The sequence below is a fragment of the Notolabrus celidotus genome, chromosome 23 (genome assembly GCF_009762535.1).
Source record: "Notolabrus celidotus isolate fNotCel1 chromosome 23, fNotCel1.pri, whole genome shotgun sequence".
NCBI classification, from domain to species: Eukaryota; Metazoa; Chordata; class Actinopteri; order Labriformes; family Labridae; genus Notolabrus; species Notolabrus celidotus.
In genome coordinates, this window is record NC_048294.1 from 24,105,900 (window position 1) to 24,244,005 (window position 138,106).

Genomic DNA, 138,106 nt, shown 5'->3' on the forward strand with positions numbered 1-138,106 from the left:
TGTAAACTCCACAAACACTGACACGTTCAGCTGAAGGTCTCCAGTTTACAGGGTCACTTTTAAAACCGTAACACCAGGAGAGACGCATTCACGGTGGGCTGAGAGAAGACTACTGTTACAAGCTGCTAAATCAAGAGAATCACAGCTTCTTCTTTTGAAAAGTACACACACATACAAAAAAGATAGAACAAATAAAAACTAATGAAAGAAAGACAAATCAAGTGAATCACAGATGTGTGTGATGTTATTGTGGACGGAGGGAGGAATAAAAACACTGAGGTTAATCTACCAATCAGACAAGTTCAGTATTGCAGGCCTCGCCCCCCAAAAGTCCCCCTCGAAAAACACCTTAACATGGAGATCCCGGCTGAAGATCCAATAACCTTTTATACATCTTACCCAGCCTGGAGAGTTTTGTAAGGGACAGGTTCTGGATACTGAGTGCAATGAACTTATTGTATTGATGAATGGTAGAGATGTCAGAATCCAGACCATTGCAGTGCAGTATGGACCAATCAGAATCAGGCACCTAACACAGCCATGCCATAAAGTGTGAATGAATGCTGATAAGCAGATATCAGCTGGTCTGCAGGATGTAAAGCCATGCTTAAAGTTGACCTTAATTTATATCTTTGTGTGATTTTAGTCTCTTCAACTGTCTGCAAACACAGCTGCATTGAACACATCACAGCACCGTCTGTCACTCTGCTTAGATCTGACTGATGGTTTCAAATGTAGCTTTGCAGCATCTTTCACAAGCTTGAGATGTCGACACCTTCATGTGTGAGTATTTTTTTTAAAGCTTCTATACACGCCATATGTGTTATTTTAGCCTGTGTGACCAGTACGGGTAAACTACAGTGAACGCTTCTTCTTTTCTCATGTTAACCTCACAGAGCTTTGATCTAACACAGGCCTCACTCTGTCACCTCACACTGTTCAAACAACACTGCTGTTCTCTCATCCTGTCAGACAAGTGAGATGCTGCTGATGTCTCGCCTGTTTGAAGTTTTTTTCCCTTCAACTTCAGTTTTACCTACATAAAGGATGCTAACCCATACAATAATGCTACTTGTTCAGTCAGTACTAGACTTACTCCAGGCCTGGAATGGTTGGAGTTTGATTTTTCAGTGAAATATCATGAAGAAAATAATTGACAAACCAGATCTGTGTTGTGATGTGATCAATGTTTTTTGGGCCAGGCTGGATGAACACAACCCCCATGAGCAACAGTGTTCAGTTTGAAGAAGGGGGAGCAACCACTGGTGTGAGGAGATTAAAAAGTAAACCCCAAAAAATTGACGGACTATGTGATGCAGTGTGGCAGCTCATTGTATTCAGATGGTTTTATGGACAGGTTTAGCTGCGTACCCTTAGCGGTGAAAGAGTGAAAACAGATGTGATAATTATGATGAATATGCCTCCAAGGTAACATAGACAGAGAAAATAATCTTGGACCAAATATTGATCAGATATATTTTATTATGTTGGGGATGAAGTGTGACACAAGAAAAACACAGAAGCCAACAAGAAACTAAAATAAGCCAGACTTTGAAAACTTGACTTTTTACATAATGCTCTGTAATAACTTGGACTATCAAGTGATGCTAATCTGAGCAACCACATTAAAACACAGCAGTGTATTGGTCATACAGCATCAGCTCCTATTTTAGCTGCAGATCCAGGTGCTCTCTAAATATATCTGATGGCTGAATAAATAGCATATGACTCCACTTCCCTCTCTGGGGCAGGCCTATGATTTCTCTCTGCTCTTGGATGAAAGGTCACAGCTCCATGGTTCAGGTCATCTGAGCCCGGATTCTGTGAATACAAGTATTTTCAGTGACAGGCTTCAGAAAATTTAAAGTGAAAGTAGCACCTTTTCAGATAATTTAGAAAAATGTAAATTTTCACCTCGTCATGTCGTGGGTTCTGTTCTTCAGTACGAGCTGAGAAAGAGGAACAATAAGTGTGGTTTTTCCATTTTGTTAAAGAGGAAGCATGAAAGAAGTTCAATCTGAGAAAAATATATGAAATACAAAAACAAAAAAGCAGTTACCCTTCTGAAGCTTTCTTTTTTGAACAGCCAGACAAATGATGATCATTACGAGGCCAACAACCAGACCAACCAGGACTGGACTAGTCAGCTTCATCATTCCAACCCACGCTTCTACAAGAAAGGTCAGAAAGATGCACTCATTCCATTTTCCCTCTTACTGCAAATAATCTGATTTGTTTAAATGGACAAAAAGCATGACAGGATCTGATCAATAATCTGATTCTTGTATCAATAGTTCCATCAAAATGTAAGCTAAAGTGAAAACATTCCGGTAAAGACCTTATTTTAGGTAAAGCATCCATAAAAAACAGACAAAACTTTGAAGATAACTTACCTTGTACCTCTAAGAATGTTGCATTGTAAATCACTGGATTTCCACTCACATGAGATCCACAGAAATACAGTCCAGAGTCAGATAAATCCACTTGTTTGATGTGGAGGAAGATAGTAGACATGTCTGATGTCATTTCAAATTTTCCTTTTAGAAATCCGCTGCAGAATCTTGCAGGTTCATGAGACTCAAACATGTGGGAGATGCAGCGTGGCTGGCTTCCATTGACAAATGTGAACCACTGTATCTGAGAGGGAACAGTGGAAAGGTTGGAGCACAGCAGTGTGGCGGTCTCACCAGGCTGGACCTCCACGGTCTCTGAGACACAGATGCAGCCTGAAACAAACATACAATAGACTGACTTAGCCCACAAAGAAACACCAATCCAAACTTTTCCTCTCAGTGACTTTTTAAAAGAGTCATCAGTGCAGTGACTGGTGAGTTAACAAAAACAGTACTTACAAAGGCTGCAGAGAAGTGAAGCTGTTATCAAGATCAAGTTCCTCATTGTGTGAGATTGTGTCGCAGCAATGACTCGCAAACAGAGCTGCAGACAAGAGGAGAGAAGAGGCGGGCCATTTCTTATACATCTGATGCAGCTTATATCAGGACTGATGGAGTTCACAGTGCACCTGAGAGATTATGGGCAGAAAAGACAAAAACCTGTACTGAGACAAGGTTAGGATACACTAAATTATATTTGAACTCTGTTATTCTGTGTGATCTCAAAAGCAGAGTTAGGATCTCTTCAATTCATCGTCCAGTTGAGGTATTTCACTTCCTCCTTTTGTTCCTGAACATGAGTCAGATAAATCTGCAAGAAAAGGGGTCATTTAATGTGACTCTGCTTGATTTATTTGGTTAGAGACACTTTTTGTTACACATAGGGCCTGATCTACTAAGATCCCAAATAACGAGCGCTAATTTGCGTGTACAAATAGTAATTTTGCACGTGTTATTTCTGGGCATGTTGCGGGTGATCTACTAAGACTGGGTGTGCAAATGGTAACGAGTGCAAAAGTGGTGCGGACCGCCCTATTTTACGAGGATTTTGCGTGTGCTATCAGCTGTCACCATGTAGAGTTTGAGAGAACAGAGTGGTCTTAAGCGATAAATGAAGTTTGAAGTCATGGAGTTGGAGGTTTTTGTGGAGGAGGGAAATAAACACATCGGTGAACTCCAGCAGAGACATCTCAGCGTTAGAAACACAATTTGGGAGGCCATCTGTGAAAAGGTGAATGATGTGAGAAAAAAACAGAAGATCTGCCGATGAAATAAATGCATCTACTCTACTCCAAAACGCAATCAGTGTTTTGATGGAGTTTAGAGAGCGATTTGATGAGGCTTAGTCTGCCACTCTTGCTCTAGAAAAGTTAGGCGTTACTTGGATGAAGACAGTCGCCTCACTGTCCCAGGGAGCAACTTTCGGGTGAACGTTTTTAATGCCTGATATCATCATCCAGCAACTGTCCCAAAGATTCACCAGCTTAAATGGAACTGTGAACATGTTTGAGTCAATTCACCCCAACACACTGCTGCAAGCACGAGATGAGGAGTCATTCCAAGCTGCCTGGCGCAGCTCAGTGAGCGCTCATTCTCCAAGTTAAAACTAACTAAAAACCCCTTGATGAGCACGATGGGACAGAATAGACTGAGTGGACATGTCATGTTATTTATTGAGAATGACAGATCAAAGAATGGACATACAGTGCATCGTGGACAAGTCCGCGGAGCTTAAGGCTCGTCCAGACAGTGGTGAGTAGGCCGGACTCCAACACATTGAACCATGAATTTCAGCTTCTCCCATGTAGACGGAGGTGAAGTCCCAGCATGCTCAACCAAGCAATGTAAAATCATCTGTCGTGATTTGGATCTTTAGTTATGTGGGACGTCTGTTTCTCTGCTGTGTGTCTTGGATTTAGTTTTCTTTCCCCTGTGCTCCCTTTCAGAGGCTGGGCGTGGCTACCAGGCGCTTGGCTCTGCACTCATCTGACTTCCATCTCCCCCTGATTGCATGCCATATACTGTATAAGCTCTGGTCTTCCCTTCACTTGCTGCCAGATTGTTACCATACCTGGATTGGTGTTGTTGGCTCCTTAGACATTGAGTTATCTGATTTTGTACACCCTGCTGCTTTACCCTGCTGTTATCCTAACATTTTTCCCTTTTTGTCTCCAGTGCCTCCCTCCACCGAGCCTCAGCGCCTCACCACCTTCATACCCAGCCTCAGCAATCTCTTACACCTGGCAATCGCCTCACACAGCTTCATCCAATAAATTAGTAGCCATCATAGACAAGTTACAGTAATAAGAATGATGCTGTACTATCTAGTTCTCCACTGTTTATTAAGTATTTATGGACCTTTTTTATCTTCTTTTTTACTGGTGGCACTTTCTATCTTGTTTTTATTGACCAATGGTTGATTTTATGTCTATCTTGTTTTTAGTGGCTCTTATTGATTGCTCATTTCCTGTTTTTATTGTTTTTATTGAGGGTTACCTCTTTAGCACTAAGCACTTTGTCATGTATTGTCCTGTGCTGTTTGTTGGGTTGATGTTAAAAGGAGGCTGACTAACTGCAAACAAAATCTACCCACGGGCACATATAAAGTAACCTTGAACCTTGAACCATATTTCTTCTTCTCGTCAGTCTGAGAGCTGAGTTAATAAAAGAACGCTCCGCCTCCTTACATTGAGCGCACTTTCTCAGCAGTGCAGCTGACTTGCAGACATTTCAGTGGTGCAGTCACAGCGTACACATGATGATGAGCCGTACCTTGATACCAGCTTTACTCTTCACCTTCAGTAAGTACAGTACTCTTCTAGAGTCTCTGTGTGTTTGGTTCCTGTTGAATTACAAATGGAGTGATCATTTCATGTTGTCTGGTTCAGGTTGGATGTCTGTCTCAGTGTCTGAGTTCCACACTGTGGAGGCTCAGCCTGGTGAGGAAGTCACACTGCTGTGCTCCAACTTCTCCAGTATCCCCTCTCACGTAGCCTGGTTCAGACTGAACAGCACATCCAACGTCAGCCCAATCTCCACCATGTTCAGCTCTGATGGAAACGCTACATTCTTTCAAAACAGTAGATATGATATGACATCCAACGGCACTCACCTCTTTCTCAAGATCAAACAGGTGGAATTATGGGACTCTGGACTGTATTTCTGCGGACTTAACTCAGATAAAGGTTCTGTTATCATCAGTGCTATATATTTAAATGTTGAAGGTAAGATGTTTTGAATTCTTCATTTGAAAGAAACAGACTTATAAATAAAATAAGATTCAGGTTCACGTTCAGGTTCCTGCTGCACAGTTTGCCTTTCACAAAGGGTGATATAAAAAGGTAACTTTGTCTTTGTATCTTCTTGTGTTGAAGCGTTCTTTGGAAGAAACATCCTGATGGACATGATCCTGGGTGTTCTGATTGCCTTCCTCTCTACAGTCATCTTTGCTCTGGTTCTCATTATCAGAAAATTCAAGACAAGTATGTTTTGATTACAAGTGCAGAGAGTTACACATCCAAAACTTCCCTTTAAAAGTAAAATTATTCACAGCAATACTGTTGATGTTGTTTCTGTCATTGAAGCTCAGAGGACAGAGGAGCAGAATCCACAGAGAAGTGAGGTGAGCAAGTTTTAATCTTAAATTAAGATTGAAGTCTATTTGTAAATGTTATCTGGTTTATTCATCGTTGTATGATGTGTTTCTCTAACAGATTGATGCGTCTCTTGACTTGCACTACGCAGCGCTGACTTTTCAATCAAAAGCAAAAAGCAGAAAAAGGTCTCCAGCAGAGAAGGAGCAGGAGACCAGTGCCACTGTATGCTAACACCACATAGACCAAGGGTTCCCAAAGTGTGGGTCTGGACCCCCTAAGGGGTTGTGAGATGTCTTCCAGAATTTTTTTTTTTCTAATGTTATCTAAAATTATTACACATTACCCATTATATTAAATAACAGTAAAAATAACACTTAAAACATTAGAAATAGAACATGTAATGAGTTTTCTGCCTTTCTTTTTACCAGATGACTCCTAAGTTTCGGGTTAGTGAACAGTTAATTATCTAAAGCATCAGTAGTAGCAGGTTAATTCATAACAGCACAGGAAACACAGACACATGCTCATATAGGTAGGGTCATTTTCCCCAGACCAGCTAAATGAAGCCACATTAAATCACTTTGAGTGACAGTGGGGGTCACAAGTCTTTGGCACCTATATTTTGGGGGTCATGGGCTGAAAAGTTTGTGAGCCCTTGACATAGACTGTCATGTGTTTTTTTTAGCAGCATTGTTTGAGACATGATGCATTCATTTGGGTCCATTTGGTCGGTGTTGTCTGTGGTTCAACCCTCCAACATACAGGCTGTGTTTTTCTTCCTTTCTTTGTACCTGGATGAGCTGCTCTTTGCTAGCTTGCACCAAGAAGTAAACTAGATATAAACTGTCATGAATCGATTCCACCGTACACTGGATAGTGTCCCCTCCAGATCCAGCTCATCATCTGAATGTGGACAGATCGGGGCTCCATGAGGATGAGAGTGCACAGTGCTCTGCTGATGGTTCATCTCAACAAACATCTCTGCAAACTGCAAAGAGCTACAAACATCATGGGTGTTTTTCTGCTTGGATATCATTAGTGCTGCATGCTTTGTGGATTAAACCTTGAGATAAAAAAGATGTCGTGGGAGAATGATGTGCATTTCTTGATACTACATGCAGCTGCGGTCTATTCCGAGGGGATTCCCCCTGAGTGTGTGTTTCAGAAAGAGACGCCTGCTTTAGAGAGAGAAGAAGAATGATGAGGCCTGTCAGATTGAACCTGTCACATGTTTACAATGATGCAGGAAGTTATCAGGTTTCATGTTTGTATTGATGTTAAAGCTATTTGAATAAATACTTCACTTTGATATTTTTCATAAATTCTGGTCGTATTTGTTTCATTTATTCAAAATGTTCCTCTTGACTTTCAGTAAGAATATAACTTGTTCAGAAAGGAGAAACAGTTTCTGCATCGTTTCTGTCTGCAGCTGTGGTTGAGTGAGAGAGGAGCTCATCAGTGTGGTCAGAGGTGACAAAAACCATGCAGCCTGAGGACCTGCAGGTGAGAACAGTGTCTGACATGAAGAAGTGAGAACAAGCCGACTGTCTTCTGTGGAGTGAACATGAATGAATGAGATAAATGATCAGCTTCTCTGCTGTGGAAGTAAAGCCATCAAACTGTATGAGAAACATGAAGCAGCTGCATGTTTAACTGTGATGTCAGAGTGTGTTAATGATGATATGGGTAAATCTCCAGTTTAGCATTCAGCACCCTGCATCAAAACCACACCCAGCAGAAGTTCACATTCTGAAATAATCTAAAACTTTATGAAGTGAAGCACAAAGTCACCTCACTTCTTCAGTGTGACAAGATGTCTGTTGCACGGTGTGGCTTACGTGGTCTCACATCAAAACATTAGCTCTGCTAAAGGCTGCGTATCTTTAGGTCACAGACCACAGTTCAACCACAGCATGTGAAGTTCCCATCTCTCTCCACTCTCAAACACTTTTCAACCAACTACACATTACAAACACTGCTCCTATGGTAACCTATGATCAGGTAAGGGTTCAACAGCTTTAACTCATACTGTCTTTTGTTACAGCTTTGTTGAATTCTTTGTTCTGATTGGTTAACTAAAGCCTTCCACAGTCTGCTGTTTCTGTACAGCAGACTGATGCTACTGATAGATCTGATCTGCTCCCCTCTCTGTAGAAGTCTTTGCTGAATATCATCCTTTATTTACTTAGTGTACTGAACAACAGTCATCACTAGAAGTCGATCATGTTAACACTGGAGGTCACAGTTCTGCATCATGGCACATTAGCAGGTGTTCCATGTGGGAACCTGTCGCCCATGTCTGATGATACTCTAACCTCTGGCAGTCGGGGCAGATACTTCCCTTTTTGTTGCCGGCAAGAACTGATCAAAGGTCATGGGAAGCCGCAGGGCTCATCCTGCTACAAGAGGATAAAAACGTTCACTCACACTATGATGGGACAGCCGCGATTCAACCATGCTCTCTAATGTCAGCTGATTGAGCGGCTAACAGACTAAAGTCATTGACAAGTTTGCCCAGATTAAGAACCGCTGCGCCGCTTTCCTCGGCAGCAGAGCCCTCAGCTTTAGTGAGTCAAATTATATTGAATCAGTCTGCCTTGTGGAGGTGGTGTGTACATTGCTGTTTTTTTGCTGGACTGATTGATATACAGTAGAATGGGACCAGAGTCTGCTTGAGTCGGCTGTGTGTGGCATACACTGTAAACCCGAACAGTACTTCTTACTCATATCCATTAAGGGTACAGAACTCAAAACCAGCTATTTAGTTGAACCAACAATGAATTATTGAGTTATCTGAACGATTGAAGTTGTTTTAATAATATGTGGATCAGTTTTATTTAGTTAATATCCATGTCCAAATAACTACTTCTGAATGTACAGATGGACGCTGCGTATGATGTCATCAACGTCACCACGTAAGTCTTCACACACTTTAAAAACCACAATGGCTGTGCTTCACGAAGCGACAAGTAAGAGGAACTAAATACACAGAGTCATCAACACAGGTGAGGACACAGGACACAGGTGAGACTAATGAGGGACTCAATACACAGAGTCATCAACACAGGTGTGAACACAGGACACAGGTGAGACTAATGAGGGACTAAATACACAGTCATCAACACAGGACACAGGTGAGACTAATGAGGGACTAAATACACAGAGTCATCAACACAGGTGAGGACACAGGACACAGGTGAGACTAATGAGGGACTAAATACACAGTCATCAACACAGGTGAGGACACAGGACACAGGTGAGACTAATGAGGGACTAAATACACAGAGTCATCAACACAGGTGAGGACACAGGACACAGGTGAGACTAATGAGGGACTAAATACACAGTCATCAACACAGGTGAGGACACAGGACACAGGTGAGACTAATGAGGGACTCAATACACAGAGTCATCAACACAGGTGAGGACACAGGACACAGGTGAGACTAATGAGGGACTAAATACACAGTCATCAACACAGGTGAGGACACAGGACACAGGTGAGACTAATGAGGGACTAAATACACAGTCATCAACACAGGTGTGAACACAGGACACAGGACACAGGTGAGACTAATGAGGGACTCAATACACAGAGTCATCAACACAGGTGTGAACACAGGACACAGGTGAGACTAATGAGGGACTAAATACACAGTCATCAACACAGGACACAGGTGAGACTAATGAGGGACTAAATACACAGAGTCATCAACACAGGTGAGGACACAGGACACAGGTGAGACTAATGAGGGACTAAATACACAGTCATCAACACAGGTGAGGACACAGGACACAGGTGAGACTAATGAGGGACTAAATACACAGTCATCAACACAGGTGAGGACACAGGACACAGGTGAGACTAATGAGGGACTAAATACACAGAGTCATCAACACAGGTGAGGACACAGGACACAGGTGAGACTAATGAGGGACTAAATACACAGTCATCAACACAGGTGAGGACACAGGACACAGGTGAGACTAATGAGGGACTAAATACGCAGAGTCATCAACACAGGTGAGGACACAGGACACAGGTGAGACTAATGAGGGACTAAATACACAGAGTCATCAACACAGGTGAGGACACAGGACACAGGTGAGACTAATGAGGGACTAAATACACAGTCATCAACACAGGTGAGGACACAGGACACAGGTGAGACTAATGAGGGACTCAATACACAGAGTCATCAACACAGGTGAGGACACAGGACACAGGTGAGACTAATGAGGGACTAAATACACAGTCATCAACACAGGTAAGGACACAGGACACAGGTGAGACTAATGAGGGACTAAATACACAGTCATCAACACAGGTGTGAACACAGGACACAGGTGAGACTAATGAGGGACTAAATACACAGAGTCATCAACACAGGTGAGGACACAGGACACAGGTGAGACTAATGAGGGACTAAATACACAGTCATCAACACAGGTGAGGACACAGGACACAGGTGAGACTAATGAGGGACTAAATACACAGAGTCATCAACACAGGTGAGGACACAGGACACAGGTGAGACTAATGAGGGACTAAATACACAGTCATAAACACAGGTGAGGACACAGGACACAGGTGAGACTAATGAGGGACTAAATACGCAGAGTCATCAACACAGGTGAGGACACAGGACACAGGTGAGACTAATGAGGGACTAAATACACAGTCATCAACACAGGTGTGAACACAGGACACAGGTGAGACTAATGAGGGACTAAATACACAGAGTCATCAACACAGGTGAGGACACAGGACACAGGTGAGACTAATGAGGGACTAAATACACAGTCATCAACACAGGTGAGGACACAGGACACAGGTGAGACTAATGAGGGACTAAATACACAGTCATCAACACAGGTGTGAACACAGGACACAGGTGAGACTAATGAGGGACTCAATACACAGAGTCATCAACACAGGTGAGGACACAGGACACAGGTGAGACTAATGAGGGACTAAATACACAGAGTCATCAACACAGGTGTGAACACAGGACACAGGTGAGACTAATGAGGGACTCAATACACAGAGTCATCAACACAGGTGAGGACACAGGACACAGGTGAGACTAATGAGGGACTAAATACACAGAGTCATCAACACAGGTGTGAACACAGGACACAGGTGAGACTAATGAGGGACTCAATACACAGAGTCATCAACACAGGTGTGAACACAGGACACAGGTGAGACTAATGAGGGACTCAATACACAGAGTCATCAACACAGGTGTGAACACAGGACACAGGTGAGACTAATGAGGGGAATCACAAGAGGAGGGAAACACACAAGGACATGACGTAAAACTAAACGGGAGACACAAGGATTCAGAACTACAAAATAAAACAGGAAACACAAGACTAGACTAAGAACACAACAAGAGACATGGATCACTAAACACTCAAGAGAGACAACGGATAACTAATACAGAATAAACACAGGGAGGAACCAAGGTACAGTGCTGCGCTGGGTAGTGCTGTTGCCTCACAGTGAGAAGGTTCCTGGTTCGAGTCCCCGGAGGGGCAGGTTCCTTTCTGTGTGGAGTTTGCATGTTTTCTCCGGTTACTCCAGCTTCCTCTCACAGTCCAAAAACATGCTCACCAGGTTAATTGATCACTCCAAATAGGGAGTGTGTGCATGAATGTTTGTCTGTCTCTCCATGTTTGCCGTGTGATAGGTTGATGACCTGTCCAAAGTGTAACCTGCCTTCCGCCCAAAGTCAGCTGAGACCCTGAAAGGGGATAAGCAGTCGAGATAATGAATGGATGAAACCAAGGCATGAACACAAGAAAAAAACTAAACTAACCAAACCAAGACATGGACTCAGTTTCATCTAGTATGTATCAATTAAAAATATAAAAAAATTAACTGATACATTTGAGTTGAAAATTCAAAAAAGAATGAAAAAAAATTGAGTAAATTGTATTTTATGATTTCAGTTTTGGGGCTGCACGGTGGTGCAGTGGGTAGCGCTGTTGCCTCACAGCTAGAAGGTTTCTGGTTCGAATCCCCAGCCAGGTGCCTTTCTGTGTGGAGTTTGCATGTTCTCCCCGCGTGGGTTCTCTCCGGGTACTCCGGCTTCCTCTCACAGTCCAAAAACATGCTCACCAGGTTCATTGGTCACTCTAAATTGCCCGTGAGTGTGTGTGTGAATGGTTGTCTGTCTCTCTGTGTTTGCCCTGCGATAGGTTGGCGACCTGTCAGGGTGTACCCTGCCTTCTGCTTGAAGCCAGCTGGGATAGGCTCCAGCCCCCCGTGACCCCTAACGGGATAAGCGGTCAAGATAATGAATGGATGGAATTTCAGTTATACTCAAAAATTGTTTATCCACTGCTTAAAAACTCTTATGTAATCAGTTACCACAAACACTTTGAGTCATTTCAACTTGTTTGGGTTTACAGTGTAGAAAGGATCTGTATCCCTAGAAGAGGTCTGGGCGCTTCTTTGTGGTCAGTAGTGTGGAGGTATTTTGCTGTTGGCTGTTGTGGGGCCATCATGGGTTCATTGGTTTGCATCTTAGTTGTGTTTATTGGTTCATAAGGATGGAATATTGGAATACTCATTTAGGCATGTAGCAGAAGAAGTAACTGTGTGTGTGTGTGTGTGTGTGTGTGTGTGTGTGTGTGTGTGTGGCGGAAGATGTGTTAAAGCAAGCCGCTCTGCAGAGTGTTTTGTGGAGAAATGAGTGGCCCCCTGACAAGGAAAAAAACCCACATGTAGTGCCTGGTATGTAGCATATCAACATAGGAGGTCGCTGCCCCACCAATATTTCACACATAGAAACGCCACTGGCCATGATGCAGAACTGTGACCTCCAGTGTTAACATGATCGACTTCTAGTGATGACTGTTGTTCAGTACACTAAGTAAATAAAGGATGATATTCAGCAAAGACTTCTACAGAGAGGGGAGCAGATCAGATCTATCAGTAGCATCAGTCTGCTGTACAGAAACAGCAGACTGTGGAAGGCTTTAGTTAACCAATCAGAACAAAGAATTCAACAAAGCTGTAACAAAAGACAGTATGAGTTAAAGCTGTTGAACCCTTACCTGATCATAGGTCACCATAGGAGCAGTGTTTGTAATGTGTAGTTGGTTGAAAAGTGTTTGAGAGTGGAGAGAGATGGGAACTTCACATGCTGTGGTTGAACTGTGGTCTGTGACCTAAAGATACGCAGCCTTTAGCAGAGCTAATGTTTTGATGTGAGACCACGTAAGCCACACCGTGCAACAGACATCTTGTCACACTGAAGAAGTGAGGTGACTTTGTGCTTCACTTCATAAAGTTTTAGATTATTTCAGAATGTGAACTTCTGCTGGGTGTGGTTTTGATGCAGGGTGCTGAATGCTAAACTGGAGATTTACCCATATCATCATTAACACACTCTGACATCACAGTTAAACATGCAGCTGCTTCATGTTTCTCATACAGTTTGATGGCTTTACTTCCACAGCAGAGAAGCTGATCATTTATCTCATTCATTCATGTTCACTCCACAGAAGACAGTCGGCTTGTTCTCACTGCTTCATGTCAGACACTGTTCTCACCTGCAGGTTCTCAGGCTGCATGGTTTTTGTCACTTCTGACCACACTGATGAGCGCCTCTCTCACTCAACCACAGCTGCAGACAGAAACGATGCAGACAATGTTTCTCCTTTCTGAACAAGTTATATTCTTACTGAAAGTCAGGAGGAACATTTTGAATAAATGAAACAAATACAACCAGAATTTATGAAAAATATCAAAGTGAAGTATTTATTCAAACAGCTTTAACATCAATACAAACATGAAACCTGATAACTTCCTGCATCATTGTAAACATGTGACAGGTTCAATCTGACAGGCCTCATCATTCTTCTTCTCTCTCTAAAGCAGGCGTCTCTTTCTGAAACACACACTCAGGGGGAATCCCCTCAGAATAGACCGCAGCTGCTTGTAGCATCAAGAAATGCACATCATTCTCCCACGACATCTTTTTTAATCCACAAAGCATGCAGCACTAATGATGTCCAAGCAGAAAAACACCCATGATGTTTGTAGCTCTTTGCAGTTTGCAGAGATGTTTGTTGAGATGAACCATCAGCAGAGCACTGTGCACTCTCATCCTCATGGAGCCCCGATCTGTCCACATTCAGATGATGAGCTGGATCTGGAGGGGACACTATCCAGTGTACGGTGGAATCGATTCATGACAGTTTATATTCAGTTTACTTCTTGGTGCAAGCTAGCAAAGAGCAGCTCATCCAGGTACAAAGAAAGGAAGAAAAACACAGCCTGTATGTTGGAGGGTTGAACCACAGACAACACTGACCAAATGGACTCAAATGAATGCATCATGTCTCAAACAATGCTGCTAAAAAAACCCACATGACAGTCTATGATGAGGCAGCATACAGCACACTGGTCTCCTGCTCCTTCTCTGCTGGAGACCTTTTTCTGCTTTTTGCTTTTGGTTGAAAAGTCAGCGCTGCGTAGTGCAAGTCAAGAGACGCATCAATCTGTTAAAGAAACACATCATACAACGATGAATAAACCAGATAACATTTAAAAATAGACTTCAATCTTAATTTAAGATTAAAACTTGCTCACCTCACTTCTCTGTGGATTCTGCTCCTCTGTCCTCTGAGCTTCAATGACAGAAACAACATCAACAATATTGTTGTGAATATTTTTACTTTAAAGGGAAGTTTTGAATGTGTAACTCTCTGCACTTGTAAACATACCTGTCTTGAATTTTCTGATAATGAGAAACAGAGCAAAGATGACTGAAGAGAGGAAGGCAATCAGAGCACCAAGGATCATGTCCATCAGGATGTTTCTTCCAAAGAACGCTTCAACACAAGAAGATACAAAGATAAAGTTACCTTTTTATATCACCCTGTGTGAAATAAGACAGATCCTTATCAACATTGACATTATTGACATGAAACTGAACTTTGAGGTAAACTGTGCTGCAGTGCGTAAAAAGGCTCACCAGCGTTGCATTGTTCTTTCACATTGATCGGACATTTATGATGTTGTTGTACTGTGCGTTTATTGAATCTGTTGTGTCCTTTTCTTTCGTTTCAGGGCTTGGCCATATCTCTAGGAAGGTAAATATGTTACAAAATGCACAAGCTTGTAGACTTGATGCGAGAACCGGCAGAATATGATTTGAGAACTTGTATGTTTCTTTTTTCACTTGTAAAATAAAAATCACACCCATGTGACCTGAATTTGAAGTTACAGAAAAAAATAACTACATGGGAGCTTGTGGAAAAAAATGTGAACTTGTATTTTGAATATTTAAATATTCACACACGTGCAGATTGATATTTACAATCACAGCTTTCGAATCGGTCCCTGTAACTTCACAAATGAGCTTTCTCGCATTGCAAAGTGACAAATCTGCACGCTTCACTTTTGCAACACTTCTTGCGAAAATTACAAATTTGCACTTGTAGCTGTGGGGGGGCGGTGGTATGGGGGTGAGAGGTGGGGTGAGGGGTTAACCAATAAGAAATCAGAAGACGAAGCTCTATGGCTCACAAACCAAGGGTAAGTTTATTCCAAGAGCTAAGTTTGATATATTGGCACTATGATTGAGCAGTCAATAAACGGACGCCGCCATAACTTTACATTTTTCGTCACTTTGAAATGCTATAAAGCACATTCTTGAAGTTACAGGGATCGATTCGAGAGGTTATAATCACCGAGTTGTGGTTGTAAATATCAATCTACACATGTGTGAATATTTTTTGTGTGACTTCACATTCAGAACACGGTTGTATGAATGTGAAGTCACACAAGTGAAAAATTTCAAAATACAAGTTCACATTTTTCTTCCACAAGCTCCCATGCAGTTATTTTTTTTTCTGTCACTTCAAATTCAGCTCACATGTGTGAATTATTTTTACAAGTGAAAAAAGAAACATACAAGTTCTGATTTTTGATCCACAAGTTCTCAAATCGTATTCTGCAGGTTCTCACATCAAGTCTGCAAGCTTGTGTATTTTGCAACATATTTACCTTCATAATATCTCTCTAAAGGAAAGGAATTCAATAAAACAGATTGTTAAATGGTCAAGCAAGTTGACTGGTTAGCCACAGGCATTCGCAGGATCCCTGTACACTAAACAGGTACAGCGGAAAGCGGCTTCTATTTTAGATAATGCATCACACCATTTGCACAAGTTTCAGCTTCTTCACTCCGGTCGGTGGTTTTTAGTCCTCAGGTTCAGGAAACAGCGGCGCAAGAAAATCTTTGTTCCTGCTGCTAGTACTGAGATGAACAAGCCGTAGCGTTTCCTTTCTCATACAGACTCAAACTATAATTTTAAGACTTAAGTCCAGATTTTTTCATCATGTTATTTTATAGTTTTTATTGGTTGATTGTTTTCTTAAATGCCTTTTAAATGGAATCTTATCATTTCATCATGTCTTTTGATTTGACCATTCTTATTGTTATATTAGTTTTAGGGTATTTTAGTATTTTTAGCACATTAATTAATTAAAAACATCTCACTGGCTGCAAAACAACTTTACCTACGGGTTCAAATAAAGGAACCTGAACGTGAACCTGAATCTTATTTTGTTCTTAAGTCTGTTTCTTTGAAATGAAAAAGTCAACCCTTCTTACCTTCAACTTTTAAATATGTTGCACTGACGATAACAGATTCTTTATTTAAGATTAATCCACAGAAATACAGTCCAGAGTCCCATAATTCCACTGGTTTGATCTTGAGAAAGAGGTGAGTGCCGTTGGATGTCGTATCATATGTACTGTTTTGAAAGAACGTGGCGTTTCCATCAGAGATGAACATGGAAGAGATTGGGCTGACGTTGGATGTGCTGTTCAGTCTGAACCAGACTACGTGAGAGGGGATACTGGAGAAGTTGGAGCACAGCAGTGTGACTTCCTCACCAGGCTGAGCCTCCTCAGTGTGGAACTCAGACACTGAGACAGACATCCAACCTGAACCAGACAACATGAAATGATCACTCCATTTGTAATTCAACAGGAACCAAACACACAGAGACATTAGAAGAGTACTGTACTTACTGAAGGTGAAGAGTAAAGCTGGTATCAAGGTACGGCTCATCATCATGTGTACGCTGTGACTGCACCACTGAAATGTCTGCAAGTCAGCTGCACTGCTAAATGCTAGGTTAAACACTGTGTAGGTGTCTTCTTGCAGCAGACGCCTTTTCACATGAAAGAAGTGAGGTGTGAAGTCTGAGGTGTGACGCGATGGAGGGAGCAGTTCACGTGGATTTAAAATGACAAGATTCTCATCACTTCAAACGTGACTTTAGGTTTCCTGTTGCTTTATGAAGTCTTCATGGGGAGCGTGAACTTTTGTTGGGTGCGGTTTTGATGCAGGGGGCTGTAGGCCGAGCTTCCTCTGGTCCAGACCTCACTTTCTCCATTTCTCTTTTCTGTTTGCTTTTACGCCTCTACTTCTAATGGCGAGACCCTGATCATTGTTTACACCAAACAGAAAAACCTCCACTGGCCTTCCCAGCTTCATTTCAGACTGCTCTCACAGAGGTTTAGAGGCTTCATGCTGTTTGGCACCTCCAACCACACTGTGCTGTTTCTTCCTGTTAAAGACTTGAGGCTCCTCAGTCAGTCATCCACTACTGCAGTCAGAGGTGTTGCAGACAACGTTCCATCTTTCTGCACAAATCAAAGTCTTTTAACTGCAACACTGAGAAGGATCTGTCTGAGAACTAGAGCAAGCTAGTAGCTATTATTGTTGTTAGTCTTTGTAGAGTGCTGTATGACCCATTGAACAAGCCACTGTGCAAGCTGACCAGAACATGTTCTTGTCCTTCCATCCATTATCTTGACCGCTTATCCCGTTCGGGGTCATGGGGGGCTGGAGCCAATCTCAGCATATGTTCTTGTCCTGTTCAGATATAAAGTGTAGGTCTGAAGATTCAATCAAGCCTCCCTTAATCCTTTAAAAACACAACACAGTTTCTTGAACCAGCGAGCTGCAGTAAGGTGCAGTTGAAGGTGATTACAAGCATGTGGCTCCTCGTGAAAGGCAGCACTTCTTTGTGTCTCTTTATGTGTGTAAAAAGCAGAAGAATGTGTGTTGTGAACTCTACCATCTCATTAATGTGCCCACTAAAAAGCAGGAAAGCACCGCTCTATGGACTTGAGACTTCAGACCAGGTTTTTGTTGATGAACAGCGCAGTTGCTTTCTGCAACATAGCACCTGTGTTCCCTCCCTCAACACATTTCAAGACCATCAAACCATGGACTCTAACCAGGGCGCAAGTTCATTTGCTATTAAAGGTGACATATCATGCAAAATTGACTTTTTAATGGTTCTTTACCTGAAATATGTTTCCCTGGCATGTCTACAAACCCCCCGAGAATGAAAAAAATCCATTCTGCCCCTGTTCTGATTTCTACACCTTTCTGTAAATGTGTGTGAAACGAGCCGTTTCAGACTTCCGTGTTTTTGTTACGTAACAACAATATCCGGTCTGTCACAGAGTCAGAGCTCGGAGCTTGTTCAGCCCATAGACTGTATAAAATAATACTGATTCCCCCCCTCTGTTTTTCATTACCTGCACAAATGTGTGCTAACAAGGAGCTTAGGAGGGAGGCATGCTAGTTGTAGGCTGTCTTAATAAACACAAAGGTCGGTTTTACTCCCCACTTCTGCAGATTTGAAGATCTAGTGGATGATTTTTATTTGTCATGGATAAGTGCTAGCGCTAATTAGCATAGCCACATAGCTATATGTTCATAGCTGTAGCTGTAGCTGTAGCTGTAGCTGTAGCTGTAGCTGTAGCTGTAGCTGTGTACCAAGACACACGTCGACATACTGACAAATAAAACAACAAGAAACACTAAATATGTGACCAATCCTTCAGAAAGGTCCTGCTGCCTTTCTGGCAGAGGTCGGTTTTACTCCCCACGTCTGCAGATTTGAAGATCTAGTGGATGATTTTATTTATCATGGATAAGTGCTAGCGCTAGTTAGCATAGCCACATAGCTACATGTTCGTAGCTGTGTACCAAGACACACGTCTACATACTGATAAATAAAACAACAAGAAATACTAAATCTATGACCAATTGTTCAGAAAGGTCCTGCTGCAGGCGCCTCTCCGTCAGGATCAGATTCTGGATCAGATTCAGAGGGTTGAAGTAACGCGATCTCTGAGCAGCCGTGTATATTCAGCCAACATGTAAACATTAGATCAACGTGCTGGACAGCCGAGGCACATCCACTTCCGGAGGGGGCGTGGTCAGAGGGAAAACAGAGTGTTCTGAGGAGGACTGAAGAAGAGGGTTTTTCAGGCAGACCAAAATCTGATTTCAAAGTGTTTTTTTGAGCATAAACTTTAAAGACATGTTTTTGGGACCTCTTAGACCAATATATATTGATGAAAAAAGCGTGATATGTCCCCTTTAACAAACTGTGGACGCTGGATGTTAAAGTGATGACTGCATCATTGAGACTTACACACCACAATGCTTTGCACCAGGGGTTCGATAGGGCACTTTAGTCAGGCAACCATGATGTAGAATAGACAGTGACACCCTGCCCACATTACCTACAATCTGCTGAAAGTCAGAAATATCATTTTTGGACCAAACACTTTGAACATATGAAACAAATGAAACCTGAAGTTATGAATAAAGTTGCAAGACTTAATCTTACAACTGTAACATCAACACAAATGAAACACCTGATAACTTCCTGCATCAGTTCAAACTGAACTTTAATCTAACAGACCTCATGATTTCCACATCAGTTGTTTTCAGACCACACTGTGCTCTCTCTTCCTGCCAAACAAGTGATGATAACCTCACTAACGTCTACACCGCTCCTATCTATGGCATATACCTGAATATAAAAAGCAGAGCAAGCCACCACAACGCCCCCTGGGGGTTTCTGTTCTTCCGTTTTGAAGCTCTGTTCTCATCTCGACTGCAGACAGATTTATTGTCTTGCAACAGTATTCCATGTAGAGTGCTGAAGGGATGAAGAATTCAGTAAACGTGAGGTTGTGAGGAGCACTCACTCTGGCTGCTCATTGAGATTGGTGGGAGAATCATCCCAGAGCAGTCAGGTCTGCATGCGTGTGTGCGTTTGTGTGTGTGTGTGTGTGTGTGTGTGTGTGTGTGTGTGTGTGTGTGTGACCTGATTGAGACCAGGTCTGAGTAGTTTATATAAACCCTTGAGTTTCTGTACTCTGTGCTGACTCTTTATCGCCCCTTCAGAGAGAGGTTCTCTCTGTGTGTGTGCATGTACTATCAAGGTGTGTGTCTGTATAACCCGACAGTACCTGTTTTCAGCGTGTTTGTCAGCAGTTTCTATACGACTGTAGCTGGTTGTCACTGGGCCTCTTTTCAGCCGAGCCTTTTCTGTTCACCCTTAAAGGTGACATATTATGCTCTTTTTTTAAATCAAAATATATTAGTCTAAGAGGTCCCCAAAACATGTCCTTAAAGTTTATTGCCCCCAAAAAACACTTTGAAATCAGATTTTGGTCTGCCTGTAAACCCCTCCTTTTCAGCCCTGCTCAGAACAGGCTGTTTTCTGTGTCTGTGCCTTTAAATGAGACTGAGCTCTCTGACCACGCCCCCCTCAGGAAGTGAATGTGGCCTCAGCTCTCCAGCACGTTGATCTAACGTTTACATGTTGGCTGCATAGACATGGCTGCTCACAGACCCGCGTTACTTCAACCCTCAGAATCTGATCCAGAATCTGATCCTGACGGAGAGGCGCCTGCAGCAGGACCTTTCTGAACCATTGGTCACAGATTTAGTGTTTCTTGCGTTTTATTTGTCAGTATGTCGACGTGTGTTTTGGTACACAGCTACGACATGTAGCTATGTAGCTATGCTAACTAGCGCTAGCACTTTTCCATGAAAAATAAAAATCCTCCACTAGATCTTCAAATCTGCAGACGTGGGGAGTAAAACCGACCTTTGTGTTTATTAAGACAGCCTACAACTAGCATGCCTCCCTCCTAAGCTCCTTGTTAGCACACATGTGTGCAGGTAATGAAAAACGGAGGAGGGGTTGAGTTGTATTTTATACAGTCTATGGGCTGAACAAGCTCCGAGCTCTGACTTCCATTACAGACCGGATGTCGTTGTGACGTATGAAAAACAATGAAAACTAAAACGGCTGGTTTCAGCACACATTGCAGAAAGGTGGAGAAATCAGAACAGGGGCAGAGTGGATTTTTTTCATTCTCGGGGGGTTTGTAGACATGCAAGGGAAACATATTTCAGGTAGAGAACCATTTAAAAGTCGATTTTGCATGATATGTCACCTTTAAAGCCTCTTGGACCCTCTTTGTGTTTCCTAAAGGAGTTCTTTCTGGGCCTTACTCAAGCTTTGTTATGGTTTAAGAAACCTGTTTGTTCTTTATCTTAATTATTTTTTGTCTTTTTCTCTCTACCTTTTGATTGCTTGTCAAATCCTTTGATCCTTTGAGATAGCTTTAAGAACCCCCTCCTAGTCTGCAGTTGTGTCCCACTCCCCCTCAGCCTGACATGGGTTCTGTTGCTAGCTTGACTCGCAAAGTGAATTGGCAATTATAAATGGACCAGACACTGTAACCTGTTTTACTGTTTAATGTGAGTTATACAAAGTACAACATGCTGTGTTGAGAGACTTAAACTAATATTTGAGTCCATGAGATCAACAGGAGAAGGTTAATGTTTGTAATAAATCAAGTGAAGGGCAGGGTCATATTTCTGTAGACTTCTAAACAATATACAGTTGTTGTTGCACATAGTAGAGCTCCCCCTACTGGTGGTTAGACAGATTGCAGGTTTAAGAGACCTGTCGTTGACTTCAGTTTAAAAACAAAGAAAAAATCAAGTCATAAAGTGAAAGATACAGCCTACATGGGAGTATTAATGTAAAGTTCACATGAATGAAATCATTATTTTGTAATAAGGAAATGAAACACACGTCACACACTACAGAGATGATGTGATTAAAGCATCAGATCCTGAAACAGCCTGAGTCTATCTGCCAGCAGTGTAAATCACACGAGTCTCCACTTCTCTCTCTGATCCAGGCTCGCTGCTCAGAAGTGTTGCTGAGTACAAGGTCAGAGCTGCATTCTGTACAGAGGACACACAATAACACAGTCACGTTCTGGATTTGTGAGAAAACTACATCTTAATTAGGAATAATCCTACTTTTCTTCAAGAGTTTAAAGAATTAAACTTGACCCACCTCGTACTGTTGGGAATCATTTTCTTCCTTGGCACCTACAAAAAAGAGTCAATGATTCAAATCAGTGAACTGACGAGCCTTTAATGAACTTCTGCTGTTATTACATTAAAGCCACTGTTAAAGTTCTTCATCATGCTGACACTTGTTCATGCAGAATGTCTACAAACAAACCACTAAAGATAAGACAGGGAGCAGATCTCCTGAAGTACCTGTCTGAAGTCTTCTCACTTTAACAGTCAGGCCGATGATGACATTCACCAGGAGAGCAGTCATGACACCCAGGATCACACTCGCCAGTGGATTTACTCCATCACACCCCTCTACTAAGAGATCATCATTTTCCTTACAGAGACTTCTTTATAGAGCTTTACAAATATTTAGACAGCAGACGTTTGTGCAATGAGAGAAATCTTTAAAGGAGTCTTACTTGTATGCTCGCTGTCTCTGTCATTATGTGCATCACTGCTGCCTATTAAAGACATTGTTACATAGAAGATGTTGTTTCAAGACACAGATTACTCAACAAATGTAACTATAAGAAAGCATTGCAATGGGACTGAGGGAATCAAAGGACAGAAAACAAAGCAACAGAAAACTCTCTTACCTTTGATCTTTAGGTGTATCAGACTGAAAGATGGACGTCCACCTTCATAAAATCCACAGAAATAAAGTCCAGAGTCGAACACTTCCACTGACTTGATTTGGAGAAAGAGAGTCGAGGTATTGGACCACATGGAGAATTTGCCGTGACCGTATCCATCACAGAATATTGGTGTGCTGGTAGATCTGATCATAACTGAGATACAGTGGACATTCGTTCTCTTGAGAAGTCTGAACCAGTATGTGATGGCATCAGTTTTGGACATGTTGGAGCACTTCAGAGTGACATCATCACCAGACTGGAACTCCACAGTCTGAGACTCAGAACCTGAGACAGAGACCCAGCCTGAAACAAACAGACATGTAAAGGTAAACCACATCTCCTCATAACAATGAGCAAGAGAGTAAAAAGTCAATATGTTGCATTTAAGGCATACGATCATCATCATCATATCAGTGATGTTATAAATAGTTTAATACTTACTGAGGCTGCAGAGGAGGAAAGCTGTTATCAAGATCAGGTTCATGGTACGACTGAAGCTCTGATGTGTGCGTAAGTTGAACAGAGCACCAGAAAAGGAACTCTACATACAAAGAGGCGGGGCGTTCCGCTTTTTTTCTCTTGTCTCTCAAAGTGACATCAAGCTGCTAAAAAAATCATTATAGACTCAAACATTTAGCTTTCTGGAGTTCAGCTCAAATGAACTTTTGACAAAACGTCTTTATGAAATAACATAAGATATGATAATAGGTTCAATCAAAAGAACAGGTGAAAGTACAGACGGGTAGTAAATAAAACACAAGTCACATAATCCAGCATAACAGGCATCACTGCTGTTGTAAGATGCAGAGGAAAGGGCCGAGCTGCTTACACCTGGTGTCAACACGTGGATTCAGTGATCGGGTCACAAGTGAACAGGTTAAAGTACTCAGTCCTCAGAGCTGGACTGAAGTCTGGGACTGCAGACAGTGCCATCAACTACAGCCAAACACAGGCCAACGACAGTAGGACAGGGCTCTTAACATGAATTTAGAAAGTATTTTCACCGTGTGTGTTTTGATGGATTAGAAAAATGACCAACAGTCAGCTGCTGTTTTTCACTCTGGATGGGCGTTCACAGGATTCATGTGGTTTGTCACCTCTGAAAGCGTTGTTCTGTCTCTTCCTGTCTCATAAGTGATGTTCCTCACTTGTCCACTGCTGCAGAGCATTGAAGTCCCCAAATAGGACAATCCAGTCCCCAGTAGGGTGCCTTCCAGTACCCGTCCCAAGGACTCCAAAAAGGGTGGGCACTCTGCACTGCTGTTTTGTGCATAATCACAAACAACAGTCAGGACCCGTTCCCAGACCTGAAGGTGCAGGGAAACAACCCTTTCATCCACCGGGTAAAACTCCAACACACCGGCAGAGAGCTGAGGAGCTATGAGTAAGCCCACACCTGCCCTCCGAGTCAGACCCCTCTCAAGAAGGTTGGTTCCGGAACCAGAGCGGTGCGTAGAGGTGAGCCCGACTTTATCTAGCCGGTATCTCTCAACCTCCTGCACCAACTCAGGTTCCTTCATCACCAGAGAGGTGATGTTCCATGTCCCATAAGCCAGTTTCTGTAACCGAGGATCGGACCGCCAAGGCCCCCTCCTTTGACTGCTGCCCCCTCCTTTGACTGCTGCCCAATCTCCACTGCAACAGACCCCTGTGACTCCCCCTGCGGGTGTTGAGCCCGAGGGAGGATGAACCCATGTCACCCATTTGGTCTGGGCCAGACCGGGCCCCATGGTTGAAGGCTCAGCCACCAGGCGCTTGCCTGCGGGCCCCAACCTCAGACCTGGCTCCAGGATGGGGCTCCGGTGGCCCTCCGGACAGGGTACACTCGTCCTGGTTGTTGTTCTTCATCAGGTGTCTTGAGCCGCACTTTGTCTGTCCCCTCACCTAGGACCAGTTTGCATTCAGAGATCCTACCAGGGGCAATCGCCCCCGACAACATAGCTGCTAGGATCATTAGAGCACTCCAACCCCGCCCCCACGTTAAGGTGGCGACCCGTGACACTTCCAAGTTATTTCAGTGACATTTGTTTTTTTATGTTTTTAACTGAAGGGTGCCAACAATTCTGTCCTCGTGTGTAACGCTGTCATAAAGTAATTTATTGAACTCCTGGACCTGTTCTCTCTCTCTCTCTCTCTCTCTCTCTCTCTCTCTCTCTCTCTCTCTCTCTCTCTCTCTCTCTATCTCTTATTCATCAATTCAATACAAATGTTATCTTGAGCCTCTCTTTACAGAAAGAGATACTTTGTGGAGTCTGAATTTTCTCGTATTGCACTGTAAACATGTGGCATTTAAGTGTGCATGCTATAATATTAAAGTTCAGAAACTCATATCAGACATTGATGTACTGCATGTTTTTGTTTCTATGAAGCTGAGGAGGCTTTGAATGTCTTCAGTATTTTGTGCTTTCTAACAGCTTTTATTTTTAGAAACCTTCGATGTGCTCGGCCTGAAGTGTTGCCCCTCAGTTTCAGCTCAGACCACACTGTGCTGTGTCTTCCTGTCAGAGATGTGGTGAGTACTTCAACCGCTCCTTGAATAGTGGAGACGTCTACCTGAACTCTAAATATAACTATATGCCATCATATTGTATGTGCTGAATAAATGAATAGACTTTAAGTAAAGTTTGAGAAGTAAAGCTTTATTTAAAAATAATTCCAAAAGAAAAAAGAGACATACTGTATTTTTTATTTCACCAGAGTGACTCTAAAAAAACCAGCACCATATCCTGTTGATGTGAAGCAGCGCTGGTTCCAGTTGGCTCCTCCCCTTTTATCTGGTGGCAGCATAAACAACATTTGGCTCCGGCTCTCTTCCTCTTGGTTTAGACTGAAACTTTACTGCTGCGTAGTCCAGGTCACCAGAGACCACATTCTGTGAAAATCAGCAGTAATGTAGTGACTGGACGTGATATATATCAGACAACACTTCAACAGATACTGGATGTTTCTTTTAAGGCAGGTTCTAATATTGTCAGTTGGTCAATATTAACATTAGATACAATATGTATGGTGTAAAGGCATTTTTGATACAACACTGAAATTTAACAAATCCTGTCTCTGTGTGGGGTTATATATGAAAACCATAAATACAGCAGCACTGAAGGAAAAGCTGATATAAAGAGATAAATGGAGCTACTTGTTGGGGTCACTCAAACTCTAGATGTCAGTAATGAATGTAAATCATTTACCTCTCTCTGCTCAGGGTTCTCCTTTTTCTGACCTGAGTGACACAAATACAGGATGAGTTCATTGATCAGTCTTTCTTAAAGCAGGAGTTTTACATCATTTCAAACAGAGTGATCAGGTGACGACAAGCCAAATGTGGGACAAAGAGGATGTCTGTGTGGAACAATGTGGGACATGTTACCGTGATGCCAAGGTGTTTAGATTTTGATATAATGTCCATCTAACCCTCAAAATTAAACATTTCTACTGAAACCATTAGCTTGTAAGCTAAATCGACAACAATGTTTTACCCAGAGAGTGTATAAAAAATGGACGTGGTACCCATGACGTCACCCATCGGTTCCTGAGTGCTGTTTGAAGCTGATTGCCGGCGGGTGCTATATTGAAAATGCTGAACGCAACCTAACTTCTGTCGAGCTAGTGTAAGGTAAAGAGGCGGGCTTTGAGCCTCCACGCCAACAGCTACAGTGTTTCTGTCTGTCAATCAAGTCAGTCATGTCCTCATTTGGGCAAAACTCGTAGTCTTGATATCTTCTGAACTGTAGCGTTATAAAATAATTGGTAACACTTTACAATAAGGGTCCCTTAATAAGTGTTAGTTAATGCATTATCAAGCATTAATTAACAGTATAATAATAGTTTAATAATCGTTATAATGTATTACTTAACATTAACTAACACATTAGTTAATGCATTAATAAGCAGTTAATTAATGTCCACTGCTCAGAGTTAATTAATACATTATTAAGCATTAATAAAAGTTACAAAACTTAATTAGTTAACCATTAGTGAATGCTTTCTGGACCCTTATTGTAAAGTGTAACACATGCATCACTTAAGTAACACATTATAAATGCTAAACTGCCTCATAAGCATAAGCATAAGCGTGTGCATCACTTTTAAGTGTCCTCTGGAAACACTTCTGTTGTGTTGCTGTCTATTTGCAGCGCGTTTTTCTAATGTATTGTGTTGTGGTCTTTGCATCGCGTTTTCAAAATGCTGCGCATGTGTTGTCAAATTGATGAAGATGTTTTCTTAATTTTCTTGTGTTTTGTCTTTTTGCATGTGTTTTCTTAAGTTGCAGTGCTGTGAGCTCTCAGGGCCACCGTACTTCTCTGTGCCAGTTGAGATGTTATCTGTGATTATCTGTTTTATTCTAAATAAAATGTGTTAAATTCTTTACATGTGTTGCTTCAACTACATTTCAACTCATTTTGCTTCAGCGTATGTGTTACCTAAGGGATACATGTGTTACACTTTACAATAAGGGTCCAAAAAGCATTCACTAATGCTTAATTATGGTTAAGTAATGCTTATGAGGCAGTTTAGCATTTATAATGTGTTACCTAAGTGATGCATGTGTTACACTTTACAATAAGGGTCCAGAAAGCATTCACTAATGGTTAACTAATTAAGTTTTGTAACTTTTATTAATGCTTAATAATGTATTAATTAACTCTGAGCAGTGGACATTAATTAACTGCTTATTAATGCACTAACTAATGTGTTAGTTAATGTTAGGTAATACATTATAACGATTATTAAACTATTATTAAACTGTTAATTAATGCTTAATAATGCATTAACTAACGCTAATTAAGGGACCCTTATTGTAAAGTGTTACCAAATAATTCACCCTCTGTACGGTGTGTGCTGACGGAGAAATGAGCAATTCAGACTTGTACTGTTTTTTGAACCAGGCTGTAAACATGTTTATTTCTGCAGTAAAGATCTTCTACTTTGAATGCGTGTGTATGTGGTTTCTGCAGCCAGCCTCGAGTGCAGTGATTCCCAAACTTTTGATGAGCGTGACTCTGCCATGAAGTGTCACAGAGGGTTACACAGAGAGGAGGGGGGTCAGATCTACGTTGTTGTCTGTCACATATCACTCTGCTACGCTACTGTGTTTACCTGCCACTTCACTTCTATCACACGTACTCATAGATGGCCTAGTTAGCAATGCAGAACTACATGTATTGTTTTTATTAAGCCGTGGCGCGCCCCCCGTCATAACTCTGCTCCCTCCAGTTTGAAAACCACTGCTCTAGTAGATGCAGAATGAGCTGCAGGTTAGAACGCCTCCGCATGGGCTTCATATTTTGAGACTGAAGGAAAAAAAGGAAAGAAAAACATGAATATAAGGCGAGCATAGCCTACCTGTCTGCAGTTTGACAACTAGACCGATGATGACCATCACGAGGAACGCAGTCACAGCACCCAAGATCACAATGGTCAGCTTTGCTCTGTCGAACTCTAACCAGAGAAAGGTCATTGGGTTAGATTCACTTTGTTCCTTCAGAGACTTGAGACCTGACTCATATGTAAATTCACCAAATTAACTTTACTTTCCAGCTTTAATAATCTGCATATTGTTTGAAGCTTTAAAGAAATCTTACTTTCATGCTTGCTCCCCAAATCACCACGAGGCTCGAAGCTAACTTTAAAAGGGATTTAGATCATTTTAGTCTTGATTTTGTTCGTTCATGTTCAAATTCAATTTGTCTATCATGCTACGGGTGTTCCATGAATATATTTTTATAAGACAGTCGGAAACATTCAGTTGAGTACTTGAGTAAAAAAAACAATCATGTAAATACACTGAAGAGTACAGAGGAAGAGGATGAGACTTGAAATTGACCTTACCTTTTACATTCAGATGTATTACACTGAACGTTGGCAGTGGGCTTCTGTAAGAAGCACAGAAGTACAGTCCAGAGTCGGACACATTGGCTCCTCTGATTTTGAGAAGGACCCCGGAGTTGTTGGAGCTCATTTCAAATCTCTTATCTTGGAAACCAACACAATACACAGGTGTGTCACTTTTGATGGGGAGAACAGAGATACAGCTGATCTCGGTTCTGTTGATCAGTCTGAACCAGAATCTCAAAGATTCTTGGTTCATGTCTGAGCACTTCAGGGTGACGTCTTCACCGGACTGCACCTCCACAGTCTGAGACTCAGAACCTGAGACAGACAGCCATCCTGAAACAATGAAAACAACACATCAACATTAAACACTTTCAGTACTCATGTGTTTAAGTTCCTGAAGTTACAGATGTAGTGAAGACAAATTCAATGAGCGTACTTACTGAAGAAGAGACCCAACAGTGTAACGAAGGAAGAGCTCTTCATTGTGTGTAAAGTAGTAACCCTCCAACGTCAACAAGTGAACTGAGCTTGAACCATTCAGTGTGCTGTCAGCGTGAGGAGGAGGGACTGTTTGATGAGTCTCCAGTTACAGAGGCTGAGCCAATACTTTCAGGAAGAGTACAAATGATGCAGAATGATAGCCTCCAATGAATCTTCAGACCATGGTTGATACATTTTTGCAACAGATGTTTGGACCTGTGTTGTGTCATACCTGTCAGATAAATACTCTCTGTAAATATACATGTAGATATACAATGCAACAATTCTCAAGCAGAATTCCATATTTCTATTTTTTGTATTATTTAACTTCTATTTTATAATGTAAAACTACCTCTGCTACTCACCACTGCACTTTATCATATTTTTTAGCCTGTACATATTAGTCAAGCTATTTGTTGTTTCTTTGTATTTATAGCTAAGGTTATTGTTATTATATTTTCATTTTATTTTTTATTGTAGTTCTTATTCTTATTCCTATTCTTATGCCTTGTACAAAGAGAGCACAGTTTACCAAAGTCAAATTCCTTGTGTGTTCAAGCATACTTGGCGAATAAAGCTGATTCTGATTCTGATTCTGATTCTGATTCTTTTTATCTGGTGGCAGCATAAACAACATTTGGCTCCGGCTCTCTTCTTCTTGCTTTAGGTCGAAATGTTACTGCTGCGTAGTTCAGGTCTCCAGAGGCCACACTCTGTGAAGACAGCATTCATAGTTGTGATGTGGTCGCCTGACATGATTTCATATCCATAATAAGCAGACATAATATGGATCTTTAGGTTTGTTCTTCATTTTACCTCACTCTGTCCTGGATTCTGTCCTTCTTTATCAGCTGAGTAAAAGAAAACATCTCGTGAGTTAATCCAGTATTGTCTCTGATCAATCTGAAGATGTTTCCCACATTCTGAATGAATTTCTGATGTAAAACAAAAGTATATCAAATGTTAAAAGTACCTGTCTGAAGTTTCCTGTTTCTAACAACCAGACTGATGATGACCACCACGAGGAAGACAGTCACGCCACCCAGGATCATACTCGCCAGTGGAGCTACTCCATCACACCCCTCTACAAAGAGATCATCATTTTCCTTACAGAGACTTCTTTATAGAGCTTTACAAATATTCAGACATCAGACGTTTGTGCAATGAGAGAAATCTTTAAAGGAGTCTTACTTGTATGCTCCCTGTCTGTGTCATTATGTGCATCACTGCTGCCTATTAAAGACATTGTTACATAGAAGATGTTGTTTCAAGACACTTACTGAGATTACTCAACTAATGTAACTATAAGAAAGCATTGCAATGGGACAAAGGGAATCAAAGGACAGAAAACAAAGCAACAGAAAACTCTCTTACCTTTGATCTTTAGGTGTATCAGACTGAAAAATGGACGTCCATCTTCATAAAATCCACAGAAATAAAGTCCAGAGTCGAACACTTCCACTGACTTGATTTGGAGAAAGATAGTCGAGGTATTGGACCACATGGAAAATTTACCATCACTGATTCCATCACAGAATAGTGGTTTAGCGCTAGACCTGGAAATAGTAGAGATACAGCTGATGTTTGTTCTCTTGACAAGTCTGAACCAGAAAGTGACAACATCATATTTGGACATGTTGGAGCACTTCAGAGTGACATCTTCACCAGACTGGACCTCCACAGTCTGAGACTCCGAACCTGAGACAGAGACCCAGCCTGAAACAAACAGAAGAGTGACCAAGATGTTAACTTGTTATAAAGAAACATGAAGGTGAACCACACCTCTTTATAAAAGAATTGAACATGTTGTACATAAAGCATATGATCATCATCATATCAGTGATGTTAGAAATAGTTTAATACTTACTGAGGCTGCAGAGGAGGAAAGCTGTTATCAAGATCAGGTTCATGGTACGACTGAAGCTCTGATGTGTGCGTAAGTTGAACAGAGCACCAGAAAAGGAACTCTACATACAAAGAGGCGGGGCGTTCCGCTTTTTTTCTCTCTTGTATCACACTAAGCTGCTAAAAAAATCAATATAGACTCAAACATTTAGCTTTCTGGAGTTCAGCTCAAATGAACTTTTGACAAAACATCTTTATGAAATAATATAAGATATGATAATAGGTTCAATCAAAAGAACAGATTGAAGTACAGACAGGTAGTAGATTAAACATAAGTCAGCTAGTTAGCTGTTCTGTGCCCGAGGAAGAGTACACAATCCAGGGTAACAGGTATCACTGCTGTTCACGTTTGCAGGTTCTGTTATTACCTGCTGAAGTCTTTTCCATCCACACATTTCAAGTTCAAGACCCTGTTCAAACCTGGTGTCTGCATGTGATTGGATCACAAGTGAACAGGCTGCTAATTGGTCCATGGAGGAAAAAGCTCTTCAGCTAGCCATGTGCCTTACTGGCGATGCACTTTTCAGCCTGCTCTTGTTGAGCCCAGATGATAGGAGTGATTACACTGCTCTGGTGGGAGCTTCGAGGAGGCGGTTTGGACAATGTGCAGCAGCGAGCCTGCTTCACTCTGAACTGTGCAGCTGACAGCGCCGGCCTGTGGAGCCACTGAGGGAGCTGACTAATGACATTGATGTTCTAGTCCACCGTACCTATGCTCACATGCCGCCTGCCATACAAAGTGAGTTGGCCCGAGACCACTTTCTGCAAGCTCTGCTACCGGCTGACCTACGTGTTCAGACGCTTTTGGCTCACCCAAGGTCTCTCCAGGAGGCCCTAGAGTTGGCTACAGAGAGAGAAACGTTTGGCGGGGCCTTAGTGTTTGGCTCGGCCCTACTCGTTGGGGGTCCATCGGGGCTGGGTGGGTGGCTGGTGTCCCTGTCACCCTCCGTCCCCCTGCTGCCCCCTCCCCTGTGGGGGCCTGGTCCGCGGCTGCCCTCGGGGCCGGGTTTCCCGGGGTTCCCTCGCGGTCCTCTTGGGGGGGTGGGGTGGTGCGCAGCTGGGGGGGGGTGTTACTAAGGCAGCCATTGGGGTGTCCCTCCTTGCCCCCGCGGCCTAGTCCATCAGTCGCAGGGCGTGGGTGGGGGGCGTGGCTGGGGGGAGTGGTCAGGCCGTCTGGGGGGGGCAGGGGGGATTGGCCCTGCCGCCTCCGCCCTCCCCCCGCTCCAGCGCGCCGGTTGGTGGGCTCTGGTCCTGGTCCTGCCCGTCTGCCTGGCTGTCTGCTCCTGGTGCCGGGCCCCCTCGGCCCTGGTGGCTCCTTTGGCTCCGTCTTGGGGGGCTGTGGGGGCGGTGTTGTGGGGGTGTCCCTTGGGGGGGCTGCGGGATCTCTCCCCCCTCGCCCCCCTTTCCTCCTACTGGGTGACCTGGGGGTCGCCCTGGGTGATCCGGCGGTACCTGCTTGCTTCCGGTCTGGGTCCTTGGCTTGTCCCCTGGCCTGGGTCTCCCACGGCGGGTTGGGTCCTTCGGTCTGACTGCTCTCGCGGCCCGGGTGCCGGGCCGTACCGCTCGGCTGATCTGACCCAAGTGGTTTCATCTGCACCAGTGGTGGTCTCGTTACACAAATAGAACACAGCACGGCGGCAACCCTCTGCGACCCAAGCTTCAGTAATGATTGTGGACACTAAGGGTTGCTTAATCATTAGTATCACCCCACAGAGTTTTTTTGGCATCATGGTGAGATGGTCCCTCTCCATCTAAGTGTGTTAGGTCTCTCTCTCCTTCTCTCTCCCTGTCCCTTTGTATATCCTTATGTAATCTTTCTTTCACTTTCTCTTATTTTTTTAATATTTTTTTGGCCCACCTAGGTGTGCACGCCCTCTTTTACAGAACATGATATTAGCTGCCAATAAAAGATAGGCCAGAGTTCTAAGAGGGATGGTGATGGTTGCATGCACACAGTCACAAGCACAGAAGAAAAAGGTTTTCTTTCTTTTCTTTTGCTGCAAGAATAAATTGCATTAATATTTGACAGTTTGTGACAAACATGACACAAACCAGAAATATATATGCAGACAAGAGGAAAAAGAAAAAGAAAAAGAGAGAAAAAAAAATAATAAAAAAAAATAAAAAATAAAAAAATAAAAAATAAAAAAAAGAGAGAGAAATGCTGTGTGCTAACTTTCCCATGTCAGCAAATAGCAAACTGCATGAGGTGAGAGCTGCTAAACCTGCATGGGTGACTGAACTGACCAAGCTTGTGCGAGCTGCAACTGTAAGGGAGGAGAAAGAGACCAGACCACGTCAGAGGGTGTGTTGGGGGTATGGACAACCCGGCCACCTTCTTTGTCACTGCCCTGATGTTCCTTCCAACAGGGAAACAAGCTGGGGACCACATAACCAGGTGTGTGTAGTATCCCCAGCACTGTGTCCCAACATCAACCGGATAAGCAGACATCAAAAAAGACTGGCCATATGGAGACTGCATGCAGTTTGTGACTTTGATGGTCAACAGGAGCCAGTTGTGGTGCTGGGCTGGACTTGGGTGGGAGACTGCTGGGAGACTGCTGGGAGACTGCTTGGACGCCCCACTGACTGTTAGGAAGACAGACGTGTATTTTGATAAGGTAAACACTATATTATCCAACTTTTATTTAACCAGGAAATGCTCATCGAGATGAAGTATCTCTTTTCCAAGAGAGTCCTGGTCAAGATAGGCAGCAGCACTGTTACAGAGTTACAACAGAGAGTACACAAATAGCAGATGCATACAACAGCGCCACAACAAATACCTCCAGAAAAAAAAGCATGAATTATATTTAAACAAAACATCTGCAGACAGATGCATCAGCCTCCAAGTCATTTAAGAGCTGCTTAAAAGCATTCAAAGTTATCAGACCACCAAGTTTCAGATCCTTTTGTAAGGCGTTCCAGGTCGAGGGTGCAGCAAACCTGAAGGCCTTTTTTCAAGTTCAGTCCTGACCCTTGGAACAGATAGTGATAAGAGATCCTGAGATTGAAGATTATAAGATCCTGAGCTCTTTTGTGCAATGTGTGTGAGGAGGTAAGAGGGAAGTAGACCTAAGATTTACTTATAGATTGAAGTCTCACTTATAGATTAAAAAATCTGTTGAATTGTATTAAAAGCAGTTTGTAACTGTGTCAAAGTCTGGTCTGGGGTGGGTGCAGAGGAATACATTATGATGTCATTGGCATACAAGTGGAAATTTGCATTAAAAACATACCATGTTGACCATGTGTTGTCATTATGCAATGAAAACTCAATGAGAGCAGATCTTACTTTGAAGACTCACCCTCATTTGGCTTTCTGGTTTGCAGATTTAACTTCTGAAAATTGAAGAAAGTGGGCAGCTGCTTGTGAAGTCCTCTGATTCAGAAAGGAGCTCAAGTACTGTCGTTACCAAGTCCCACTCGTGACAGCTCTCTCTGTTTGTAGGCTCACAGTTTACACACCTGCTCCACCAGGTAAGATGGGATCTCCCTGCTCTCCAGTTAGCACAGAAGTGTCTCCCCTCTCTCCCTCAGTCTGTTGAGTCCTCTTCTTCCTCTATGTATTCATGTCCTCAGTTGACAGCATGTCATTGTCGCTGTCAGAATCACAGATTTATTAGTTTGGTTTGTGTCTCTTTCAAAGCCTGCAGACCTGAACAGCTGATCAGTGCTCTGCAGGCGCAGGATCACGTACATGTTGTGTATGTTCGAGTCACGTCTAATAGTGGTGCAATAACAAATAGGCTTTCTGACAGTAATATAAAGCACTGAACATTGTCCTAATAGAGCACACTCTAACCCTGACATGTGAGGCAGGTTGTGTGACCCTGTGGGCGGGGGGAGGTTGAAAAGTAGGGCCCACTTCTGCAAGAGGCTGCACAAGCTATAAAAAGACGTGAAACAAGGAGATGGCTCATGTCTGAAAACAAAGTTGCCTTTTAAGAAGAGATTTTCAGCAGGTGAGTGTCTAACTAACTGCATTTGAAGGAAAGAAACAAAACATCTCTTCATAAAGAAAAGATGTTAGTATTTGTGTGACAGTTTCACAGATTTCAAAGCTTGTGGTGTTTGTGCAGAGAACTAAAGGCTAATCTTCCTGTGGTTATCACTGAGACTGACATTCATTTTACCACAGTGGAAAATGACAGGGGGAGGAGGTGTGAGAGGACCAGGCCAGAGAGCTGATCTTTCATGTATTTCTCACACTATTTTCTCTCACCTCCTGTTTGTGTTTTTTTGTACATATCACCAACATGACCGGCCACTACTGTCAGCCATTACACTTCTGCAATGCTTAAGCTTTTCTTAGACAGCCAGTAAATGGTTTAACAGTCACTTTAATCACTTATCATCACTTGGCCTTCATGGGCCGGGGTGCACATCACTTTTTTAGTGAGTTACTCAGGTGAGTACCAGGAGATAGTGTTTGGTACTCACCCTGTGGCCTTAATAAGTACAGTCTTCCTCACTGTTCTCAGTGTCGCCCCCCACTGTCCTCTGCTTCAGTTTCCTGCATGGTAGATGATGAAGATGCTGCAGATGCAATTCCCTGTCCCTGGCTGAGCCTCCGATTAGCTGTCTCCATCCACAGGTCAACAGCTGGCTTTGGTTAAATATCTCTGTGGTCTTTTTTGACAGGTGAATGTGCATCAGGACTGAGAGACGAACATGTGACACACAAGATCTGTACTTGGTTTTTATTATGTTGAGATGTGAGAATCCTCTCTCACAAGCTGCAGGCAGTGTTGAAGTTCCGGGCTGGTGCTCGCGCTCGTTCAGAGCTGGTTGAATTTTACCCCTTTTTTGACCTAGGCAGTTTCAGGGCTGGTTTGGAGCCGGCGCTCAATTGAGAACTGTTTTTTCGTGTTTCGACTGCGAGTGAACCGGCTCCAGGCTGGCAAAACCGGTTCCAGAGTGGCTCCAACTCTTTACTGGTCTAGAACCGTGAATCGCCTACGTCAGGGGGCGGTGGATGAGGTTGCCGTGATCAAAAACACAAACCAAACATGTTTCCGCCATTGTCCTGCAGCAAAAGAAATAAAATAAAGTAAAGGATTCCAAGGCAAAGCAGTGGTTGGCCGAGGAGACAAGCTGACCTTGTCCGCCACCTTTGTTGTTGTGAGCAAGCGGCAACCTCCGGTCTAAAAATATGAGTCAATGCGGAAGTGTTAAAAGCTGCAGTTCATCGAGGATACGCTTGAGGCTGGCTCCGGAAGTACCGGAAGTCACATACACATGAATGGGGAAAAGACGATCTTTGCAGCATTAATAAACATGTTTACAGCCTGGTACAAAAGACGAGTGTAGTCTGAATGGCTAATTTCTCGACGTCCTCTCACTGTGAGGGGGGTGAATTTTTTTCTAATTCGGCAATTTCGAAGATATTGAGATTACCAGTCTTCCAATGAGAGGCACAGCTGTCTGTGGGAACACTGCAGCTGTTGGCTAGGAGGCTCAAAGCCCGCCTCTTTACGTCACACTGGCTCGACAGAAGCAATATGGCTGCCGCAGCCGATTGGTCTCAAAACAACTCTTCAGAAACAGATGGGTGACGTCACGGATACTACATCCATATTTTTTACAGTCTATGGTTGTAAGGGAAAGTTTGCGCTAGCGCTGCCTAGAAAGCAGTCACGTAAATCTGACGTCATGATGAGGCTCTTCCATGGGCTCGAGCGGGCTGAAAGACAAATGGGTGCCGTGTTGGTTCGCAAATTGAACGAGCTCCAAACCGGCGCGAGCACCTGCCCGGAAATACAACCCGGTTCTTGTTCCAGGGTTGTGCTCACGCTGGTTCGGAGCTGGTTTAACTTGTGAACCAACACGGTAATAGTTTCTTTATCCACCCGCTCAAACCTGTGGAAGAGCTTCATCATGACGTCACTTCTACGTGACCGCTTTTCCCAGCAGCACTAGTGCGAACTTTCCCTCACAACGACAACAGTGGCTGACAGTAGTGATGGGGAAATGAAGCTTAGCGAACCGCCAGTCGTATTTTTTTACTCCTCTAGATGGCGTGCTTTACATGGACGGCCACTTCACCCCTCACCCCTCGCCGCTGACATAAGGGGATCGTGTTTCTAGGCCAGCAAAGAGTTGGGGCTGCTCTGGAACCTGTTTACCTGACTGGGAACTGGTTCTATCGCTGTTAAATCACAAAAAACTGGTTCATAATTGAGCACCGGCCCTGAAACTGCCTCTGTGGAAAAGGGGTACTAGTGCTTCACAGTTATACCAAACCTCGTACAGATGATCTTTTTCACTTTTCTACACAAACTTAAGGTTGGGCCATGACTGAAAAAAATTAATAGGATTGTGATTCAGGGAAAAAAATTTGCTTCAACTTATTGTTGACAGAGGTTTAAAACTCAAGCCCCTTTCCAGTGTGACTGGCAGTGGGCCGAGCATGCAGCCCCGAGGGACATCAGCGGCTAAAGATGTAGTGTCACAAACTCGACTGTGTTTAACATGGGATGATCAAACACTATCAAAGACAGCTTTACCCACATCACCCACAGGTATTTATCTGAGCCAGAAGAGCCTCTCAGGCTGTACAAACCACCATTCTCTCTCTACTTGCATAATCAGCTGATTCACCTTTCTTTAAAGTAAACACAGAACTAAAGGGTCAGGGACTCACATATTCTCTGTTTTCCCGTGTTATAAATTGCATTTCATTGAGAATCCACTTGAGGCTGGCTGCAGAAACACTGGAAACCACATACAAACCAATTCAAAGAAGACGATCTTTACAGCAGAAATAAATATGTTGACCATTCAGCCTGAAACAAACAGAAGAGTGACCAAGATATTAACTTATTATAAAGAAACATGAAGGTGAACCACACCTCTTTATAAAAGAAGTGAACATGTTGCATTTAAGGCATATGATCATCATCATATCAGTGATGTTATATATAGTTTAATACTTACTGAGGCTGCAGAGGAGGAAAGCTGTTATCAAGATCAGGTTCATGGTACGACTGAAGCTCTGATGTGAGCGTCAGTTGAACAGAGCACCAGAAAAGGAACTCTACATACAAAGAGGCGGGGCATTACGCTTTTTTTCTCTTGTCTCTCAAAGTGACATCAAGCTGCTAAAAAAATCATTATAGACTCAAACATTAAGCTTTCTGGAGTTCAGCTCAAATGAACTTTTGACAAAACGTCTTTATGAAAAAAAAGATATGATATGATAATAGGTTCAATCAAAAGAACAGGTGAAAGTACAGACGGGTAGTAAATAAAACACAAGTCACATAATCCAGCATAACAGGCATCACTGCTGTTGTAAGATGCAGAGGAAAGGGCCGAGCTGCTTACACCTGGTGTCAACACGTGGATTCAGTGATCGGGTCACAAGTGAACAGGTTAAAGTACTCAGTCATCAGAGCTGGACTGAAGTCTGGGACTGCAGACAGTGCCATCAACTAGAGCCAAACACAGGCCAACGACAGGAGGACAGGGCTCTTAACATGAATTTAGAAAGTATTTTCACCGTGTGTGTTTTGATGGATTAGTAAAAATGACCAACAGTCAGCTGCTGTTTTTCACTCTGGATGGGCGTTCACAGGATTCATGTGGTTTGTCACCTCTGAAAGCGTTGTTCTGTCTCTTCCTGTCTCATTAGTGATGTTCCTCACTTGTCCACTGCTGCAGAGCACTGAAGTCCCCAAATAGGACAATCCAGTCCCCAGTAGGGCGCCTTCTGGCACCTGTCCCAAGGACTCCAAAAAGGGTGGGCACTCTGCACTGCTGTTTGGTGCATAATCACAAACAACAGTCAGGACCCGTTCCCAGATCTGAAGGTGCAGGGAAGCAACCCTTTCATCCACCGGGTAAAACTCCAACACCGGCAGAGAGCTGAGGAGCTATGAGTAAGCCCACACCTGCCCTCCGCCTCTCACCTGGTGCAACTCCAGCAAAGAAGAGAGTCAGACCCCTCTCAAGAAGGTTGGTTCCAGAACCAGAGCGGTGCGTAGAGGTGAGCCCGACTTTATCTAGCCGGTATCTCTCAACCTCCTGCACCAACTCAGGTTCCTTCATCACCAGAGAGGTGACGTTCCATGTCTCAATGGCCAGTTTCTGTAACCGAGGATCGGACCACCAGGGCCCCCTCCTATGGCTGCTGCCCAATTCCCACTGCAACAGACACTTGTGACTCCCCCTGCGGGTGTTGAACCCAAGGGAGGATGAACCCATGTCACCCATTTGGTATGGGCCAGACCGGGCCCCATAGGTGAAGGCTCGGTCACCAGGCGCTCGCCTGCAGGCCCCAACCCCAGACCTGGCTCCAAGATGGGGCTCCGGTGGCCCTCCGGACAGGGTACACTCGTTCTGGTTGTTGTTCTTCATCAGGTGTCTTGAGCCGCACTTTGTCTGTCCCCTCACCTAGGACCAGTTTGCATTCAGAGATCCTACCAGGGGCAATCGCCCCCGACAACATAGCTGCTAGGATCATTAGAGCACTCCAACCACTCCCCCACGTTAAGGTGGCGACCCATTACAGTTTCAAGTTATTTCAGTGACATTTGTTTTTTTATGTTTTTAACTGAAGGGTGCCAACAATTCTGTCCTCGTGTGTAACGCTGTCATAAAGTAATTTATTGAACTCCAAAATGATCTTTTGCCCTTCTCAGGACCTTCTCTCTCTCTCTCTCTCTCTCTCTCTCTCTCTCTCTCTCTCTCTCTCTCTCTTTCTCTCTTTTAATCACCAATTCATTACAAATGTTATCTTGAGCCTCTCTTTACAGAAAGAGATACTTTGTGGAGTCTGAATTTGGGTCCTATCTCTTATTGCACTGTAAACACGTGTGGCATTTAAGTGTGCATGCTATAATATTAAAGTTCAGAAACTCATGTCAGACATTGATGTACTGCATGTTTTTGTTTCTATGAAGCTGAGGAGGCTTTGAATGTCTTCAGTATTTTGTGCTTTCTTACAGCTTTTATTTTTAGAAACCTTCGATGTGCTCGGCCTGAAGTGTTGCCCCTCAGTTTCAGCTCAGACCACACTGTGCTGTGTCTTCCTGTCAGAGATGTGGTGAGTACTTCAACCGCTCCTTGAAAAGTGGAGACGTCTACCTGAACTCTAAATATAACTATATGCCATCATATTGTATGTGCTGAATAAATGAATAGACTTTGAGTAAAGTTTGAGAAGTAAAGCTTTATTTAAAGTTAATTAAAAAAGCAAAAAGAGACATACAGTTTTTTTTTTTGGACTGAGCTTGAACCATTCAGTGTGCTGTCAGCGTGAGGAAGAGGGACTGGTTGATGAGTCTCCAGTTACAGAGACTGAGCCAATACTTTCAGGAAGAGTACAAATGATGCAGAATGAAAGCCTCCAATGAATCTTCAGACCATGTTTGGTACATTTTTGCAACAGATGTTTGGACTGAGCACACACTCTGTGGACTGTCACACGTAATGAAACGACAGCCAATCAGGAAGCAAGCTGACAAAAGAAGGAAGCACAACAAACGCAGCTATAGCAACAATAGTTAGCACATAGCATCAACTTAGACGGACGTCAGAGATGGTGGACCAACTTGTTGATTTGTTAAAACAACACAATGTTTACACGGCATGCTCTGTAAAACATATCACATTCAAACTGACAAGAAGAGAAGCTGAACAGAAATGATGGCCGCAGTGAATGTAGCAGGAAGCTAAGAAGCTAACAACAGTTAGCCCCTGTAGTCGGCCATGTTTGTTTACTCTGAAGACATTTCATGAGATTTTCAGTTTAGTTTTTGGTGTCAGTTCTGAGTGTGGATTCTGGTGAAGAGAATCTTTTTGTGTGTGGTGTGTTTGTTGGTCACCTCGCTGCACAACACACACTATACAAACACAACTGTTAAATCTGTCCTTATTGTCCTTGTTTTTGGGGCTCTCTCAAGATTTATACAATCTTTCAGTGAGTGCTAAACTTTACAGAAGAGACACCTTGTCCTGGATTTTTGAACCTGCATTTGGGTCTAATCTCTCATTGCCATGTACACACATCCATGCATTTCATTATATACATTGTGCTAACAAAGATGAGACCTCCAGTTCAGACATTACTGTTTATTTTATTAACGTTTCATGAAGATGAAGAGGCTTTGAATGTCCTCAGCTCAGTATTTTATTTTCTCATACAGCTTTTTATTTTTAGAAACCTGTGATCTACCAAGGCTCAAGTGTTGCCTCTCAGTTCCGCTCAGACCACACTGAGCTGTTTCTTCCTGTTAAAGGGGAGGCGAGTACTTCTACCGCCCCTGACTGCTGCAGACGTCCACCCGAAGTCTAAGACCCTCATAATAATAATCCATGTCCTAAGTAGTTCCCTCTAGTTTCCCTCTTGAAGCTTTGCAGTATAGGGAGCGTTTATCAGATCCTTATTCGTAACACAAGATTGGTTAACTCTAACTAATAAGCCAAAAGCATTGTAACACTGTATGATACCACATCACTTCCAGTCACCTCCTCTCTCTCTTTTTATCTGGTGGCAGCATAAACAACATTTGGCTCCGGCTCTCTTCTTCTTGCTTTAGGTCGAACTGTTACTGCTGCGTAGTTCAGGTCTCCAGAGGCCACACTCTGTGAAGACAGCATTCATAGTTGTGATGTGGTCGCCTGACATGATTTCATATCCATAATAAGCAGACATAATATGGATCTTTAGGTTTGTTCTTCATTTTACCTCACTCTGTCCTGGATTCTGTCCTTCTTTATCAGCTGAGTAAAAGAAAACATCTCGTGAGTTAATCCAGTATTGTCTCTGATCAATCTGAAGATGTTTCCCACATTCTGAATGAATTTCTAATGGAAACAAAAGTATATCAAATGTTAAAAGTACCCGTCTGAAGTTTCCTGTTTCTAACAACCAGACCGACGATGACCACCACGAGGAAGACAGTCACGCCACCCAGGATCATACTCGCCAGTGGAGCTACCCCATCACACCCCTCTACAAAGAGATCATCATTTTCCTTACAGAGACTTCTTTATAGAGCTTTACAAATATTTAGACATCAGACGATTGTGCAATGAGAGAAATCTTTAGAGGAATCTTACTTGTATGCTCGCTGTCTGTGTCATCATGTGCATCACTGCTGCCTATTAAAGACATTGTTACATAGAAGATGTTGTTTCAAGACACAGATTACTCAACAAATGTAACTATAAGAAAGCATTGCAAAGGGACAAAGGGAATCAAAGGACAGAAAACAAAGCAACAGAGAACTCTCTTACCTTTGATCTTTAGGTGTATCAGACTGAAAGATGGACGTCCATCTGCATAAAATCCACAGAAATAAAGTCCAGAGTCGAACAGTTCCACTGACTGGATTTTGAGAGAGATAGTCGAGGTATTGGACCACATGGAGAATTTGCCGTGACCGTATCCATCACAGAATACTGGTATGCTGGTAGACCTGGTCATAACTGAGATACAGTGGACATTCGTTCTCTTGAGAAGTCTGAACCAGAATGTGATGGCATCAGTTTTGGACATGTTGGAGCACTTCAGTGTGACATCATCACCAGACTGGAACTCCACAGTCTGAGACTCAGAACCTGAGACAGAGACCCAGCCTGAAACAAACAGATGTGTGAAGGTAAACCACATCTCCTCATAACAATGAGCAAGAGAGTAAAAAGTCAATATGTTGCATTTAAGGCATACGATCATCATCATCATATCAGTGATGTTATAAATAGTTTAATACTTACTGAGGCTGCAGAGGAGGAAAGCTGTTATCAAGATCAGGTTCATGGTTGCATGTACGACTGAAGCTCTGATGTGAGCGTAAGTTGAACAGCGCACCAGAAAAGAAACTCTACATACAAAGAGGCGGGGCGTTGTATGATACCATCCTTTTTCCTGGAGCAGGTCACAGACTGGTGGAAGAAAAACACACACAAACTCCCTCCAATGTTAAGCCAACTTGACTTCTGCCCAGTTGACAGATAAATTGTGAGTTCTGATATTTTTGCTTCTAAGTTTAATAATAATAATAATAATACATTTTATTTAAAAGTGCCTTTCTCAGCACTCTAGGACACTTTACAGAGAGGTTTAAAACACAATAAATAAAATAACACAATAAAATAAATAAAAACAACAAGCAAAGTAACACCAAGTTAAAATGAAGCAGTGAAATTATACAGAGAGTGCAGCTTGGAACAGATGGGTTTTGAGTCTTGATTGGAAGAGGGGTAGTGAATCAATGTTATGGATGTCTGGTGGGAATGAGTTCCAGAGTTGGGCAGCAGACTGAAAGCTCTGCTCCCCATGGTGCTGAGACGGGCAGGGCACAGAGAGGTGGATCCTGAAATTGACCGGGAGCCAGTGGAGCTGCTGGAGGACGGGGGTAATGTGGTAGAAGTAGGGGGTTCTGATGATGATGCTGGCTGCAGAATTCTGGACCAGCTGCAATTTCTGGAGGGATTTGTGAGTGACCCCAAAGTGGAGCGAGTTACAGTAATCGATGTGGGAGGTGACGAGGCTATGGACCAGGATATCAGTGGTGTGAGGGGTGAGAGAGGGGCGGAGACGGTTGGAGAAAGGACAGAGCCCTGGGGCACACCTGAAGTGACAGAGGAGGGTTGTGAAGTGAAGGATTTAAGTTGGATGAACTGAGTGCGGCCTGTGAGGTAGGAGTGAAACCATTGCAGGGGGGTGTTAGTGATGCCTATGGAGGAGAGACTCCATAAGTAAGTTTGACATAATTGTTTATGTCCATTGCACTAAATGCTTAAAGGTATCGAGCGAACACTGTAAAGGGTGAAGAGTTTGTCATTTTGACTCAGTCTCCCCCTCTAACCCTGAAAATCCACAAGATGCGCGTGCGCCACGTTCCGTCAGTGACACAGCTTTACTCCGTCCGAGGGCTTGCGCCCTGCTCCACAGGACACGTGTTTGGAGTGTAGCGCCAGCTCAGGGCAGGCAGGATTAGCTGGATCAGTATAGAGAGAACTACATACAAACAACAGGTCACAGAGCCTTTCTGAGGGTGAGTCATTTGGATAGTATTCCATTACTTTAGTGCTTTAATCATCACTGCTGCAAAACTATAGTTTAGTTTTTGCAGGTTTAGATGAGTTTAATATGAAAACTGTGCTCTACTTTGTTGTCCTGTTACCTTCTGACACAGTGATCATATTAAAGTCCTGTTACCTTCTGACACAGTGATCATCTTAAAGTCCTGTTACCTTCTGTCACAGTGATCATCTTAAAGTCCTGTTACCTTCTGACACAGTGATCATCTTAAAGTCCTGTTACCTTCTGACACAGTGATCACCTTAAAGTCCTGTTGTAGTCGACCTGGATCACAGATATGTGGCTGTTTGTAGCTTACATCCATAATCAATGTATTTGTATCAGAGTATTTCTGATCTATACGATCTTTAAACGGTTGGGAGTCCGTATATAGTGTTTTATTTTGAAACTGGTGGATGTTGTATGCGATCCTCGTGCCTGACTTCCTGTCCAGGTTGTTCTTTTCTGTGCACATTGACTCGTGCTGGGTGCAGGCTCCGTCGAAAATAGAATCGACGGGTATCTTTAGCGGAGCGGCGAGGCGGTGCACGCCACGCCACGCCACGGCACGGCACGACCTGTGGACCCTACAGTATTGACTAGAATGGGTAACGCAACGCGACGCATCCTGTGGATTTTGGGGGTAACAGCTAACAGTGTATTTTGATGACGTAAACATTGTGTTGACCATGTGATGTCATTATGCAATGAAAACTCAATGAGAGCAGATCTTACCTTGAAGACTCACCCTCATTTGGCTTTCTGGTTTGCAGATTTAACCTCTGAAAATTGAAGAAAGTGGGTGAAACAGTACAGCAGGGAACTCTGGATGCTGAGCGATGCAGACTGCAGCTGTTTGTGAAGTCCTCTGATTCAGAAAGGAGCTCAAGTACTGTCGTTACCAAGTCCCACTCGTGACAGCTCTCTCTGTTTGTAGGCTCACAGTTTACACACCTGCTCCACCAGGTAAGATGGGATCTCCCTGCTCTCCAGTTAGCACAGAAGTGTCTCCCCTCTCTCCCTCAGTCTGTTGAGTCCTCTTCTTCCTCTATGTATCCATGTCCTCAGTTGACAGCATGTCATTGTCGCTGTCAGAATCACAGATTTATTAGTTTGGTTTGTGTCTCTTTCAAAGCCTGCAGACCTGAACAGCTGATCAGTGCTCTGCAGGCGCAGGATCACGTACATGTTGTGTATGTTCGAGTCACGTCTAATAGTAGTGCAATAACAAATAGGCTTTCTGACAGTAATATAAAGCACTGAACATTGTCCTAACAGAGCACACTCTAACCCTGACATGTGAGGCAGGTTGTGTGACCCTGTGGGCGGGGGGAGGTTGAAAAGTAGGGCCCACTTCTGCATGAGGCTGCACAAGCTATAAAAAGACGTGAAACAAGGTGATGGCTCATGTCTGAGAACAACTTTTAAGAAGAGATTTTCAGCAGGTGAGCGTCTAACTAACTGCATTTGAAGGAAAGAAACAAAACATCTCTTCATAAAGAAAAGATGTTAGTATTTGTGTGACAGTTTCACAGCTTTCAAAGCTTGTGGTGTTTGTGCAGAGAACTAAAGGCCAATCTTCCTGTGGTTATCACTGAGACTGACATTCATTTTACCACAGTGGAAAATGACAGGGGGAGGAGGTGTGAGAGGACCAGGCCAGAGAGCTGTTCTTTCATGTATTTCTCACACTATTTTCTCTCACTTCCTGTTTGTGTTTTTTTGTACATATCACCAACATGACCGGCCACTACTGTCAGCCATTACACTTCTGCAATGCTTAAGCTTTTCTTAGACAGCCAGTAAATGGTTTAACAGTCACTTTAATCACTTATCATCACTTGGCCTTCATGGGGACACATTTGACAGCAACACTAAAGGATCTTATTTTAGACAGTTTTACTCGAACCAGGAACGGTGATTAAAATCATAGTTGAAATATTCAGAGTACAAGACACTATTAATACCACTTATTTTTGTCATCTGTCATCAAGAGGCAGGGGGTGGGGTTGCAGTGATCAAAAACACAAACCAAATGTGTTTCCACCATTCCTAGGCAAAGCAGTGGTCGCCCAAGCTGCCGTTGTCCGCCATCGTTGTTGTTGTTGTGAGGGAAAGTGTGCGCCAGCGTTGCTGGGAAAAGCGGTCAAGTAAATCTGACGTCATGACGTGCCTCTTCCACGGGCTCGAGTGGGTGGGAAAACAAACGGGTGCAGTGTTGGTTCGCAAGCTCATCCAGCTCCGAACCAGCGTGAGCACCAGCCCGGAAATACAACCCGGTTTGCATTGGTCGAAAAGAGGTCCAGGTGTTCCTGGGCCAGATGAGACATAATCATCCAGTGAGTGGGCCTTCTCCCAGTTGGATGCACTTTGAAACACCTCTAAGGGGAGGCGTCTAGGAGGCATCCTTATCAAATGCCAGAACCACCTCAACCGCCCTACTTTGAGCTCCCTCTTAATGTGCATGCAGAGTCAATAATAAAGCCTCTTCAACCACTTTTCGACCAACGCCAACCTGGTTGTAGTTTGGGGTTGCTGCTCTCGCTGGATCGGAGCTGGTTTAACTTGTGAACCAACTCAGCACCCGTTCGATTTTCCACACGCTCAAACCTGTGGAAGAGCCACGTAATGACTTCACTTCTAGTTGACCGCTTTTCTCAGCAGCGCCAGCACGAACTTTCCCTCACAATAACAACGATGGCGGACAATTTAGCATGCTTGCTGGTGTTGCTCCTGTGATTCATAATCATATGCGGTCCCGAAGAGAACTTCTCCAACTTTCCAACACTTCTGTGCTACTCCTCGTATTTTACATGGACGGCGGCGAGTTCAGCCCTTGCCCCTGACGTAAGGGGTTCGTGGTTCTAGACCAGCAAAGAGTTGATGCTGCTGGAACCTGTTTTCCTGGCCGGGAGCTGACTATCTCACAGTCAAAACACAAAAAACTGGTTCTCAACTGAGCACTGGCTCTGTACCAGCCCTGAAACCGCATCAGTGGAAAAAGGGTACTAGTGCTTCAGACAGTTATACCAAACCTTGTTCAGATGGGCTTTCTCACTTTTCTACACAAACTGCTGGTTTATGGAAGCATAAATGTAACAAAATTAAAATGAAAAAGAAAATTCGAAAATTAAATTGCATTTATAGAAATGTTTTTTTTTATTTTCTAAATATGTGCGCATTATTTGACTAAAATAAAATTAATGTTCAATAATCCTATTTGCATTTTAATTTTAATCTTCAACAATGCTAATTATGTTACACAATTAAAATGAAAAAGAAAATGACATTTGCTTTTTAATTTTCAAAACATACCCCACTAAATTAGCATCATAATTCAAATTAAAAAGAAAATTTGAAAATTAAAATGCATTCACAGAAATGCTATTTAATTTTCAGAATGGATACGCATTTTTTTACCCCCCCCCCCCAAAAAAAAGCAATCATACCTTCTTATTTTAACTTTCATGTTCAAGCTCGCACATTCTGTAACACAATTAAAATGAAAACGCAAAGGACATTGCTTTTTCATTTTCTAATCTGCCCCTCTAAATCGCAATGAGCAGGGTGCAGAAAAGTGACTTCAGACCTCACCTGCAGTCCAACCGTTTTTAGGCATCCAGTACAATAGGTTGCGGTGTGCTCTTTAACGCTGGTGCGGTCTGTTAGAAAACGAGATCCACAGATTAAGAACCTGTTCTGGTGCTCTACATGGCCCTGTCCTGAACACACTGAACTTCGCTGAGAATGTAGTCCTTTGGCAGGGTGGTAGTCAGTCTTGGAATTAGCTGACCAGGTGGAACAGAATAACGTTTCGGTGTTAGATGTCCGTGACCGAGTCGAACATATCATGGAGACTCTGGCAGAATATTCAGCTGTCACACTGATGACACGGATGTCAACGAGGATGCTCTAACCTGCCTGTTTTCAGTCCTCAATCGATGTGCTGTGTCGGTGCCTAGACCCGCAAGGGTACAACCAGCCAGCAACATCCCCTTCGAAATAATCGAAGTACCTGTTAAATGGTTTTATTTATTTATTTTTTTCCTTTCTCTTGTCTGCATATATATTTCTGGTTTGTGTCATGTTTGTCACAAACTGCCAAATATTAATGCAATTTATTCTTGCAGCAAAAGAAAAGAAAGAAAACATTTGACTAGGATTAGGGTTAGGGTTAGAGATAGGATTAGGATTAGGGTTAGGATTAGGGTTAGGGTTAGGTTAGGATAAGGGTTAGGATTAGGATTAGGGTTAGGGTTATAGGGTTAGGGTTAGGATTAGGGTTAGGGTTAGGATAAGGGTTAGGGTTGTGATTAGGGTTAGGGTTAGCATTAGGGTTAGGTTAGGATAAGGGTTAGGGTTAGGGTTAGGATTAGGGTTAGGGTTAGAACTAGAACTAAACTTAAGCAAACAGAACCAGAACCAAACTCATACAAACTGAACCAGAACCAAACTCAAGCAAACAGAACCAGAACCAAACCCAAGCAAACCCAACCAGAACCCAACCAGAACCGTACCAGAACCGTACCGAACCAGAACCGAATTCAAGCAAACCCAACCAGAACCGAACCAGAACCGAACTAGACCCGGACCAGAACCCAACCAGAACTGAACCAGAACCGAACCAGAACCATACCAGAACCGTACCAGAACCAAACAGCTCTTAATTTAGGATCTTTTGTAGCTAGGGTTAGGTTAGGATAAGGGTTAGGATTAGGGTTAGGATTAGGGTTAGGGTTAGAACCAGAACTAAACTTAAGCAAACAGAACCAGAACCAAACTCATACAAACAGAACCAGAACCAAACTTAAGCAAACAGAACCAGAACCAAACCCAAGCAAACCCAACGAGAACCGAACCAGACCCAAACCAGAACCGAACCAGAACTGAACCAGAACTGAACCAGAACCGTACCAGACCCATACCGAACCAGAACGGAACCCAAGCAAACCGAACCAGAACCGAACCAGAACCGAACCAGAACTGAACCAGAACCGTACCAGAACTGTACCAGAACTGAACTAGAACAGAACCGTACCAGAACTGTATCAGAACTGTACCAGAACCGTACCGAACCAGAACCGAACTCAAGCAAACAGAACCAGAACCAGAACCAAACTCAAGCAAACAGAACCAGAACCAAACTCAAGCAAACAGAACCAGAACCAAACTCGAGCAAACAGAACCAGAACCAAACTCGAGCAAACATTATTAACGTCCTTTGGATGGGCTGATCCGATTTCTCCTCTCAGTGAGTATTTGCCCGGTCTTCAAGAAGACTCTCTCTGAAGGAGCAGATGAAGCCAGGATACACAGCCTCCCCTCCATCACCTGTATCCTATATCCTCACATGTGATTGGCCGCATGGCCGCCATGCTGACCAATCAAAACAAAGTTCTGCTGTGAGCAGAGCTGGGGCTGAGCTGGAGCTAAGCAGAGAAAGGAAAAAACTGAGAGCCGGCTCTCTCTCAATGCGAGCCGGCTCATCTGATTCACTATAAAGCATCGACTCTCAGAGCCGCAGCTTTTGATCATGACACATCACTAATGTGCTTAATCTGTGTTACAATTATGAGGGGGCCATGGACAATTTTCTCACCTTTAAGGCGTTACGCACACATGGCTGCAGTCACTGTAAAGCTCATCATAACTTTACAACATGCCCGCAACAGCTGGGCTTACAAGCATTACTACAGTTTTCACACACAGTTATGTCATTTTGAAGTCAATCAAATGGACATGAAGTCTTAAAAAACAAGAGAACAACTAAATTAAATAAATAAAACACAAATTCAAAGCAGTTCAGCACCACGGATAGCGACAGCATCATTCTGACACCCATTTTAACTGTTTCAACTAATGAGAGCACAGTAGGTCACTGAAGCAACAGCTATAAAGTTTAGTAAAATTGGCACAGCGGCCCACATGTTCACATACAAACAAAACATCAATATGAAGTACTCGGCCTACTCACCACTGTTTGAAGGAGCCTTAAGCTCCGCCGACTTGTCCACGATGCGCTGTATGTCCATTTTCTTTGCTCTGTGAAGTCCACTGAGTCTCTCCTGTCCCACCGTGCTCCTCAAGGGGTTTTTAATTAGTTTTAACTTGGATAACTACTTCCCAATTAAGTAGCTAGAGCAAGACTGGCAGACTTTTGAACTAATTAAATGTTCTTCATCTTCTTTTTATTTCATCAACAGATCTTCTGTTTTTTTTCCACAACATTCAACTTTTCACAGGCCTACCAAAGGTAGATCACCCGCAACATGCCCAAAAATAGCACATGCAATGTTTTAGTTTGCACACTAAAACCTCAAGAAGGTCAGTCCTGTCTTTAAAGAGAATGATAGGGTAGATGCAGGAGGTGTTGACTTTGAATGGCATGATATCCAAGATGGCAGCACATCTTTTGTCTCTGTAGAGTGTCTGTTAAGTGTCTGTCTGTTTTTGGTGGTTTTTACTTTTTTTTATTAGATTTTAGTCTGTCTTTGAAACACCAAAGGCTTTTGGGATTAATTGTGGCAGTGGACTGAAAACTTAAACTTAGCTTGTCTAGCAGACAATCCAACAGCCTTGCTGTAGCCACTAGCTACCTTGGACTGCAGACACCATCAGGACTCACTAGACCTTACCACCATCCACTAGGCCAGGCCCAGGCCCTGCTGCAGCCCATCCATCCACTAGGCCAGGCCCAGGCCCTGCTGCAGCCCATTCATCGACCAGCCCAGGCCCAGGCCATCCTGCAGCCCATTCATCCACCATGCCAGGCTCAGGCCTTGCTGCAGCCCATCCACCCACCAGGCCAGGCCCAGGCCCTGCTGCAGCCCAATCATTCACAAGGCCAGGCCCAGGCCCTGCTGCAGCCCATCCATCCACCAGGCCAGGCCCAAGTCCTGTTGCAGCCCATCCACCCACCAGGCCAGGCCCAGGCCCTGCTGCAGCCCAATCATTCACAAGGCCAGGCCCAGGCCCTGCTGCAGCCCATCCATCCACCAGGCCAGGCCCAAGTCCTGTTGCAGCCCATCCATCCACCAGGCCAGGCCCAGGCCCTGCTGCAGCCCAATCATTCACAAGGCCAGGCCCTGTCCCTGCAGCAAGCCAACCATCCACCAGGCCAGGCCCAAGTCCTGTTGCAGCCCATCCATCCACCAGGCCAGACTCAGGCCCTGCTGCAGCCCATCCATCCACCAGGCCAGGCCCTGCTGCAGCCCGTTCATCCACTAGGCCAGGCCCAGTCCCTGCTGCAGCCCATTCATCCACCAGGCCAGACTTAGGCCCTGCTGCAGCCCATCCATCCACTAGGCCAGGCCCAGGCCCTGCTGCAGCCCATCCATCCACTAGGCCAGGCCCAGTCCCTGCTGCAGCCCATTCATCCACCAGGCCAGACTTAGGCCCTGCGGCAGCCCATCCTTCCACTAGGCCAGGCCCAGGCCCTGCTGCAGCCCATCCATCCACTAGGCCAGGCCCAGGCCCTGCTGCAGCCCATCCATCCACTAGGCCAGGCCCAGGCCCTGCTGCAGCCCATTCATCCACCAGGCCAGGCCCAGGCCCTTTTGCAGCCCATCCATACACCACACCAGGCCCTAGCTACTAGCCAGGAAAGGTGGTGGTGTAGCCATTTATATAAAAAACAAGTTTCATGCTACTCTCCTCTCCTCTGTATCTATTAGTAAACAGTTTGAATTTTTGGCATTGAAACTTGAATTTCAACAGAAACAGTCCCGTACAGTCATGGCCCGTACAGTCATGGGCTGTTATAGGCCTCCCTCAGCCTGCAGTGAGGCTCTAAATTCCTTAATTAACTGTGTCTCAGGGTTAAACTTTGGTGAGTTTGTCTTAGTGGGGATCTAAACCTTGATTGATTGTCTTCAGCCTCAGATGGCCTAAAATCTATCTGTGACTTACTAAATTTAAATCAATTAATAGACAGCCCAACTCAGCCTAACATTAAATATCCTTCTAGATCATCGCTCCTTCATCTAATAATAACAAATGCCCCTCAAAAGTATACTGATACTGGTGTCTCTGGTTTATAAGGCTCTTCTTGGCTTGGCTCCTACTTATTTATGCACTTTTCTCCAGAGAACTGGAAGCTGTTATGCCCTACGATCAAATGACATTTTGCATCTTTCTACTCCTCGTGTTTGAACTGAAACAGGAAAAAAAGCATTCAGTTTCTCTGCCCCCTCTGCTTGGACTGCCCTCCAATCTGAACTGAAACTGTCAGCATTTGTTTTATTGGAAGCTTTCCGCTTTATCTTAAGAAAATGAGAACGGAAATCCTTCGAGCAGTGCCTGTGTTCTTAAATTGTTACTGTAAAATCACTTCTGCACTTTATTTTATCAAATTGCTTGTATTTTATATTTTAATGTTTGTTGTCATTGTTATGTCTGTTTTGTTTACTATGACGCATGTTGCTGCCTCTCTTGGCAAGGTCACCCTTGTGAAAGAGGTCTCAATCTCAATGGGTCTTTTATCTGCTAAATAAAGGTTAAATAAAACACGCAATATAGCGCTCGTTATTTGAGATCTTAGTAGATCAGGCCCATAGTGTAACAGCTCTACTGTTTGTTGGTTGTGTTCGGTGTAGATGCTGTTAATTCCTACTGTGTTGAGTTAGTGAAGGCATCAGGATAGGAAGGGGGCGGAGGTGGAGGAGGGAGCGGGAGAGAGGAAAAGGAGTTTCTCATTGATTGAAACGATTGATTGTTGCACTTGTTGGAACTGGCGTGGTCACGGCCGACAGTGACTACATTTACATGAGACTTTTAATTCAGAATAAAAATTAAATCCAATTTAAAAAGATTAAAAATGACCTTGTGAACACCTAATTCCAAATGAAAATGACCGTTCCGAATTAAAACTTAAATCTGAAGTAAGTGTCTGGTTTATTCTGATTTTAAATCTGAATTGAATAATTCCTCGATCATGTATACGTTCATTCCGCTTTAAATTAATTCCGGTCGTTCTGCGAATGCTCGTTCCCCTGTCCTGTCACGATGACGCACATATTCCGCGCTGGCAAGCACATATTACAGGATCGCAGTCCGAAGCAAGCGCTGGACTTCAGCCGAGACTATTTCTTTAATAGGAGCCTTAGAAGAAATGGACATCGTAAAAAGAGTTGATAGACGGAAGCATAAAAATGTAGACCTTTTTTAAAGCTGTAGCGTCTAATTGTACTTATTGCGTTGTCTTCCATGTTGTAACCCAAAATAAAAGCAGCAGGAACTGGAGTCTTTTTTCTTCCGGTAGACGGACATACATCACGCCCGCCCCTGTCCAATCAGAACCCTTCCCAACCCCCAGACCTTAAGCGGAATTGAATAAAGACAATTAAACGTGTTTTCCATGTAAACCTCAATTCGTAATTACTATTTCCATGTAACCGCGAAGGAGAATACTTTAATTCTGAATAATTTAATTCTGATTAATTTATTCTGAATTAAAAAACCTCATGTAACCAGTGGCCGGTTATTAAAAGCAGCTTGTTACCAATAGACTTGTGATTCCTACAGCGTCCGGGACGGACGTTACAATAGTATACATTTATATTAAGTTCGGGAGGGGACTGCAGTCTGGGGTACTTGGGCAGGTCTGGCTCTGAGCCAGGGTCAAACATTTCACCAAACATGTTGTGTCCCGTACTGGACACACGCAGTCTTTTAAATCTAAATCAAGTTCATGCAACAGTTGCCAAATTAGCATGTGCTGGCTAGTTTATAGGACACCACTATTGCCATTGAATCTTACCTTGAGGGACAGAACGGTGTAACGGGTTGAGTTAGGACCCACAAGCAGTATCGGAAGCCAAGAGATCAGTTGGTAATGACCTTTATTGAACAGTTCAATAGACACGAGCAACAGGTGAATAGTCTCTCTACCTCGAACACAGGTAGGGAATCGAGTCTCTCGGGGCTCGATGACAGCCTGACGAATCAAGCACAGGTGACAGACAGATCCTGGAGGGAGTTGAAGAACAGACTCACTCGAACTCCGCAGGAGGACAGGACACCAAACGGCCACGAGGACGGACAGGCAGAACCCCGAAAGGGCGAAGGCAGGACTCGTAGTCAGGGACAGAAGGCGTAGGTGTTTTCCTGGGAAGCGGCGAGGAGGGATGGTCACGGGCAGGCAGGGTCGGCAACGGGAGATCAGTCCGGAGAAGAACGCTGGAAAATCTTGCATGAGGTCAAAGAACAATCTGGCAAGGAGTGGAGAGTGGCTGCTGCTTATAAACCAGCTTGATTGCAGATGAGGAGCAGGTGAGTGTGCAGGTGAACTGGGTTGCCTGATGAGGGGGCGTGGCTGGCCAGCAGAGTGAAGCAGAGGCAAGGAGAGTGGAAAATTACTGACAGAGGGGAGGAGGTGAGCAGACTGTGACAAACGGTGATCCGGAGCAGAAGATGTGGTTGCAGAAACATTAGAAAAAAAATTTGCAACATAATTAGCATTGTTGAAGATGAAAATTAAAATGCAAATAGGATTATGAAATAGTAATTTTATGAGTCAAATAATGTGCACATATTTAGAAATGTATATACATTTCTGTTAATGCAATTTAATTTTCAAATTTGCTTTTTCATTTTAACTTTGTTACATATATGCTTCCATACTGGTTGGGCCATGATTGAAAAAAAACTAGAATTGTGATTCAGGGAAAAAATATGGCTTCAACTAATTGTTCAACAGAGGGTTAAAACTCCATCCCCCTTCAAGTGTGACTGGCAGTGGGCCGAGCATGCAGCCCTGAGGGACACCAGCAGCTGAAGATGCAGTGTCACAAACTCTGTTGTGTTTCACATGGGTTGATCTAACACTTTCAAAGACAGCTTTACCCACATCACCCACAGGTATTTATGTGACCGAGAAGAACCTCTCAGGTTGTACAAACCACCATTCTCTCTCTACTTGCATAATCAGCTGATACACCTTTCTTTAAAGTAAACACAGATTCACACATATTCTCTATGTTTTCCCCTCCAGGAGGCACTACAGATCTTTGGTTGTCAAAGTTTCCTGCTCTCCAAAGTGTGAAGTTCTACTCTAATACCTTCTACTTACAACCTTGTGAGTTTGAAATGACTCATTTCCTTTTAGAGTTGTTATACACTGTGTAAGATTTAACCATAGTTGGGCATTTAGCTCTTACATCAAGAAACACTAAACATTCATTCGGTAAACCCTGTTGAAGTGCTTTTTAAGAAATGTGTTAAAAAAGAATCTTTGTGTAGAAAATGGATGTTTGTTGGCAGCTGTGGCTCGTGACAGAGTGGGTTTGTGGTTACTGACAGCCTCAGAGTTTAAGTGGCACACACACTTTAGAAGAAAATGAGGACATCCTGCCGGAGACCACCTAAATACCAGCACAGAGAGCTCAGGGTCTTAAACAGGCACATGGCCAAACTCTACCGAAGCAGTAAAACTTATCTGCTTTAACTATGACTATTAAAATTTTCAAATTTAATGCAACTTATAAGTAAAACAAGGCAACATTATGCCAACAAACTGTAAGTTGTTCCATAAAAAATAGACTTTTTATAGTAGGATTCAGATCCAGTGTGTTCTGCAGAGACGTTGCTACAGTCTAACGTTTTCCATGGGCAGAAACTGATGCCCAAATAGCCTCTACAGTCTGTGAATGTGACATACAGTGTAAACTGCTTGAGACACAGTCTGCGTTGGGTCATAGTTGTGGGAATTCACCTGCATTTTAACTTTTAATCCAACATTCATTGTTTCCCTGAAACAGTCTTACACTGTTCGGATAAAGTAAAGGGAGTAGTCAGTAAAGTGCTGACTACAGACACACATATTTAGGGCCCGAGCACCAAAAAGGTCAATGAAGGCCCTATTGGACCTCTTTCTTTCTTTCTTTCTCCACAATAAATTGCCTTTTTGGAACCTTCAACATGCCCCAAAACTCACCAAAGTTGACACACTCATAACGGCCAGGTGAAAAATTTGATATACCAGGACCAGACTCATGTCAGACAGCCATCTGCCTCGACCGAGTTGGGTCTGGAAAGAGGGATAGAGGGGAATAAGAGAAAGAGGGAGCGGTGATAGTGATGAGACGAGTAGTAGTAGCTGTTGCCGCTGGAGTCCAGCACGTCCGTATCAGCTGGAGTCTGGAACGTCCACAGCAGGAGGACGTCTACGACAGCTCAGAGGAACCTATGAGACAAGGGAGCTCAGGGACTCCAGAAAGGTATATGGTTAGAAACTTTAATGGGACAGGGAGAGTTAAAGTAAGAGATGAGGGGAAAGGGGGTGAGATAGGATCCCAGTGTGTCAGTGGGCCAGTTCCCCTGGCAGTCTAAGCCTATAGCAGCATAACTAAGAGCTGGTCCAAGCCTGAGCCAGCTCTAACTATAAGCTTTATCAAAAATGAAAGTTTGAAGCCTACTCTTAAAAGTAGAGAGGGTGTCTGCCTCCCGGACCCTGACTGGTAGATGATTGCAAAGGAGAGGGGCCTGATAAGTGAAGGTTCTACCTCCCATACTACTTTTAGAGACTTTAGGTAGGACCAGCAGGTCTGCATGTTGGGAGCTTAGTGTTCTAGAGGGGTAATAGGGCACTATGAGCTCTTTAAGATATGAAGGTGTCTGATCATTGAGAGCTTTGTAGGTCAGAAGAAGGATTTTAAATTCTATTCTAGATTTTAAGGGGAGCCAGTGTAGAGAAGCTAACACTGGAGAGATGTGCTCTCTCTTCTTAGTTCTAGTATGTCTCTAGATATATGAACTTAAAATTGTATATTGATTTTAAAATCATAAGACTTAACTTCAGTCAATGTACCCATAATAAAAACATACAAAAATAACATAACAATCAATAAGTATGCATTTAAAGGCTTTGTTATTGCAATGGAAGTAACAATGAACCATACATTACCACTACCTAAAATTAAAACCTCCAAAGGTTTGCCCCCCCCCCCCCCCCCCCCCCCCAAAAAAAGGAATATCATATTATCCTAAAAGCAATTCAATGATATCCTTTAAATGCAGTTACTTAAAAAGTAAAACCTGAAATGTTTTTTTCTGTAGAGACTTTAGAAGTAGTACTACTTCATAAAAACATCTCTGACTTTTCCTCTTATGCGTCGGGCGTAACTGTTTGACAATACAGAATGGCGACACAGGAAAACCCACGATTACATGATCTGTATACCGTGAGATCGTTTTCTGCTGAGTCTGAGGATGTTTAAATGTCACAGGGTTTGACCTTCTTTGGAACCAATCAAATGTAACCTCATTTTTGAGATGCCCGCTCTCTGGCTTCACACCTTCAGTTCTCAAAAACTCTTCAATGATGCATCTGTTTACTATCCTCTGTGGAGTATGTAAGTCTCTCTATATATAAGATATATCCAATGTATGATGTGAATTAACACCAAAATTGTAGTGTGAGCTTCTTTTTCTGTCTTTTTGACCCAGTTCACCTGTCAGCAGTGGTCCGGTCCGCAGCAGTCGAACAAGACACCGGGGTTATATCAGTCACTGCCGGGGACAACGTGACATTAAAATGCTTCTATGACAGCCAAGTGGCAATGCACTTCTCCTGGTACCGACAAATCTTGGGAGGTGGACCTGAGCTCCTGTCTACGATTTACAAGTACGATAAACCGACCAAAGTGTCCCCGTGGATGGAGAAGAACCCTCGTTTCTCTCTCCAGAGGATGGAGAGGACCAATCATCTACTCATCTCTGATGTCCAGTTCTCTGATTCAGCTTCGTACTTCTGTGGAAGCTCGCACTCCAACATTGTGGAATTTGGAGATGGAGTTTTTCTGAGTGTTGAAGGTATTTTCTATTTCTTTGTTTTCTAACATGTAGTGGTTGCCAAAGATATGTTCTTTCCTTTAATCACCTCAATATACGCCACTTTCCCCCCCTCTTTTATTCTACTGTTTTATCTGGTTGTTAAACTGACTGAAATTAACAGTGGTACCTCTTTATGACCTCTGAACACAAATGAGACCAGCAGCAATGAAACAGACTATTTCTATAATGTACATTTTGATGCCTGTGACCACTGTGAGTGGATAGGTCTGATACCAGACAATTAAAAACAGGCTTTTTTCATTTTTCAATGGAAAAATTTCATGATTAAAAAGGCAGGATTTTTTATCGAAACACTTCCCCGAACTGATCATGTTTACAAGATCAAGATAAGATCATCCTTTATTCGTCCAACAACGGGGACATTTAAAGTCTTACAGCAGCAAAGTAGATCAGCATATGCACCAAAAAGGTCAATGAAGGCCCTATTGGACCTCTTTCTTTCTTTCTTTCTCCACAATAAATTGCCTTTTTGGAACCTTCAACATGCCCCAAAACTCACCAAAGTTGACACACTCATAACGGCCAGGTGAAAAATTTGATATACCAGGACCAGACTCATGTCAGACAGCCATCTGCCTCAACCGAGTTGGGTCTGGAAAGAGGGATAGAGGGGAATAAGAGAAAGAGGGAGCGGTGATAGTGATGAGACGAGTAGTAGTAGCTGTTGCCGCTGGAGTCCAGCACGTCCGTATCAGCTGGAGTCTGGAACGTCCACAGCAGGAGGACGTCTACGGCAGCTCAGAGGAACCTATGAGACAAGGGAGCTCAGGGACTCCAGAAAGGTCTATGGTTAGTAACTTTAATGGGACAGGGAGAGTTAAAGTAAGAGATGAGGGGAAAGGGGGTGAGATAGGATCCCAGTGTGTCAGTGGGCCAGTTCCCCTGGCAGTCTAAGCCTATAGCAGCATAACTAAGAGCTGGTCCAAGCCTGAGCCAGCTCTAACTATAAGCTTTATCAAAAATGAAAGTTTGAAGCCTACTCTTAAAAGTAGAGAGGGTGTCTGCCTCCCGGACCCTGACTGGTAGATGATTGCAAAGGAGAGGGGCCTGATAAGTGAAGGTTCTACCTCCCATACTACTTTTAGAGACTTTAGGTACGACCAGCAGGTCTGCATGTTGGGAGCTTAGTGTTCTAGAGGGGTAATAGGGCACTATGAGCTCTTTAAGATATGAAGGTGTCTGATCATTGAGAGCTTTGTAGGTCAGAAGAAGGATTTTAAATTCTATTCTAGATTTTAAGGGGAGCCAGTGTAGAGAAGCTAACACTGGAGAGATGTGCTCTCTCTTCTTAGTTCTAGTATGTCTCTAGATATATGAACTTAAAATTGTATATTGATTTTAAAATCAGAAGACTTAACTTCAGTCAAGGTACCCATAATAAAAACATACAAAAATAACATAACAATCAATAAGTATGCATTTAAAGGCTTTGTTATTGCAATGGAAGTAACAAAGAACCCTACATTACCCCTACCTAAGATTAAAACCTCCAAAGGTTTGCCCCCCCCCCCCCCCCCCCCCCCCAAAAAAAGGAATATCATATTATCCTAAAAGCAATTCAATGATATCCTTTAAATGCAGTTACTTAAAAAGTAAAACCTGAAATGTTTTTTTCTGTAGAGACTTTAGAAGTAGTACTACTTCATAAAAACATCTCTGACTTTTCCTCAATAACTCATAATATTCTCATGTGAACTGTATTGTTTCTTTCCTGCTGTATTTCTCTTATGCGTCGGGCGTAACTGTTTGACAATACAGAATGGCGACACAGGAAAACCCACGATTACATGATCTGTATACCGTGAGATCGTTTTCTGCTGAGTCTGAGGATGTTTAAATGTCACAGGGTTTGACCTTCTTTGGAACCAATCAAATGTAACCTCATTTTTGAGATGCCCGCTCTCTGGCTTCACACCTTCAGTTCTCAAAAACTCTTCAATGATGCATCTGTTTACTATCCTCTGTGGAGTATGTAAGTCTCTCTATATATAAGATATATCCAATGTATGATGTGAATTAACACCAAAATTGTAGTGTGAGCTTCTTTTTCTGTCTTTTTGACCCAGCTCACCTGTCAGCAGTGGTCCGGTCCGCAGCAGTCGAACAAGACACCGGGGTTATATCAGTCACTGCCGGGGACAACGTGACATTAAAATGCTTCTATGACAGCGAAGTGGCAATGCACTTCTCCTGGTACCGACAAATCTTGGGAGGTGGACCTGAGCTCCTGTCTACGATTTACAAGTACGATAAACCGACCAAAGTGTCCCCGTGGATGGAGAAGAACCCTCGTTTCTCTCTCCAGAGGATGGAGAGGACCAATCATCTACTCATCTCTGATGTCCAGTTCTCTGATTCAGCTTCGTACTTCTGTGGAAGCTCGCACTCCAACATTGTGGAATTTGGAGATGGAGTTTTTCTGAGTGTTGAAGGTATTTTCTATGTCTTTGTTTTCTAACATGTAGTGGTTGCCAACGATATGTTCTTTCCTTTAATCACCTCAATATACGCCACTTTCCCCCCCTCTTTTATTCTACTGTTTTATCTGGTTGTTAAACTGACTGAAATTAACAGTGGTACCTCTTTATGACCTCTGAACACAAATGAGACCAGCAGCAATGAAACAGACTATTTCTATAATGTACATTTTGATGCCTGTGACCACTGTGAGTGGATAGGTCTGATACCAGACAATTAAAAACAGGCTTTTTTAATTTTTCAATGGAAAAATGTCATGATTAAAAAGGCAGGATTTTTTATCGAAACACTTCCCCGAACTAATCATGTTTACAAGATCAAGATAAGATCATCCTTTATTCGTCCAACAACGGGGACATTTAAAGTGTTACAGCAGCAAAGTAGATGAGCATATGAAATAGCAATTATTAAAAAGTTATTAGCAATTAAAATTAAACAAAGTGAAATAAGCATATCTTAAGAAAGTATATACACAAATAAATATGTAAATTAACATATTTAAAAATCCAGTGATGCAATGAAAAATGTGCACAGACAAGTAACATAGGTTAACATCAGTAATGAGATCAGAGGTATCACTTTACACAAATCGTCACTCTCAAATACAAATCCTCACTGGAGCTTAAAGCAAGTTATTATGCACAGTTGGCTCAAGGATTTCTGGCTCCTCCAATTTGTGTCTCAAAGTGGCTTAGGCAAGAAACCCTAACCTCCAATTTCAGTGTGTGTGTGTGCATGGTTCAAAATGGCGTAAAAGTCTGAGGCACTTGAGGAAATGGGTTGCAAGACTACACTACCTGTCAAAAGTTTGGACACACCTTCTCATGCAATGGTTTTATTTGTTGTAATTAATTTAAACATTGTAGATTAATACTGAAGACATCAAAACTATGAAATAATCTGGTTTTGCCATAATCTGGATTACAACAGTAGTCAAATAGGGCTATCCATTGTGTACTAACCCTACCTCTTTCAGGATAATATGATATTAATTTTTTTGGGGGGGGGGGTGAAACCTTTAAGGGTTTTAATTTTTGGTAGTGGTTGTGGGGGGTTCTTTGTTACTTCCATTGCAATAACAAAACCTTTAAATGCATGCTTATTTATTGTAATGTTATTTTTTTATGTTTTTATTATGGGTACCTTGACTTAAAGACACTACCCAGTTAAGTTATATATTTTAAAATCAATATAAAACACAAATGTATATAATATATACAAAGTTAAGTTCATATAACTAGAGATAGACTGATTCATCAGTCGGGCTGATTTATGGCATTTTAAAATAAATGTAGCCAATTAAAATGATAATAGTAACGTCTGCAGACTCTGCAGACAGCCTCATATGGCTGCTGACATGATGACACGTTTTTCCCATCCTAAATGACAACAGATATAATCTTAAACTGTTACAGGCTGGTGTTTAATGTAAAGTCTGTTATGATGTATAGAATAATGCAGTATATGTTCATGTTCTGATTTATATAGCAAAACCCAATATCTTTTTCTATTTCGTGAGTTGATTAAATGGTAAATCATAATACATTTTATTTGTAATACACATTTCAAAACCAGAGTTACAAGGTGTCATAAAGACATACACTACCAGTCAAAAGTTTGGACACACCTTCTCATTCAATGGTTTTTATTTATTTTAATTATTTTCAACATTGTAGATTAATACTGAAGACATCAAAACTATGAAATAATCTGGTTTTGCCATAATCTGGATTACAACAGTAGTCAAGTAGGGCTATCCATTGTGTACTAACCCTACCTCTGAACAACACAACTGATGGTCTCAAACACATTAAGAAGGCAAGTCATTCTACAAATGAACTCTTGACAAGACTCATGTTCATTAGAAACCATTCCAGGAGACCACTTCATGAAGTAGACTGAGAGAATACCAAGAGTGTGCAAAGCTGTCATGAAGGAAAAAGGGGGCTACTTTACAGAATCTAAAATATAAAACAGATTCTGCTTTGTTTAATACTTTTTTGGTTCATTCAATAATTCCATATATGTTCTTTCATAGTTTTGATGTCTTCAGTATTAATCTACAGTGTTTACAATCATTACAATAAATACAAACCCTTGAATGAGAAGGTGTTTCCAAACTCTGACTGGTAATGTACACAGGCACTATTTAAATGGAGACATTCACTATGACACGTTTAATTTCCTTAGACGAACTCTTGAGAAAACAGCTGGAGTAAAAAATGTCCTCAAGTTAAAATCCTTAAACTTACAAAGAAAACATTAAAGGTACAGTGAAGAACTTAATGACTAAAATTCTTCCCCAGTGTCATAAGAACAGTCAAATGTACTTCTTGATGTAGATCTGTGAATTTTCTAAAATAAATGTCAACAGAGGCAGTTTCAGCTGCTTGTTACTCACCCTGCCTCACACCAACCTGGTCGCAGCCATAACAGGCATTTAAAAGAAATGTGTCCTGTTGCTGTTTGTTCCTGCAGCTCCTTTGCTTCCTGGTTTGAGGTTAGTAGTCATACCTGGGCTGGTCTTACTACTGGTCTAGTTTGCATTTGCATGTGGTATAATGGCATCAGTATTGATTTTAGAAACTTTTGAAACCAGACTAAGAGCACTCTCAAACTAGCGTACTACTGTTCTGTGCCTGAGAATGTTTCGCCGCCAGAGTCCAGTTAGACCATTATGAGTGCTCCACTGTGTTTAGGCCCGGTACACTTCCTTGGCCCTGGCACTGTCAGAAGAGTAGACAAGAAAGAGTAGGCAACGTTGACATGTAATGATGCAACTTCTCTGATCCACGCCTTACATAATTCATATAAATAATAACCATCTTGGTCAAACTTAGGGTTGCAAAGGGGTGGAAAATTTCCGGAAAGTTTCCATGGAAGGTTAAGCTGGGGAATTTTGGAAAAATTCCAAATTGGAAACTTTCCATGGGAATTTATGGGAATTAACTGTGAATTGAGGGTAATTTAATGAAAAGGTATCATATCCAAGCATAAATATTTGTTTTGTTATAAGTAGACCTCCATCCAAAATAATACAATTAAAACAGATTTATTTGTAAGTAGAACTTTAACAAGTGTTAAATATTTTATTGATCCATCAATTCTTTCATTGAAGAACAAAAACTTGAATGTTGAGTTAAATATTAATCATCCCCCCGACACAACCCATTCAAAAAATTAACAAAAATGCAATCCCAACAAAGTCACATTCAACCCCTTGCATGAACTCTGGTTGTTTAAAGGCACTATGAGGAGTTTTTAACTGGCTGAGAAACGGACTGAAACTGATACTGATGCCTCTTTATGACCCTCAAAAGCAAACAAGACCATCTACAACAGCACTGACACCTTCTCTGTTGTCATTTTAATGTCTAAGATGGCTCTGAGGGGGTAGGTGTCAGAACAGATGATTGACATCTCGCTTTAGAAACACCCTTTTTTGGCTGTTTTCATTGCAAATAATCACATTGTAAGATAAGTCTAAATGTTAAAAGACAACAGGATGAGGTTATTGTCTGAAGACAATTATTTTGCATGTACAGGACAAGAGACAAGAGGTATCACTTTGTCCACAAGGGGGCGCCATAATCATGAGCCAACTTTCAATTTAGTCAATTCCTGGTGTATTCCCGTTTATTCTCATAAATTCCTGTTAATACCCATAGAAAGTTTCCAAATTTGGAAATCCCTGGAATTTTGCAACAGAATGGATCTTTACCATGAAAAACATGTCTCTGAATTTAATTTGTTGGATCATTGTGCCACCCTCCCATCTGCTCGCCTTCAGCCGCTCGCCCCACCGTCTCTGGAACTCTCTCCCCCAGGACGTACAAAATGTCACCTCTCCGACCACCTTCAGATCCTGCCTCAAAACTTACTTTTTCCGCCAAGCCTACTCACTTTAATCTGTCTTTATGGGACATGAATGACTTCCCCTCCCCTTTCATTTTATTAGTATTGTATTGTTATTCTGTTGTATTTGTGTATTTATTTATTGCAGAGTTTTGCTTTTATTATTGGTATGTTGTAAGGTGACCTTGAGTGTCCAGAAAGGTGCCTATAAATAAAAAATATTATTATTATTTATTATTTATTATTGATTGTGTGCAGGCCTGGTTGACTGAGGGTCAACTGAGCCTGGGGAGGGGATAATAGGATATGATAGGATATTACTTTATTGATCATGGGGGGATTACAAAAAAAAGAAGTACAATCGAGAATAAGTTCAAATAAGTAAAATGAAATAAGTAAGAATAAAAATAAATAAATAAAGAGAATACAAATTTAAGAAATATACAAAAGTTACAAGTGGTTTAAATAGTGGTAATAATTACAGGCAGTATTAAAAGAAAATGATTCAGTAGTGACAGGTTGACATGATGTGATTATGGTTTGGTTATGACAGATGAAGCAATATAATAAATAAATACGGGTATATAACATGACTGTATGAAGATAAAGAAAATAGTAAAAAGTAGTATACAGTGGTGGAAAAAAGGGTTTTTTTTTTTCATTATTATTCACAAGAAAAACTAACAAAACTAAATTCTTGATAGTTTCAATATGTCAGTTCTCAACATTGTCGGTATGGAAGTCAACAAATAACAGAGAATGTGTTCAAAACTGAACAAAATATAAATAAACCATCACATCATCAGATTCATATTTAGTAGTCCTGCCATTGGCACGCAGTAGAGCTGTAATCCAGGCTTGCATGCTCCCCACAAGCCTTTTGCACTGTTGAGGGGTAATCTTGTCCCATTCTTCTTGAATTACTGCTTTGAATTCTTCTAAATTCTTTGGTTTACGCTATGAAACAGACCTTTTGATAATCCACCACAGATTTTCAATGGGGCTCATGTCTGGGGATTGAGCTGGCAACTCTAAGACCTGGATAGTCTGCTTCTGCAGTCAAGTTCTACTGGCCCTGGATGAGTGGCAAGGGGCATTATCTTGTTCTTGTGAATTTGTATCTTCAGGCGTGTTTCCTGCTTTAGTTTCCTTGTTGTAGCCATTTTTGTCTCTAAAGAACTTTCAGATGTGCTGGCTTTATATAAACACTAAGCATTGCAACAAAAATTGTGTCTTTTAATAAAAAGTACGACCTTCATTAGTGGATCACTGGTACCAAAATGACTCAATACTCAAAATTTCTTATGGATCTTTATGGAACCAATCAATTTTAAGTTTTTAATGGCTTTTTTTAAGATTTGTTTAATATTTTGGCTGTGACTACTAAAAGAACTTGCACTTGAAGACATAAGAGGGATTCTTAATGCAACATTTCTGCTTGGGGTATCAGAAAACTTTTTTCCACCACTGTATAATAGTACCATGATCAGTAGTAGTAAACAACAATAATGTAACATAACATTATATAATATAACAATAATAATAATATAATGTAATGCAATCATGCTTTTGCACAGTAATGTGTCCGCAGGACAGCTTTAAAGCTAGAAGCTGTTACATGCCTCTTAAAATTGAACACAAGAAAAGCCTTCTTATATTTTTACCAAACTGATTCTCTGTTGGTTTTTTTTAGGAGCCAACCTCAAAGAAATAGACCAGAGGCCAGCGTTTAAGATGGTCCAGCCAGGAAGCTCTGTGACTCTGAATTGTACAGTACACACTGGGAGCTGTGATGACAAGCACAGTGTTTACTGGTTCAGACAGGGATCTCTCAAAGGAATCCTCCACACACAGGGAGACCGCCGTAAACAAGTCTCCACACCAGGATCCCCCTCACAAAGCTGTGTCTACCATTTGCAGAAGGTCAACCTGAGCTCCTCTGATACCGGGACCTACTACTGTGCTGTGGCCTCCTGCGGGGATATCCTGTTCGGTAATGGGAGCAAGCTCCTCATCACAGACGGTGCAGAGGAAGAGCTGAGAATCCTAGTCTGGCTCTCCATCATCAGAACGGGGATCCTCCTGTTGTTTGTGACAATCTGTCTTTTGGTTTTTCTCAATAAGAACAGAAAAAAGTCCTGAATAGTTTGTAGTTTGGCTCTTGCAGACTCTGTGTTACAGTTTAATCACATGTTTTATGAAAAAGTTTTCACAGATGTGTAAGATACACATTTATATTTTGTACGTTACTCTTTTCTGAATAAAATCAACTCTCAACATAAGATCAGTTGTGTGCACACAGTACATTTGTTGAAAACCCCCCAGAAATCACAGTCAGGCACTGAGAACACCTTGAACATTTTGTCAGCTGATACACCCTGGTAACCACAGTTCTTCATACCATATCCGTTGATCTGCCCACAAACTGTGTGCATTAAAAATAGAGAAACACTGTGAAGTGAAACAACGATGAATTTCTGCTTCTAAACTTATATTTGGTTTACCAAAAAACAAAAAGGTTCCTGTGGTTATTCTCAGAGTTGTAGTTACACACGTTTCTTTCAACAACATGAGGACACCATCTACACAAACCACCTTCATACTAACAAAGACACCACATGGTCTGAAATAGACATGCGGCCAAACTCTACCGCAGCAAAGACCCTCTCTGGTCAACCAAAGATACATTCAAAATGAATAATTTATATGAGCAAAATGAAACAAATGAAACGGTAACACTTTACAATAAGGGTCCCTTAATTAGCGTTAGTTAATGCATTATTAAGCATTAATTAACTATATTAATTATAATAGTTTAATAAGCATTATAATGTATTACCTAACATTAACTAACACATTAGTTAATGCATTAATAAGCAGTTAATGTCCACTGCTCAGAGTTAATTAATACATTATTAAGTATTAATAAAAGTTACAAAACTTAATTAGTTAACCATTAGTGAATGCTTTCTGGACCCTTATTGTAAAGTGTAACACATGCATCACTTAAGTAACACATTATAAATGCTAAACTGCCTCATAAGCATTACTTAACCATAATTAAGCATTAGTGAATGCTTTTTGGACCCTTATTGTAAAGTGTAACACATGTATCCCTTAGGTAACACATGAGTTGAAATGTAGTTGAAGCAACACATATAAAGAATTCAACACATTTTATTTAGAATAAAACAGATAATCACAGATAACATCTCAACTGGCACAGAGAAGTATGGTGGCCCTGAGAGCTCACAGCACTGCAACTTAAGAAAACACATGCAAAAAGACAAAACACAAGAAAATTAAGAAAACATCTTCATCAATTTGACAACACATGCGCAGCATTTAGAAAACTTATGGTTTTATGCTTATGCTGATGCTTATGAGTCAGTTTAGCATTTATAATGTGTTACTTAAGTGATGCATGTGTTACACTTTACAATAAGGGTCCAGAAAGCATTCACTAATGGTTAACTAAGTTTTGTAACTTTTATTAATGCTTAATAATGTATTAATTAACTCTGTGCAGTGGACATTAATTAACTGCTTATTAATGCACTAACTAATGTGTTAGTTAATGTTAGGTAATACATTATAACGATTTTTAAACTCTTATTAAACTGTTAATTAATGCTTAATAATGCATTAACTAATGCTGATTAAGGGACCCTTATTGTAAAGTGTTACCAATGAAACTAAATTTAAAAATATATACATAAATAATTTAGATATCACTTCTGGATCGGGCCGTGAATTTTGGTCTGGCTGCCTGGGGGTTCTCTGCTGTTATTGTTGATGCAATGGAACAGCTTCTTTATGTATATATTAATTGTCCCTAACTTGAGGATGAGGATGATGATGAGGATGAGGATGATGAGGATGAGGATGAGGATGAGGATGAGGATGATGAGGATGAGGATGAGGATGAGGATGAGGATGAGGATGAGGATGATGATGATGAGGATGAGGATGAGGATGAGGATGAGGATGAGGATGATGATGATGAGGATGATGATGATGATGATGATGATGATACTAAAGATTGATTCCTTTTTTTGGTTTCTTTTTTCTTTTGTATTTAATTGTATTATTATTATTATTATTATTATTATTATTATTATTATTAATAAAAAAAAAAATATATATAATTTAATTAATTTATTTTTTGTATCTTCTTTCTTTCCAAAAAATAACCTTATTTCAGTCAGACAACTCACGTTTACTTAAGATTAAGTTTATTGCAGCATACAGTACAGTATTGTGTTTGACGTATGGGCTCTGAACCTCATCACTCTTCCGGAGCCCGCAGGTGGATGCCGGGGAGGAGGTGGGTACGAAGTTTTCACACAGCACTGAGCAGGACAACAGGAGCACTTGCAAAGCAGAGGCAGAGGCAGGGTGACTTGCAGCTTCAATAGACCGCCAAATGAGGATGTTGAGATCAGCTGATAGGGAGGATGATGACGTGTCAGTATGAATGAGCGCAGCTTGAGTTGTCTGCCTGAACTAGCTCCATAAGCTCCATCATCAGAGGGTAACTGAGAATGCCTGCCTGCACATGTGCACACACTAACATCTAACACCCTGCAAGCACAAGTTGCATCCATTGCCTTGACTATTATATCTAAGTGGCCTGTAGTCTTTGTAATTGTTTAATTGTTATGTTAAAGTCTGCTGCTGTCTGTAACTATGTTTATCTGTGCACTGTTTTGCAAAGAAGAAAAAAAAAGGACACCACATGGTCTCAAATAGACATGTGGCCAAACTCTACTGAAGCAAAGACACTTCTCTGGTTTCACTGACAACCACACACTTCCTAAAGTTAGAATATTAGTGCAACTTATTAGTTAAAAAAGCATCAGTGGCAACACAATGCTTTTGATAGCTGTTCTACATTCCAATACGGACACTGTGCCTCCTTTTTCTCCCACTGTTAAAAAGTGAAGCCTAAATACTCCCAGGATGAGGAATGACATATTGTGAAGCTGAGACGTGCAGAACAGACTGACATCAAACTCCCTCTGCTAAACAAAACGCATTTTTTCGCACCAGTGTAAATGTTCATTTCAAATTATGATGTCAATTGTTTTAATGTAAATTGGCCATAAATTGAAATGTTCACTTTAATGTTAATTCATTTATCAAGGAGGCTCATGATGCTCAGTTTCCATGGAAGTGCTACAGACCGGAATTGGAAGAATATTTTTTTCTAAGCTGTAAAAATAAATCATTTTTAAATCAGTAAAACCATCTTTGTCTTTAGTTGGTCGTCCAGGGATAAGTGGGATAATGTACTGCAGTGATTCCCAAACTTTTCAGCCTGTGACCCCCAAAATATAGATGCCAAAGACTCTCTATCCCCCACTGCCCCTCAAAGTGATTTAATGTGGCTTCATTTAGCTTGTCTGTAGAAAATGTCCCTACCTATATGAGCATGTGTCTCTGTTTCCTGTGCTGTTATGAATGAACCTGCTGCTACTGATGCTTTTGATAATTAACTGTTCACTAACCCTAAACTTAGGAGTCATCTGGAAACACAGAAAGGCAGAAAACTCATTACATTTTATATTTTCAAGGTTTTATTTCAAGTTTAGCTACTATTTTTGTCGATATTTTTTACTATAATGGGTAAAATGTACTATTTTTAGATAACTAAAAAAAAACATTCTGGAAGACATCTCGCGACCCCCCAGGGGGTCCTGACCCACACTTTGGGAAAACCTGATGTATAGTGAACAGGAGGTTATGCAAATTAGAATCTGTTTTTGGTAAGACAAGGCCCCTCCGCTTCACGTTAGGGTCCTGCTCATCCTGTCCTGATTGTAATCTGCATATCCACTCATGCTCTAAAGCCTGATTTATACTTCTGCGTCGAATCGACGGCGTAGCCTATGCTGGAGGTCAGCGTAGCTCCCGTACCTATGCAGAGGCCCATGCACGCAGCTGACATGCACCTCCTCCAAAGTCTACTACCCATAGGATCAGCGTGGACCGCAAGCCCCGTGATTGGTCCGCACGGCGGCATTGTATTTCCCGCATTTACAGCACTTCCAGGATCCCCGCTCATCGGCTGTGTATTTCATCTCCTCCTCTCTATTCTTCCCTGCACTCATGTTCATCAGGCTTCAGTGTTGCTCATTTTCAATGCAGGGCTTTAACATTGTCTCAACTTGGTATACATTCTACAGTCTTCTGTCAGTGATCACTGATGTCAGAGGCTAGGTGAGGATATGTGGACAGTAAATTCTGAGAATAACTGAAGACATCCTGTCTAAAACCACAGAGACAAAGACACTGCAGGGTCTGAGACCTTCCTGTTAGTTGAAACGGTATAAGAAGCTCCCCGTAAACACCATGCTCTCGTTTGTGGCAGCATGTGAAGTAAACAACCTGAAAATCAACTTTCTGACAACAACAATTTTTTGTGTGCTTTACCTCGGGTCAAGTCAGGTATTGTTTGTCTGCTTCACACATCTTCCCTTTTTAAAAATTCTTGTCTTCACTTTCAGCGTCTGTTTGCGCTGCTGCAGGCTGCGGTTTGGAGGCCACAGGCTATTGTCTTCCTGTGCTCAAGCCGTCACTGAAGTTTCCATCAACTGAGACCTGTTCTCAGTAGTTCACACCTTTCTCACCACAGCAGTAAAAACAGAAGACAAACACTGGCAGGTTGCTAGTGAGAAGGCTGCACCATCACCTTACATTTCTGGTTAGAAGAAAGTATTTATAGACTTGAGGGGGTTTTTACATCTGCTCTCTCTGTGTCTGAATCCAGAGCTCAATCGTGATCATTGTTTCTTTTTTAGCAACAAGTTTTTACTCTGCTTGAATACTTCAAGAGTTCCTTTTCATTTTTTCAATTCCTTGTTCTGTGAATGACTACAATGAGTAAAGTTCTCGATAGTTAGAGTGGATAAATTGGGCAAAAGCATCAGGCAGGCCATGAAATCAAGCTTAGCCCAAAATACATCAGCTGCTCTTAACGCTGTTAGCCAACAGCTTCTACAAATCAAATTAGCAAACATCAAAATGGTCATTATTTTTAAACTGCTTGAACCCGCCCAAGCTTCCCCCGCAAACCGGTCTCCACCCTAACTCCTCCTCTTTCTTCTGCGTCTGACTTTACCACTGTCATATCTGATGTCTCTAGTGCCTGCTCTGTTCTGTCTTTGCTGCTGCTCTTCCTGCCTTAGCTTTCATGTATGCACACACCACGGAGGGGAGGTGTGTGTTCTTTCATAGGAGGGGTGAAACATCTTCAAGAATTCCTACCAAGTCCAGATGCCTTTTCAGATCAAGCTTTGAAGATGTAGTTCCTGAAGTGTCCACTTGAGGCTGGCCCCGGAAGTACCGAAACCACATACACACCCATTCTAAAAAGCTGATCTTCACTTAATTTTGAAATCTTTTTTATTGGAATCACAATATGTATCAACCAAAAAACCTTGACAAACAGCAAAACAACTTAACAGGGTAATCCAAGCCTAACAAACTACCAGACGTAAAAATAAAATATACAGAGTACAACAACATGTATTTTAGGCAAAACAAAACAAAACAAGACAGGGTGAAGACACTCTGAGGTTGGGGGGAAGAGGGCCAGGTAACCCAGATGTTCACTGTTAAAAGGTTAAATTTTGTTCAAAGTAAGAGAGGAAGGGTTTCCAGACTTTAAAAAAATACTTGTACTGAGCCCTTAATGGAGTATCTGAGTTTTTCAAGTCTGGTGAGATGGACCATCACACTTACTGCCCATTTACTGTGTGATGATGGTTCTGTGGATTTCCAGTTAGTCAAGACTAAACGTCAGGCCAGTAGTCACAGAAAGGCTGAAGCATCACCCTGTGCGCCTGCAAGTGCAAAAATTCTGGGGACAACTCCAAATAATGCAATGATTGGATCAGGACGTATCTCCTTACTACAATTAGTGGAGGATGTCACACAGATGGCTGACCAGAATGGAAGAAGACTGGGGCAGCTCCAAAAAGAAGAATGGTACAAGAAGAACCAATAAAAACACACAGCAAACACTTAAAACATTGTATTAGCATTTCAACAGCATTCAGTCGTGTCTTAGTATACTGTATAAAATACTGACAAATCTAACTTAATGCATGTAAATGATAATTCTCTTTGACAGGGGTGGTCCTGACTGAACTGCTGATTGTGAACAGATTCAATAAGACAAAGAAAGAATGTATAAATAAATCACTGTGTTTACCGTCAGTCAGCTAATTTGAGTGAACTCTGTAGTGGAATTCACTGCATGCTCTCAAAATCCAATGTAATGAACCCAGTTTGTCACTGCAACCACATGCAGGTTAAAACTGTAACATGCAAAGACGAAACCACATAAAGGGGATCCAGAAATGCCAGTGACTTCTCTGGGCCCGAGCCCAGGTGGTGGAGAACGGTACTGTGGTCTGACAATTCAAATGTGACATTCCTTTTGCTGTGCCTCATCCTCCATTCTACAGGCTGGTTCATGCCTCTGCATCGGCCCAACGCAGCAGGGGCTGACGCAGACATGAGCACCACATACTTGTGCGTCGATGTGTCCGTGATGCGCAGAAATTCTCCTCCTAAACGCTTGAGGGCAGTGTGGTCTCTCTGATAGCCGGTCGCCTGCTTCCGGCCACGCTATGATCTCTGTTTACTTTTCCACAGAGATTCAGAGCGTGTTCTGTTAATCTACAGCTGATACATGTTGCTGTTTAACATACAGACATGATTACATGAAGAATAGAGAGGAGGAGATGAAATACACGGCCGATGTGAGGGGATCTGGGAAGTGCTGTGAATGTGGGAAATACAATGCTGCCGAGCCGACCAATCACAGGGCTTGCGGTCTGCATCCATTCGACGCGCAGTTACATTTTGGAGGAGGTGCACGTCAGCTACGTGTGTAGGCGTCTGCGTAGGTACGGGAGCTACATGGACTTCTGGCGTAGGCTACGCCATTTCAGAAAGACAATGCCAAACCACATTCAGCAAGTATAACAACAGCATGGGTCCATAGAAGAAGAGTGCAGTTGCCTGAGGTTGTCCACTTTTTTTAAGCAGGAATAATTGAATTATAGATATCTAGAATAAATATCTGGTCTTGCTGTTAAATGTTAAAATGGCTTGATGTAGTAGCAAGGTATTTTTGCTCTTTCAGTCCACATTTGTTTCTTTTGGTTGTCTGCATTTCAGAGACATATCTTCCAGGTTCTACTGATATGATCTGACATCAGAATAAACCACAGAATCTCCACTCTCTGGTTTTTCATGTGTTCTAGATAGGAAGCTTCCAGGGGCTCCAGACACAGATGCATAGATAAGTCCATCACGAGCCTGTGAGAAATAAAAAAACAAAAATAACTAGCCATAAATCACAGACACATACATTTTACTCTTTAACACAAAGGTGCTGTGGGTGCAGAGACAAACTCTCACCTGACTGACTTCACAGCACTAAGTTGCATCTGTAAAATCAATCAGTTAATTACAATCATTGCAGGGTGTGACAGAATAATGATCTGATTCTGCTGCACACATTCAATACAGCGTTCATTCTACACACCTGCATTGTTTTTGCTCCGACTCTTGCCAAGTTTCCATGAAAGAATGAGTGACACAATCCCAAGAATAATATTTGACATCACCAGAGCCATGACAGTTGGACTCAGTTGAATCAGTGTGGTTTCTGTGTTGTTAGAAGAAGGAAAACAAACTGTGTTTAATGTAGATTTTACAGAATATGTTATTAGCTGAATCTGATGGATCCAAATCTTGCTAATGACAGTATCAGTTGTGGTAGTTTGTGTAGGGTAAGTCAGACAGTAGTAGTTTTCACTCACCATGAATACGAATCCTGGTCCCGTTCCCAAACAGTATCTGCCCACATGCAGTCACGACACAGTGGTAGGTTCCATCTTCATCACAGCTGAGGTTCGTCATGAGAAGGTTGTACACATAGGTAGCGTTACCAGTCACAGTCCCCTCACCTGTCTGGTTCTCGTATCTGGATGAGTACATCATTTGTGGAGCCGAGTGAGGAGAGTGTTTCAGCCACGTGACCCTGGTGTGTTCTTCTGCACAGAGGCTGGTCTGAACTGAACAGCTGAGAGTCACAGAGTCTCCCGGCTGGACTGACTGAGACTCTGGATGCTGGACAACAGAGTCACTGATCATGTTTGAACCTACAAAAGAAATCACACAGCTGTTATTATAAGCACTATGTTCACTTTAATCACATCAACGGATGTGCATATTATCATGAATTCATGCATGATGACTAATCTTTAATACACATGTATTAATGATACCTCATGCCTGACTCCATGTTGGTACATTGCATTATTACAGGCTGCAACCTTAAGTTAACTGCTGGTGTATTTTGATTGCCAGAGGCCCAGAGGTTGTTGTTACCAAGTCTCACTCGTGACTTAGTAGTTTTCTGTGTTTGTTGCGATAGTTAGCAGTTTACACACCTCAACCAACAGGTAACTTGGGATCTCTCCTACTCTCCAGATAGCACAGAAGCTTCTCTGCTTTTTCCTTTGGTGCATTGAGTTGCTTTTTCCACTGTAAACTCTGGCTAATAAAGTTGTCCACGTGTGTCTGTGGTAAAGCATGTTATCTGCATACTCAGAATCACTCATTTCTTAGTTTGGTAATGTTATTGTCTCTTTGAAGCCTCCAGAGCATGTCTGTGTTGTGTCCACAAATAGTGCAAAAGCAAATTGACTTTCTGATAGCAAAGCAAGGTGCTGAAAAAAGTATCAGGAGAGTGTAACCTTCTCACACAGTCTCTCAAAAGTAGCTAAATTAAGTGACAGACTTGGCCCCATCTGCAGAAAACTGTCGCCAAGCTTGCATGCTGCTTCTCATTAAAGGGGCAGAGCTGATTGTTGCTACAACATTTAAGACTGATTTATACTTCTGCGTATATCGACAGCATACCCTACGCCATTGGTCTGCGTAGCTCTGGTACCTACACAGAGGCCTACGCACTTAGGCGACGCGCACCTCCTCCAAAATGAAACTAATCATTGTATTTCCCACATTTACAGCACTGCCCAGATCCCCTCACATCGTCCGTGTATTTCATCTCCTATGACGTCTCCTCTCTATTCTACCCTGTACTCATGTCTGTATGATAAACAGCAACATGTATCAGCTGTAGATTAACAGAACACGCTCTGAATCGCTGTGGAAGAGTAAACAGGGACAGAAAGCAGGTGACCGGCTATCAGAGAGACCACACTGCCCTCAAGCATTTCAGCAGAGTACTGCTGCTCCACACAGACACACCGTCACACAAGTATATAGTGCTCACGTCCGCGTTGGGTTGACACAGAAGTATAAACAAGCCTTTACTATTGGCATGTATCTCATACGACCCCTCTTCAAAAATGCTGAACTATCCCTTTAAATAATCATTATTATAACACTTTGTAACACAACTCCACAATTTTAATTCATATTTTCTAAGATTTTAAATGTTATGAGTTGATGTATGTATGTACGATTATAGAATATTGCATGATACCTTTATTTTCTTACCAACAATACTCAAAATTGTAAAAATAAAATAAAATAAAAAAAAAGCTCTAGTATTGGTTACATGCTAAACATTAGTTATGTATCTTAGGACAATGTTTTAGTAGTAACCTAAGTTGCTTTAAGTCATAAAAATAACACACTTGACAGTTGTACATTTTTTGTTTTTTAAATGATTGCTAACATCTAAAAATTGTTAAATATTAACCAGAGCTGGCAAGGTGAATTTTTGAAATGCATCTAGATATTACTTGTGAGCTGTTAATGCAAAACTGATGCTGCAGTCATCTCTACATCATCATATTTCAGAGTTTACGGCACAAACAAAGCTAAAGAGTTCTAAAATGTGAAATGTGTGAATGATAAGCTGCAGAAAATAAATACCTTTCATCATCAAGAGGGTTCCTGATCCAAACTCAATATCATTGAGGAACATTGCTCCACAGAAGTATGTTCCTGTGTCTTCCCATGTTGTTGCAGCGATGCTCAGATGATTGTTGATCCTGTCTAGGTTAACTGAATAACCCTGCCTGAATTTATCGCCAAACTGACTTTGGTTATATTTTGGATTGAATGTTGCCACAAGCTGTAGTCTCATCCCTGCAGTCATTTTGTACCACACTCTCCTATTCTCTTCACTCTGTATGTGGCATTCAACAGTCGCTGAGTCTCCCAGCTTCACATTTTGAAAGGAAACAGGCTGAGAGATGTCATCTAATTGTGCCACACCTGAAACATACACAGAATATATCATCACTTTAGTGTGTGATAAAAAGAGGAATCCCAGAAGTAGACTTTTGTTACTCACACACAGTCCAGAGCAGCACGACCTTCACAAAGAACAGCATCATCCTGTCTGCCATCTGCTACGTCGACACAGCTACTCTGCGCGGAGCAGCAGCAGACCTGACTGAACTAGCATGTGTTCTTATCCGGCCACATCTCTGAGATGCGTCTGGCTGATCATCCACACCACCACAACATGAGAGGCTGGTTTACATTGAAGCAAAAAAAAAAAACGCCCATCTATCATGACCTATTTACACACCAGTTTCAGTAGAGATCAGTCAGTATGTCAGAAACCAGAAAAAAGGAAGATGTGGGTTTGTTTGAAATATAGGCCTTTTAAAAAAAATATTTCAGTGAGAGCTTGTTCCTCCATTTTCAGAACATGGCTTCATGATTTCAGATTTTATGTTTCCCTGAAAACCCTGCCCTTGAATCCAATAACCCTGCTTGTGCTCAGATTTACTGAAAAGCCTAGACATGCAAAAGGTCAGGTTAAGAGTTGACATATGAACTGCTATGCCTTATCTGTGCGCATGCGCCATCCTTGCATGCAGCCTGTTACAGTCGCTCCTCTTCGTTCATTCTTCTTTCTGATTTTTCTTCTTTCTTCATCAAACTTTGTCAGATTTTTCTCTGGCCATTTGTTGAAGTTGTGACCTCTTTTGGCCTTCCGTTGGTGAGAGTTGTGGACAGTTTGTCACGATGAAATCACCAACTTTAACTTTTGCTCACATTACTGTTTCCCTGCACCCCGCTTTGTTTTGTTTTTACTCATGCTCAGCTGGTTGAGCTGAAGCCGGCCGGCTCGTCGGCTCGGGTCGCTGGATGTTCCTGCAGAACTCTGGAGATTTAGGACGCATGGAGGCAGAGGAGGCATAGAGCTACGAGGAGGAGAGCTGGTATAAGAAGACAGAGGTTTATGGAGAGGAGATAGAAGCCGTGTCTCTCCTCTCTCATCATGGGCAACATGAGATCTCTGGATAATAAGATGGACGAGCTAACAGGACTAGCCAGGAGTCAGATGGAGTTTCAGGAATGTAGCATGGTGTGCTTCAGTGAAACGTGGCTGCATCAGGATATTCCCGACCACAACGTCACCATTGACGGCTTCCAGACTGTCCGGGCAGACCTGGATAGCAGCAAGAGCGCTGTGGGCCTCCGACCATATTATCTGCACAGGGAGATCTCACATGTCATACTGGTAGCTTTTTACATCCCCCCTCTGCCAACCAGACTACGACGCCCAACGTTCTCAATGCTGCCATAGCCAGACTCCAGACAGACCACCAGAGTGCCCTCTTCCTGATCTCCAGACAGACCACCAGAGTGCCCTCTTCCTGATCTCCAGACAGACCACCAGAGTGCCCTCTTCCTGATCTCCAGACAGACCACCAGAATGCCCTCTTCCTGATCTCCAGACAGACCACCAGAGTGCCCTCTTCCTGATCTCCAGACAGACCACCAGAGTGCCCTCTTCCTGATCTCCAGACAGACCACCAGAGTGCCCTCTTCCTGATCTCCAGACAGACCACCAGAATGCCCTCTTCCTGATCTCCAGACAGACCACCAGAGTGCCCTCTTACTGATCTCCAGACAGACCACCAGAGTGCCCTCTTCCTGATCTCCAGACAGACCACCAGAGTGCCCTCTTCCTGATCTCCATACAGAGCACCAGAGTGCCCTCTTCCTGATCTCCAGACAGACCACCAGAGTGCCCTCTTCCTGATCTCCAGACAGACCACCAGAGTGCCCTCTTCCTGATCTCCAGACAGACCACCATAGTGCCCTCTTCCTGATCTCCAGACAGACCACCAGAGTGCCCTCTTCCCGATCTCCAGACAGACCACCATAGTGCCCTCTTCCTGATCTCCAGACAGACCACCAGAGTGCCCTCTACCTGATCTCCAGACAGACCACCATAGTGCCCTCTTCCTGATCTCCAGACAGACCACCAGTCTGCCCTCTTCCTGATCTCCAGACAGACCACCATAGTGCCCTATTCCTGATCTCCAGACCACCATAGTGCCCTCTTCCTGATCTCCAGACAGACTACCAGTCTGCCCTCTTCCTGATCTCCAGACAGACCACCAGAGTGCCCTCTTCCCGATCTCCAGACAGACCACCATAGTGCCCTCTTCCTGATCTCCAGACAGACCACCATAGTGCCCTCTTCCTGATCTCCTGGGACTTCAACCATGTATTTATTTTATACATAACTTATTCTGTCTTCTGTACACTTTTTTATTATAATTATTTTCATTGTATTTTCATAGACCTGCTCTGTTTGTAAAAGAGTCTTGAGATTATGTTGTTGTGATTTGGAGCTATATGAATAATGATTGATTGATTGATAAATGTGTGTGTAAGGTGAAGAAAGAGACAGAGCCAAGTTACCGTATGCTTTGTTATTTTGGTGTTTGCTAAGGCCCACAGTAGCCTGTGTTACATTCTGATCATGAAGCTCCATAAAGTCCAACCGGACCAGATTGTCTTGCAGCTTTACTGTTTAGAACGTTACAATACAAACGGCATGATCCATTAGCACATATATCAGTATCCCAGGTAAAGCTACTGAGATGCAAACAGAGCAGAGGCAATGGCTGAAATCGCCTGCTACATACTACCTACGATGGAGTATGCAGTAAGTACTCCATACTAGATACTGGGTTTGAATGTAGTCTACTCTGTAGTATGACTGTTCTGTTGGATCTGGTCTGCAGGATGCTGGGTCAGTTGTCGCCGGTTTCGGAAAGCAGAAGTAAACAAAGAGCTAGCTGATAGAGAAACTGCTTCTTTAACATCACTTATGATTACAAAAGTTAAGAAGTGGTTTAAATGGAATTTAATCATTTTTACAGCACCTAAAAACTGAGGGCCACCGCCATATACAGAAACAAGAAGAACAAGAACGTTAGTGGGAAACAGTAGGTGAGGGAGACTGGTCCACTGCAGACTGAGACATGTTCCTGAATCAGTATGACATCCAGGGAGTTTTGGAGACTGCAGATTTTGCTCTTGTTCACATACTGCATACTGAATTTAGGCCGTATCAATACGTACTGCCAGTGTAGTCGACGGTTTCAAAAACAGCTAATGTATGTTTAAGGGAAGCCCTCAATAGTACTCAAAGGCTCAAAAATGCAGGGTTGTTACAGCACACTGGTTCAGGAAAAAAGGAAAACCACAGACTTAATATATTGTTTTATTCAGACCTGTTTTACAGTGTTAATACTTACATTCAACATTTGATGGAAACAGTTAAAAAATATCCAGTTCCTAAAATAAGACTTAATTACAAATACTACTGTCGTGGTGAATTATGATCTAAAATCCCAGAAATGTGCGGGAGAACGTGGTTTCCCAATAACCAGATGTTCCCTCTATTTGTCCTTAAAGGGGTTCATTGGTTCACGTTCTCACAAACAAGTACTCAGGTCAAAGTGACCTGAGAGGGAAGTTGACACTATACGTGGTGTTACATGGTTTCCAAAAAAACTCCCAGATGTTTCAGGTATTTGTCCTTAAAAGGGGTTCACTAGTTCACTTTCTCACATGTAAGTACTCAGGTCAACATGATATGATGGGAAAGTTGACACTGCGTACGTGTCCCAGTTGCACAATATGTGGATAGGATGCGAGAAGGGAGCCAAGTATTAAGCAAGACAACCATGAAGGAGGTGGTTGCCATAGTAACTATCAGGATAAACGTAGAACAGTGACGTCGCTGGGAGGCCATAAAAGCAGAGGAAAGGATTTATTTGGGGCGCTTCTTGGGTTTGGGTCTGTCTGTCTGTCCAGGATGATCAGAGATGTGAGCAGTCTGTTGTATCTTCAATAAACCTGCAAAGGCTGCATGTTGATCCTGTCTTCGTATTATTTAAGTAATGAGTTGATTAACCATCGGGAAAATCGACAACACTACTTCAAAAGACAATTGTCCAGCTGCAGAGACACAGAGTTAAACTTCAGATTTATTGCTTCACACTCGTGTAAACACACTCCGCCTCTGTGTCATCTCCATGTCTTCTTGACCTTCTGGCCTTGCTGACCCGTACAGCAGCGTAATGGAGATCGTCCTCGTTGTTGTTAGCCTATATTGAAAACCAAACCCCCCAAAAAATACAGTTTACAAATTAGACCAAACAGAGTAAAAGCTTAATTTATATGAGCTGGGAAGTGTTTCAGCATGAGACAAAAATATGGAGAGTATTTTTTGAATTTTACATTGAAAGTTGACATACCTGTGCATTCAGTGACGAAGAGGCCAACGTGTCTGAAAAAAAAAAACAGTAGAGCTGTATCACACCAGATTTAAGACTTTAAGTGATGCCTTGATCAATCGGTGCACAATGAACACTTCATTTACCTCTGCACTGGCAGCTGGTTAGCTTCATATTGACCATCAGTATGAAAGCGAGGAAAATAATGAGGATGATGGTGAATGTCAAAGCGCCACTCAAGAAGTACACTGAGACAAGAGAGTCCTCCTCACCTGCAAACAGACAGACACCAGGAAACATTTCAGAGCGGCTTTAGTTCAGATTATGTATTGTGAGGTAGTGGTAGTAAGGATTCATCAGAGTATGGAAAGCATTTATCCATATCATTATTCTTGATATGAAGCGTCAGTTTCCTGCTCAAGTATGGTCCTGGCCAGCACTAGTCTATTTATTTATTTAAAGGGACAGTGCATATTACTGAACATTTCAGAGTAGCATCCATGTAAATAGCACTTTTGAGTGTCCTAAAATGAAAAGTGCGTTGTAAAAAAAATTATTATTATTATTATTATTAATGCCAGAGTTAGCCATAATAATAATAATAATAATAATAATAATAATAATAATAATAATAAAGATAATAATAATCTTTATTTATATAGCAACTTTTAACAACATGTTTACAAAGTGCTTTACAGAGTGCAAGACTTAGCGAGATAAAACACAAAAGCACATGACAATGGTTAGGAGAACTAAAATTAGTTAAAGGTGACATATCAAGCTTTTTTCATCAATATATATTGGTCTAAGAGGTCCCCAAAACATGTCTTTAAAGTTTATGCTCAAAAAAACACTTTGAAATCAGATTCTGGTCTGCCTGAAAAACCCTCTTCTTCAGTCCTCCTCAGAACAGTCTGTTTTCTCTCTGACCACGCCCCCTCAGGAAGTGGATGTGCCTCGGCTCTCCAGCACGTTGATCTAATGTTTACATGTTGGCTGAATATACACGGCTGCTCACAGACCCGCGTTACTTCAACCCTCTAAATCTGATCCAGAATCTGATCCTGAAGGAGAGGCGCCTGTAGCAGGACCTTTCTGAACCATTGGTCACAGATTTAGTGTTTCATGTTGTTTTATTTATCAGTATGTAGACGTGTGTCTTGGTACACAGCTACAAACGTGTAGCTATGTGGCTGTGCTAGCTAGCGCTAGCACTTATCCATGATAAATAAAAATCATCCACTAGATCTTCAAATCTGCAGACGTGGGGAGTAAAACCGACCTCTGCCAGAAAGGCAGCGGGACCTTTCTGAAGGATTGGTCACAGATTTAGTGTTTCTTGTTGTTTTATTAGTCAGTATGTCGACGTGTGTCTTGGTACACAGCTACAGCTACGACATGTAGCTATGTGGCTATGCAAACTAGCGCTAGCACTTATCCATTATAAATAAAAATCATCCACTAGATCTTCAAATCTGCAGACGTGGGGAGTAAAACCGACCTTTGTGTTTATTAAGACAGCCTACAACTAGCATGCCTCCCTCCTAAGCTCCTTGTTAGCACACATTTGTGCAGGGAATGAAAAACAGAGGAGGGGTTGAGTTGTATTTTATACAGTCTATGGGCTGAACAAGCTCTGAGCTCTGACTCCGTGACAGACCGGATATTGTTGTTACGTAACAAAAACACTGAAGTCTGAAACGGCTGGTTTCACACACATTTACAGAAAGGTGGAGAAATCAGAACAGGGGCAGAATGGATTTTTTTCATTCTCGGGGGGTTTGTAGACATGCCAGGGAAACATATTTCAGGTAGAGAACCATTAAAAAGTTGATTTTGCATGATATGTCACCTTTAAGTAAAAGACAATAATAAAAACCATACAGAAATGAAAAAGTCAGTGATGAGTTAAGAAGTAAAAGCACATTTAAAAAGTATGTTTATTAAAGAGATTTAAAAGAGGACAAGGATGTGGCTTGCCTGATCCTAGTGATGGGGACATGAAGCTTCACGAACCACTGGTTGTATTTTTTGACTCCTCTAGATGGCGCTCTCTGTTCAACAAAGGGTTGAAAGCACACTGAATTGCCATTCATTGAGCCTTCATTTTTAAACCAAGAGCGCCATCTAGAGGAGTCAAACAATACAACTAGTGGTTCGCGAAGCTTCATTTCCCCATCACTACCTCATCCCCTCCGGCAGGTCATTCCAGAGTGAGATAGATAACAGATGGAAACAACAACTCATGGAAGAATTTGGTGATATTTTATCCAACACTGTAAATGATTTTGAAAGCATCATTCTTTTGAATGACTTCAACATTCATGCTGACAACAAAAACAATACTGATGCAGCCTACTTGTTTCTGTCAACCTAAACAACATGTCACTGGGTCCATTCACATTAAAGGTCACACACTCCACTTCATATTTTCCAAGGGTCTTCACATCAATGTAACAGACATTTCTGACCATTATTGTATATTTTTTGATCTGATGTGTTCTTCTCAGCAAGCCAATACAGTCAGGACCATTAACAAATGTTACATCAACGCAGATACGGCTCATTTATTTATTGATTATTCTCAAAGCACAAATTACCCATCCCTCCAGCTAGTGATGCAATGATTGACAACCTCTCCAATACTATGCCACAAATAATCAATCAGATTGCCCCTGTAAAAACTGTAAAAAATAAATGGACCTCTAAATACACCTTGGAGAAAAAGTGAAAGAATAAGGACCGCAAAGAGAATCTGCCGGAGAGCTGAGCAAAAATGGAGAAAAAGCAAGCTACAAGATGAATCAAGAGATATGTCCGGAGTTGGGCCGAATAAACATGGACCAACATATCAGACAAGTAAAAATGCATACAACAAACCCTTAAGATATGTGATGTGACTATGCACACCATACACACACACACACACACACACACACACACACACACACACACACATCTGCCACTAGTACCACTAGTAGATATTTTAGCCCTTACTAGTTGACATGTCAGAGTTTTTGCTGTCTACTAGTTAACTAGTAGAGTAGAGTTTAACTTTATTGTCCCCAATGTGCAATTTGCTTTGCAGACAGTAGTCCACACAACACCAGCACCAACAGTTTATATCTGTTGGTGCTGCACCTGAAGACTGAACCTTCTCCCTGACGGCAGCATCTGAAACTCCTTATGTAAAGGGTGCTGGGGGTCCACAACTGTGGCCTTTGCTTTGGAGATGGCTCTCACTTTGTAAATGTGACAAAGGTCATTAGAAGAGGCACCAGTGATCTTGCAGTACTGACTAATGATTTTTAAAAGCTTATTCTTTCATGAGAGTGAGATCCAGGTTAAAACTTTGCCATTTTCTTAAAAAGAACAGCCTCAGGTTTGCCTTTTTACAAATGAGATCAGTACTCAAACCAGTTTCAATATATTTATATTCCTAGTAAGAGTTTCAGACTTCATCTAGTGAACTAGTGTTGTAAAAGATCAATCTAGTGCAGGAAGCTAAAGCTTTCCATAATCTGAGTGTTTTTTTACTTACGGTCTAATTCCAGCTCGGTCCTGTTTCCAAACGTAACGTGTCCACATGAGACCACAGCGCAGTAGTAGGTCCCAGCATGAGAGCGATTCACACTCTTGACCGGCAGATTGTAGACGCAGGTTTGATGGTTGTGTTCTCTCTCACACTGATCATTTTGTCCTCCACTGGTGTAAATGAGTCCTGGTTGAGACTCCTCAGAGTCTTTGAACCAGTAAACACTGTGTTCTCCATCACAGCTCCCAGTGTGGACGGTACAGCTCAGAGTCACAGAGCCTCCTGGCTGGATGGTCTCAGACTCTGACTGATGGATGAAGGTAGGGACGGTCAAATCTGAGCTCTTAACACTCACTAAAAAACCCTCCAAGAATTCAAATGTGATTGAAAAGCTACATGCACAGAAGTAAGTAGCTGTGTCTGAAACGCGTGAATCTGAGATAACCAAGTTATTTCCTCCATTTTCAGTGTCCAGTGTGAAGCGTGAATTGTTCTTCCATTCATCATAAAAAGCAAAGCTTCTAGTGGATGTGATGAAGGTCGACATAAGTCTTGGTTTGTGTCCCAGAGGTTGCTTATACCAGAAAAACCTTGTCACCATATTACCTTTAGAGACGCACTGCAAAGTCAGGCTGTCTCCCTCATTCACGGATACAAAACTCCTCTCTTGATGAACAGATGAGGACAGATCGGTAACTTGAGCTGAGGTGACAAAACAGACAAAACAAAGGCAAGTTAATACTACTTTTACAGCAGATACATATGAATCAATGTAAAGCTTTATCATGTGGAGTAAACTCACACTGAAAGAAAGGAGACTCACCGCTTTGCTCCAGGATGAAAAATAGAAGATAGAAAAGTAACTTTGGAGATGTCATTGTGTTGAAGTTGCAGTGCTGAATGAACAGTAGCTTGATCTTTCGTCAGCACTTCATAGAGAGGACTGTCTTTGATTGGTGAACTGAGAGATACAGCATGCCCTATTATGGAAACGAGACTGCTGCACATCCAGCAGAGAGTAGGGGCCGCCTCCTAAGTGCTAGACGGTCTACAACAAAGTGTAATACATAATACAACACATAAAATCATGTGAAGATGTGTTTCATTAGTACAGTATGGAGGAATGAATAAATGAGCTTCTGCTTATTTGAACCAGGTGGCAAACATGCTTGATTTAACAATAAAATTGGGCATTTTAACCAAGTGGCAACCTCCGGTCTTAAATATGAAGCCAATGTGAAAGTGCTAAAAACTGCAGTTCATCGTGCGTCCACTAGAGGCTGGCTGCAGTAACACCAGAAACCACATACACACTAATTAAAAAAAAAGACGATCTTTACAGCAGAAATAAACATGTTTACAGTCTGGTTCAAAAAACAGTTCAGGTCTGAATGGCTCATTTCTCTAGCTCATTTCTCTATCGGCACCATAGACTGTAAAAAATATGGACGTAGGATCCGTGACGTCACCCATCTGTTTCTGAAGAACTGTTTTGAGACCAATCGGCTGCGGCAGCCATATTGCTTCTGTCGAGCCAGTGTGATGTAAAGAGGCGGGCTTTGAGCCTCCTAGCCAACAGCTGCAGTGTTCCTGCAGGCAGCTGTGCCTCTCATTGGAAGACTAGTAATCTCAATATCTTCTAAATTACCAAATTAGAAAAAAATTCACCCCCCTCACAGTGAGAGGACATCGAGAAATGAGCTATTCAGACTACACTCATCTTTTGTACCAGGCTGTAAACATGTTTATTAACGCTGCAAAGATCGTCTTTTCCCCATTCATGTGTATGTGACTTCCGGTACTTCCGGAGCCAGCCTCAAGCGGATCCTCAATGAACTGCAGCTTTTAACACTTCCGCATTGGACTCATATTTTTAGACCGGAGGTTGCCGCTTGATCGGCACACACTGTACGGGGTGGGGTGAATTTTTTGTGTTATTTTTGAAGTTATTAAACTTGCAAGTTTTGCCAAAATAAGGACATGGCTGACTTGATTGACAGGCGGGCACACTGTAGCTGTTAGCGAAAAGGCTTAAGGCCAGACATTCGTAGGTAGTATGTAGTAGGCAGTAGGTACTGCTTATTGCATTTGAGTTTAGTATGTAGTCTGACTGTTCTGTTGTATCTGGTCTGCAGGATGCTGAGCCAGACGTCACTGGATTTCTGGCTTCAGAAAGTGGAAGTAAACAACGGCCAAGCTGATAGAGAAACTGCTTCTGTAGCATCACTTATGATTTTAAAAGTTAAGAAGTGGTTTATATGTAATTTGATAATTTTAACAGCACCTAAAGGGTGACCCTGTCAAAAAAGAAGAAAAAAAAGAGAAAGCGTAACAAACGCTGTGCATTATGGGAAACAGTACACGAGGGAGACTGGTCCGATGCATACTGTGAAATCTTCCCGAATCAGTAGACATCGGGGGAGTTTTGGCATATTGCAGATTTTGCTCTTTTTCATGTACTACAAATTGAATTTTGGCCAGATCAGTACGTACTGCTAGTATAGTAGGCGGTTTCAAAAACAGCCAGAGCTTCAGGAACAGATGGGTGACGTCACAGTTACAACATCCATTTTTTTACACAGTCTATAATTTTGAAATGTGACCTATTTTTAGTCATACTTGGCTTTTGCAGCCTGCCAAAGATGGAGACTTGAGGAGCAACAGGCTCTGCATGTCTGCAGTAGCTTCATTTGTCATCACTATGGATTGCAGCTTGTGTGCACTACAATGCAAGCGTCATTACGAGCCTTTGACGGGCAGTGTTGTCATTTTCTTTGTTTTGTTATATTTTTTGGGGCTTTTTTTGCCTTTATTTGATCAGATAGCTGAAGAGAGACAGGAAATGTGGGAAGTAGAGAGCAGGGGAAGACATGCAGCAAATGTTCGAACCGGTGACCTCTGAGATAAGGACCGTAGCCTCTGTATGTGGGGCGCTTAGCCCGCTAGGCCACTAGCACCCCAGTGTCATAATTTTCACACCAATTGTCTACTTGTACACCTATAAAAAGTGTGGTCAGCATTATAAGTGCTGCTGGCATTTTGAGACACTAGTATCGACTTTGCCATAGACATACTAAATCCTAATCCAGCTCAAATCTCCTACCCCGCTAGCTAACAACTCCCCTTGTTCAAAGACAGTAACTGATGCTACAGCTGTTTTTATTTGTAGAGATATCCAGCAGAACAGTTCCCTGCCACTGTACGATACACACACAGAAGTAAGTAAGTAAGATCAGGTAAGAAGAGAGATATCATTACTGTCATAGTTGGTATCATGACCTTTATTTTGACAGTGAGACTGGTGTTTGTTTGAAGGAGTTTACATTTTGACTTTTTATGAACAAGCTCTTTGTGGAAGGTTCATTTATTGTGTATTGTTCATGACATGGAAACTGTTCTCTGCCGCTCTCTGTTGACTCTACCTGCTGCTGGAAGAGTTTTCCATATTACACTGAATTGTTCTTGTTAATCTTGTGCGTCATTAATTCTGTGAGGTGTGTTAAAGTAAACTGTAAACTTGAAACAGACAGAGAACACTCACACGGGCCAGTTTGTGAAAGGTTTTCATTTTATTTCATCATTAGTCAAACTCATTGAAAGGCATAGCATCTTTCTTTACAGCAACGTACCGCATCAAATCGCACAAAGACAAATCAGATAGTCTATCAGGACCAGGATCCCACCTTTACACCTGCATATTGCTGCTGAAGTATGTGGTTTCAGATACATTTTAGGTTATCCTGCAGCAAAAAAAATAAAAAAAGTGTGCACAACTGCAGCGCGTCACACAAATACAAGCAGCATGGTCCCTTCATGCACGCTCATACTTACAAAGTCACTGAGCTGGCTCTGTTTCTGCCCTTTGCAGCTGGGTAATGCAATAAATAACAAAAAACATCCTTTCCATACTTGCACCTTTCATACAATTGGAATGAGGGCCAAAACTCCAAGTTTGAACAGATGGTGTATTTATTAAAGATGAAATAAAAAAATTAAAGCAGCGATGAACCGGCACTTGCACACCTGCAACCACCGCCTTATATGCAGCACCGCCTGCCTGCGTACAAGCCGTTACTGTGCTGCAGGTACAACCAACATGACCTTAAAGAGGCCTAGGCTTAAACTGAGCATACTTGAGCAGTTTGAAGCACAGCCTACATTGTAGTACTCCTTTTGACCAGAAGGCAGGGCTATGACTTTAATAAAGTTATCATCTGAAGTAACGTTTGTGACAGATCATTATATAAGCTGTTATGATGGGAAGCATGTTAAAAAAAGTTTATGAGAGGGAATACCTCATGTGTCCAACAGGTGGCGCTAGTCCTATGAGCAAACTGAATATGTAGATGAGTTCAGGCTGGGACCGCGATGAAACATGTCAAACTTGGAAGAGATGTGAGATTGTATGTAAAAGTCGGTACCATGTATTTCCAGTAGGTGGCGCTATGACTGTATTAGAGAAATTAACCCATAGATGTGTTGAGGGGTGGACCCTGTTAACCACAAAATGCGAATGGTTTGGACTTCATCGGAGAAAAGGCCTAGGGCAAGATCTCTTAACTATGTACCCTTGCAAATCAGGTGAAAAACTGAAAAAAAAGATGGCCGACTTCCTGTTGGGGTTTGACCATGACATTAGGAATGTTTTTTGTAGGTTTTGGCCTGATAGATATGGGAAAAAACTTCATGCATGTAGGATGAACCATGTTGAGGAGGTGCCCTGTTGAAATGAAGGGGGCGCTATTGAGCCATTTTTAGGACTTTTTGCATGCAACCACCGAAATATTGAAATTTTCACCAGGCCTGATGAGTGTCTTTAGTTTGGACAGTTTTCAGGCATGTTAAAAAGGCAATTTACTTTACTAGGTAGAATGAAATCTTGGTGAAATCCGAACAGGAAGTCAACCTTTTCTTTTTCTTCTTCACTTTTTCACCTGATTTGTAAGGGTACATATTTAAGAGAACTTCGGATCCTTTAGTTTATGTTAACCTTAATATCTCTCACATACATTATTGGATGTATATTGGTGTCTCTGGCGACGCCTCAAACTTTGATGTTTTTTCATGATCAGGGTCCATCCCTCAACTCATCTACGGGCTCATTGTCCTACTACAGCCATAGCGCCACCCACAGGAAATACATGGTACTGACATTTACATACAATATCCAATCTCTTCCAAATTTGACATGTTTCATCATGGACCCAGCCTGAAGTAATCTATACACATATGTTGCTCATAGGAATAGCGCCATCTAATGGACACAAGTGATATTTACTCTCAGATCCTGCTTTTACCATGCTTTTGATCACAACTCTTTCTATAATGATCTGTGATGAACAATCCATCAGAACATAATTAAAGTCACAAGACCACCTACTGGCGACAGGCAGTACTGCAATGTACACTATGCTGATAACTGCACGAGTATCCTCACAGTTTAAGCCTAGGCCTCATAAAGTGCAGCACAGCAACACCTGAGGCACATCAGGCGGTGGAAAAACCAGGCAGTAGCTCACATGAGGCGGTGGTTGCAATAGTGCAAGGGCCCGTTCATCGCCGCTTGCGTCTTTATCTGTTTCCTGTTTTCTTTTTAAAAACAGAAAGTCTTTTCCCACAATTCTCTCATGTTCTGCAGCATATCTATAACAAGTGTTAAATGTCTTATTAAACACCCTTTTGATTGTGGACTACATTAGAAATTTCCAATCAATTTTCATTTCTAACCCTAACCCTAACCCCAAACATTTTTATTGTAAATGTAATGCAACAGGACAACATACTTCTACTCGGCAATACCTCGACTGAGTGACAGAAGGTCAAAGACAAAGAGGAGGAACACAGTCCATCATGGATCAGTCTTGTTACACAGACACATGAAACGTGCAGCTCTACTGTTTTACACTTGAGTACACACATTCAGCCTTCATGTTGTTCTCTTGTCTTCTAGGTCTGTTGGGCCTGTGCTCTCTTACAGCTGCGTAATGGAGGTTTTCCTCATCATGGTCACCCTTACAGAATAAATAAGCGTTAGCAGATCTCAGCCAATCAAAATATAGAACCTCAGAGAAAATAAACTCTTAATAAAGTGAAGTACCTGTTGGTTAGTTGTTGAAGAAGCTGGAAATGTTGCACCAGGCTCTGAAAAAGAATGAACATATCCCCTCACTATAACTCTGCATTAAGTGAGCACACAGTGTCAACAAGGAAGACAGCACTGACAGTACCTTCACATCTGCAGTTGTTTCTCTTGTTGATCACACACAACATGACAGCCAGCAACAGAATCAAGATGATAGTAAACGTCAAAGCCCCACTCAAGACAAACACCAAGACAGGTGAGTCTCCCTCATCTGGAGAGAGGAAGACATTAAGAGTTTTAATAGGAAGTATTATTCTTACGTTTGAATCACAGTAACTGATGAAACACTTACATACCTTCAAAGTTGAGCTTGCTCCCGTTTCCAAACAGAATGTGTCCACATGAGACGACAGCGCAGTAGAACGTCCCAGCATGAGAGCGATTCAGGCTCTTCATGGGCAACTCGTACTCACAACTTTGTTCATTAGGTTTCCTCTCACACTGATCATTCTTATCTCCATGGATGTAAATGAGTCCTGGTTGAGACTCCTCAGAGTCTTTGAACCAGTACACACTGTGTTCTCCGTCACAGCTCCCAGTGGGGACGGTACAGCTCAGAGTCACAGAGCCTCCTGGCTGGATGGTCTCTGATCCCGATTGATTGACCAAAAAGTGTAAGTTCAAGCTTGAACCTTTGACACTGAGAGAAGTGCCCTCCACAAATTCAATCACACGTTTATACTTATACGCACAGTAATAAGTAGCTGTGTCTGAAACACGTAAATCTGTGATCTTCAAGTGATTCCGACCTATTTCAATGTCCACTGTGAAGCGTGGATTGTTCTCGAATTCTCCATGCAACCGTACACTTGTTTCATACTTGTAGTAAGACGAGACGAGCCTTGGTTTCTCTCCCAGAGTTTGCTTGTACCAGTATAACTTTTTTACCTGATCCCCTTCATAGAAGCATTGTAAAGTTATCTCCCCACCAACATCAGCTGATATGAATCCACTCTCTTGGTGAACAGAAGTGGTTGATTTCAGCTCCGTCGTCTGAGCTAAAAGGAGACAAAGAAAATGATTTAGTCTTCTGGATAAACACAAAAAAATATTTCACAGTAAGTGTCATAAAAAGTGACCATAAACTCTTCAAGTCTCAACTTTAAAACACAACTCACTGGTTTCCTCCAAGCACAGACATGTGAGGCAGAACGCAAACATCAGAGGACTCATCATGCTCCAACTACCGTGTTGAACTGAGCACATCTTAGTGCTTTCTGCACTCTTAAGAGTCAAGACAAGATTTGATTGGCCAGACAGAGGTGACACACACCATGCCTCATATAGGAAACATGATGACATCCTCACTCCAGCTTACAGCCTCAGTTTGGTCTTGAAAATCAAACAGAGTGAGATTTCTGTGGCACGTTATCACCGTACGACCAGCATCTCCAAAAAAATACAGATCTTTGTATTTTATCACTCATTTAACATTTCTGCTCAAGATGAATGCACTTGACTAAACAGTCAGAGTTAATGCTGCAGGCATTGTTAAATTGAGTCGCTTTTCTCACTGAAATCTGGTGAAGAATGCAAAGAGTGAAGAATAAATCCAAGGCACACTACATGCAGAAAACTATACTTCAGTTTCCTCTGTTCACTTATGATCTACTGTCTCTAAATACATAATTTCCATTCATAGCTGCGTGTCAAAAGGAGCCTTGTTTCAGAGAAAAACCACAAAGCTCTTTGTGCTAAAGGAGGCAGAAAGCAACAACAAAGAAAAAGGTGCAGACTGTAGTGGGTAAAAAAGTTCAAGAGAAACAAGAGATCATGATGAATTAAAGCTGCAAGCAGCTTTGAACAGGACCTCGCACACCTGCAACCACCGCCTGATGTGCAGCAGGTGTTGCTGTGCTGCACTTTATCAGACCTAGGCTGAAACTGTGAGCATACGTGTGCAGTTATCAGCATAGTGTACATTGCAGTACTACATGTCAACAGTAAATGGTGCTGCGACTTTAACAAAGTTATGTTCTGATGGATTGTTTATCATAGATCATTATAGGAAGAGTTGTGATCACAAGCATGTTAAAAACAGGTTCTGAGAGTAAATACAACTTGTGTCCATTAAGTGGCGCTATTACATATGACCATCATGTGTATATAGATGAGTTCAGGCTGGGTCCATGAAGAAACATGACAAATTTGGAAAAGATTGGATATTGTATGTAATGGTCAGTACCATGTATTTCCTGTGGGTGGCGCTATGGCTGTAGTAGGACAATGAGCCCATAGATGAGTTGAGGGATGGACCCTGATCATGTGTATGCAATTGATCACTGTATGAAGGAGCTATAAGTATTTCCTTTTTCATGGCGAGACATTAAAGTTTGAGGCGTCCCCAGAGACATACCCTTCAACGACAGGTCACAGTCTGACCTGTGATACTTCATGAAGGTGTGAAGGCCGTTTCTGAGCACATTTGAAATATATACACTCAAAAAAGGAGGAGCTACACAACACAAAGTAAGACGTGACTTCCTGTGGCCAGTAGGGGGGGCTATAACATAGAGGTGTGTTCTGACTGGCACACTTATCATGCATGACCCATGTGGACCTGATCCAACATTACATGAAAGAGTTATTAAGAATTAAAGTTTTTGGCAGATTGGCAAAATAACCTCAAAACGTAACCCTCTGCCACGCCCACATCCATCGACGTAGGGAAATTCCTTTGATAACTTCTGGTCATCAATGTTTTTACCATAGAATATGCGTGGTTTGGACTTGATCAGAGAAAAGGCCTAGGGCAAGATCTCTTAAATATGTACCCTTGCAAATCAGGTGAAAAACTGAAGAAAAAAAAAAGATGGCCGACATCTTGTTGGGATTTCACCATGACATTAGGAATCTTTTTTGTAGGTCTTGGCCTGATAGATATGGTAAAAAAATGTCATGCATGTAGGTTGAACTGTGTTGAGTGGGTGCCCAGGTGAAATGAAGGGGGCGCTATTGAGACTGTATTGCTTTGTTATGTTTTGTGACCAAACTACAACATCTAGTGTCTAAAAGCTGTAATAGCAATGCTTTGAGTTATTTTGAACCCTTGGTCTTGCCGTAGTTATTTTGCCATGGGTACAGACCTTTTTGGTTACAGTCTATGGTACGGACGTAATCCTTCTTCTATCGCGTTTGGAAAACATTTGCCTCTAAGTGTTTTCATATGCAGTGCTTTTAGTTCAGTTTTCATTGTTTCAGAGTATTTGTGATAAAGGTTAAAAGTCTGTTTTAAAACCGCCGACAGTGAAATCTATATATGCTAACCACTAGCATATCAATGCAATTTCCCATGTATGTTAGCGTCAAGCTAGCGCTTCGTGTCGCTATATCGTCGTAACCACATGAGAGAGATGTAACATTTGTATGGTTTCTCTTGCGTGAAACTAATGTATATTTTCTTGTGTGTCCAGTTTTACAGTTCTTCTGAGTAAAGCTACAAACGGAAAATCCTGAATCAGAGGTTTTTTTGGGAAACTGTTATCTAACTGCCAAGCTGAGATAGCTGGGGCAGAATAGAGACATTTTTGGGAGTTTTTTTCACGGGACAAACAAAGTACCAAAACTTTCGCCAATCATCATGAGTGTGTGAAGTTTGATGTGTTTTCAGGCATGTTGAAGGCTCTAAAAGGGCTATTTAGTTTACTAGAAAGAAAGAAAGAAAGAAAGAAAGAAAGAAAGAAAGAAAGAAAGAAAGAAAGAAAGAAAGAAAGAAAGAAAAATCCTTAGGGCAACATTTGGGCCTTCGCTGACCTTGTCGGTGCTGTGGCCCTAATTGTAATCATTAGGGGTGCAACGATACACAAAATCCACGGTTCGGTTCGGTTCGATACACTTTTGTCATGGTTCGATACGTTTTCGATACAGAAAAAGAGAAATTTCCATGCCTTTTTTTACTGGTAGTTTATTGATATTACCAACATTTGTTTCAGCTCAAAAGCAGTTTTTAAATTAAATTAAATGTATCAGGGGCAGCTATGGGGTATGGGGTTCGGGGGCCGCTACTGCGAGCTATCCAATCCCTGTACGACCAAAATGAGAGTTGTGTCCGCATACTTGGCACAAAGTCGGACGCGTTCTCGGTGCGTGTTGGACTCCGCCAGGGTTGCCCCTTGTCACCGATCCTGTTTGTAATCTTTATGGACAGGATCTCAAGGCGCAGCCGGGGGAGGAGGGTCTCCAGTTCGGGGAGCTTGGAATCTCATCTCTGCCTTTTGCAGACGATGTGGTTCTGTTGGCTTCCTCGAGCGGGGACCTCCAGCGGGCATTGGGGCGGTTTGCAGCTGAGTGCGAAGCGGCCGGGATGAGAGTTAGCACCTCCAAGTCTGAGGCCATGGTTCTCTGCTGGAAAACGGTGGATTGCTCTCTCTCGGTGGGGAGTGAGACTTTGCTCCAAGTGGGGGAGTTTAAGTATCTCGGGGTCTTGTTCGCGAGTGAGGGTAAAATGGAGCGTGAGATCCACAGGCGGATTGGTGCGGCGTCAGCAGTGATGCGGACGTTGTATCAGACCATTGTGGTGAAGAGGGAGCTGAGCCGGAAGGTGAAGCTTTCGATTTACCAGTCGGTCTACGTTCCAACCCTCACCTATGGTCATGAGCTGTGGGTCATGACCGAAAGGATAAGATCGCGGATACAGGCGGCTGAAATGAGTTTCTTGCGAAGGGTGTCTGGGCTCGGCCTTAGAGAGAGGGTCAGGAGCTCGGACATCCGGAGGGAGTTCGGAGTAGAGCCGCTGCTCCTCCGCGTTGAAAGGAGTCAGCTGAGGTGGTTCGGGCATCTGATAAGGATGCCTCCCGGACGCCTCCCTTTAGAGGTGTTCCGGGCACGTCCAACTGGGAGAAGGCCCCGGGGTAGACCCAGAACGCGGTGGAGGGATTATATCTCCCGCCTGGTCTGGGAACGCCTCGGGTTTCCCCAGGAGGAGCTGGAAAGTGTCGCCGGGGAGAGGGATGTCTGGGTCAATTTGCTTGGACTGCTACCCCCGCGACCCGACCCCGGATAAGCGGAAGAAAATGGATGGATGGATGGATGGAGGGGCAGCTATACCTGACACATGTTCTGCTGTACATGGGGAGGGTGTGTGTGTGTGTGTGTGTGTGTGTGTGTGCCTGCCTGTCTGCCTGTCTGCCTGTCTGCCTGCCTGCCTGTCTGCCTGTCTGCCTGTCTGCCTGCGCATCTGCCGTGCGCGATAGAGAGCAGAGGAGAATTGTGAACGCGTGACCATGTAGAGACAGAAATGACATCCCATCATGTAAATACGATAAATAACATAAGGATATTTAGTCTGTTAAATAAAAGAACAAGGTATAGACCTGATCCATGAGAGAGGGGACCTTAAATCACTTCTGCTTTGACTTCCAAGGGGGGGCGGGACCCGGCGGGTGCGCCCCTGATATAACGGCAGGGAAAACACTGTTTGGTATCAGGCTGAAGTCTACAGAGCATGCAGTATAAGACCACAAGTAATGCATAAACGCACTTTAAAAACATATCATCCAGTCTAGCATCACTACAGGACCACGGAACAACTCTGCTCTGCAAACAAAGCGGACACTCGTGCTTCCCTCTCGTTCGGGCGCGCTCACACACACATACGTGAACATATGAACCCAGCAGACCATCGTATGGTGAAATATATTTTTCCAGATGAAGCACAGTTAAAACAAACGTGACCAGCTTTGACTGAATGAATGAGGGATGAGCGCGCAGTTCAGTGGACCTGCGCTCGACAATGCAGCCTGGAGGAGTCAACGCAGATCCATTGAACTTTCAGCACAGAGCGCCTCGTCAGAAGTTGATAAAATGAATATAAAATTGTGTAGCGTTCGGTTCATAGGGCGTACCGAACCGTGACCACTGTATCAAACGGTTCTATACAGATACACGTATTGTTGCACCCCTAGTAATCATATTTTAATATATCAAGGGCCCCTGTCAGTCATGGGCCCATGGAATCATCTTATTTTTACTCCTCATATGGTGAGACTGCCTACATTATTATTACTTGTTTGTAATTCATAAACACAGTTCTAAATATAATTATTTTAATGATGGATCCACCAGAAATGCATCAACAATTACAAATCATCATGAAAGAGTTGTCAGTGGTTCATAAGATCATAATGAAAGTAAATCATTGTCAAACTGTTCAGATGTGCATGTTTGCATGGATAATGATTCAAATAAGTAGTAAGCTTTAGTTAGGGTGTTAATAGATGTTCTATAAACAAACAGTAACACAGCATTTCATGGTTTATTCAGATAGAGTTAATTTACTTGTTAAGTATTTTGTGTGGCCTCATCTGAAGTGAGGACTAAATATGGTTTATGAACTTATTTTAATTAGACTGAAAGAAACAGACACAACACAGAGTCTTAGTTTGTATATTTCTTTATTTCAGCATGCAAAGTTCTTCAAACAAAGACAGACACAAACACCGGTTACTCTGATGTTGGACCGTGTCTGCTGTTCCAACAAGTCACAGGAGTCAGAGAGTTGAAGACTGCAGTGTGGTTCAAACAATGAAGGAGGTTTCGCACGCACGCACGCACGCACGCACGCACGCACGCACGCACGCACACACACACACACACACACACACACACACACACAGGTCATGTACACTCTCTCAACATGAAATGCTTTACAGTCCAACACAAAAACATCTGAAATCCTCTTAAAACAGAACAAACACTGTCTCCAGAATTGTTAGATAGATGATGAAACACTGATTGAGCAGAGATTTGACTTTTCAAATGAAACACGTCCAAGAACACAGAGCACCAACTTATAGATTGTTTACTTCAGTGATATACTCAACATGACCTCTGCTGTGGATTTCCAGAATAAAATACAAATGTTAAAAAGAAACATGGTCGTAAGTCTCAACTTTAACTAAATGTATTTAAACACACAGTTTAATGATTCACAGTCTAACACATTCTTCTCTACGTCCTACGTTGACACTTTAAAAATACAGCATATTTTTTATTTCATGATGTAATTTTATTTCAAACATGTAAACAAACTTCTTAGACATATCTTTTAATAATAAAGTGACACCAGTGTCCAACCTAAGTTATAACAGTCTGTGACGTATGTTTGAAACAGATCAGTCATGTTACACAGACACATGAAACGTGCAGCTCTACTGTTTTACACTTGAGTACACACATTCAGACTTCATGTTGTTCTCTTGTCTTCTAGGTCTGTTGAGCCTGTGCTCTCTTACAGCTGCGTAATGGAGGTTTTCCTCATCATGGTCACCCTGACAGAATAAATAAGCATTAGCAGATCTCAGCCAATCAAAATATAGAACCTTAGAGAAAATAAACTCTTAATAAAGTGAAGTACCTGTTGGTTAGTTGTTGAAGAAGCTGGAAATGTTGCACCAGGCTCTGAAAAAGAATGAACATATCCCCTCACTATAACTCTGCATTAAGTGAGCACACAGTGTCAACAAGGAAGACAGCACTGACAGTACCTTCACATCTGCAGTTGTTTCTCTTGTTGATCACACACAACATGACAGCCAGCAACAGAATCAAGATGATAGTAAACGTCAAAGCCCCACTCAAGACAAACACCAAGACAGGTGAGTCTCCCTCATCTGGAGAGAGGAAGACATTAAGAGTTTTAATAGGAAGTATTATTCTTACGTTTGAATCACAGTAACTGATGAAACACTTACATACCTTCAAAGTTGAGCTTGCTCCCGTTTCCAAACAGAATGTGTCCACATGAGACGACAGCGCAGTAGTACGTCCCAGCATGAGAGCGATTCAGGCTCTTCATGGGCAACTCGTACTCACAGCTTTGTTCATTAGGTTTCCTCTCACACTGATCATTCTTATCTCCATGGATGTAAATGAGTCCTGGTTGAGACTCCTCAGAGTCTTTGAACCAGTACACACTGTGTTCTCCGTCACAGCTCCCAGTGGGGACGGTACAGCTCAGAGTCACAGAGCCTCCTGGCTGGATGGTCTCTGATCCCGATTGATTAACCAAAAAGTGTAAGTTCAAGCTCGAACCTTTGACACTGAGAGAAGTGCCCTCCATAAATTCTAACATAAATGAATAGCTATATGCACAGTAATAAGTAGCTGTGTCTGAAACACGTAAATCTGTGATCTTCAAGTGATTCCGACCTTTTTCAGTGTCCAGTGTGAAGCGTGGATTGTTCTCGAATTCACCATGCAGTTGTACACTATTTGCATACTTGTAGTAGGTAGAAACTTGCGTTGGTTTCTCTCCCAGAGTTTGCTTGTACCAGTAAAACTCTGTTGTAAAATGACCTTCATGGAAGCATCGCAAAGTTATCTCCCCACCAACATCGGCTGATATGAATCCACTCTCTTGGTGAAAAGAAGTGGTTGATTTCAGCTCCGTCGTAAAAGCTAAAAAGAGACAAACTAAATGATTTAATATGATAAATAAAGTTTACTGGATCAACACACAAATATAATTCAAAGAACATGTCATAAAAAGTGACCATAAACTCTTCAAGTCTCAACTTTAAAACACAACTCACCGGTTTTCTCCAAGCACAGACATGTGAGGCAGAACGCAAACATAAGAGGACTCATCATGCTCAAGCTACCGTGTTGAACTGAAAACCTCATCGTGGTCTCTGCACTATTTAAAGACAAGACAAGATTTGATTGGCCCTGATAGAGGTGACATACAGCATGCCCCACAACATCACCGCCTACAGTCTCAGTTTGGTCTTAAGAATCAAACAGAGTGAGATCTCTGTGGAACGTATCATAAAATAAAAGATCTTTGTATTTTATCATCATTTCATATTTCTGATCAATATGAATGCACTTCACTATGTAGACAATCGTCATCCTGTAAGAATTGTAATTTACCAGCTACATGTTAAATACTAAAATAAACCCTAAACTGAACCATGTTAGGATTTTATCCATTCAATCAAATTCAGTTCTTTAAATTGAATCTCTTTCTTCACTGAAACCCGGTGAAGAGTTCAAGTTGTGCCGTTATGAAGAATAAATCTGATGCATAGTTCTGTTCAAACACTGTATATTTCAGTTTCAGTTTTTCACTGTGTTGGGTGTCACTTACCACATGGGCCTGAAGTGTAACAGCAACTTCAATCAGTGATCTCCTCTCAGGTCCTGCCCCTGTTTAAGCCCTACAGGCAAAGAAAACAACCTAAAGGTACTTTTCCACCAGAAGTTCTCTCCGAAGAACTAAATGGTTCCTGTGGTCCATTGTTGTCTGCCTTTGTGAACCAGGTCAGTGACATATGGGGGAACAAAAGTAATCACACTACACCGCCAGACCAGTAGAGGGAAGTTAGACAAAGACGAAGGTCATTCAACAAAGATGACATCATAGAAGGAGACCGACAGGCAAGCATCGTCACGAGGGACGCCACAGTTAGCCTGTTAGCATGGACGAGATTCAACCTGTGCTGTTTGGGATCGTGCTTTCTCATCGCAGGTGGATTCACTGAATCAACACTTGGAAGGAGGAAGTGGGAGTGGCAAAGACATTTCAACACGGCTTCAAAATTGCTTTGAGTTGAGTGTTTGGCCGTCTGAGCCTTCATCTGAGTCTTTCTCTGAGCCTTCTTCTGAACCTTCTTGTTTCTTGTGGTTCTCAAAGGGATTCCTACTTCGACTTTGACTTCTGAGGAATCACCGTATGACATTACGTCACTTGATTTGGAGACTTAAAATCCCTCAGATCTACGGCTGTGCTAAGGTATCTGGCACCTCCTTTAGCAGCAGATCCCGTGAAACCTATAAGTTGAGAGTTGGAGCCACCAGGAATCAGACTTGGTTGTCCATCAAATCCTACAGATGTGCGACAGGATTTAGATCTGGGGACTTTGGAGGCCAGATATGCGAAGGGCATGAAAGTACAACAGCCCTCCGCCCTCTGCCCTCCCTACATGAAACCTCCCTCTTCATTAAAGGTGACATATCACGCTTTGTTCATCAATATATATTGGTCTAAGAGGTCCCCAAAAAATGTCTTTAAAGTTTATGCTCAAAAAAACACTTTGAAATCAGATTTTGGCATGCCTGAAAAACCCTCTTCTTCAGCCCTGCTCAGAACGGTCAGTTTTCTCTCTGACCACGCCCCCTCAGGAATTTGCTGTCCCCTCGGCTCTCCAGCATGTTGATCTAATGTTTACATGTTGGCTGAATATACACGGCTGCTCAGAGATCACGTTACTTCAACCCTCTGAATCTGATCCAGAATCTGATCCTGACGGAGAGGCGCCTGCAGCAGGACCTTTCTGAAGGATTGGTCATAGATTTAGTGTTTCTTGTTGTTTTATTTATCAGTATGTCGACGTGTGTCTTGGTACACAGCTACGAACATGTAGCTATGTGGCTATGCTAACTAGCGCTAGCACTTATCCATGATAAATAAAAATCATCCACTAGATCTTCAAATCTGCAGACGTGGGGAGTAAAACCGACCTCTGCCAGAAAGGCAGCAGGACCTTTCTGAACCATTGGTCACAGATTTGGTGTTTCTTGTTGTTTTATTTGTCAGTATGTCGACGTGTATCTTGGTACACAGCTACAGCTACGAATGTGTAGCTATGTGGCTATGCTAACTAGCGCTAGCACTTTTGCATGAAAAATAAAAATCATCCACTAGATCTTCAAATCTGCAGACGTGGGGAGTAAAACCGACCTTTGTGTTTATTAAGACAGCCTACAATTAGCATGCCTCCCTCCTAAGCTCCTTGTTAGCACACGTGTGCAGGGAATGAAAAACAGAGGAGGGGTTGAGGTGTATTTTATACAGTCTATGGACTGAACAAGCTCTGAGCTCTGACCCCTGTGACAGACCGGATGTCATTGTGACGTAACAAAAACACTGAAAACTGAAACAGCTCGTTTCAGCACACATTTACAGAAAGGTGGACAAATCAGAACAGGGGCAGAATGGATTCTTTTCATTTTCAGGGGGTCTGTAGACATGCCAGGGAAACATGTTTCAGGTAGAGAACCATTAAAAAGTCGATTTTGCATGATATGTCACCTTTAACATTTTGGGTACTTCTTACCGGGCTGATAGTAGCTATTCTGACCTCCTCCTCAATCTGTCCCTGGGTCACGTCTCTCTCCTCCTCCTCCTCCTCCTCCTCCTCCTCTGAATCCCCATGAGTAGCTAACTCTCCTTCCTTCTCCAGCCCTGCACCTGCTGCCGCAGTGGAACTTGTGGTGGCCATGGCAAACATATCAGTAAGTTTGGCACATACAACAGCGTCCACTTTTAGGCTTTTTAGCCTTTTTTACACGCAGCTTTTCTTCCGCCCCCTTGCGCTTTCTTGGTTTATTCATTTCCACTCACTTCTCTCCAACTCCAGTCAGCTGAAATGGCAAAATTTGATAACCTTGTTCAATGAGGAGGGGAGGGGCAGGCCGAGGAAGGCTGAGAGATTTCAGTGGATTAGCCCAATTTTATTTTATCTTTATTTTTAATTTGATGCTTTAACTTATTTTAAAAACACATATTTTATTGTTGGTGTACATTAGTCTCTATTTTATGTTATTACATTTTAATTTACGTTTTTATTTTTCCTATTTTTATTATTATAATTATTATTATTTTCCCCTAATATGTCTTACCATTGTTTTATTTCTGCTTCTTTCTTGTTTTCAATCGCTGTAAAGCACTTTGGGTTGCATTTTATTTGTATGAAAGGTGCTATATAAAGAAAGCTTGATTGATTGATTGATTGATTGATTGATGTCCTTCAAGTAAATCAACCAATGGGTTGGGGGATTCGTGAACACAAGAGCTTTATTACCTGGTCACTGTCGGCCGTGACCATGCCTACTAACAAAACGAAAATGAATGAATGAACTAACAACTTCTCCTGCACTGTCTCTTGTGCCTCAAGCTCGCACACACTGTATCGACCGATACAGACTGAGAACACACCACAAGATCTGCCGTTCTGGACTTTGGACTTTGCCTTTGCATTTAGCACTTATCAAAGTAACATCCAGTATAGTCACGGCTCAGGCTGTGGCAGTGTTTCTCTCCTTTGTTGTTTCACCCCTCCTCTCTGCCTTTGCCCCCTCCTTCTTGTGTGTGTGTGTGTGTGTGTAGGTGTGACTCACTGCTGCTGCTGCTGCTGCTGCTGCGTGGAGACACACCTGTGAGCAATCTCCTAAACTGTGCTACTACATATACTGTACTCACACACCTCCGCCCCTCCCTCCTGCTGCGCTCTGTGCCGCTCACAGCCTTCCTGATGCCTTCACTGACTGTCAACACTGTAGGAATTATTAACATCTGCACTGAACACATTTAACAAACAGTAGCTGTTACCATATACTTTTTAGGTTAAATTATGACAGTCCCTGGCCAGCCCAAAAATGTGCATGGGCCCACAGGGCATTGCCTGGTACGCCAGATGGCCTGTCCATGCCTGATTGTAGGTGCCCATCAGTGCCCATGTAGCCACAACAAACTGTGATGAACTGTGTGTTCTGACACCTTTCTATCAGAACAAGCATTCACTTTTTTATTTGAGCCCCAGTTGCTCTTAAGTTTGATCAAACCACAAAGGCCAGCCGTTACTCTACACATGTATCAGTGAGCCTCGGGCTGTTTCACTGATTCTCCTTTCTATGACTACTTTTTGTAGATATCGACCGATACAGACTGAGAACACACCACAAGATCTGCCGTTCTGGACTTTGGACATTGCCATTGCATTTAGCACTTGTCAAAGTAACATGCAGTATAGTCACGGCTCAGGCTGTGGCTGTGTTTTTCTCCTTTGTTGCTTCACCCCTCCTCTCTGCCTTTGCCCCCTCCTTCTTGTGTGTGTGTGTGTGTGTGTGTGTGTGTGTGTGTGTGTGTGTGTGTGTGTGTGTGTGTGTGTGTGTGTGTGTGTGTGTGTGTGTGTGTGTAGGTGTGACTCACTGCTGCTGCTGCTGCGTGGAGACACACCTGTGAGCAATCTCCTAAACTGTGCTACTACATATACCTGGTCCTCCTGCCACTTCAGTGCCAGATTATTCCTTCGCCACTGGTGACTATGACTAGTGTCGAGTTATTTGTCTGAAGATTGGTGTGTGTTCTGATTGTTTCATGTGTGCCTGATCTGCTGTGTTTTTTCTCTCACATGTGCAGCCGTCTCTGATCACACCATACTTACCGTACGCTGTACATACTCAACGTACTTATTTTAGCCCATTAGCCAGACCACAGCAAACATGAGCATTCAGCCACTTCAATGACAACTTAAACATCAGAGTGTATTTATTCTAAACACTCATCTTGAACACATGTATGTCAGCCTGAAGTTAAACTCACTGGATGTTTATGAAGACATGTAATCATAACTGTGTAGCTGTCCCCTCAAGCCAGAGTGTACATTTCTGTATAACTACGGTGGCCCTGAAGGTCAAAACAAATTTACATTTAAGAAAACAAATTTACAAAATAAAAAAAACACATTTACAAGCGGTGAGACAACTTTACAAACGACAAAGCACTTTTACCATTTCTGAAACAAATTAACATTTCATTTTTAACGGAAAAGGGAATGTACCAAACACCAAAAGTGATTCAGAAGTGATCGAGTGAGGGGTCATTTAGTTTGTTTGGATGGAGAGAAACCAAATGGATTTGATTTTGTAAATTTGTTTTCTAAAATGTAAATGTGTTTTGGTCTGGATAAAAGTGTTTTGTTAATGTAAAAATGTTTTACAAAATGTAAAAATGTTTTACAAAATGTAAATTTGTCTCCAACTTTGTAAGTGTTTCATCTTTTGTAAATTTGTTTTGTCCTTCAGGACCACCGTATATAACTGTACTGACATTATCTTCAATATATTCTTCACAACAAAAATAAAAAAGACAAAATTCACTGATATTGTTCAGTGATAAAAAGAGATTGAAAATTCACACCATATATTAAAAATGTGGAGAAGCAGCATATGCACAACCGGCTCCCCAAAATTCACTGATATTGTTCAGTGATAAAAAGAGACTGAAAATTCACACCATATATTAAAAATTTGGAGAAGCAGCATATGCACAACCGGCTCCCCATATCTTCTTCTTTTCTTCCGTCAGTGAATTAACACATGTTTTGTAATCTAAAGCATTAAGAACATTCAAGAAAAACTGTGGATACATTATAATTGATCTTCTTTCAAATGATCCCCTAAGTCCCATGACCTCCTGAAGTCTCTCTAACAACACAGATCAATCAGAACCATGTGATTCAGATTCTTATTTACATTTGAATCATGAGTTAAATGTTACGATGCTGTTTCCAGAAAGACAAGAGTGTCACTTCACTTATCATCACCACTTTCATGTTATTTTCCCAATAATAAGGCAGACACTTGGTTCTGGGATCTGAATCATTTATTTAGAAGTAAAACAGTCAAATATATTTTTTTAAAATTTGTGATTTAAAAAAAAGAATAAAGTATTAAAACTAAACTACCTCTTTATTTCCACTTGACACATCTTGTAAATAGTTCTAATATGAAGGACTGTGAAGACAGGTGGAGCTTCTCACTGCCACATGCTCGCTGTACATTCATATATATGTGAACCACTAACCTGCCGGGGACTAGGAACGGACATTATCTCCCTGCCCATGTTTATTAATGTGCACTGTCCTCTATTCTAAATGAATAAAACACAATAAATAACACAAACATGTGCAATCACTTTAACTTTAAATGCACAAAACACACAGACATGATGTGTATTTCTAGAGCTTCACACTGGAGTACACACAATCATCCACTGTGCTGTTCCTCTGTCTACTTGATCTTTTGGGCTGATGAACACTCAGAGCGGCATAATGGAGGTTGCTGGTGTCTCTGCAACCCTGGTAACAAATACATTGAATATTAAAACACATTATAGTCCCTGACAGACCTTTCAGAAACATCGGGTTGGTTTGAACGGACACATTTACCTCTGAGTCTCCAGTCGACGGAGATGAAAATCTTGGGTGAGACTCTGGATATGAAACACAGAAAACTCAGCTTCATACTAAAGCCAAATTATTATATTAGATTAAGAGAAACAAAAAGACTTACCTGTACATTGGCTGGGGTTGGCCTTGATTTTCTTGTATACAGTGATAGCCAGTAAAACAACCAGGATGGTGGTGATTGTTAGAGCTCCACTCAAGATATACACCAAGACAAGAGAGTCCCCGTTATCTGTGTAGAGACAGATATTAAAAACAGAGACCGGTTGTTTTCTTTGTTTGTGCTTTTAGAGAAAGTGATGATGAATATCTATTCAGCACATGACACAAGCTCTCTTTCTATGTGACCCACATTGATAGTCCAGCCTGGTCCCGCTTCCAAACAGAATGTGTCCACATGAAGCTACAGCACAGTAGTAGGTCCCAGCATGAGAAGAATTCAGGCTCCTTAAAGGGAAGTTGTAGACACAGGTATTTGTTTCTGTGTTGGGTTTCCTCTCACACTGATCACTCCTGCCTCCGTGGGTGTAAATAAGTCCTGGTTGAGATTCTTCAGAGTCTTTGAACCAGTACACACTGTGTTCTCCATCACAGCTCCCAGTGTGGACGGTACAGTTCAGAGTCACAGAGCCTCCTGGCTGGATGGTCTCAGATTCTGACTGAAGAACCAAAGCTGGGACGCTCAAACCTGAACCCTTCACATGGACGATGGTGCCCTCCGTGAAAGTCATGACAAATGTATAGCTACTTGCACAGTAGTACGTGGCTGAGTCTGAAATACGTAGATCAGATATAGTTAAGTAATTTGCACTGTTTTCAGCTCTGATTGTGAAGCGACTGTTCTTGAATTCATCCTGAAAAGTGATCTTTTTTTCATACGCGTAGAACGTAGAGATGAGCCTGGGTGTCTGACCCAGACTTTGTTTGTACCAGTAAAGCCATGCTGAATCATCTCCTTCATAGAAACATTGCAGAGTCAAAGTGTGTCCAAGTTCAGCCGACACAAAGCGTCTCTCTTGACGGACGGACACTTCCTGAGAAGTCTCCTGAGCTGAGGCAGATAAAGAGAAAACAAATGCCCTCTCAGTTCAATTTAAAAGTGTCATGATGACAAAGAACATGTCCCAAAGTAAAGTATGAAAAGTAGAGCGATAACAAAAACACAACTTACCCATTTGCCCCAAGAACAAACATACCAGAGAGCAGACAAAGAGTGCAGAAGTCATGGTGTTTGAACTCTTGTACTGAATGAACAGAATCTTCATCCTTCCTCTACTCTTATGATACAAGACTGCGTTTGATTGGCCAGCATGATGTGACGTCCTCCTAAGGAAGCAAGGTCACATGTTCACTGCCACATTCAGTGTGATTCATGAGAGGATCCTCCCTGTGAGAGGTATCTGAAGAAAACAAGGACCCTTCATGTTAGTGTGATATTTAAATAAGTGAATACAGAGAAGTCTTTTAATGTAATGTTTTATTATTGTCTACATTTTGTGATGGACTGTTTGTCATGTGCAGCATACACAGCCAGCAACATGCAGGTATCATACATGTAGGATAATCCAAACAGGGTCAGTTATAATGTTGAAATCATATAATAATGATTCAACATGTCTAAAGATGAAGTCAGAGCATTGGTCTGAAGTGTTTACTCAAAGTGGACTCTGAAGAGTGCTGCAGCCCCGAGAGGAAGGATTTCACTTCAGACTTTAAATCACCACCTGACGTGATTGGTTGATTTAACATCACTAAAGCAATGATCATTTGAAAAGTTATCTTCTATCATCATGTTCAATGCAGCTAAAGCATCCTCTCACCTGCTCTGGATAATATAAGTCTGATAACAGAGAGTGTTTGAAATGTGCATACACAGTGTAGCTAGTGTCTCTATTGGTAATACCTCCACATGTGTCCACATGAACCTGTCATCTTTAGACCAAATTAAGAAATACAATCAACACTGTTTTTAGATAGTTTAGTGGTCTTTGACTTCAGGAGCATCTAGGTGGGCGTGCAACCACTACATCAACATCCTGCTGCAAACCACAGAAGCTGCTGCACTGACAGAAACAAAGAAAAACCACTGAACTTAGACCGCCATACTACCATCTTTAAGGTAATCTGCAGCTTCTCCTCTCACACAGCATGTCAGGTCCACCTGCTTCAAAGATTCACATGTTCACCCAAAGGAGCATTGGTGATAAGACTGGATTAGTCCTCATCGTTCCAAATCATCACCAAACGTTGGTTAAACTGTCTTTACTCTATGATGCAGGGGGCCTGCACCATAAATGTGTGGAAGCCACGCCCACTTTCTGCTTTCAAGTGTCAATCATCTCTATTGTACGGCCTGAAAGACGGATGATGGATCAGCCACAGCGGACCCATTCCCAGTCCATCATGAGGAGTTAGAAACAAAGTCTAAATCGCTCTCTTACAATCGTGTCCTGTCAGATACACTTCACACTACACATCACAGAAAAACAAACTGACTTTAACACAGCACAGTTTTTCTATTGGCTACGTGTCCCCACTGGGGCAGCACTCTGGGGACGTCGACTAGCGACATTAGCGTTGACATGTCAGGACCAAGCTGCAACGTCAGGTCCAAGCAGCAACCTCTGGCCTCAATAATTGAAGCCAATGTTGAAGTGTTAAGAACTGCAGTTCATCGAGTGTCCACTTGAGGCTGGCTCCAGTACCAGAAACCACATACACACCCATTCAAAGAGATGATCTTTACAGCAGAAATAAACATGTTTACAGCCTGGTTTAAAAAACGAGTGTAGTCTGGATAGCTCATTTCTTGATCGGCACACACTGTACGGGGCGAATTTTTCATAATGCAGCAATTTCGAAGATATTAAGATTAAGAGTTTTCCATTACGAGAGGCACAGCTGACTTGATTGACAGGCGGGAACACTGTAGCTGTTGGCTAGGAGGCTCAAAGCCCACCTCTTTACCTCACACTAGCTCGATAGACGTTAGGTTGAGTTCAGCATTTCCAATATGGCTGATGCTGACGATTGGCTTGGAAACTTCAGAAACAGATGGGAGACGTCACGGATACTATGTCTATTATTATACAGTCTATGGTCAGGACATGCAGTAAATAGCTGTAAATCATGTCCTTATCTAGCTGCACTGTCAAAGCACAAGAAAGGCTGATGCTCAAATAGTGAAGACATATTGTCTGCATCTAAAGTAGGAGGAGGATCAGGTATTCATTTCCTCAAATTTGAGCTCCATCTGTCTTATCTGCAATACAAATGTGGCTTTGCTGAAAAAGGGCGATTTGGGCCGGTGTTTCAAGATGGTGCACAAACACTGCAAGACTCATCTCCCTGCTACAACAGCTCTACAAACCCAGAAAGTGAGAGCTGATTGGACAATTGGCAAAGCTGCCAGTTTTCACAAAGGATGTGACGTTAGCATCTATCACATCAGTCACATGTTAGCTAAACACCAGAAGTCTTTAAAGGATGGGGGAGTTGTGAAAGAAGTGTTTGTGGAGTGTCAGTGACCCAGCGCCAGAGGATCCACCAAGGTAGAGAAATTTAATTATTTTAACTTTTCTAACTTTCACTGGTTCACTTCTCTATTTGCCATGTTTGTGTGTTTCCAATACTAAAACTGGACTTTAGATCTCGGCAGATTGGTGACTCTAAAGGCTGATTTATACTTCTGCGTCGAATCGACGGCGTAGCCTACGCCGCAGGTCCGCGTAGCTCCCGCACCTACACAGAGGCCTACACACGTAGCTAACGTGCACCTCCTCCAAAATGTAACTACGCGTAGAGCCGACGCGGACCGCAAGCTCTGTGATTGGTCCGCTCGACGGCTTTGTCTTTCCCACATTCACAGCACTTCCGGGATCCCGGACATCGGCCACACATCGGCCGTGTATTTCATCTCCTCCTCTCTATTCTTCATGTAATCATGTCTGTATGATAAACAGCAACATGTATCAGCTGTAGATTAACATAACACGCTCTGAATCTCTGTGGAAAAGTAAACAGAGATCGTAGCGGGACCGGAAGCAGGCGACCGGCTATCAGAGAGACCACACTGCCCTCAAGCGTTTCGGAGGAGAATTGCTGCGCGACACGGACACATCGACGCACAAGTATGTGGGGCTCATGTCCGCGTCAGCCCCTGCTGCGTAGGGGCGACGCAGAAGTATAAATCAGCCTTAAGTAGATGTTGGTTCAAAAAACATGGGGTACCCCTGACCTAGCTAACAGGTTAGATAACGTACTACAAAACGTATTAGGATATAAGATCCTACTATACTATATATATCATTTTAATCTATTATCCACTAATGTGATAGCAAACTGTACACACCAGGAAAGACGCTCCGGTTGTAGCAGTTGCCGTAACTGGAGATTGAACGAGTGACCAACTGATGCTTATGTAAGAGTTGTCTCTTTTACTGTTATACTGTAAGGGCAGGGTTATACTGAGGAGGCTCCAGTGCATCATCAAGTGTCTCTTTAAACCCCGCCCAAAGAATCCTCAATTTAGAAGATGATGAAAATCATTTGAAGTTTATAACTTCAGAATTCATCAGTTTAGTGGTCACATAATTTTAACATGTTTTCAACAACAATTGACTAAAATCTAAAATCGATTCAAAAGCAAATCTCAAATTGTCCTTTATATTCCTTTATACCGAGCCTCTTGTACTGTAGAGACAGTTATCATGTCTGCTGCAGTCAGATCACTTAAACCTGTAACCCACCCACCACATCTCAAAATTTCTACTTAGCAAAGATCTTGAACCCAGTGGTTGAGCCACTTTGGATGCTAACATTAACGTTAGCATACTGCACTTTTGATATAGCATGTATTTACTCTTCTGGGTGCATCCTGGACAGATATATATTAAAGCTTAAGGGTTCCTGTCTTCTCCTGGATGGGTCTTCCACACATCAAACATGTTGCACTGCACTTGCTGCAATTGTCACCTTTTAAGTGCTTTTCAACCGCAGTAACTTTCCCCAGGAACTAGGGACCTTTTGGGGAACTATGCGTGTTTGGCAGCAGGAACCAGGGTCTAAGTTTAGTTCTGGGGTAGTAAATCCCCCCCTGAAAAGCCCATGCTTGGGGGGGTAGTACTTTCCAAAGGTTCAGGAAGTATAGGGGTCAGGCCTACAATGCTAAATGTTTCTGATTGGTAGTGTAACCGCAGTGTTTTACTTTACCCGCCATCCACAATAACATCACACACAGCTGTGACTCACTCTTGGGTGTGTTGAAAGAGCTTTGTCTCCTTCCAAGTGTTGATTCAGTGAATCCATTTGTAGAGCCATAAAGCAAGATCAAAAACAACACAAGAGGAATCTCCTCCATGCTAACAGGCTAACTGTGGTGTCGCACATGATGATGACAGTCTGTCTGTCTCCGTCAGTGGTGTCATCTTTGTTGAATGGCCTTTGTCTTCGTCTTACTGCCCTCTACTGGTCTGGCGGTGTAATGTGATTTATTTTTTTTGCTCCATGCGCCACTGGCTTTATATAAGCAATCTCACAGACAAGTTCCTGGAACTACTCTTTCAGGAACTAAATGGTTTTTGGAACTTCTAGCTAAAGGCACCTCAAGCTCGAGTTGAGTCCAAGGTTGAGTCATAAGTCCCAAAAAATCAGGCTTCAAGTGAGTCTCGAGTCTAAATCCTGGAATTGAGCACTACAACTCTGGACTTGAATGACCAAGGCCAGAGCTTGAGGTTCACAAACCAGGGGTCAGGCCCACTTCAAAACCACCTACACAGTTCATGTAGCTCTGCATCTCGCCCGAACACTTTCAAACAGCACAAACATTTAAACACACTCAATACTCAAATCACACCGTCTTACACAAGTAATCATATAAATAATCATATCAGCAGACCTTAAACTGACAGGCAATGACAGACAAAGAAAGAATGTTCCTCTCAGTGTACAGAAACATGTATCACCCACTGTGGAAAAAAACTCATGATGTAACAAAAGACAGCCTATCAACACATCGTGCCACCTGATCAGACTCTGTTTCTGCAAAAGAACAAATCGCCACTCTCAGTCTCAACCCAGCCAGACAGCTTAGCCAATCACAAGCAGCCCTGGTCTCTTACTAAAAGTTGAGTGTGTCAGGAAGCACACAGGCGACAGACTGCAGAGCTTCAGGGATGATGCCACTCTACCTTTTACTCCTTCTTCTCACTGAACTCTGTGAGTATTTACTCTTCTTTTCACTGCTTCTGTGACTGTTTGAGGAAATGGGACGAGGTTTGAAAAGAAAAGATGACATACTCTTTGTTCTCTATTCTTTGCAGCTCGGGTTGAAGCAGTCCAGAAGACCTCAGGTCTGACTCAGGACAGCGGGCTCATGACAGCGAGAGCTGGACAGAACGTAACTTTGAAATGCAGTTGTACAAATGATGATGCAACTTATCTCTATTGGTACCAGCAAAGCTTGGGAGGTGAACATGTCCTCGTATCAACTCGGATGATACACAACCCAGAAGCTACTGTGTCTCTCGCATATCAAGGAAGGTTTACAGTCGTAGCACAGGAAGGCGCCAACAATCTCGTAATCCAAGACCTTCGCCCCTCTGATTCAGCGACATATTACTGTGGTTTTTTAGGATTCAACACAATTGAGTTTGGAGAAGGAGTCTTTCTTTACATCCAATCGTCATCGTCTTACATCAACGCTGTTGTCCATCAGCCAGCGCTGGAGCCACTCCGGGTGGGGGACTCTGTGAATTTGAGCTGTACCATTTACACTGAGCCATGTGCCGGGGAGCAGAGCTTCTACTGGTTCAGACATGGTGCTGCTCAGCCTGCAGTCATGTACCACAGTGAGGGACAGTGTGAGGCTGACTCAGAGTCTCACAGAGAAAACTGTACTTTGAACCTCGCTGTAAAGTCAGTGAGCTCTGCTGATGCTGGGATGTACTACTGCGCTCTGGCTTCATGTGGGGAGATTGTGTTCGGGAATGGAACAAGAGTGCAGATTGAAGGTAGGTGATCAGAGCCGAAAGAACATGAGTATTTTTGTCCTTTCCAAATAAATGAAACATATCTAATGACCTGCCTGTTTGTAATGTATATGGATTAAAAAGATTGTAAAGAGCCCCAGGTCATGAAAATATACAGCCATGAGCAAATCAATGCACACTGTTTATTATATGTGTGAAAAAATCTGTAATCCATCTGCACAGATCTCAAAAACTTACTCATGAATTTGAGTTCTCTGAGTATGCGTGGTTTGCTAATCCATGTCCACGGATTCGTGAACAGTGTGCATAAATTACAAATCTGTATATTTGTATTGTAAACCATGCAAACAGAATCCATGCACATGCTTTGCAATACAATATACATATATTATTTGTCTTGACCTGGCACTCTTTGGAGCTCCAGATAACAACTCCATATCATAAAGTGACACTGTTTTTCTTTTGACTGCATGCTAGGAGGCTCTGCTAGTCCCCGTCTCCTGGTCTACTGTCTAAGCATGGCATTGGCAGTTTCCTTTATTGTGCTACTCGTCTTGGCTTTCATCCTGTACAAGTGTAAAAAAGAATCCTGCTCTGTCTGCAAAGGTAACATCAGCTTCAGTTAAAGCATCTTAAATAATGTTGCATTGGTCTGGCTTGATCCAACGTGTTCTCTGATTCACATGAACTGTTTCTTATTCTGCAGGTTCTGCAACACCTGACACTGTGGTACGTTAAATATCCATATGATAAAAGCTAAATTAAATAAACATGGTTTTTAAAGAAGTTTGAAACTTCTAGTATGATCATTCTCACATACTTTGTCTTTGTTGTGCTGTCATCTCCAGAGCCAGGGTGCAGATGCTCTCCATTATGCTGCTCTGAGTCTGAACAGAACCAGTGAGCGGCATCGCACAGAGGGGAGCATGGAGGCAGAGTGTCTGTACTCCAGAGTGAAGAACAGGAAAGAGTGAAGAAGAACTTTACCTTCACATTTGATCAGTTTTAAATAATGTGTCCAGTCAATCACTTTCCATTACTAAATGTACAGACAGAAAATACCTGTAAAGAAAAATACATTATTTCAAAGTGTTTGAAGTTTTATGTAAAGATGTGTTGAGAGTGTGAGGAAGTGAGAGGGGTCAACATGGCCGTTCATAAAGTTTGAAACAAATAAAGACAAAGCATGCTCATAAAAACCCCTGTGGTCTATTTATATCTTCTTCAGGTTGCTTCTTTCAGTCTGCAGCCAGCTCTCAGCAGTAACCTCTCAGCCCTGTGGTGAAGGTGGTGTGAACACAGAGTGTAAGTTTCCATCGATGGAAACATGAGTCCCAGCAGAGCTTAAACACAGGAAGACCGGCCTGCAGCTTACAGGCCACAACATCTTACACCTTTGCAAAGCTGCTCTCACAGAGTGGTGTGAAATGGTTATCATGTCAGAAATGCAGAAAACAAGCTGTAAACAGTGTGGGTCAAAATAAAAGGAGGCTGAGTTTAGAGAGGGGGTGAAGAAAACAACACTAGAGACAGTCAGTTCAGGGTGATGGGACTGAGGTTTTATAAACTACAAGTCAGAAAGTCTAAATGTCCCTCTTTTCTAATGTGAAGCTGGTCTGAGTGAAGCTTTCATTGTGGCTCAAAGTGTTCTTTTAGTCGTCCATGACCATCATGTGTAAGTATCTCCTTTCTATAAAGTAAAACCCATGAAGTCCAACACTGAGCCTGAACTGTGCTCATGATACAACCACAGATACATGCACAGCTTGGATTTAGACACAGTTAGTTAAACAATGGGCACTTTATAGAAGCTACACACACATTCATCCACATAAGAACAGTCAACACACACATTAACACTCACTGTCGTTAATTCCCAATAATATCACATTACATTTGATTATTTATCTTCTATAAAATTATAAAGATTATGAACAAAAATGTAAGAGATAGTAAAATATCTTCAGTATACAACAAAACAACATTTTCATCTCTCCTTCAGAGAAACTACAAAACATGTTCCCCTTTAAACAACTCAAATCACATGCTCTGAAGCTCATGGTGCAAAGAAGATTCATGTGTGTCTGACCACATGTTGCTGGTTAAGCAGAGCACAGTCAGAGGGTGAGTGAGGTGCAAGGTGTAAAGAGGTTGGATTAAGTCCCTTAAATATTCAAAGGTGTTTGGAGTCAAACCATGAAGTGTGTGTGCTCTCATTCGCTTCAAGAGATGGGTGAGCCTGCAGGCATGGTCAAGGGGGAAACACTCGTGCCTCTGATCCCTCTGTCTTGATAAAAACTTGATTTCATTGTATCAGTAAAATCACTGATATTTAATAATGAGAGGGAGCACTGCTGCGTGCCTCTGTGTGATTATAAATAGCAGAGGGATGTGCATTGTGAACTCTTACGCCCATCTTATTATCTCACTAATATCAGAAGGTACTGCTCCATTGACTTTAGGCTTCAGACCAGGTTTTTGTTGGTCTAGTGGCCAAATTCCACCAGATCCGCGTTGGTCTGTCTCCGATCTGTCACGGCACCGGATCTGGTTTCTATTCTAGTCAATGTGTTAACTTCCACTGGATCCGCTCCGTTGTGTTCCGGCTGGGTACACAAGACTTCTATTTTAGCCGGATGCCGGAGCACGACGCATCAATCTCAACAGAGCAGATGGAGCGGGACAGGAAGTCAGGTTTCACCAAAACAAAATGAAAACATCCGGTTAATTTTCAGAATAAAACACTCTGTGTTATCACCAGATCGTATTTCACTTAACTACAACAACAAACCAAAGTCATGGTGAGCGGAGCCAGGCCTGGAGTCAACAGGTCAGAGGTTTTCAGAGGACCAGAAAGACAACATGGATGAGGAGAGGAGGAGGAGAATCCTTGATTCAGTGATTACCAAGGGAGAACCTCAGTCACATGACTCCAGCTGTAAGGCGGTCCTGCGGGTATTAAAATGCAACCGGTGGGTGTTCACGGACGAGAGACCACAGAGCTGGACCGCAGATGATTGGTGGCGGACCGGACACGGATCTCGTGGAAGTCCAGTGTTAGGCATAGACTCTTTCTGCTTCCTTAAAATATCAATGCACCACCTTTGGGCCTCTCCATGAATCACCCTCATTAAGAACACTTGCTTTCTGCACTAAGATGCTTTGTGTACGATAGAGCTTCTTTATGATCTCATCCATATAAAACTTAATAAAGACAATAACATTAGAAACGTGTTACCACAGGGAGGTCAGAGGTCAATGTAAGAATGTGTGACCCGGTCATCAACCTTTCAGTTCTAGCTAAGATGTGTGTTTTATAGAATATAAACATCTTGGATCAGTGTACTCTGTGTAATATACATGTTGTCACTGTATCGTTGTTTCTGTTGGTGCCAGAGATTTAACAATCATTGTGGCTACCTTAAATAAGCTAACTGGTACAATAGATGCTAACAGTGAGTGGTCTGGGGCAGGGGGGTCTATGGTTTGAGTCTGATCCCTCCTCCTCACACACTCAAGACAAGTGGTGCTGTGTTGAGATATTCCAGAAACTTCTCTTTCCTAACAGTATGAACAGGTTAAAATCCCCCTTTATTTATACACAAACAAATGAAGAGTGTTCCCACATTTGTTTCTGCACATTCATGAAAGAAAACATCCGCCTCGTCTTCAAACTGAACCAACTCTAATCTGAGAAATGTGTTCAATAAACTCAGATTCTCTTTGGAGTGGAAACATTTCCACTGTCTGTTTAGACTCCAATGCAGATTCTTTCTCATGGAACCAAAATCCGCCCTGTAATGTCATCACCAATCATGTGACCGCTTCTGTTCGACCAATCAGACGATGTCTTGTCCATAAACAGTAGACCTGGTCTGAAGAATCTCTCATACAAGCCCCGCTCCTTCAACACAATGACACCTCTGCTGTTTGCTCTGTGTGTGACATGTCTGCTCTCGGGGACAATGGGTAAGTTATATCTTTTCATGAAGTCTTCCTCTTTTCTGTGTTTTTGATGTTCTGTAATGCTTTTAGTGCTTTTAAAGACGCTGTCACTCATTGTACAAAGTTAACTGCAGACTTGCTTGGTCTCTGTTTTCTTAGCAGGAGCAACATCCCTGGATCTGTCGTCACCTTTACGCTTCCTATCGGTTAGTGTCGGTGAAGACGTGACTTTGGAGTGTTTCTATCAGGAAAGTGTAGCAGTGATGTATTACTACTGGTATAAACAAACTCTGGGACAGAAGCCAGAAATGGTGTCTAAGTTCTATGAGCATGACCAACAGGGCTTTCTAGATGAAGACTTTAAGAATGATCCACGCTTTGAGCTGGAAACCAGCACCAGTACAAATCACCTGAAGATCAGAGGCGTGCAAGATTCAGACTCAGGGACTTACTACTGCATCAGTGGCTATGCTTATGTGTTTGATTTCATCGGAGGCGTCATCATCCATGTAAGAGGTTCAGGTTTGAACGTCCCAGCGTTCATCCATCAGTCAGAATCTGAGACCATCCAGCCAGGAGGCTCTGTGACTCTGAGCTGTACCGTCCACACTGGGAGCTGTGATGGAGAACACAGTGTGTACTGGTTCAAAGACTCTGAAGAATCTCAACCAGGACTCATTTACACCCAAGGAGGCAGAGATGATCAGTGTGAGAGAGAACACAACCAACAAACCTGCGTCTACAACCTGCTGATGAAGAGCATGAATCTGTCTCATGCTGGGACCTACTACTGCACTGTAGTCTCGTGTGGATACGTTCTGTTCGGAAACGGGACCAAGCTGGACTTGGAGGGTGAGTCTCTTTTGAGTAAAACATCATTGAGGGAGTCTTTTTATTAAAGGGATAGTTCAGTTTTTTTAAAGTGGGGTTGTATGAGGTACTTATGAGTAGTAAGTATATTACCATCAGGTGATCCCCATCAGCTCGGCCTCTTTGTTGAGAAGCCAGCCAGAGAACATGGAACATGTGTCATGTCTGAGCGTGACCCAAAAGAAATGGACTTTCTGACGGCAGAATAAAGAGCTGAAACATCTCTAATCATTACAGCACTCATACCGGCAGTAGTGTTTGAGTCGGTAGTAGAGTTGACCCCGTCTGCAGCAGCTGATAGCTGATGACCTCCCTGTCATCACGTTTCACTGGCTGGTTCTCAACAAAGGGGCCGAGCTGTCCATGATGCCGTGTAGGTAATACGCATACTACGCTTAAAGCCTGGTTTATACTTATCTGTTGAATTGATGGTGTAGCCTACACGAGTAGGTCTGTGTAGCCCCCGTACACAGAGACCTACACACGTAGCCGACACGCTGCTCATCCAAAATGTAACTACACGTCTAATTGATTGGTCCGCTCCATGGCATTGTAGTTCGTGCATTTACAGCACTTCCAGCATTGCTGCACATCATGTAATTATTCTCCTCCGACGTGTCCTCTCTATTCTTCCCTGTAATCATTGCTGTATGATGACCAGCAACATGTAACAGCTCCACATTAACATAATACGTTCTGAGTATTGCTGCGCGACACAAACACATGGACGCACAAGTATGTGGTGCTCATTTTGACAAAAAACAGAACTGTCTCTTTAAAATGTGATGAAACAACTAAAAGCTCTTGAATGTCCCGATGTTTACCTGCAGATGATGAAGACCGTGTTGTCTTGGTGTTTGTCTTGAGCGCAGCTTTGACCGTCACCACCATGCTGGTTGTTTTCCTGGCATACAAAGCATTGACAATGTACAAGACAACCAGCTGCACATGCACAGGTAGACTAATCTCAGCTCACTCACCCAGCTGGATTAATAATCTGATACACTCACTGTTAGTGAAGATGGTTTTTAATGGATTGTTTTTGTTCTGAACCAGACCATCAAGCAGGATCCCCGGCTGCCTCCGGTCTCAGTGCTGCAGTGAGTATTTCAAAGGTTCCTGTAACTGTCATATATTTTAAAGCATCACCTGTACACAGCGTAGGTCAATGTACCACACAGAAGAATCTAATGCTCTGTGTGATGTTGTCCGGCCCATGAACTACACACTTAGCTCTGCAGCAGTAACTTGCATTAAACCTCACAGATGTTGATGCTTGTCTCTTTATCTTCAATAAGTCTATATCATATTGTTTCCAGGGTGAGCAGGATGCAGACGGCCTCCATTACGCTGCTTTAAGGAAGAACAAAGCCAACAGATCAACAAGACCGAGAGATGACACCGGGAGTGAATGTGTGTACTCCAGCGTCAGGCAGTAAATCTGCACATTTGAAACTTCACTGAAAGTGTCAAACTGACCAGTAAAGCTGCAATAAAACTAACAAAGTGATGCTTCATGAAGGAGCTGTGTGTCCGCTCTCACTTGACTTGTGTTTAACATGATCAAATACAGAACAGTGTCTGTGGTTAATGTGGGATCAGGTTCTGGAGAGAGGACAAAGGTCCTTTGCTCAATGCATGCACGACTCCTTCATTTACAAAACTGAACCTTCTTCAATGATCATCTTCTAACGTTAAAGACGTCCCTATTCATGCAGAGTACTGTAGTGTTGTGTGTGGTTACCATCAAAGTGTCACCAACACCTCTCTTACAGTCAGTGGAACACTATCAGCATGGCATTGCAGACATCAAGCACATTTCATACGTGCATGGCAGCTTCAAAGCATGCACCAGCAGAGCCACGGCTAAAGCTGCAGACGTGATGCTGCAAGCAGCAGCAGCAGAGATGTCCGATAGTACAGGCCCGCCCTCAGTGGGATGAGGAGCGTTCACCACAAAGGTGTTTGTTTGTTGCTGTGTGGTCGGAAGACAAAGATGAGCTCTCGGTTTATGCCGGTCGTTTAATTTTCTGCTCTCTGCTGGCTCAATCTGAGGGGTGTGAAGAAGATGAGAACAGGAAGTGTTTGCAGTGTGTCATTGCTCAGTGGACAGAATATGTTTGTAAAGTGAATGAGGTCAGTTCAGGACAAAGACTGCTTCCCTGCTTCTGCACAAAGAACCGCCCTGTGACTTGTGCTGCACCAGAGGCCTCTTTATTCTGTCATATGAATGAATTCATACAAATTATAGAGTTAATAAAAAAGACTTTCAGCTACAGAAAAGACAGAGTAAAGCCTGCCCCTCCAAAAACGTGTCATACTGCTCCTCCTCCTCCTCTTTCCTCTATATCTTCAACAGCTCAAGTCAGCAGTATCAGTCGTGTGAGACAGAATCTCTCCTCTACTGTGATGTGATAAAAAACTGGATTCTGTGTGTTATTGTTGAAGCTATAACTTCATACTTTATTTCAGACCTTTAGGTCAAAAATCAGTGTAAAGAGCATTAAAACAGAGATATAAATACAATACAGGGACACAAAAAGACAGATAAAGAAGCTCCAGCTCATGTTCACGGTGAATAGATCACCTATCAGTAGACAGAAGTGAAGGAGTGTCTGCAGGTACGAGTGGTGAAAAGTGGAGGTGCATGTGAAGCAGCTGAAACAAACAAACAACATCACAGAGAAAACCACACAGACATCCTGTCAGAGGAGAGAGAGCAGGGGGACCAAACCACTTTGGTTGAACTTGACGTGAGCGGGTTTTGACCAGAGCGGGAACTCAGAAACTGTTTCTCTTTTTTTCACATGTGCTTCAGAAACACATCTCTGTCTTCATGAGTGTTTCAGAGAAGTCAGTGAAATGTTGTCTAAATGTTGATTCAACTGTTGTTTACTTTATTTCTTTATGTTGTGAGCTGAGCTGAGTCGTGGGATTTCATCTGTAGGAGGAAAAACGGGGGCTGAGGAACTCCAGGCGCTCTGACTGCTTTATGTTGTGGCTTTTTATTTTGATTGACTCACCTGTTGAAAACAACGACTCCAGTGATGCTGACTGTGCTCCAAAACAAGATAGAGAGACGATCTTTAACACTGTTGAGCACAACCCCACCTCTAAATACATCAGTCTGTGGGTGGAGCCAAGCGGACACACCTCACAAAGTCTATCCAACAGCTGTCTCTGTGTTGAGTCCACTTTAGACAGCTGATCTGTTCAGTCTGTGCTCAGATCAGATCAGCAACATATTCTCTGGATCATCCAAACAGCATCACAATGTAGAACTCATATGATTGAGTGGACTGTTGCCCCCGATCGGCCCAGTACTGAACTAAGCACAACATACAGGCCTGAGAAAGGTCTGAAGGTGGATTTAAAGGGACGGTACACCCAGAGTGCAAATGAAGCTCAGAGTCCTCTCCACATAGAGAACTGCTCAGTCTGTGAACATAGAGGTGTGACTCTTCTGGTCATCTGTCCAGAGTCTGAAAAAGAAACCCTAATGATGTCATCACTGTAGCATTATGGTGATTGTAGGATCCAGTGTTTTTGAAGGCTAACAACTCTACAGAGCAAAAGTTGTAAATTCAAGCATGTTCTTATAATCTGTGTTTTCTGACACATGAAATATAATAAATCAGTCCCATGATTAATTGTTCTATAATGGGAATATTTTTTTTACTATTTATTATTTCAACAATACAACAATATCCCATTAGTACAACAATAGTTATTGCTTTTATTAATGCATCAACAAGCCTTCACTTTCAGACACAGAAGGTAGCCGTGTGTGGTCGCTCATTAAGCACAGAGAAGAAGAAGAAGAAGAAGGGCAGCTGCAACAAGAGCTAAAGTGGAGTCACCTGTGTGGATGTTTTCACTGTTTCAGAGGGTAACACCATTACAGTTTGTATAACCTGGGTCACAAGCATCTCAAGAAGATGGAAAAGCCTGCAGTTTGTAACACAACCAATCTAACAAGTCCCCCGAAAAGTCTTCATCGCTACAAAGATGTGTTACAAAGCAGCAGTAGCCACAGCTAGCATCAGCAGAACAACAAAGGTGAGTGCTGTGGTGCTGATTCAACAGACACTTGAGAACTACAGAAAGTTCACCAGAGACAACCTGAAGTCAACGCAGGATGAAGTCAATGCTATGCCTGAAAGGTAGACAACCAACAGCATTCTCCAACCCAGGTGTAGCATTGCTACTTTGCAGACGTATCCCTACCTGCTGTGTTTGATGTGATCTCTACACACAGTCACAGTCTGATCAATAGCACGGCCTGTGAAAGCTAATGTATGTTGGGTCTGATATACTTTGTTCATGGAAAACAACTATATTTCTATTCTGTTTGTTAAAGTAAAAACAAAAGACAATTGAAGAGTCTTAACTTTTCTTTATTTGTGTTAACAACAGTGATGTCAGATAGAATTGATAAGAATGAAATGCTATATATATATATTAAACTATGTACAGTATGTAGCATGAGGAAAAAAAGAACACAAGTGAAAAAATTGAATTTCCCCCATGGAGGTTAATAAATTATGTTCATAATTACCTTTTAATATTTGTCACAATGGAAAAATGGAGGATGACCCATGAGGACCCAGAAAACTAAAGATTTAATAAAAAATAAAACAAACAAGGTAAAAGGTAGAAACAAAACGTACTTAAATGTCCAAGATTTCAATCAAACATTTCCAAAAGAAACAAAAGTCTTCAACATCCCCCAAAACTCCCCAAACTTCACACACTCATCAGGCCTGGTGAATAATTTGATGTTCTTTTGGTCCCGTGCAAAAAGTTCCAAAAATGTATCAATAGCACTGACTTCAATATTTCACATTTTAAAAGGCCAGCCCCTCAACACAGTTCAATCTACATGCATGAAGTTTTTTTCGCACATCTATCAGACCAAGTCCCACCTTGTGGTGAAATCTCAACAAGAAGTCGGCCTTCTTTTTTTTAAAATTCTGACACCGGAATTCGCAAGGGTATGTATTTAAGATAACTTGCCTCAAGTTCAAACTACACACATTCTGTAGTTAACACATTGACCATTCAATGTTATCAAAATGAAATCCAGATGTCAATGGCTGTGGGCGTCACAGAGGGTCAAAGGTGGAGGTAAATTTGGTAATCTGCCAAAAACTTTAAACCTTAATAACTCTTACTTATAATGTTGAATCAGGGAGAAATCATTCATGCATGATAAGTGTGCCAGTCTGAACACATCTGTATGCAAATATTCACCTATATGTTATAGCCCCCCCTACTGGCAACATGAAATCAGATGTTTACTTTGTGATGTAAAACTCCTCCCATTTTGAACATTTCTTTTTCAAGAGAAACGCCCTTACACCTTCATGGAGCATCACAGGTCAGACTGTGACCTGTCGGTGAAGGGTGTCGCTGGTGACGCCTCAAACTTTGATGTCTCGCCATGAAACAGGAAATACTTATAGCTCCTTCATACAGTGATCAATCTGTTTCAAATTGCATACACATGATCAGGGTCCATCCCTCAACTCATCTATGGGCTCATTGTCCTAGGACGGGCATAGCACCACCCACAGGAATTACATGGTACTGACCTTTACATACAATCTCCTCTCTCTTCCAAATTTGACATGTTTCTTCATGGACCCAGCCTGGACTCATCTATATACACATGATGGTCATATGTAATAGCGCCACTTAATGGACAGAAGTGGTATTTACTCTCAGAACCTGTTTTTAACATGCTTGTGATCACAACTCCTCCTATAGTGATCTATGATAAACAATCCTGCAGAACATAACTTTGTTAAAGTTGCATCACCGCTTACTTGTGACATGCAGTACTGCAGTGTACACTATGCTGATAACTGCACACGAGTATGCTCACAGTTTCAGCCTAGGTCTCATAAAGTGCAGCACAGCAACACCTGCTGCACATCAGGCGGTGATTGCAGGTGTGCGAGGTCCTGTTCAAAGCTGCTTGCAGCTTTAATTCATCATGATCTTTTGTTTCTCTTGAACTTTTTACCCACTACAGTCTGCACCTTTTTCTTTGTTGTTGCTTTCTGCCTCCTTTAGCACAAAGAGCTTTGTGGTTTTTCTCTGAAACAAGGCTCCTTTTGACACGCAGCTACAAATGGAAATGATGTTTCTGGAGACAGTAGATCATAATTGAACAGAGGAAACTGAAGTATAGTTTTCTGCATGTAGTGTGCCTTGGATTTATTCTTCACTCTTTGCATTCTTCACCAGATTTCAGTGAGAAAAGAGACTCAATTTAACAATGCCTGCAGCATTAACTCTGACTGTTTAGTCAAATGCATTCATCTTCAGCAGAAATGTTAAATGAGTGATAAAATACAAAGATCTGTTATTATTTTGGAGATGCTGGTCGTACGGTGATTATGTTCCACCAATATCTCACTCTGTTTGATTTTCAAGACAAACTGGAGTGAGGATGTCGTCATGTTTCCTATATGGGGCATGGTGTGTGTCACCTCTGTCTGGCCAATCAAATCTTGTCTTGACTCTTAAGAGTGCAGAGAGCACTAAGATGTGCTCAGTTCAACACGGTAGTTGGAGCATGATGAGTCCTCTGATGTTTGCGTTCTGCCTCACATGTCTGTGCTTGGAGAAAACCGGTGAGTTGTGTTTTAAAGTTGAGACTTGAAGAGTTTATGGTCACTTTTTATGACACTTACTGTGAAATATTTTTTTGTGTTGATCCAGAAGACTAAATAATTTTCTTTGTCTCTTTTTAGCTCAGACGACGGAGCTAAAATCAACCACTTCTGTTCACCAAGAGAGTGGATTCATATCAGCTGATGTTGGTGGGGAGATAACTTTACAATGCTTCTATGAAGGTGATGTGGCAACAAAGTTTTACTGGTACAAGCAAACTCTGGGAGAGAAACCAAGGCTCGTCTCTACTTACTACAAGTATGAAACAAGTGTACAACTGCATGGTGAATTCAAGAACAATCCACGCTTCACACTGGACACTGAAATAGGTCGGAATCACTTGAAGATCACAGATTTACGTGTTTCAGACACAGCTACTTATTACTGTGCATATAGCTATTCATTTGTGTTTGAATTTATGGAGGGCACTTCTCTCAGTGTCAAAGGTTCAAGCTTGAACTTACACTTTTTGGTCAATCAATCGGGATCAGAGACCATCCAGCCAGGAGGCTCTGTGACTCTGAGCTGTACCGTCCCCACTGGGAGCTGTGACGGAGAACACAGTGTGTACTGGTTCAAAGACTCTGAGGAGTCTCAACCAGGACTCATTTACATCCATGGAGATAAGAATGATCAGTGTGAGAGGAAACCTAATGAACAAAGTTGTGAGTACGAGTTGCCCATGAAGAGCCTGAATCACTCTCATGCTGGGACGTTCTACTGCGCTGTCGTCTCATGTGGACACATTCTGTTTGGAAACGGGAGCAAGCTCAACATTGAAGGTATGTAAGTGTTTCATCAGTTACTGTGATTCAAACGTAAGAATAATACTTCCTGTTAAAACTCTTAATGTCTTCCTCTCTCCAGATGAGGGAGACTCACCTGTCTTGGTGTTTGTCTTGAGTGGGGCTTTGACGTTTACTATCATCTTGATTCTGTTGCTGGCTGTCATGTTGTGTGTGATCAACAAGAGAAACAACTGCAGATGTGAAGGTACTGTCAGTGCTGTCTTCCTTGTTGACACTGTGTGCTCACTTAATGCAGAGTTATAGTGAGGGGATATGTTCATTCTTTTTCAGAGCCTGGTGCAACATTTCCAGCTTCTTCAACAACTAACCAACAGGTACTTCACTTTATTAAGAGTTTATTTTCTCTGAGGTTCTATATTTTGATTGGCTGAGATCTGCTAATGCTTATTTATTCTGTCAGGGTGACCATGATGAGGAAAACATCCATTACGCAGCTGTAAGAGAGCACAGGCTCAACAGACCTAGAAGACAAGAGAACAACATGAAGGCTGAATGTGTGTACTCAAGTGTAAAACAGTAGAGCTGCACGTTTCATGTGTCTGTGTAACATGACTGATCTGTTTCAAACATACGTCACAGACTGTTATAACTTAGGTTGGACACTGGTGTCACTTTATTATTAAAAGATATGTCTAAGAAGTTTGTTTACATGTTTGAAATAAAATTTCATCATGAAATAAAAAATATTCTGTATTCTTAAAGTGTCAACGTAGGATGTAGAGAAGCATGTGTTAGACTGTGAATCATTAAACTGTGTGTTTAAATACATTTAGTTAAAGTTGAGACTTACGACCATGTTTCTTTTTAACATTTGTATTTTATTCTGGAAATCCACAGCAGAGGTCATGTGGAGTATATCACTGAAGTAAACGATCTATAAGTTGGTGCTCTGTGTTCTTGGACGTGTTTCATTTGAAAAGTCAAATCTCTGATCATTCAGTGTTTCATCGTCTATCTAACAATTCTGGAGACAGTGTTTGTTCTGCTTTAAGAGGATTTCAGATGTTTTTGTGTTGGACTGTAAAGCATTTCATGTTGAGAGAGTGTACATGACCTGTGTGTGTGTGTGTGTGTGTGTGTGTGTGTGTGTGTGTGTGTGTGTGTGTGTGTCTTTGTTTGAAGAACTTTGCATGCTGAAATAAAGAAATGTACAAACTAAGACTCTGTGTTGTGTCTGTTTCTTTCAGTCTAATTAAAATAAGTTCATAAACCATATTTAGTCCTCACTTCAGATGAGGCCATACAAAATACTTCAAATCAAATAAATGCACTCTATATGAATAAACCATGAATTGCTGTATTACTAAATGTTTACAATAACAAAAATAATAATAATAAATGGGATTTGTGTAACGCCTTTCAAGAAACCAAAGGTGGCTTCACAGGGTCAGGTAGGGGGTCTGGGGGGTAGGTTGGGATATCTAACGGGGAAAGGCCTTGAGGAAAAGGTGTGTTTTGACTGCTTTTTTAAAACTGTCCAGGGTTGGGGCGCTGCGGATGTCGGGAGGGAGAGAGTTCCACAGAGTAGGGGCTGCCACACTGAAGGCTCTGTCTCCAAAAGTCTGCAGCTTAGTCCGGGGGATGGAGAGGGGACCCGGGTCCAAAGACCGTAGGTTCCAGGATGGAGTGTGTTGGTGGAGGAGGTCAGCCAGGTAATGGGGGGGCAAAGGCATTTGTAAGTGAGGAGGAGGAGTTTATAGGAGATGCCGTACTTAACAGGGAGCCAGTGGAGGTGAATGAGAGTGGGTGTGATGTGCTGCCAGGGCATTGCTGGGTTCCCCCGAACAGGACTCCATTGCAATAATCCAGCCGGGAGGTTATGAAAGCATGGATGAGGGTCTCTGCAACTGAATCTGAGAGAGATGGACGCAGACGGGAGATGTTCTTCAGGTGGTAGAAGGCAGACTTGGTGACAGATTTGATGTGTGCCTGGAAGCAGAGGGTGGCGTCAAGAATGACACCCAGGTGGCGGACTTCAGGAGACGGGGAGATGGAACAGCCATCCACAAGAAGGAGCCCTCCTGTCCTGTCAGCTGCTTTCAGAGAGAAAAGGCCAGCCAAGCCTGATAGGCCTCCTTTTTTCAGACTGACGGCTTCACCGGCAGGTTCAAAGGTTAAAAAAAACAAAACTTCTTGCAGACACTTCAACAATGGAGGATTTTAACATGGCCAATTTGGATTCTATATCCTCAATCTCCCCCAGAATGCACAAGACATCCTTCTTAAGTTGGGAGACAAAGACTTCCTTGACAGGGGCCTCTGCCAGACCTTTCCATTCACCTGCACTACACCTTTTGATCTTTCCCCTCCATCTTATCCAACTCACCACCAGGTGGTGATCAGTCGGCAGCGCTGCTCCTCTCTTCACTCAAGTGTCAGAGACATATGGCCTCACATCAGGTGATACAACTGTCATTGCTGTTCTGATACCAGGTACACTTTAACCCACCCTGTGCTCCAACATGGTGTTTGTTATGACCAATACATGATGGGCACAGAAGTCCAAAAACAGATCACCACTCTGGTTGAGATTAGGCAGTCCGTTTCTCCGAATCTCCCCCTCAAGGTGTCTACGTCCTTGCCCACATGTACGTTGAAGTCCCCATGAAGAATGAAAGACTCCCCAGTTGGGATCCCTTCCAAAACCCCACCCAGGGACTCCAAGAGGGCTGCATACTCTGAACTGCTATTTGGTGCATATGCACAAACAACAGTAAGAGCCTTCCTCTTTGCAACCTGGAGTGGTTAAAAAGTGGGTGGGGGTTGGTGACCTAGTATAGGCTCCACCCCCTGTGACCCCAAACGGGATGAGTGGTCAGGATAATGGATGTATGCATCCTCTAAAGGGAGAAAAAATATCTAAGACTAAATAATTTTCTGCAGCAAACAACCGTCACGTCTACTATTCAAAGCAATCCAAGATCCTTCCACAGGCTGTGACATGATTCTGATTATTGTAATAGTTTAACAAATGTCTTTAAGAGCTGGTTACAAACTTTATTTGGGTTGTGTCTAGGCTTTGTCTAAATGTCTACGTTCAGAGGTTTTGTTGAGACAAATCAAAGACAATACATTGCTGTTAATGTCGCTGTAACACGGGACAATCGGTCCGTCTCTGATCCGTGCTCTCTCGTCTGTCAACACCCATCGGTTGCGTTTTCAAAACAGGAGCGCCGGACATCTGGAGTCATGTGACCGAGGTTTTCCCGCAGTAATCACTGAATCAAGGATTCTCCTCCTCCTCTCCTCATCCATGTTGTCTTTCTGGTCCTCTGAAAACCTCTGACCTGTTGACTCCAGGCCTGGCTCTGCTCATCATGACTTTGGTTTGTTGTTGTAGTTAAGTGAAATACGATCTGGTGATAACACAGAGTGTTTTATTCTGAAAATTAACCGGATGTTTTCATTTTGATTTGGTGAAACCTGACTTCCTGTCCCGCTCCATCTGCTCTGTTGAGATTGATGCGTCGTGCTCCGGCATCAGGAAAAAAAAGGAGTCTTGTGTATCTGATCCGGAGGACTTCGACCTGCCGGATCAGAGACGTAACCGGAACACTACGGAGCAGATCCAGAGGAAGTTAACACATTGACTAGAATAGAAACCTATCAGATACAGTGCTATGACGGATCAGACACAGATCTGGTGGAATTTGGCCGTAATACTACACTGGCACTTTATCATCATGATCTTTTGTTTCTCTTGAACTTTTTACCCACTACAGTCTGCACCTTTTTCTTTGTTGTTGTTTTCTGCCTCCTTTAGCACAAAGAGCTTTGTGGTTTTTCTCTGAGACAAGGCTCCTTTTGACACGCAGCTATGAATGGAAATGATGTATTTAGAGACAATAGATCAGAAGTGAACAGAGGAAACTGAAGTATAGTTTTCTGCATGTTGTGTGCCTTGGATTTATTCTTCACTCTTTGCATTCTTCACCAGATTTCAGTGAAAAAGAGACTCAATTTAACAATGCCTGCAGCATTAACTCTGACTGTTAAGTCAAATGCATTCATCTTGAGCAGAAATGTTAAATGAGTGATAAAATACAAAGATCTGTTATTATTTTGGAGATGCTGGTCGTACAGTGATTAAGTTCCACAGAAATCTCACTCTGTTTGATTTTCAAGACCAAACTGAGGCTGTAAGCTGGAGTGAGGATGTCATCATGTTTCCTATATGAGGCATGGTGTGTGTCACCTCTGTCTGGCCAATCAAATCTTGTCTTGACTCTTAAGAGTGCAGAGAGCACTAAGATGTGCTCACTTCAACACGGTAGTTGGAGCATGATGAGTCCTCTTATGTTTGCGTTCTGCCTCACATGTCTGTGCTTGGAGAAAACCGGTGAGTTGTGTTTTAAAGTTGAGACTTGAAGAGTTTATGGTCACTTTTTATGACACTTACTGTGAAATATTTTTGTGTGTTGATCCAGTACACTGAATATTTTGTTTGTCTCCTTTTAGCTCAGACGACGGAGCTGAAATCAACCACTTCTGTTCACCAAGAGAGTGGATTCATATCAGCCAATGTTGGTGGGGAGATAACTTTGCAATGCTTCTATGAAGGGGATCTGGCAACAAAGTTTTACTGGTACAAGCAAACTCTGGGAGAGAAACCAAGGCTCATCTCGTCTTACTACAAGTATGAAACAAGTGTTCAACTGCATGGAGAATTCGAGAACAATCCACGCTTCACAGTGGACATTGAAATAGGTCGGAATCACTTGAAGATCACAGATTTACATGTTTCAGACACAGCTACTTATTACTGTGCATATAACTATTTAATTGTGTTAGAATTTATGGAGGGCATTTCTCTCAGTGTCAAAGGTTCAAGCTTGAACTTACACTTTTTGGTCAATCAATCGGGATCAGAGACCATCCAGCCAGGAGGCTCTGTGACTCTGAGCTGTACCGTCCCCACTGGGAGCTGTGATGGAGAACACAGTGTGTACTGGTTCAAAGACTCTGAGGAGTCTCAACCAGGACTCATTTACATCCATGGAGATAAGAATGATCAGTGTGAGAGGAAACCTAATGAACAAAGTTGTGAGTACGAGTTGCCCATGAAGAGCCTGAATCGCTCTCATGCTGGGACGTACTACTGCGCTGTCGTCTCATGTGGACACATTCTGTTTGGAAACGGGAGCAAGCTCGACTTTGAAGGTGAGTATCTTTCTATTAAAGTCAACATCTGTACATTTTATGTGATTCTTTGACAGTAAGTGACAGTATCATCCTCTGCAGATGATGAGGGCTCTCCTGTCTTGGTGTATGTGTTGAGTGGAGCTTTGGCACTCACCGTCATGCTGGTTGTTTTCCTGGCATCATCAACATACAGCTGTACAGACAACGGGACAAACAGCTGCAAGCTGTTGAGCGCCTCCATTCACAAAACAGTGGTGAGTATTTTGTATTTCAGAAGTTCAGATACAAACACGTTCTCTACATATCAAAACACTTCAGAGTATAAGTTTAAGTCTTGAATATTTAATTCCCAGGGTTACAAAGATGCAGGAAACAGATCAACAACACAAAGGGACGACACCTGGACTGAATGTGTGTATTACACTGTCAGGCTGTAAACTGTGTGTACTTCACTGTCAGTCTGTAAACTGTGTGTACTTCACTGTCAGGCCTTAAACTGTGTGTACTTCACTGTCATGCTGTAAACTGTGTGTACTTCACTGTCAGGCTGTAAACTGTGTGTACTTTACTGTCAGGCTGTAAACTGTGTGTACTTCACTGTCAGGCCTTAAACTGTGTGTACTTCACTGTCATGCTGTAAACTGTGTGTACTTCACTGTCAGGCTGTAAACTGTGTGTACTTTACTGTCAGGCTGTAAACTGTGTGTACTTCACTGTCAGGCTGTAAACTGTGTGTACTTCACTGTCAGGCTGTAAACTGTGTCTACTTCACTGTCAGGCTGTAAACTGTGTGTACTTCACTGTCAGGCTGTAAACTGTGTGTACTTCACTGTCAGGCTGTAAACTGTGTGTACTTCACTGTCAGGCTGTAAACTGTGTGTACTTCACTGTCAGGCTGTAAACTGTGTGTACTTCACTGTCAGGCTGTAAACTGTGTGTACTTCACTGTCAGGCTGTAAACTTTGTGTACTTCACTGTCAGGTCGTAAACTGGACTTGTTCCAGTGTTACAAGTTTGTCATAATTCAGTAGCAGATTCTTAAAGTAAAGATTCACCCTGCGTGGCCCCTCGTTCCTTCAGCTTCAGCTGCACCATGTCTCTTTGATATGAGGGAGGTGATATATTTCCGCTCTGTTCTCACGGTCAACAGCATGCAAACAAATAACCGCCATAACTGATGTCTGTGGTTATTGTGTGCTCAGGTCTCTCAAAGGAGGACAAAGTATACAACAGATAAAGTCAGTGCTTGCTACTGAAAGCATAAACGCCTAATGTGTCTAATGATGAATAATCATGAAGCTGATTTATTGTGTAGTAAAACTGCAATTTTTTGGGTAGACTAATTAACCACATTTCTGCATAATGAAATAAAAATGTATCTTGTTTCTCCATTAAAGTGTTTGCTGATGAGTTCTATATGAACGTTCTTCTACATGGGGATTTTTTTTCTAAGTTATGTTCATGCAAACCTGATGAAAAGAAAGGCTAAGATGTGCAAAGATGGAAGAGAATAAAAATAATGTTGTTTTCCATGAACAAAGTATATCAGACCCAACATAAGCTTTCACAGGCCGTGTTACTGTATTAAACATGTTGTCAAATCCAGAGGTGGGTAGAGTAAACCAAAACAGTACTCAAGTAAAAGTACTGTTACTTTACAATGATGTTACTCAAGTAGAAGTGAAAGTACTCGTAAAAATAAGTACTTAAGTAAGAGTAAATAAGTACCTAAAAAAAATCTACTTAAGTAGTGAGTAACTTGTGAGTAGTATCATATATAAAATTGTATTGTATTGGAAACGCTAATAACAATGTGAAGTGCACACTGCCTTTAATAAAGTGACATATCCAGGAAAAGGCCAAAATGAATGCTGTTAGGCATGGTTTACTTTCAAACATTAAAGTAAGAGGAGCTGCACTGTGCACAAACTAATGTACCCACTTTCATTTTTTAAAACAAGCTGAAACTTCAAACTGTGTCTGAGATGTCATCAGAACACCAGAACATTAATACTCCAACATTACAATAAAAATGTATTTAAGCCTTCCAAACTTTCTTTTTTAACCTTTAACTTATTTTCAGTACATCTTACTTAAAAACATAACTTGAAAGTGCTAAAACAACTTGGAAGTGTTTAAAAAGGCCTGAACTCAGTCCTGGAGAATCTCTCTGAGGTGACTGTTGAGCTTCAGAAGGAGCTGCTGTTTTTATCAGCATGCTACCTTACTGCTCTTATAAGTTACTTTAGATTATTGTCCAACATTTCTAACATGCTTTTAAGATTTAATGTTAACCAGTATGATCCTTAGCTTACCTAACTGATAACTAACTATAACATGCTTTTAAGATTTAATATTAACTAGTACTATCCTTAGCTTACCTAACTGATAACTCACTATAACATGCTTTTTAAGATTTAATTGTTCTATGTTGAAGCTCCAGATTTCCACCGTCATTTGGAAGTTATAAGAGAGTCTGGATGTTGGGTACAGGGTAAACATGTTCCTCCAAAGGGGACACAGGTATAACGCAGTCTCTCTCCCTAGCTGTAGGTGGAGGAGGGGGCGGAGCTACTCCTCCGTTCAGTGTTGAGGCTATTTATAGCTCTGGATCAGAAGGCGCTGCGTGAAAGATCGGCTGAGCGTAAAAACAAATCAAATGAAAATAAAGGAACGGTAAAAGTAGAGACTGGACAGCCTAATGGAACCAAGTAAAAGTACATCTTTTTTAAGATAAATGTACTTGAGTAGGAGTAAAAAGTACTCTGCAAAACAAATACTCTCAGAAGTACAATTTTATGAAAAAACTACTCAAGTACATGTAACGGTGTAAATGTAACTCGTTACTACCCACCTCTGGTCAAATCAGGCCTGTCAATCTCCTAAAGAAGGATTCACCTGACATCAACTGTCAAATCAGACCTTTAAAAAACCCTGAATAAAACTAACCTCACTGACGTAGTTGTGGATCAGACTGTGACTGTGTGTAAAGATCACATCAAACACAGCAGGTAGGGACACGTCTGCAAAGTAGCAATGCTACATCTGGGTTGGAGAATTCTCCATTAGCTGTTAACATTGTTGGTTGTCTACCTTTAAAGAGGTTGATCACTATTGTCTAGACCACAATCAATCAATCAATCTTTATTTGTATAGCGCCAAATCACAACAAACCTTATCTCAAGACGCTTTTACAAACAGAGCAGGTCTAGACCACTCTATGTCAAATTATGAACAGAGACCCAACACCAAGACAGGATCAGACTCAGTCTGACCCCACCTTAATCCACCATGAGCATTGCACCTCACAGTATTTAGCTAGTTACAGCGGAGAGGACAAACTTCCTTTAACAGGCAGAAGCCTCCAGCAGAACCAGACTCATGTTAAACACACATCTGCCTCGACCGAGTTGGGTCTGGAAAGAGGGATAGAGGAGAATAAGAGAGAGAGGGAGCGGTGATAGTGATGAGACGAGTAGTAGTAACTGTTGCCGCTGGAGTCCAGCACGTCCGTATCAGCTGGAGTCTGGAACGTCCACAGCAGGAGGACGTCTACGGCAGCTCAGAGGAACCTACGAGACAAGGGAGCTCAGGGACTCCAGAAAGGTCTATGGTTAGTAACTTTAATGGGACAGGGAGAGTTAAAGTAAGGGATGAGGGGGTTGGGGGGAAGGGGGTGAGATAGCACCACAGCACTCACCTTTGTTGTTCTGCTGATGCTAGCTGTGGCTACTGCTGCTTTGTAACACATCTTTGTAGCGATGAAGACTTTTCGGGGGACTTGTTAGATTGGTTGTGTTACAAACTGCAGACTTTTCCCTCCTCTTGAGAAGCTTGTGACCCAGGTTATACAAACTGTAATGGTGTTATCCTCTGAAACAGTGAAAACATCCACACAGGTGACTCCACTTTAGGTCTTGTTGCAGCTGCACTTCTTCTTCTTCTTCTTCTCTGTGCTTAATGAGCGACCACACACGGTTACCTTCTGTGTCTGAAAGTGAAGGCTTGTTGATGCATTAATAAAAGCAATAACTATTGTTGTACTAATGGGATAAATTATATTGTTGAAATAATAAATAGTAAAAAGTTATTTCCATTATAGATCAATTAATCATGGGACTGATTTATTATATTCCATGTGTCAGAAAACACAGATTATAAGAACATGCTTGAATTTACAACTTTTGCTCTATAGAGTTGTTAGCCTTCAAAAACACTGGATCCTACAATCACCATAATGCTACAGTGATGACATCATTAGGGTTTCTTTTTCAGACTCTGGACAGATGACCAGAAGAGTCACACCTCTATGTTCACAGACTGAGCAGTTCTCTATGTGGAGAGTACTCTGAGCTTCATAAGCACTCTGGGTGTACCGTCCCTTTAAATCCACCTTCAGACCTTTCTCAGGCCTGTTTGTTGTGCTTAGTTCAGTTCTGGGCAGATAGGGGGCAACAGTCCACTCAATCATATGAGTGCTACATTGTGATGCTGTTTGGAAGATCCAGAGCACATGTTGCTGATCTGATCTGAGCACAGACTGAACAGATCAGCTGTCTAAAGTGGACTCAACACAGAGACAGCTGTTGGATAGACTTTGTGAGGTGTGTCCGCTTGGCTCCACCCACAGACTGATGTATTTAGAGGTGGGGTTGTGGTCAACAGTGTTAAAGATCGTCTCTCTATCTTGTTTTGGAGCACAGTCAGCATCACTGGAGTCGTTGTTTTCAACAGGTGAGTCAATCAAAATAAAAAGCCACAACATAAAGGAGTCAGAGCGCCTGGAGTTCCTCAGCCCCCGTTTTTCCTCCTACAGATGAAATCCCACGACTCAGCTCAGCTCACAACATAAAGAAATAAAGTAAACAACAGTTGAATCAACATTTAGACGACATTTCACTGACTTCTCTGAAACACTCATGAAGACAGAGATGTGTTTCTGAAGCACACGTGAAAAAAAGAGAAACAGTTTCTGAGTTCCCGCTCCGGTCAAAACCCGCTCACGTCAAGTTCAACCAAAGTGGTTTGGTCCCCCTGCTCTCTCTCCTCTGACAGGATGTCTGTGTGGTTTTCTCTGTGATGTTGTTTGTTTGTTTCAGCTGCTTCACATGCACCTCCACTTTTCACCACTCGTACCTGCAGACACTCCTTCACTTCTGTCTACTGATAGGTGATCTATTCACCGTGAACGTGAGCTGGAGCTTCTTTATCTGTCTTTTTGTGTCCCTGTATTGTATTTATATCTCTGTTTTAATGCTCTTTACACTGATTTTTGACCCAAAGGTCTGAAATAAAGTATGAAGTTATAGCTTCAACAATAACACATAGAATCCAGTTTTTTATCACATCACAGTAGAGGAGAGATTCTGTCTCACACGACTGATACTGCTGACTTGAGCTGGTGAAGACATAGAGTAAAGAGGAAGTGGAGGAGGAGCAGTATGACACGTTTTTGGAGGGGCAGGCTTTACTCTGTCTTTTCTGTAGCTGAAAGTCTTTTTTATTAACTCTATAATTTGTATGAATTCATTCATATGAAAGAATAAAGACGCCTCTGGTGCAGTACAAGTCACAGGGCGGTTCTTTGTGTAGAAGCAGGGAAGCAGTCTTTGTCCTGAACTGACCTCATTCACTTTACAAACATATTCTGTCCACTGAGCGATGACACACTGCAAACACTTCCTGTTCTCATCTTCTTCACACCCCTCAGATTGAGCCAGCAGAGAGCAGAAAATTAAACGACCGACGTAAACTGAGAGCTCATCTTCGTCTTCTGACCACACAGGAAAAAACAAACACCTTTGTGGTGAACGCTCTTCATCCCACTGAGGGCGGGCCTGTACTATCGGACATCTCTGTTGCTGCTGCTTGCAGCATCACGTCTGCAGCTTTAGCCGTGGCTCTGCTGGTGTTTCGGAGCATGCTTTGAAGCTGCCATGCACGTATGAAATGTGCTTGATGTCTGCAATGACATGCTGATAGTGTTCCACTGACTGTAAGAGAGGTGTTGGTGACACTTTGATGGTAACCACACACAACACTACAGTACTCTGCATGAATAGGGACCTCTTTAACGTTAGAAGATGATCATTGAAGAAGCTTCAGCTTTGTAAATGAAGGAGTCATGCATGCAATGAGCAAAGGACCTTTGTCCTCTCTCCAGAGGACCTGATCCCACATTAACCACAGACACTGTTCTGTATTTGTTCATGTTAAACACAAGTCAAGTGAGAGTGGACACACAGCTCCTTCATGAAGCATCACTTTGTTTATTTTAATGCAGCTTTACTGGTCAGTTTGACACTTTCAGTGAAGTTTCAAATGTGCAGATTTACTGCCTGACGCTGGAGTACACACATTCACTCCCGGTGTCGTCTCTCGGTCTTGTTGATCTGTTGGCTTTGTTCTTCCTTAAAGCAGCGTAATGGAGGCCGTCTGCATCCTGCTCACCCTGGAAACAATATGATATAGACTTATTGAAGATAAAGAGACAAGTATCAACATCTGTGAGGTTTAATGCAAGTTACTGCTGCAGAGCTAAGTGTGTAGTTCATGGGCCGGACAACATCACACAGAGCATTAGATTCTTCTTTGTGGTACATTAACCTACGCTGTGTACAGGTGATGCTTTAAAATATATGACAGTTACAGGAACCTTTGAAATACTCACTGCAGCACTGAGACCGGAGGCAGCCGGGGATCCTGCTTGATGGTCTGGTTCAGAACAAAAACAATCCATTAAAAACCATCTTCACTAACAGTGAGTGTATCAGATTATTAATCCAGCTGGGTGAGTGAGCTGAGATTAGTCTACCTGTGCATGTGCAGCTGGTTGTCTTGTACATTGTCAATGCTTTGTATGCCAGGAAAACAACCAGCATGGTGGTGACGGTCAAAGCTGCACTCAAGACAAACACCAAGACAACACGGTCTTCATCATCTGCAGGTAAACATCGGGACATTCAAGAGCTTTTAGTTGTTTCATCACATACAGAGACCTATGCGTGTAGGCTACACCGTCGATTCAACACAGAAGTATAAACCAGGCTTTAAGCGTAGTATGCGTATTACCTACACGGCATCATGGACAGCTCGGCCCCTTTGTTGAGAACCATCCAGTGAAACGTGATGACAGGGAGGTCATCAGCTATCAGCTGCTGCAGACGGGGTCAACTCTACCACCGACTCAAACACTACTGCCGGTATGAGTGCTGTAATGATTAGAGATGTTTCAGCTCTTTATTCTGCCGTCAGAAAGTCCATTTGTTTTGGGTCAATCTCAGACATGACACATGTTCCATGTTATCTGGCTGGCTTCTCAACAAAGAGGCCGAGCTGATGGGGATCACCTGATGGTAATATACTTACTACTCATAAGTACCTCATACAACCCCACTTTAAAAAACTGAACTATCCCTTTAATAAAAATAATCCCTCAATGATGTTTTACTCAAAAGAGACTCACCCTCCAAGTCCAGCTTGGTCCCGTTTCCGAACAGAACGTGTCCACATGAGACTACAGCGCAGTAGTAGGTCCCAGCATGAGACAGATTCATGCTCTTCATCAGCAGGTTGTAGACGCAGGTTTGTTGGTTGCGTTCTCTCTCACACTGATCATCATTGCCTCCTTGGGTGTAAATGAGTCCTGGTTGAGATTCTTCAGAGTCTTTGAACCAGTACACACTGTGTTCTCCATCACAGCTCCCAGTGTGGACGGTACAGCTCAGAGTCACAGAGCCTCCTGGCTGGATGGTCTCAGATCCTGACTGATGGATGAGCGCTGGGACGTTCAGACCTGAACCTCTTACATGGATGATCACGCCTCCAATGAAATCAAACACGTAAGCATAGCCACTGATGCAGTAGTAAGTCCCTGAGTCTGAATCTTGCACGTCTCTGATCTTCAGGTGATTTGTACTGGTGCTGGTTTCCAGCTCAAAGCGTGGATCATTCTTAAAGTCGTCATCCAGAAAGCCCTGTTGGTCATGCTTATAGAACTTAGACACCATTTCTGGCTTCTGTCCCAGAGTTTGTTTATACCAGTAAAACATCACTGCTACACTTTCCTGATAGAAACACTCCAAAGTCACGTCTTCACCGACACTAACCGATAGGAAGCGTAAAGGTGACGACAGATCCAGGGATGTTGCTCCTGCTAAGAAAACAGAGACCAA

The 138,106-nt window shown here is 42.3% G+C and overlaps 16 protein-coding genes and 1 long non-coding RNA gene across 19 annotated transcripts in view; 7 read left to right on the forward strand and 10 right to left on the reverse strand.

The window, feature by feature from the left end:
• Positions 1–1,462: 1,462 nt before the first annotated feature.
• LOC117807503 lies at positions 1,463–3,929 on the reverse strand. The gene is made up of 6 exons (XM_034676821.1): positions 3,914–3,929; positions 2,853–3,022; positions 2,394–2,726; positions 2,060–2,170; positions 1,915–1,949; positions 1,463–1,821 (listed from the first exon to the last, which is right to left on the reverse strand). Exons 2-6 carry the CDS (start codon positions 2,896–2,898, stop codon positions 1,693–1,695), a joined length of 654 nt encoding a protein of 217 aa, XP_034532712.1. The 5' UTR covers positions 2,899–3,022; positions 3,914–3,929; the 3' UTR covers positions 1,463–1,692.
• A 1,011-nt stretch (positions 3,930–4,940) lies between these two features.
• On the forward strand, positions 4,941–6,371 carry LOC117807640. The gene is made up of 5 exons (XM_034676988.1): positions 4,941–5,194; positions 5,282–5,617; positions 5,768–5,875; positions 5,978–6,015; positions 6,107–6,371. Exons 1-5 carry the CDS (start codon positions 5,149–5,151, stop codon positions 6,218–6,220), a joined length of 642 nt encoding a protein of 213 aa, XP_034532879.1. The 5' UTR covers positions 4,941–5,148; the 3' UTR covers positions 6,221–6,371.
• Positions 6,372–13,736: 7,365 nt separating this feature from the next.
• LOC117807579 lies at positions 13,737–17,616 on the reverse strand. 2 transcript variants are annotated; one of them, XM_034676913.1, is made up of 6 exons: positions 17,050–17,616; positions 16,627–16,962; positions 14,732–14,839; positions 14,598–14,635; positions 14,376–14,506; positions 13,737–14,282 (listed from the first exon to the last, which is right to left on the reverse strand). In XM_034676913.1, exons 1-5 carry the CDS (start codon positions 17,093–17,095, stop codon positions 14,384–14,386), a joined length of 651 nt encoding a protein of 216 aa, XP_034532804.1. In that variant the 5' UTR covers positions 17,096–17,616; the 3' UTR covers positions 13,737–14,282; positions 14,376–14,383. The 2 variants fall into 2 exon arrangements, with proteins under 2 accessions (XP_034532804.1, XP_034532803.1); XM_034676912.1 differs by having other exon boundaries at positions 13,737–14,506.
• Positions 17,617–25,478: 7,862 nt separating this feature from the next.
• LOC117807813 lies at positions 25,479–31,220 on the reverse strand. The gene is made up of 12 exons (XM_034677216.1): positions 31,043–31,220; positions 30,550–30,891; positions 30,367–30,408; positions 30,149–30,259; positions 29,992–30,026; positions 29,789–29,888; positions 29,136–29,204; positions 28,690–29,028; positions 28,443–28,484; positions 28,204–28,299; positions 26,049–26,080; positions 25,479–25,732 (listed from the first exon to the last, which is right to left on the reverse strand). Exons 1-12 carry the CDS (start codon positions 31,083–31,085, stop codon positions 25,631–25,633), a joined length of 1,353 nt encoding a protein of 450 aa, XP_034533107.1. The 5' UTR covers positions 31,086–31,220; the 3' UTR covers positions 25,479–25,630.
• A 3,198-nt stretch (positions 31,221–34,418) lies between these two features.
• LOC117807111 lies at positions 34,419–42,211 on the forward strand. Its single transcript, XR_004629908.1, has 3 exons — positions 34,419–34,560; positions 40,032–40,129; positions 41,961–42,211. It is a non-coding gene; the product is annotated as an uncharacterized LOC117807111 (long non-coding RNA).
• LOC117807110 lies at positions 40,236–43,023 on the reverse strand. The gene is made up of 6 exons (XM_034676174.1): positions 42,805–43,023; positions 42,325–42,666; positions 42,148–42,189; positions 41,930–42,040; positions 41,774–41,808; positions 40,236–41,670 (listed from the first exon to the last, which is right to left on the reverse strand). The coding sequence occupies exons 1-6, from the start codon at positions 42,845–42,847 to the stop codon at positions 41,569–41,571; spliced, it is 675 nt and encodes a 224-aa protein (XP_034532065.1). The 5' UTR covers positions 42,848–43,023; the 3' UTR covers positions 40,236–41,568.
• Positions 43,024–57,343: 14,320 nt separating this feature from the next.
• On the forward strand, positions 57,344–66,579 carry LOC117807471. Its single transcript, XM_034676785.1, has 4 exons — positions 57,344–57,462; positions 57,557–57,922; positions 60,031–60,396; positions 65,991–66,579. Exons 1-4 carry the CDS (start codon positions 57,429–57,431, stop codon positions 66,437–66,439), a joined length of 1,215 nt encoding a protein of 404 aa, XP_034532676.1. The 5' UTR covers positions 57,344–57,428; the 3' UTR covers positions 66,440–66,579.
• Positions 66,580–73,257: 6,678 nt separating this feature from the next.
• On the reverse strand, positions 73,258–76,723 carry LOC117807101. The gene is made up of 6 exons (XM_034676156.1): positions 76,650–76,723; positions 76,226–76,570; positions 74,137–74,478; positions 73,860–73,982; positions 73,733–73,761; positions 73,258–73,630 (listed from the first exon to the last, which is right to left on the reverse strand). The coding sequence occupies exons 1-5, from the start codon at positions 76,702–76,704 to the stop codon at positions 73,751–73,753; spliced, it is 876 nt and encodes a 291-aa protein (XP_034532047.1). The 5' UTR covers positions 76,705–76,723; the 3' UTR covers positions 73,258–73,630; positions 73,733–73,750.
• Positions 76,724–79,816: 3,093 nt separating this feature from the next.
• On the reverse strand, positions 79,817–85,263 carry LOC117807098. Of its 2 annotated transcripts, XM_034676154.1 has the most exons (5): positions 85,209–85,263; positions 84,392–85,087; positions 80,997–81,122; positions 80,872–80,903; positions 79,817–80,721 (listed from the first exon to the last, which is right to left on the reverse strand). In XM_034676154.1, exons 1-5 carry the CDS (start codon positions 85,261–85,263, stop codon positions 80,602–80,604), a joined length of 1,029 nt encoding a protein of 342 aa, XP_034532045.1. In that variant the 3' UTR covers positions 79,817–80,601. The 2 variants fall into 2 exon arrangements, with proteins under 2 accessions (XP_034532045.1, XP_034532044.1); XM_034676153.1 differs by lacking the exon at positions 85,209–85,263 and having other exon boundaries at positions 84,392–85,186.
• Positions 85,264–90,124: 4,861 nt separating this feature from the next.
• On the reverse strand, positions 90,125–91,705 carry LOC117807100. The gene is made up of 5 exons (XM_034676155.1): positions 91,646–91,705; positions 90,824–91,525; positions 90,613–90,738; positions 90,483–90,526; positions 90,125–90,396 (listed from the first exon to the last, which is right to left on the reverse strand). Exons 1-5 carry the CDS (start codon positions 91,701–91,703, stop codon positions 90,277–90,279), a joined length of 1,050 nt encoding a protein of 349 aa, XP_034532046.1. The 5' UTR covers positions 91,704–91,705; the 3' UTR covers positions 90,125–90,276.
• A 5,895-nt stretch (positions 91,706–97,600) lies between these two features.
• LOC117807540 lies at positions 97,601–99,118 on the reverse strand. The gene is made up of 5 exons (XM_034676862.1): positions 99,059–99,118; positions 98,223–98,924; positions 98,012–98,137; positions 97,882–97,925; positions 97,601–97,795 (listed from the first exon to the last, which is right to left on the reverse strand). Exons 1-5 carry the CDS (start codon positions 99,114–99,116, stop codon positions 97,676–97,678), a joined length of 1,050 nt encoding a protein of 349 aa, XP_034532753.1. The 5' UTR covers positions 99,117–99,118; the 3' UTR covers positions 97,601–97,675.
• A 5,843-nt stretch (positions 99,119–104,961) lies between these two features.
• LOC117807493 lies at positions 104,962–106,727 on the reverse strand. Its single transcript, XM_034676810.1, has 5 exons — positions 106,668–106,727; positions 105,849–106,547; positions 105,603–105,728; positions 105,479–105,522; positions 104,962–105,388 (listed from the first exon to the last, which is right to left on the reverse strand). Exons 1-5 carry the CDS (start codon positions 106,720–106,722, stop codon positions 105,269–105,271), a joined length of 1,044 nt encoding a protein of 347 aa, XP_034532701.1. The 5' UTR covers positions 106,723–106,727; the 3' UTR covers positions 104,962–105,268.
• A 4,883-nt stretch (positions 106,728–111,610) lies between these two features.
• On the forward strand, positions 111,611–113,671 carry LOC117807521. Its single transcript, XM_034676841.1, has 5 exons — positions 111,611–111,712; positions 111,817–112,506; positions 112,963–113,091; positions 113,192–113,214; positions 113,334–113,671. Exons 1-5 carry the CDS (start codon positions 111,670–111,672, stop codon positions 113,457–113,459), a joined length of 1,011 nt encoding a protein of 336 aa, XP_034532732.1. The 5' UTR covers positions 111,611–111,669; the 3' UTR covers positions 113,460–113,671.
• A 2,722-nt stretch (positions 113,672–116,393) lies between these two features.
• LOC117807517 lies at positions 116,394–118,773 on the forward strand. Its single transcript, XM_034676834.1, has 5 exons — positions 116,394–116,454; positions 116,590–117,282; positions 118,131–118,256; positions 118,357–118,400; positions 118,620–118,773. Exons 1-5 carry the CDS (start codon positions 116,400–116,402, stop codon positions 118,737–118,739), a joined length of 1,038 nt encoding a protein of 345 aa, XP_034532725.1. The 5' UTR covers positions 116,394–116,399; the 3' UTR covers positions 118,740–118,773.
• A 5,074-nt stretch (positions 118,774–123,847) lies between these two features.
• LOC117807514 lies at positions 123,848–125,628 on the forward strand. The gene is made up of 5 exons (XM_034676831.1): positions 123,848–123,941; positions 124,062–124,763; positions 124,849–124,974; positions 125,061–125,104; positions 125,191–125,628. Exons 1-5 carry the CDS (start codon positions 123,854–123,856, stop codon positions 125,308–125,310), a joined length of 1,080 nt encoding a protein of 359 aa, XP_034532722.1. The 5' UTR covers positions 123,848–123,853; the 3' UTR covers positions 125,311–125,628.
• Positions 125,629–129,062: 3,434 nt separating this feature from the next.
• LOC117807060 lies at positions 129,063–130,069 on the forward strand. The gene is made up of 2 exons (XM_034676109.1): positions 129,063–129,129; positions 129,249–130,069. The coding sequence occupies exons 1-2, from the start codon at positions 129,072–129,074 to the stop codon at positions 130,001–130,003; spliced, it is 813 nt and encodes a 270-aa protein (XP_034532000.1). The 5' UTR covers positions 129,063–129,071; the 3' UTR covers positions 130,004–130,069.
• Positions 130,070–136,189: 6,120 nt separating this feature from the next.
• The window catches only part of LOC117807058, a 2,094-nt gene continuing 177 nt past the window's right edge, over positions 136,190–138,106 (reverse strand). The window contains exons 2-5 of the mRNA XM_034676107.1: positions 137,398–138,087; positions 136,747–136,872; positions 136,603–136,646; positions 136,190–136,383 (exon numbers count right to left, since the gene is read on the reverse strand). Of these exons, the coding sequence (XP_034531998.1) occupies positions 136,264–136,383; positions 136,603–136,646; positions 136,747–136,872; positions 137,398–138,087 (980 nt within the window). The 3' untranslated portion in view covers positions 136,190–136,263. The remainder of the gene's footprint in view (positions 136,384–136,602; positions 136,647–136,746; positions 136,873–137,397; positions 138,088–138,106) is intronic.

Coding starts and splice junctions, on each gene's coding strand:
- LOC117807813 (XM_034677216.1), bottom strand. CDS start 31,085: ATGAACCTGATCTTGATAACAGCTTTCCTCCTCTGCAGCCTCA. Junction 30,260..30,366: donor CACAGACAGGGAGCATACAA/GTAAGACTCCTT, acceptor ATCTCTTTGTAG/AGGGGTGTGATGGAGTAGCT. Junction 28,485..28,689: donor AATACATCTGAATGTAAAAG/GTAAGGTCAATT, acceptor TCCCTTTTAAAG/TTAGCTTCGAGCCTCGTGGT.
- LOC117807503 (XM_034676821.1), bottom strand. CDS start 2,898: ATGAGGAACTTGATCTTGATAACAGCTTCACTTCTCTGCAGCCTTT. Junction 2,727..2,852: donor TTCACTTCTCTGCAGCCTTT/GTAAGTACTGTT, acceptor TGTTTGTTTCAG/GCTGCATCTGTGTCTCAGAG. Junction 1,950..2,059: donor AAAAAGAAAGCTTCAGAAGG/GTAACTGCTTTT, acceptor CCTCTTTCTCAG/CTCGTACTGAAGAACAGAAC.
- LOC117807098 (XM_034676153.1), bottom strand. CDS start 85,172: ATGATAAAGCTTTACATTGATTCATATGTATCTGCTGTAAAAGTAGTA. Junction 80,904..80,996: donor AACCAGCTGCCAGTGCAGAG/GTAAATGAAGTG, acceptor TTTTTTTTTCAG/ACACGTTGGCCTCTTCGTCA. Junction 80,722..80,871: donor CTTCGTCACTGAATGCACAG/GTATGTCAACTT, acceptor TTTTCAATATAG/GCTAACAACAACGAGGACGA.
- LOC117807110 (XM_034676174.1), bottom strand. CDS start 42,847: ATGAACCTGATCTTGATAACAGCTTTCCTCCTCTGCAGCCTCA. Junction 42,190..42,324: donor GATACACCTAAAGATCAAAG/GTAAGAGAGTTC, acceptor TGTCTTTAATAG/GCAGCAGTGATGCACATGAT. Junction 41,671..41,773: donor AGAATCCAGGACAGAGTGAG/GTAAAATGAAGA, acceptor CTGTCTTCACAG/AGTGTGGCCTCTGGAGACCT.
- LOC117807101 (XM_034676156.1), bottom strand. CDS start 76,704: ATGGCAGACAGGATGATGCTGTTCTTTGTGAAGGTCGTGCTGCTCTGG. Junction 76,571..76,649: donor CGTGCTGCTCTGGACTGTGT/GTGAGTAACAAA, acceptor TGTATGTTTCAG/GTGTGGCACAATTAGATGAC. Junction 73,983..74,136: donor GACCAGGATTCGTATTCATG/GTGAGTGAAAAC, acceptor CTAACAACACAG/AAACCACACTGATTCAACTG.
- LOC117807471 (XM_034676785.1), top strand. CDS start 57,429: ATGATGCATCTGTTTACTATCCTCTGTGGAGTAT. Junction 57,463..57,556: donor TACTATCCTCTGTGGAGTAT/GTAAGTCTCTCT, acceptor TTTTTGACCCAG/TTCACCTGTCAGCAGTGGTC. Junction 57,923..60,030: donor AGTTTTTCTGAGTGTTGAAG/GTATTTTCTATT, acceptor TTTTTGACCCAG/CTCACCTGTCAGCAGTGGTC.
- LOC117807640 (XM_034676988.1), top strand. CDS start 5,149: ATGATGATGAGCCGTACCTTGATACCAGCTTTACTCTTCACCTTCA. Junction 5,618..5,767: donor TATATATTTAAATGTTGAAG/GTAAGATGTTTT, acceptor CTTGTGTTGAAG/CGTTCTTTGGAAGAAACATC. Junction 5,876..5,977: donor TATCAGAAAATTCAAGACAA/GTATGTTTTGAT, acceptor CTGTCATTGAAG/CTCAGAGGACAGAGGAGCAG.
- LOC117807100 (XM_034676155.1), bottom strand. CDS start 91,703: ATGATGAGTCCTCTGATGTTTGCGTTCTGCCTCACATGTCTGTGCTTG. Junction 90,739..90,823: donor GAGCAAGCTCAACTTTGAAG/GTATGTAAGTGT, acceptor TCCTCTCTCCAG/ATGAGGGAGACTCACCTGTC. Junction 90,527..90,612: donor AAACAACTGCAGATGTGAAG/GTACTGTCAGTG, acceptor ATTCTTTTTCAG/AGCCTGGTGCAACATTTCCA.
- LOC117807514 (XM_034676831.1), top strand. CDS start 123,854: ATGTGCTCAGTTCAACACGGTAGTTGGAGCATGATGAGTCCTCTGATG. Junction 123,942..124,061: donor TCTGTGCTTGGAGAAAACCG/GTGAGTTGTGTT, acceptor GTCTCTTTTTAG/CTCAGACGACGGAGCTAAAA. Junction 124,975..125,060: donor AAACAACTGCAGATGTGAAG/GTACTGTCAGTG, acceptor ATTCTTTTTCAG/AGCCTGGTGCAACATTTCCA.
- LOC117807060 (XM_034676109.1), top strand. CDS start 129,072: ATGATGAGTCCTCTTATGTTTGCGTTCTGCCTCACATGTCTGTGCTTG. Junction 129,130..129,248: donor TCTGTGCTTGGAGAAAACCG/GTGAGTTGTGTT, acceptor GTCTCCTTTTAG/CTCAGACGACGGAGCTGAAA.
- LOC117807517 (XM_034676834.1), top strand. CDS start 116,400: ATGACACCTCTGCTGTTTGCTCTGTGTGTGACATGTCTGCTCTCGGGG. Junction 118,257..118,356: donor AACCAGCTGCACATGCACAG/GTAGACTAATCT, acceptor GTTCTGAACCAG/ACCATCAAGCAGGATCCCCG. Junction 118,401..118,619: donor CCTCCGGTCTCAGTGCTGCA/GTGAGTATTTCA, acceptor TATTGTTTCCAG/GGTGAGCAGGATGCAGACGG.
- LOC117807540 (XM_034676862.1), bottom strand. CDS start 99,116: ATGATGAGTCCTCTTATGTTTGCGTTCTGCCTCACATGTCTGTGCTTG. Junction 98,138..98,222: donor GAGCAAGCTCAACTTTGAAG/GTATGTAAGTGT, acceptor TCCTCTCTCCAG/ATGAGGGAGACTCACCTGTC. Junction 97,796..97,881: donor CTTCAACAACTAACCAACAG/GTACTTCACTTT, acceptor TTATTCTGTCAG/GGTGACCATGATGAGGAAAA.
- LOC117807579 (XM_034676913.1), bottom strand. CDS start 17,095: ATGATGATGAGCCGTACCTTGATACCAGCTTTACTCTTCACCTTCA. Junction 14,840..16,626: donor AACATATTTAAAAGTTGAAG/GTAAGAAGGGTT, acceptor CTTGTGTTGAAG/CGTTCTTTGGAAGAAACATC. Junction 14,507..14,597: donor AGAATCCACAGAGAAGTGAG/GTGAGCAAGTTT, acceptor TTTCTTTAACAG/ATTGATGCGTCTCTTGACTT.
- LOC117807493 (XM_034676810.1), bottom strand. CDS start 106,722: ATGACTTCTGCACTCTTTGTCTGCTCTCTGGTATGTTTGTTCTTGGGG. Junction 106,548..106,667: donor TTTGTTCTTGGGGCAAATGG/GTAAGTTGTGTT, acceptor TATCTGCCTCAG/CTCAGGAGACTTCTCAGGAA. Junction 105,523..105,602: donor CAACCCCAGCCAATGTACAG/GTAAGTCTTTTT, acceptor TTTCATATCCAG/AGTCTCACCCAAGATTTTCA.
- LOC117807521 (XM_034676841.1), top strand. CDS start 111,670: ATGATGCCACTCTACCTTTTACTCCTTCTTCTCACTGAACTCT. Junction 112,507..112,962: donor AACAAGAGTGCAGATTGAAG/GTAGGTGATCAG, acceptor ACTGCATGCTAG/GAGGCTCTGCTAGTCCCCGT. Junction 113,215..113,333: donor CTGCAACACCTGACACTGTG/GTACGTTAAATA, acceptor TGTCATCTCCAG/AGCCAGGGTGCAGATGCTCT.